Source organism: Uranotaenia lowii, chromosome 2, assembly GCF_029784155.1.
Source record: "Uranotaenia lowii strain MFRU-FL chromosome 2, ASM2978415v1, whole genome shotgun sequence".
Taxonomy (NCBI): Eukaryota; Metazoa; Arthropoda; class Insecta; order Diptera; family Culicidae; genus Uranotaenia; species Uranotaenia lowii.
The window spans coordinates 11769617-11913795 of record NC_073692.1 but is presented as its reverse complement, the minus strand read 5'-3'; the positions used below and the strand labels follow the sequence as shown (position 1 = coordinate 11913795).

Below are 144179 nucleotides of genomic sequence, written 5' to 3'. Positions count from 1 at the left end.
GGACCATCTCATCCATGCATCAGTTGAACAGAATTTGGCATATTTAAACATAACACACCCGAGAGTTACATCCAATGCCCCAATCCAATGAATCATTCATCACAACGGAGACAAAAATATATTTTCCGGATACTCAAAAATAAAGTGATAAAACAGTTGACTTTTTAATCTTTCATTTATTTCTACAATTTTGAATAGTTTTTCGGCACTTGTTTCTTTTTTTTTCAATTTTCAATCATTGGGCAGTATTGAGAGCAGGGTTGCCAACATTCACAAATTCAAGGAGCTTGAAAAGAAAAATCAAAGAAAATCAGGTTAACATAAAATGATCGAGCTGAGTGCCTTTTTTGGTCACCGTTGTAAAATAAAATGGAGTTGATACACATTACCGTTCATAGTTCTATTAAATAAGCTAAGTGCTCACTGTCACTTCAACCTTTAAACGCGATGTTATTTGATTTCATGCCATTAATTCATATTTCGTATCAAAGCGTTTTTTTAATGTGATTCAGCGTTTTTCAAATATGTGATTCAGCAGTTGTTTGAAAATCTACTTTTTTGGACTTGTTTTATTTAAATTTTGATATTTGAGATACTTATCAAAGCCTTTTGCAAAAATTCTTCATAGTAGTTCTCGCGAAGTTAAACTTAAAAGTGGCAGATTTCAAAAGTTCGTTACGAAAGATACGCAAACAGTTTTAAAAACTTGAATAAAAAATTCCGATTTGTATGAAAATGTTTATTCATGTTAATCCTTTAGTCAATTTATTTTGATAAAAAGTACATAAGTTGCTGACTTTGAAACATAAATCAATAATTTATTCAGTTTCCATACTTCTTATTTTGAAGATTATGCAATTGACTGATTGATGGGCGAAAGCGTGATATGTTTAACCGTGAAACGTCCAGCTTTTTATAAGCAGTTTCGTAATATCTGAGATAAATAGCAACCGTTGAGTAAGATTTTTAAAATTTAAGTTTCTACGAAGACTGCAAGTAATTTTGGCTTTGAAGTAAAAGAAATTTTTTCTTCCTTCTGTTGAGACGAAATTCTGATGAAATTTTATACCAAAATGAATTATAGATATTTTTCAAAGTATAACTTAAACCGCTTTACAGTCTTCAGCAAAGAAGTAAAAAATAATATATAGACAGTAATTGATTTATCATAGCACTGATTTTTAAAAGCCTTATCAGTAATACTGGATGCGATAGACAAAATCTGACCAAAAATTCGAGTTCAGGACGCGAAATTAATTAAAAACAAGTTATAAAACTTTGACAGAAGATTCGAATCAAACAGTGTGTGAAGTTTTTGAGTTCAAGGTTGGAATGACGACGAGCAAGCACTGAATTTCTATTGAGTTTTGTACCGATCTGTAAAAACTTTCTGTAAAAACTGTAGATAACTTGGTAAAGATGACGTGATTCTTATACATGTCTAAGCAAATGAAACTGAATTCTAAAATTGAAATTCACACAATTTAATCTGTGATCCTACTAATCAAGTGATCCTGCCTTTGGAGAATCGATTGAATTTTTCGGAACGAAACTTTAAAGAATTTTAAGGCAGCTCTGTTATAAAACAATATAGATGATTTTCCAACAGAGTTTGGATCAGTTTTAATTAACAACTTTGTGTTTATAAATAACTTGTAAAATGACAAAGTTATAAGCAAAACAAATTTGCTTGTATTTGCTTTGATGATTTATATCAATCACCCTGGTATGATAATTGAAAATTCAAATAAAATTTGGGCACCACTTCCTTTCGAATCCGTCTTAGAAGAAAACGAAACGAACACGAAGGCACCAACAACAACAACTTCAACATGTCCTTGCTCTTGTCGTACGGCATGCCGCTTCGCTGGCTGAACGGCAACTGAATGGATAGTCGACGGCACCTCGGCCTATCATTTTCTTACACCATGCCATGGATTCGGTTCGGTTTTAGGTTGGGTTGGGGTGGATCAAATCGAACCGCACAAGAACGGGTCTACGGTTCTGTCTGTAACTTGCAAGTTTGCAAACGTACATCGCATCATCGCGCTGCATGCAAGCAACTTGCAGACTGTAGCTATCTTCGGAAATGATTCTTTCTGTTCGGCTCAAGGGATTTTATCTTCGGGCTTGCAAGTTTGCAACTGTTCCTAACTTCGGAGAATCGTTTGTAATTTTCGGAACGTGCAGTCAAAGGATTTTACCGCGCGGTTGGCTTTTACTTGCAGACACGTTCGACGTTCTGCACATAAGGGAGAAAGAATCAGTCTGCAACTTTGCAAGACGATTCTTTCGTGGCTGACGTCGGTCTGTTAGAATCGGCTAAAAGTCGTGCGCTGCATGCTACATGTAGGGATCTCTTTGCACCTCTGATTGCTAGTAAATACTGTTTGAGCGATGGTAAAGGTTTTTAAAAAATATGACTACAATCTTTATTGAAATCCTAACATTTTGCTGTCTTTAGATTTTCGATGCAACAAAAATTGAATTTACTGGAATTTTTCAAAGTTGACTACTTTGCGCGATTTTTTCACTAATTGAAATTTTATCTGTTTTTGTGGTCCACCGTCAGGTTGTACCCGGATTTTCAGTGCTTTATCGCCGTTTGAAGCAATCAAAACTATATTCATTGAAAAGGGAATTTAATTTACATTCTAGTGAGATGGAACAATATACGCTGTGAGATTTCACAAAAATATGAAAATTATAAACGTAAAATCATTCCTGAATTTCTGGAACCACAAGCAGCGCATCCAGCAAAACGTGTTTGTTTGCTCTCCGAGTAGGTACGGTGGGTGGTGATTTGGTCAGAGAGCGAATCCGACAGACGAAATAATGATGCGTGTCGTGCGTTTCTTGGTTGGAAATTTTCTATTGACAGGAGTTCACGTTTGCTTGTCACGACACGCATCATTATTTCGTCTGTCGGCTTCGCTCTCTGACCAAATCACCACCCACTGTACCTACTCGGAGAGCAAACAAACACGTTTTTCTGGACGCGCTGCTTGTGGTTCCAGAAATTAAGGTATGATTTTACGTTTATAATTTTCATATTTTTGTGAAATCTCACAGCGTAAATTGTTGCACCTCACTAGAATGTAGATTGAATTCCCTTTTCAATGGATATAGTTTTGATTGCTTCAAACGGCGAGAAAGCACTGAAAATCCGGGTATATCCTGACGGTGGACAACAAAAACAGATAAAATTTCAATTAGTAAAAAAATCGCGCAAAGTAGTCAACTTTGAAAAATTCCAGTAAATTCATTTTTTGTTGCATCGAAAATCTAAAGACAGCAAAATGTTAGAATTTCAATAAAGATTGTAGTCATATTTTTTAAAAACCTTTACCATCGCTCAAACAGTATTTACTAGCAATCGAATGAAAAGTAGGTTTTTCAGACCACTTTTTTGAACTTTTTGTGACCATTTCATTAAAAAAAATTTAAAAAAATATTTCTTTGTTCCATGATGTAGACATTAACTTCAGCTTTCATATGTATAAGGCCCAAATTTTTGGACGTATAATATATGAACTACAGCAGTTTTCTTGAGGCATGTTTTTTCGGATTTTTTTTCTTTCATGCTGAATAACGAGAAAACTAGAAGCTTTAGCTATATATAATGTTCTAAACATATTTTACTGACATTACAATGTTTCTATCGATATAAGTTTTATATTAAGTTCATAATAATTCAAACGACTTAAATGGATTTTACTTTTGGAGTGTCAAAATGACACTCTAAGTCGGAAAAGGGAGTTTTTTTGTCCAGGCTTCCAGGGTTCGTCCATAAATAAAGTAAAGATGCAAAATTAAAGAACTTTTGAATTCATTTAGGGTCCCCGAAGAAATTTTTGTTTTTTGAAGCTTCTGAAAAAAGTTACAAGCATTCAAACTTGCAATAGTGTCTATCTAATGCGGATGAGGGTTAAAGTATGTCAATCAAAATATGTTATAATTCAGATTGAAGAAATTCAAATTAAAAAAACAACTTTCAATACCCATAATTATTTCTGGATAAAATATGAATATCTCATTGTTATATGTTTGAGTTATTATTTGACATGCTCTTCTGGCCGAGTAGTCAATTGCTTAGAAAAAGTAAATTTATCTTTGAATATTTTGCTGACAGTCTGTGGAGGGAAGTAGGCGATGGCTTGTTGGTATCCCACGTGTTTATTTTCCACTCCGTCGCGGTGAAAATTGAACTTTTGAAGTTTTAGTAGTTTGTCATTGTGAAATTGTGATTCTTTCTAGGGATTATTGGATGAAGCATGGTGACCAATAATTGAATGTTTCATTGTATGTGCCCGACCCGATTCTCCGTTGATTTTATCCGCCTCCAGCAGTTGACATCGATGCAAGAGGAAACACACTTCCTACTTCAACAATTGGTGATTTCGGTCCATGATCCTTCCTATTCAATTAATCTGAACTGATGATTCATTCCGGGAGTATCTATCTGAGAATGCTCAAAATTGGAAAATTCTTATATACTCACAGGGGAGTTTTTTTTTCTATTGCAACCTACTTTTTCCTCTAAAGTAGTACAATTTCGTAAACCTTTTTAGGGTTTAAATAATAATGATGTGTTGAAATTACTATTATAATTTCAAAACAAGTTTCTGGAAGCGAAGTGAGATTCGCATAAGAATTTGCACGAAATCGTCGTACAAATAAAAAGATTCTTCAAATTATGTTGCGTTTTGGAACCTGACAGTTTGTTTATATGCTCGTTTTTTAAATCATGTTCCAGGTTTAAAATTTGCAATATTCATCAAATTTTTCTTTGCAAAAGGTAAATCAGAGGTAAGTTTTCGAATTATATGGTTTTTTTTCTTCGTTAAGTTTCGTTGCTATGACGAGACATTTGAATTGGTCGGGTTACTGTGTCAGTCATGGATGTGTGTTTAAGGAGCTAGTTTTCGACAAATTTTTAAAAGAAGGCTTATCTTTCTATTTGATGGCTCAAGCTATCTATGTTCATATTTTTTTCTATTTTTGCTCTCCCACTTTAGTATACGTTGAATATAAAAATTCTTCAAAATAAGCTGTTAAATTGTAGTAAATCAATAATTTAAAAGTAACATTCTAAATCAGTTGTGAAATTCAATGCCATCGACCAAATAAGAATGATTTAGAATCACGAAAAAAACTTTCCTTTAATTCGATTAAAAGCAACATAAAAGAAATCAATAGATGGATAAGGTTCTAAATCAACGTTTTAGGTATTTTTTGTATATTTGGTAACATTTAATGGAATTTCAACTGTTTTTTGAGCTGTCGAAAACTAGCGCTGAAGATTCACCTAATAATCTATTTTTCGACACCCATCTTTTTCCATGGTTTAAAAACGCCGTGAAATAGACAAGCAATTTCAATTTGCAAATATTAATATTCGTGAGCTATCGAAGGAGGTGGAAATATGCTTGTCGAAAACTAAAACTTTTTGTGTCGAAAACTAACATTGAATATCGAAAACTATATCATCGAGAGGTTTTAGTAAAAGGATATTAAAATCGTTGTATTGAAACATATGATCAATGGAAAAGGTAGAGAATAAAGCAAAAAGTCTAATTCATATAACCAATCCTATTTGAAATTAAAAACTTTGGCCAATTAATTTATTTACCTGGTTTTTCTGACAAAACATGCAAAAACTGTCGAAATCTATGTATTTTACCCTATATCGATGCTCAAAACTTTCTCCCACAAAATCTTTTGAATGATTTCGAAAGATTTTTTGATGCCACTAACTTTTTTTTCTTACTTTTCCAATATTTATTTTCAAGAGCGAGTAAAGGGGGGATATAGCCAAGGTCAATGACGAGAGATGATGGTGCACAAAAATCCAAAACATGTGGTTTGATTAAACGATTAAAAGATATATGATACAATTTCAATTTATCTGTTAATTCAATTTACACCACAATGTTTTAGATTTCTGTGAAGAAAAACCTCGTTTCCATCCACTGACGGACAATCTCTCAAGAGCCACCATCATGGAGAACAGTAAATTTTTAGCCAATGTGCTTGAAAGTGAATATATAAAATATTCTATAACCACGGAAACGTACGGTACGTATGATATATCCACGTTTCTTCTTCTCTAGGTTCCAGTTGTCTGCGTCCAATACTGCTCAGTGGGCCCGGCCGAGTTTAGATGGGTAGTAAATGTACTTTTACTATTCACCGAGATGCTGACAAGATCTGCCTGTGTATGTATCATAAGCATGAGTGAGTATTTTGTAAACTGACAGTCTGCGCAATGCTATGTGAAGAGTGACATAACATATCATATGGTTTTCTAACGCCTTGGTTAAATTTCACAAGTCACTTAATATTCTGGCATTTTATGAATTAAAATTCAGAATTAATAAATCGATAATCAGGAACGGAACGATTAATGTCACTAGAAACGGAAGGTGATTCATTGCCTTCTGAAAAAATCCTTGAAGAGAAGCACAGGAATGATCGTAGTCTTGAAGCATATTCAAAAAATCAAATCAACATAATCGAATGCTCGAAAAATGGATTGTCGTTCATACGATCTAACGGGTTCGTCGCCTAATATTCAGGTAGATTTCCACTAATTTTCTCACTCGAAACAGTTCGTTTTCCGCATCTGACAAATCACGCCACTTTCAAGGTTAACAGCTTCCACTATGATAATTTTTTTTTCATCAAGAGCCATCTTCGTTCGCCGTCACGCGTTTTTAACGACGCTTTTGTTATTTGCTACCGCGCGCCTGCCTGCGACAACAACGACGACGCTCCCTAAACGATGCGCCTTCCCCACACCCTCAAAACACCCACACGTGAACGCCGTTTCGTGACCTTCACTTTACACTCACTTTGCGCTGCAAATTTACAATTATCTACTGCCTGTCGAAGGTTTAGGCAAAAATTCACACCCATCATCATCGAAAAGCGGGTCGGATCCGATTCAATCTTTACAACGAGGGATAGTTGAATTAAACTGCTGCACAACAGGTTAACAACTGATTACAGTTGTAGTTATGTAGTTTTCAAACGTTTTTTTTTTTTATTCTAATCACAGGCACAGGCTTGCAGAAAAAAATTGGGCGCAATAGTTTGTGGGTAGATTATCAAACTCTCCGATTGGGGCATATTCAATTAATTTTAGAGATGCAACTTTGTGTATAAATAGGGTCAAGATTACAACAAAACACGCATTAATTACCATGTAAACAAAACAGAATCATAACGCCGGTGACGGCTATCGAAATCGCAACACTTCTCATTGTTTCATAAACTTTTGAACAACACCGGAACAAACTCCAAATAACTAAATCTGCTTAACTGTAGAGGACTGTTCTCGCCAAATTCTGAATCGGAACTGATCGATTCTTCCCGCCTCAGAGCATGTAGATAGGTATATGGAATAAGTCGCTGCTCATCTGCCTATTCTCGATATTGCACAGAACAACACATCTCGCGATGTGGGGGCCCAGCATCTTCGTGTAGTGTGGTATGAATAGATGTAATCACGAGGCATGGGGGGAAGGTCAGCGCCGAATTTGAATCAAACGGTCAGATGGAGGGGAAAAAGACGGCCGGTGTCACCTGGTTGAAACTGTCTGCCAGAACAACCCGTTTCGAAATGTGTGGAAATATCTTTTGCTGCAGACTATTTTGATTGTCTACCTACATGGTTCAGTCATAACTTTTAGTTCAAATTGTTTAACTATCATTTGGTACCGTCAACTGGGGCATCATGCAACACTTTTCAACTTCAATGGCTTATAAAAACTTAATATCCACAGATAATCACACCACATCTAGGTTTTAAGGTTGACATCAAAAGTTTAAAGGTTTATGGGACATAAAATTGACGTTATCTGAAAAATTATTGGTCACCAATTCACCAGAACACAGAATTTTAAGGAATATTCACAGATTTCACAGATTTTTTTCAATTCTGTACGTGTTTTCAAATTTTCAATTAAGATGTCAATATAAATTTTAGATTTATATGTTTAGATTGGAATAATATGATACGATTAGTAAGGTTAATTGATTTTAATCCAGTAAAATGTAAAAAAGACGGCGTCACAGAAAACCATCACCGAATTTTTAGGTAAAATCACAGAAACTCAGATTTTTTTTTCGCCAAAACACAGAATTTTTTTTCGGCAACCTTGGATGTGGCATGGAATTCACCTTGGTAAGCGATGTCGCCACGGTAAACCACCTGAGCTCCTGGAAGTTTCCTAATGAAACTCTTATTATGTGTCAAGATGCAAAGCAAATTAGATGCAATGCAATGGTTCGCATAAACAATTTATAAATCAAAGTTTTGAAATTTTTTGAACTTTTTATATTTGCGTTTTTTATCATTTCAACTGGTTCTCCTCTAGTTATGTATATAGTTTTTTCGAATTATGAATATTCATTGTCAACTATAAATTAAGTTTATTGTTGTGCTTTATATATCAGGCCATTTTTTCACTGAATGCCATTTCAATGATAAATTCCAAGCATGGAATCATATTTCCCAGCTTTGAAAATGCCAGTAAACGATTGAGACAATAATAGCTGAAAAAATTAATGACAACTTAAAAATTTGAAATAATAGCGTTATTGTACAATTAAGCCTAAAAAATGAGCTTTATTCTTCGGAACGGACTCACCAAAGCAGAATTTTAAGATTTAAGTGCGGCACGCATTGCACCGCGTGTGTGAAAGTTAGATTTCCATGTCATAATTCATTCATTTAGCGGAAGTTGGAAGTCGAAAGCACTAAAGCAAAAGAATACTAGTACATTTCTTGAATGCGTTATGAACACGACCTAACACCTGTTGGAACCGAATAATATTCCTCCATATTCTTAGAGCAAGTTCACTGGTGTTGGGAAAAAGTGGTAGAAATTTTGACATTTTGAAAATTTTACCATGCAAAAATGTTTTCAAGATCTTTGGGCGTTGTTTTTTTACAGCACTGTTTCTATTTTAGCCGTTTGTGATAGAATTGCTATTTGTGCATCACAGCATGCGAAACTACAACACACGTGTTGTTAAAAAAATTGAAGGCCACAGATCTTGAAAGTGCTTTTGCATGGCAAAATTTTCAAAAGGTGCTAAAAAAAATGTGGCAAAATTTCTACCACTTTTTCCCAACATCAGTGAACTTGCTCTCATTATGTACAGATAAAATTATATAAAAAATCTTGAGAGAATTTCGTGAAACGTGTTTTTGAATACAATCGTTTCAATCGCAGCAATCGTTAAAATCCATCTAAAATTCAATTTCTGAGGGATTTTTCGAAAGCCTGTTGTTCACCTTTTGATCACATAAGGCTTTTGCACAGTGCATTAGTATTAGTAAGCCGTTGGGCAAACAAATGTGACAGCCCCATGTGAAATGAAAGAAAGATATTTTTTGAAGAATTTATGAAAACTATTGAAAAGTTTCTTATGTACGATACATTTTTCAATAGCTAGAACATTTTTTGACTTGTTAGTGCTGTTTTTTCTAATTTTGGGTGAGGTTCTTAAACGAAAATGAAGACTTTATACAGGATACGAACGTTTTTGGTGGAAGCAGGACAAATATTGCTCAAGTTTCTTAATCAGTTTCGTGACGAAAACTCTTAATTTCATCTTCCTGGTTCTAAATTTTATATGATAAACCCCAATACGTGAGCAAGGGATCTGGGGGAACCGTTTAATGTATGTATGTAGATAATCCACCATGGGTGCACGGATTCACCGCAGTTTCGCCAACGTATGCGCTAAATTGCATTCCTTAGATTATAAGTTCGGCCAATCTTCAATGCAAATTAGCACATACCCGACAGCATGGCTTCGTGTGAACTGTCATGTAATGAATGAATTTCGTGTATGTGTATGTCTTATTTGTAGAACGAGCAAACAGTTTCGCAACCGTATAAAATTCATAACATTCTCAGTGTTATGAATCTTCGACAGGTATTCCGCATGCGTGTAGATACCTGCCCAGCTGGCAACTGATTGAACGTTCTTATATCATATAATCAATAAATGAAATAGTGATACAACAGAATAACCTCACCTTTATACCCAACTTACCTCAAGACACACTAAGCTTACCTTTAGCTGTAACTGACCTTAATCAGTATCATAGCCATATTTATTTCCATCTGATCTAAAATAAACAATTTTTGAAGTATTAAAAAATTGCGAAGCAATATATTTGAAACAAAATATCGACAATGATAGATTCATTTTAAGTACAAAAACTAAGAACAGTAAACATGACCACGTCCTACTAATAATAATTCAAGGAAATTGTATTGTTAAAATAAATGAATAAAAAAGTTGTTATAATAAATGTTTACATTATGTTGGCGATGTACATGCTGTAGGAAATAAACAATTAAATTTAATGGAATTCAGACGTTAATTGCGATATAAATAAATAGTAAACAGTGAGATTCGAGGAAAGCGAATCTGCACAATTTTTAAGTACACTAATAACTGAAACTGTAAATTGCATGGATATCTGAAAATAAAAGAATCCGGTGCTGAGGTGAAAATTTCAGGCAATGTTCAAGTCGATAGCTGGAATCAACCGGTATAAAGATTTATCATAATAAAGTGTTATAATACCATATAAAAATTAAATCCTAATTTGAGAACATCTGGAAAAAGCTTTGTAATTTCCTGAACATAAGTCTAACATCAGTTAGATTAATTAAAAAAGGTGATATTGAACATGAGTAACCTGATGCTAAAAACATGAATATTTTAATTACGGGTATTAGAAAAAGTAGAGAATTGAAACCAAAAGGCCTGTAAAATATCAAAAAAAAATTTATAGACAGTTTGAAATACTTATTTATAAATTTATTTCATGACTCTTATTAAGAGAAAAGTGAAAAAGTATTTTCCTATGAGATCATACTGAATATATTCTGAAAAATAGTTTATCTGTTTTTTTCATTAAGTTCAAACATAGTAAAATACTGATTGGAATATCATGTCAATCAATGAAATGAAAAATGATCCAATAGCCCTCTTATCTGAAAAATCAATTTTGGTTTTTCTAAACGGAAAACTGATAAAAATAATGAAATCTTAACAGATATTTAAAACTGAAATTTGAAACTATTTAATGCGTTTATATGTTCATCGTGAGACGGAATACTATGGAAATAAAATAAAATAAATAAAATGAGTGCATGTATAAAGTTGAATATTATTAATACAGAACATATCGATACGATTTAAATAATTTCAGTGTAAAGCTGGATATCTGTGCCGGTGTCTTCTGTTTTTTTATCCAAGAATTGCTGAAAGAAGTTTACATAATAATGACTGTAAATATTGAAACACTTATTGCGCATGGCTGTTAATAGAGGAAAATTTGTTATAAATGATACAGTGATAAAAAGGGGAAAACACAAGCAAGATTATTATGTTTTTCTGCTCTATTTTTAATACATGTTTGGGTGTTTTCGATTTCAGGAGTCTTCTGCTAAATATCTGGCCTTCATACAAAATTAAAATGAGTAATAAAACATCAAAAATTTATACTTAGCTGATTATTCCATCTCCATACGCTAAGTTCGTCTAACGTATATGTCATTCATAAGAACATCACTCTGTCAAACAAAGTAGGCTATTCATCAACATTTATCGAGCACTTTCTGCGCAGCATTCTAGCAGCTGCTCGAATAATGGTCTACTTTTATGATTCATTCCTCACTCTCGACTTTCGAAGCAAGATTAAGGCGGAGCCCATTTCCAAAATAAATATCGTCATAAAAACATTCTATCATTTTCCTTCAACGAAAACCTGCACACAACCTATGCCAGCACTCAACCCGGTTTCTTCTCGACACGGTTCTCCCAAAGGTTGCAAACTCGGGCCGCAAACAAAAACAGTCGCACAACCCTTTTCTCAGCATCACACCAACAACGTAGACGCCATATTTTATTTGCATTCACTTTCCCCCTTTTCTTTTATAATTCAATGCTTTCCTTATATGTTCAACACTTTTATTTTCACTTAAGAAATACAGCTCAGTTTGTTCTAATTTCCAACTCCAAGCACAATTTCCTGCGGACACCGATCTTTCATCGGTTTTCGAAAATCCACGACCGAAACAGCAAAACGAACCAACTCCGACGAAAGCCCGACGCGAACTCCGGATCTGGGGGAACCGTTTAATGTGCTTTAAAATGATGGTTGGCTTGTTTTTCATTTTTGTTTTGCTTGGTCCCGCACTGATATCCAATACAATATCACAGAATCGTTTCCACTTGTTAACAAATGATCCGAAATATACTTTATAAATATTTTCAGATAAATTGAGCATTCATTTATGGGAAAACCAACATTTTGATGGAATTTTGCTTTTTTCGCATATAAAAACCTCTAATGTGTGCCCAACAGACCTCTTGTATGTGTGTGCAGCAAAAGCCCTGTAAGATAAAATCGAATACACTAATTTTTTTTTTATCCAAAATTCACTCACATGTATGAAGGTCACTAATCTGGGAAAAAAAATTCAAACCAATGGTACAGAATCCGAACTTTCTTAAAAAACTGTTTCATTTTTTTTATTATGTTAACAATTAATGAAGAGAAACTTTTTAACTTTCAAACCCCAACGATTCGCTTATGAATTCTTATCTTTGTTACATTTCTTTGAATACCAATTACATTATGTTACGTGAATCAAATATTAGTATGGATGAACTCACCGAATAACAAGACAATGCCTCAAGTCTCCGAATTGATAAAGGAATTTTCTGCCAGGCTCTTGTCTCTAGTTTTGTGGTAGCGCTAAGTTTCGAAATATTCCATCCAGTTTTAGGAACAGTGTCACTATTAACGACAACTTTTACAAGCTATTGGACCAATAGTAGACAAATTCCACAATTTTCAATCAAAATCACTGCTCAAATATTGAAAAATAAAATTTCAGCGACGGGACGAAAAAACGCTTTCGTTGCCTACTATTCATGGCCTACCAGTCCCGAATTGAACGTTTACGACAATTCAGGGATTTATTTTACGTACTAGAAAGAAAAATAACGAAACTTTTTTTTTGGGATTTTAAACCAATTGGTTTATTCATCCCCACAAAATAACGAAACTCAATTCCCATTACAGGATGCTCTCCTACATTAAATACTTGATTGCGCTCAGCAAATTTAAATCTTATAAATAAATTTTTATTATCTGGTTAACTATAGGGCTCTGAACAGTTCATTATTGAGCTGAACAACTAATTTAGTGTAATACCTAATGTAATATAAATGTAATGATGAATTGATACAAATAAAGACATATTAAAAAAAAAACGAAACTCTATTTTGATGATATTTTTGTTAAAAACTCAACCGGTTTAGAGAACACACCGTGCGGTAGAACGCTGAACTACCGGAAGCGTGGTCAGAAATAGAATAATGATAATACAGAATATAATGATTGTTACATCAAATGTTTAGCAGCATGTTCAACGATTTTTTGTAAACTAGAAGCGAACAAAATAAATATTATTAATATTTTGCGTCTAAATGGTATGCACCCAGAGAAAGAGTTAGGGGTTTCAAAAATTCATATCTTCCAAATAATACCAAACTTAACTCATCAGTAATTTTTTTTGTCAAAATTTTTAAAGATTTCAACTATTTTAAAGTAACTCTATGTTCATAATGGGATGAACCATGCTGCTCCCGAGAAGCTTCTTCACAAGCTCGTAAGACGCGCAAAAAAAATTGATCGTTACTTACATTGCGTCAAGATTGCTTCTTCATGATATGCCATCAAAACACTCCCTGTAGCTTTCTGTGAACGTGGCGTAGATGTTTATGTAGAACATGTTGCATTCGTTTGAGGACAAGATAAACTCCTGAAATCTACGTTCCATTTTCTTAGAACTCAGTTAGAAACAACCTGTTAAAGAATTTTAAACTCACTTCCTTATTGGTTTTTGTATCGAATACCGGTTACCAAAAATCAAGAGTATGAAATTTATCACAAACCGGTCAAAGATTATTAGTTGTTTCACGCTTGTATATCATAAATAACTTAGTCACATGCACACATTAGTCAGCGAAGACGACGTCACAGCACAGCTCGGAATCTTTCTCAGAACTTCTTCGGCGATTTACTCTTTCGAGTCAAAATGTCAAGGTTTGTGATTTAAGAGGCTTCTTCTTCAGCCGAAAGACTACGACGCCGACTACGGAAAGTCAACCTTTACGTTAAGAGCACGTTTTGGTGTAGTGATTATCGCATATTAGAAGCTGCCATAGACGAGTTGCTTTTCGTTGCTCTTTGTTGTGGGACCTAGGAAAGCAAATATCTATCACTTTTATTTTTTAAATTTTCGACTTCTAAATTTCATTTTAGAAAAAAGACATAGATATTTTTTTTTTCTTAGATGACACTACATGTCAATTATTTTGAAATCAATGTTTTTTGAATTTCATAATTTTCCAAAGAATGGCAAGTTGTCCAATTCTCGTTACCTTTACATTTAAGATAATTTATAAGTAAATTTGAGCACAGGAAGTACAACAAGAATAAACCTTTTTAAAACAAAGTTTTTCTCTAAAATATTTGAAAATGGAAATAATAAAACGAAATTTACTGCAGATGATTTAGATTTATTAGAAAGACAAGTGTAAAAAAGTAATACAACATTAACCTTACGAGAAACTAAATTATTTACCGATTCTCCAAATCACAAAGAGTAGGTCAATAAATACATTTGTTTAAGGAAACTAACTTACTCGGTAAAAATCTTTTACAAGGAACGAAGTTTTCGAAAAAGTAAGGGGAGTATCCAATAAATTAAGATTTTAAAGCTAAATTATAAAAATATAGATAAAAAGGTTTTTTTACCGAAACCTAAATGGGTTCATAGCAGATCCAAGAGAGGTTGATTGTGCCAATGTCCACGCCCTATCCTTTTTGTCTGTGGCATGGGGTTATCGTATACCGAATTTTGAAACGCTGCTAAAGCCCCGGCTAAGAGATTTTACTTTTGATTATTACCACAGAAATTATTGGAATTGCCGAATGTGTTTTGGGTGTGATGTTTGCTGCCTTTACTCATAGCAAAACAGAATCGCCGGTGTGACCCAGCGTTCCTCCTCCTGTTCCACCACCGCTTGCTCCATACGCCGACAGCATCTGCTCCAACATGAGCTGCTCGTGGCCAGGGGTCACAGCAGAAGCACCTTGATCTATCATAATGATCACATCGGACGGCAGAATCGATGAAGGTGGCGCAGGTTGCTGCTGCTGTTGGAACAACTGACGGTGCTGATCTTCCCGGATTATCGATGCTATGGAATGAATTTTGCGATGCGTATCCAGCGCTTCCTTCCGTAGGAACTGAGCATCGCAGTCGGTGCAACTGAACAGTTTATCAACGCGGTGGACGCGCTCGTGGCGCAAAAGTTTGTCTTTACGCGAGAACCGCTTTGAGCACTGCTTGCACTCGAACGGTTTGTGGTTCGAGTGTACGGCAATCAAATGTCGATCGAGTTCTCGCTTGCGGATGAACTTTTTGTCACAGGTGTGACACCGATAGTTCCGAGCGTCCGAATGAATCAGCTGATGGGTGTGGAGAGTATTTTTTGAGAGAAATTTCTTGGGACATTTTTGACAGGAATAGAGCTTTGTTTGCAGCGATGATGAACCACCAGCTGGAGTTGATTGTTGAAGCGTTACATTGGAAAAGTTAGACACGGCCGATATCGGTGCTGCGTTCGGAATACCTGGGTCTTCTTCCGCCGCAATCGGTTCAATCTCCTGGTAAGGGTTCAGGGAAATAACCATATTTTCTCCGTCGTACTCAGGCCAAGCTCCTTTTGAACCGATTAGAAGGCTATCAGTAGTGTGTGCGATATTTTGCGGATCCAACTGTCGCTGGAGCTGCTGCTTTAGTTGAGCTTTGGCAAAACATGTGCGCTGATGGCTGAGAAGTTTGTCCTTCCTAGCGTATGTGTTGTTACATTTGCTGCATGAGAACTGTTTACCTAAGGACATATGAATGTTTTGGTGCCGCAAAAGGTCAGCTTTGTTGGCGAATGATCTAAAACATAAAATAATAAAACCATAGCTTATACAGAGAATACAATAGAAGGAATACATTGCTACACTCACCTAGGGCAAGTACTGCATATGTGCGGTTTGAATCCGGAATGAATCCTCAAATGCTTGGTTAAGTTTGTGTTTCTGGAAAAGCTTTTGCCGCACTCTTCACACGCAAACGGTCGCACTCCACTATGTACAAATGTGTGCTTCTTGAGATCCGACCTCCGGTGGAAGCCTTTGTTGCATTGAATACAAATGTAGGGCCGATCGATGCCGTGAATGCTCCGGATGTGTGATATCAACGAGCCTCGATTTACCGTCTTGAACTCGCAAAACGGACACCCAAACGGGGCGAGTATGTCGTGATCTTGCGTTTCATGAACGTAACAAGCGCTCGACAGGGCAAAGGCCACGTCACAGTACTTGCACATGTGGACTATTTTCTTCATTGGCCTATTCTCTTCCTCTGGAACATCTTCCGAAGAATCGTTTGTGTTTTCCATTTTCATATCTTCCGTGGTAATTTCGTCCATCACGAGCCGATCTTCAGGATCATCTTCGTCAGAAAATGCTTCCGGTACACTTTGGTTGGAACTCTCGTAATCTTTCATCGGATCAATTACGATTGTTTCCGGCAACTCTTCTTCGTCCTCCGGTCCAATATCATCCTGAGGGTCATCTTCTTGTTCCTCCCCCTCAAGCGGAACATCTTCAGGATCCTGTGACTTTTCATCTACAGTGCTTTCTTCTGTTTTTCTGTAAGACATTTCCGAGGTGGCTTCCAAAGATAGTATTGACATTTCTTGCGAGTTCCCACTGAATATCAACTGTCTCAATCTTCTATCATTTTGAATGCAATTCTCGCGGAATTCTGTACAGCTTTCGGTCTGAAGAAGACATTGACCACAAATTTGGGTTGGCAGAAGGTCGTTTTCATTAATCTAAAAAGGCAAAACTTTGTCGTACATTCGAAAATATAACCACAAAACACATCTTACCGCAACCTCGAAGAACCGATGGATCCTGGCATTTAGTGGCTCCCTGCCCTCGACTGCTAGTTCCGCATTAAAGACGCTAATAAGCTGACCATCTCCCCGGATCAAGCAAAGTCGACAGAAATCCATATCGAGGAAGGTGGCCGTCGATTCGTCCAACGGTAGCAAGTGGCCATTCTGCTGCTGGACCTGGATCACTTCCATCAGTAATCCAGGTCCGCCACTCACCGTTTCAACGGCGAAAGCCATAACAAGCTGTAACGTACAGTCGGTTCTGAACTTTGAAGCTACGGACGGATATAAACAAAACAATCACTTGACAAAAATCTAATCGGTGGAACATCTCTGATACTTACCTTTTGTTGTTTTTATCAATCAAACATGAATATTACTGTGTCGTTAAGTAGTAAAACCATCCTAAGCCATGATTAAAAATTAAAATAACTTTAGAAAATCTGGATAAATTAAAAAATTGTAGAACGCTATATACTTTTGAAATCTTGGATCTTTTTTGTTGTTGATGTTTGTATTCGACTACACTGAAATAAGTTTGTCGTTTGGTTTTAAATGCAAAACATTGCGCACGCGTTTGAAACCCACTACAGAAAATTTTGGGGTGGCATGAAGAAGTAGGGTTAAAATCGAATAAGCCTCGCTGATAAAACTAAGCAAAATAGATAACAATGACAAAAATGACAAAAATGACAAAAATGACAAAAATGAAAAAAATGACAAAAATGACAAAAATGACAAAATTGAAAAAAATGACAAAAATGACAAAAATGACAAAAATGACAAAAATGACAAAAATGACAAAAATGACAAAAATGACAAAAATGACAAAAATGACAAAAATGACAAAAATGACAAAAATGACAAAAATGACAAAAATGACAAAAATGACAAAAATGACAAAAATGACAAAAATGACAAAAATGACAAAAATGACAAAAATGACAAAAATGACAAAAATGACAAAAATGACAAAAATGACAAAAATGACAAAAATGACAAAAATGACAAAAATGACAAAAATGACAAAAATGACAAAAATAACAAAAATGACAAAAATGACAAAAATGACAAAAATGACAAAAATGACAAAAATGACAAAAATGACAAAAATGACAAAAATGACAAAAATGACACAAATAACATAAATGACAAAAATGACAAAAATGACAAAAATGACAAAAATGACAAAAATGACAAAAATGACAAAAATGACAAAAATGACAAAAATGACAAAAATGACAAAAATGACAAAAATGACAAAAATGACAAAAATGACAAAAATGACAAAAATGTCAAAAATGACAAATAATGACACAAATAACAAAAATGACAAAAATGACAAAAATGACAAAAATGACAAAAATGATAAAAATGACAAAAATGACAAAAATGACAAAAATGACAAAAATGACAAAAATGACAAAAATGACAAAAATGACAAAAATGACAAAAATGACAAAAATGACAAAAATGACAAAAATGACAAAAATGACAAAAATGACAAAAATGACAAAAATGACAAAAATGACAAAAATGACAAAAATGACAAAAATGACAAAAATGACAAAAATGACAAAAATGACAAAAATGACAAAAATGACAAAAATGACAAAAATGACAAAAATGACAAAAATGACAAAAATGACAAAAATGACAAAAATGACAAAAATGACAAAAATGACAAAAATGACAAAAATGACAAAAATGACAAAAATGACAAAAATGACAAAAATGACAAAAATGACAAAAATGACAAAAATGACAAAAATGACAAAAATGACAAAAATGACAAAAATGACAAAAATGACAAAAATGACAAAAATGACAAAAATGACAAAAATGACAAAAAATGACAAAAATGACAAAAATGACAAAAATGACAAAAATGACAAAAATGACAAAAATGACAAAAATGACAAAAATGACAAAAATGACAAAAATGACAAAAATGACAAAAATGACAAAAATGACAAAAATGACAAAAATGACAAAAATGACAAAAATGACAAAAATGACAAAAATGAAAAAAATGACAAAAATGAAAAAAATGACAAAAATGACAAAAATGACAAAAATGACAAAAATGACAAAAATGACAAAAATGACAAAAATGACAAAAAAGAAAAAAATGACAAAAATGACAAAAATGACAAAAATGACAAAAATGACAAAAATGACAAAAATGACAAAAATGACAAAAATGACAAAAATGACAAAAATGACAAAAATGACAAAAATGACAAAAATGACAAAAATGACAAAAATGACAAAAATGACAAAAATGACAAAAATGACAAAAATGACAAAAATGACAAAAATGACAAAAATGACAAAAATGACAAAAATGACAAAAATGACAAAAATGACAAAAATGACAAAAATGACAAAAATGACAAAAATGACAAAAATGACAAAAATGACAAAAATGACGAAAATGACAAAACTGACAAAACTGACAAAACTGACAAAAATGACAAAAATGACAAAAATGACAAAAATGACAAAAATGACAAAAATGACAAAAATGACAAAAATGACAAAAATGACAAAAATGACAAAAATGACAAAAATGACAAAAATGACAAAAATGACAAAAATGACAAAAATGACAAAAATGACAAAAATGACAAAAATGACAAAAATGACAAAAATGACAAAAATGACAAAAATGACAAAAATGACAAAAATGACAAAAATGACAAAAATGACAAAAATGACAAAAATGACAAAAATGACAAAAATGACAAAAATGACAAAAATGACAAAAATGACAAAAATGACAAAAATAACAAAAATGACTAAAATGACAAAAATGACAAAAATGACAAAAATGACAAAAATGACAAAAATGACAAAAATGACAAAAATGACAAAAATGACAAAAATGACAAAAATGACAAAAATGACAAAAATGACAAAAATGACAAAAATGACAAAAATGACAAAAATGACAAAAATGACAAAAATGACAAAAATGACAAAAATGACAAAAATGACAGAAATGACAAAAATGACAAAAATGACAAAAACGACAAAAATGACAAAAATGACAAAAATGACAAAAATGACAAAAATGACAAAAATGACAAAAATGACAAAAATGACAAAAATGACAAAAATGACAAAAATGACAAAAATGACAAAAATGACAAAAATGACAAAAATGACAAAAATGACAAAAATGACAAAAATGACAAAAATGACAAAAATGACAAAAATGACAAAAATGACAAAAATGATAAAAATGACAAAAATGACAAAAATGACAAAAATGACAAAAACGACAAAAATGACAAAAACGACAAAAATGACAAAAATGACAAAAATGACAAAAATGACAAAAATGACAAAAATGACAAAAATGACAAAAATGACAAAAATGACAAAAATGACAAAAATGACAAAAATGACAAAAATGACAAAAATGACAAAAATGACAAAAATGACAAAAATGACAAAAATGACAAAAATGACAAAAATGACAAAAATGACAAAAATGACAAAAATGACAAAAATGACAAAAATGACAAAAATGACAAAAATGACAAAAATGACAAAAATGACAAAAATGACAAAAATGACAAAAATGACAAAAATGACAAAAATGACAAAAATGACAAAAATGACAAAAATGACAAAAATGACAAAAATGACAAAAATGACAAAAATGACAAAAATGACAAAAATGACAAAAATGACAAAAATGACAAAAATGACAAAAATGACAAAAATGACAAAAATGACAAAAATGACAAAAATGACAAAAATGACAAAAATGACAAAAATGACAAAAATGACAAAAATGACAAAAATGACAAAAATGACAAAAATGACAAAAATGACAAAAATGACAAAAATGACAAAAATGACAAAAATGACAAAAAAGACAAAAATGACAAAAATGACAAAAATGACAAAAACGACAAAAATGACAAAAATGACAAAAACGACAAAAATGACAAAAATGACAAAAATGACAAAAATGACAAAAATGACAAAAATGACAAAAATGACAAAAATGACAAAAATGACAAAAATGACAAAAATGACAAAAATGACAAAAATGACAAAAATGACAAAAATGACAAAAATGACAAAAATGACAAAAATGACAAAAATGACAAAAATGACAAAAATGACAAAAATGACAAAAATGACAAAAATGACAAAAATGACAAAAATGACAAAAATGACAAAAATGACAAAAATGACAAAAACGACAAAAATGACAAAAATGACAAAAATGACAAAAATGACAAAAATGACAAAAATGACAAAAATGACAAAAATGACAAAAATGACAAAAATGACAAAAATGACAAAAATGACAAAAATGACAAAAATGACAAAAATGACAAAAATGACAAAAATGACAAAAATGACAAAAATGACAAAAATGACAAAAATGACAAAAAATGACAAAAATGACAAAAATGACAAAAATGACAAAAATGACAAAAATGACAAAAATGACAAAAATGACAAAAATGACAAAAATGACAAAAATGACAAAAATGACAAAAATGACAAAAATGACAAAAATGACAAAAATGACAAAAATGACAAAAATGACAAAAATGACAAAAATGACAAAAATGACAAAAATGACAAAAATGACAAAAATGACAAAAATGACAAAAATGACAAAAATGACAAAAATGACAAAAATGACAAAAATGACAAAAATGACAAAAATGACAAAAAAGACAAAAATGACAAAAATGACAAAAATGACAAAAACGACAAAAATGACAAAAATGACAAAAACGACAAAAATGACAAAAATGACAAAAATGACAAAAATGACAAAAATGACAAAAATGACAAAAATGACAAAAATGACAAAAATGACAAAAATGACAAAAATGACAAAAATGACAAAAATGACAAAAATGACAATAATGACAAAAATTTAAATTTGTTGCAATATGAGTACTCATTTTACAGTGTGTAAATATCAGACAAAAAGAATTCTATAATTTTGTCTACTTCTCTAGAGTTATTGCATACTTTGAGGCGCAATTTTCGAGTTTTTAGAAAAGTTCTGTATTTTGAAACATTTTGAATGGTCAGGAACCTTTCTCTCAAAACTGTAATGTTGTTATTACAACATTAAGCTCATCCCATCGCAGCTTATTCTGTAACCAATCAGTGAGATTAATCTGGCGAACTGGCTTGTTAAAATTTTGAAATAAATATTCAGTGAGAATTTTATAATTTCTCAAGTAGGTATGGAGGTGAAAAGTTTTAATTCTTGTTGCATACTAAAACGGAAAAATTTGGTCCATTTATTTTATGTGATCGATAACAATTTTTGATTCATGGTGTAGTAATTCGGATATGTTTAAAGAACAGTTTTGATAAGTTTATTTTGTTACCATGTTGCCTTGATGCAATGGACAAATGCAATTTTGCTCACGTTCAATTCACTTTTTTTTTCGGCACACGCGGTTATCAGATTTGCTTCTAATTATAAGATTACCACCTTTTGTTTGGGCTTTTCTGAACATCGAGCGTCCGGTCACCTTTGGTCTCCCATTCATATCAAAGCAGCACGCAGCTGTTAGACTGATTGATTGGACTCACCTGGCCGTGAAATTGTTCGGTTAAAAAGCTTAGAAGTTTTGAAGATGGTTTTTTGTACTCATTGTCACTTTTTTGGCAAGTTTAATTCAATCAAGGAAATCTCACCATAACTTCAATTTGTTTGAATTTCGTTCACAGATCTGGCGTTCAAATATTACCTATACGCATGGCTTGCTGGGATTAGCATTTTAACTGCCCTTGCGCTGGCGATCCGGATAAGTCACCATGGTAGCAAATTGAATTACTATTTGAAGTATGCAGCTATTTTCTTCGGCTTGCAGGCGTTCACTTTTCTCTGGATTCCGTTCGCTTTGTTCCGGCCAGGAAATCCTGTCAATTCCAGGTAATTGTTGTGTCGATCGAAGAGGAGAATACTTAGATTATATTTAACCAACGTTCTCGCCTCAGGATTCAGGCTACGATTATGTCCTATGGCACTTTACTTCTTCCAATTTCCTGGGAATTTCGGAATGGTGATATCCTTAAAAACTCGAAGGGAGCAGTTTTCATGGTCAACCATCAATCGTTTCTGGATATATTGGGTGAGTTTGAATATTTTTTTTAGTCTTTAGTTTAACACGTCTCAACTTAACATTAGAAATGAAAAAAATCTGTTAAAATTATACAAATCTTCTGGAAATTTAGGTTTCCAGAAGTCAGGTTGTTTAAATTGCGTTAGATATGTCAACCATCCATTAAAAGTATGCCAAAAATTTCAAATTGAACAAGCAATCAGATCCTGAAGTTAGTTGCAATTCACCAGTTCAAAGCCAATGGAATTAAAAATTCCATTATTGCTTTTAGACATTTCTGATTGAGATATTTAACTCGCGTTCAGCATAATATTAACCGGTGTGGGTCGGGGTGATCAGGATTGAAACTCTTAGAGTTCTAAGTGAAGTAGCTTTCAGTATCGAACGACCGATAGTCGTAATAGTTTTAGTTTAGTGTCACTAGTTAAGTACGGTTGACGTTCCAGGCTCAACTGCCTGATCATAAGTTGAGAGAAGAAAAAAACAAGTTTAACGATGCTCCACTCGCTCTTGGCCCAATCGTTACGATATTATCTGTACGCATGGCTTGCTGGTATCTGCATTTTTTCATTGCTAACTTTGGCGACTCGGCGCAGTTGTCATGGTACCAAATTAAACTATTATCTGAAGTTCGTTACCGTTTTATTCGGTTTGCAATCTTTCTCCTTTCTGTGCATACCGTTTACGATGCTTAGGCCGGGAAACCCGCTGAATTTAAGGTATTTTTTTGAAATGATATTCGTTTTACAATGTTTCAAGTCAACAAACTCACCTTAGAATTCAGGCCACAGTTTTGTCCTACGGAACTATGGTTCTGCCGATAACCTGGGAGCTCAGAAATGGTGTTGTGTTGAAAGATGTGCGAGGTGCTGTAGTTATGTCTAATCATCAATCGATTTTGGATATATTGGGTGAGTACACGGAGAAAAAAGTATAGTATTTTTAACTATAATCCACTTACATTCAATCATATTTCTGATTAATTCTCGGCTAAATATAAATATGAAACTTTAAACCATATATAAAATAGATAATCGGATTTTTTTTGTGTGTTAAATAATACATATAATAGCTTCTACTATATCGATATGATTGATTTTGCGCACTCAACTATAAATATCATAGATTCTACTACATACATTTCTTCATCCTACCATAAATATGATAGATTCAAATATAATTGTATAATTGATTCAATTATATATATAATTAATTCAATTATACAAAAAAAGTTGATTTAATTATATTTATAATTGATCCAATTATTTTGTAGTATAGAATTAAAAGTTTATTCTATTTGATTTTATTCATATATACAATTAGGAAAAATGTATTTTCAGAAGTTTTATAGGTTTTTACTATTTCAGATGACTCAGAACCTTTAATTTAGGTTCCGAAATGAAAGCTAACAAAAGAATAGAAACATTGTGTTTTTATTTAAATTAATTTTCCTTTTTCATGTTTAACCAAACTTAAACCGTTATGGAGATAACACAACATGCGTTTCACCGAAAAGATCTCGCCGGTGGCCTTCTTGGACTTATGCAGCTGCCGCAGAAAATACCAGAACCGAGACTTGGCCATGATCTGGTTCGGGGTAAAAATATGCATCTTGAACAGAGGAGGATTCGGATCTTTCTCCGAGGGCAACTTGCGCCCGATCTCCTGATTTTTCTTGCACTCCTTAAGCTTCCATTTCTGCAGTGTTTCACAAAAGAAACACACATCATCACAACCAATTCCGATACTTTGGTTCATTTGGTTAGTTTTCCCAGCCGCTAATATTATTTTTCGAACAGGCAGCAAGCGTAGCCTTCCGCTATTGTTGTGGATACAATTTTGGGGACACAGGAGAAAATTCCCTGGAAGACACAAACACACGTACATTATTTTTTTTAAAATCCCACTGATTGAAAAAATCAACTGTATATAAAAATTTGTCAATCAACAGTTTGTAGTTGAATCTTTTATATTTATAGTTGGAAGCGATAAAATCAAATAGACTTTGATGATTGGTATAATTTAACTGAAATAATGGAATGATATTTATAGTTGAATACCTAAAATGAATCATACAATTGTAGTTAAATCTATCATATTTACAGTTGAATCAATTATACCACTACAGTTGAATCTATCATATTTACAGTTAAATCAATTACACCACTACAGTTGAATCTATTATATTTATAGTTGAATGCCTAAAATCAATCATAAAATTGTAGTTGAATCTATCATATCTACAGTTGAATCAATTATACCATTACAATTGAATCTATTATATTCATAGTCTTCTGCAAGGTCAATCAGCAGTTTGTAGTTGAATCTATTGTATTTTTAGTTGAATGCATAACATAAATCATACAGTTGAATGCATTATCTTGATAGTTGATTGCGTATGGACAATTAGAAGTTAATTAATAATTGCACGCTAGGTTTGAATAAAAAAATATATTTTATTCTTAATAACCCAACATACAATTATGAGAACCACTCCTAAGTCTGAACTAACTCTGACTGTACCTGAACTGATTCTAAAGTTACTACCAATTGCTAATCCCTTTTTATACAATTCTAATACAAAGAACATATGGTCTTTCTAGACATAAAGAACATATAATTCAATAGCCGAAACACTTGTGTTTAAAATAATTTAATTCTAATGAAGCTCGCCACGCCGCATTCCAATCAATCAGTCGAGGCCACATCTGTTTTTGTTTTACTATCGTTGACCGTCTGGATGGTGTTGACGTAACTCCTCCCTTCTTAAGTGACTTCTTCCAGAAGCTCAAATGTTTCGATAAGGTGTTGATACATTCAGGAATTTTTCAATCTCGTTTTGTTTTTCCTCCGACAACTGTTTTGTTGAAGACTCAGGCTCTGTTGATATTTCTGTCAATGCTGTTTCGTCTATCTTCTCAGGCTTGATGTTTATTTGAAGCGAATTCCTTCTAGAAAGAACTAAACGAATGGCAAAATAAATTATAGTTATCGTTACCAATGTTCCGGTGAATGATCCAAATAGGTTGAATTTCCATTCCAATGACTGGTTCTGTAGTTCGATGAAATCCATTTTTGCACGGTGGGATAATGTTAAATTCGTCAAGTACTCCGGGGTTGGTGAGTCAATTATTCCTATCTCGTTCACTAATAATCCTGTTGTTGGATGATAAGGATTATTTGGTAATGTCATCTCATAATTCGAATATAATTCTCCATTTATTCTTAAATTGCACTGTTCAAATTGGATTAAAAATGATCCATTAAGAATATGATTGTTATTGCTACAATTTGATGTTATTTCGATAACTGCATCATTAATCAAAATTGTTGCATCCGTTATTCTTTTTATTAATCCTTTTGAATAGACTCGTTCAAAGGTGCAATTTGTATGTTGTCCAAATATCAATTCCTTTATGCAATGTGGTGGAATATCAATGTCTTGATTCTCACATAAGAAATATTCTGCTTCATTTGAACAAGAATGTTTCAATTCATAAATATGAGATGAATTTCGTAAGTAATAATTTTGCTTTATGGAAATTCTTTTGTCATTCTTAATTATCGAATCAACATAGATGTGTTCATAAGTATTGATTGATAATTGCGGAATTTTTAAGATATAATGAATATGTGTTGTGTTCATCATAACTTGTGCTTTGGCTTTTGATAATAATTCTTCAAATGATGATATAAACATATCATATTTGGCTAGATAAGTAGCAATATTATTAAAATTGTGTATCGTTAATAACTTACTACAGGGAATTCCATGTTTTGCCATTAAAACCGCTTCTTCCAATGTCTCGACTTGATCTTGTAGTGAGTCAAGGTTTGATAACATTATGAGTTGATTAAATTCCAAAGATCGGTTCTTCGTTCTCTCTTTTTCAGCTTTCAGAACTTGGTTGGTGATTGCTGTTATATCCTGAATTCGTTTTCCAATTTCTTCGTTGATTAATATTTGTTGATTATTCTGGAGTACCAAGGAGTTGATGCTGGTGTTGATCATCTTCAAGTCATCCGCGTCTGGGGTACCTGCTATCCATTTCCAAGTTTTGCCGATGCTATCCCATCGTTTTGGTCTGCTTGAACTAAACGGCTTCAATTTCATGAATGTTTCGTATAATTTATAATTTTTTATCAGAATCAAATCATTTAAAGGATTTTTAATCATCTTGTTTTGAATTTCTCGATTTACATTGTTTATTGTGTTTTCTATTTGTATCAAATCAATTGGGTGCAATATTCTGAAATAACCTGTTTTAATCTTTGCCTGTCCTAAAGGGATTATTGCTAGTGGATTATTTGAAAGATCGTGTATTTGAAGGATAGAATATATTTGTAATATAATTGTGCTTAATACACCTAATATTCTGTAAATAAAAAGAAAAGAAGATATGAATCATTATTTTTTCCGTAAATTTACCTTATGAATTTTTCTATCTCTACTATCAATTATGTATGAATCATGATTTTCTTTTACAATAATTGGTTTGTATCTACTTTCTCTTTTTATTCTATCGAATGTTTTTTCAAATACTGTTGAATTTGGTTCAAAAGTTGGGTAACTTCTAAGTATGATTTTCTCATTTTTTCTATTGTATAAGTTTATAATTTTTTCGTTCAGTTTATCTCGAATTACTTGTCTTTCTTGAATATTAATATTATCTGTAGGACCTAAATAAATGTTTCTTGGTGTGTCTTTTATAAAAGAATGAAAAGTGTAATTATAATAATGAACTCCCATTAATACCAAATCTAATAAAGGTAAAGTATTATGTTTGTGTCTAATACATCTGATTATTTCTCTAAGTGTTGAATGAAATCTTTCTACCTGTCCGTTTGTTTCTGATCTATGAACTGGAGTTCTGAAAATTTCAATACCTAAATTTTTAATTCTTTGTTCTAATACATTTGAAACAAAAGTTGGTTCATTATCCATAACTATTAATCTTGGTAAATCCCAATCTATTAACAATTCAATAAGTTCATTCTCTATATCATTTAAAGATTTTCCTTTTACTGGTTTGACTTTGGCATACTTTGAAAATTTATCTAATGATGTTATAAAATAATTTTGCGTGCTGAACTCGAATATATCTATATGAACTATCTCTCCTGGATAAGTAGGATTAGGGGTTTTAATATCGATATACTTTTGGGGATTTCTTTCATATTTCTCTGTTTTACAAATTTGACAATTACGAATAAAGTTTCGTGTTTTAATTCCAATTTGGGGAAAGTAACATTTTTTTAACAATTGGAACACATTTTCCTTTGAATTTCTATGAGCAATTTCATGTATTTCTTTAATCTTTTCTAATTGTAAATTTTCATCCGAAATATCTCTTACTTTGATTTGTGAAAATCTTGCTTTAATTAATTTTGGATTAAAATGTTGTTTATATAATTCTTGAATTTTACCCATGATTGGTTCATTGGTAAATATTCCATTAATGACTCTTGGATTGAAATATCTTTTTAATTTATTCAATAAGAATTCGTTATCGAAAGTTTGCTCACAAAATATATGTCTTTTAAATTCTGGAAACGGTGTTTCTAATTGATAATTTGAATTTTGGTTAGGAATAAATATTAGTTGGTTTTTGAAAACGTTAATAGGTGCTTCAGTAGAGGGGATAAAAGTATTGTCATCATCATCTGACGAGTGTCGCGTAGGTGTTAAGGAATTAACTTGGATGCGAGATAAAGCATCTGCAACCACATTAGCTCTACCTGGTTTATATTCAATGTGATAATCATGTTCTTCAAGGTAAGCTTTCCATCTTTTTAATTTTGCATTGTTATTCCTTGGAGAAATCGTAAAAGATAATGGTTGATGATCTGTATAAATCAAAATCTTCATACCATAAATATAATTTCTTAAATTGTTTAATGACCATATTATTGCTAACATTTCTTTTTCAATTGTTGAATAGTTTTCTTCGGGTTGAGATAAAGTTCTTGAAATAAATGTAATTGGTCTTTCTCCATCATCAAATTTTTGAGAAAGTACTGCACCAATAGCTTTATCAGAGGCGTCAGTAGTTAAAATAAATGGACGAGTAAAATCTGGGAACGCTAATACGTCTTTAGAACTCAAAATATTTTTAAGACAATTAAATGATTTAATTGCGTCATCATCTAAATTAATTTTAAAATTTTTAGATTCATTTTTAAGAATTTGGCGATGGCCATCCTCACCTCTTAAGAGTTTTGTCAGGGGTTTTGCAATTTTTGCATAATTTTTGACGAAACGTCTATAATAACCTGAAAGTCCTAGAAATGCTCTTAATTCTTTCAAACATTTTGGTTGAGGGTAATTCTTAATACATTGAACCTTCTTGTCATTAGGTTTTAAACCATTTTGGGATACAATAAATCCTAAAAACTCTACTTCTTGTTTAAGAAATTCAGATTTATCTGGTTGAATTCGAAAATTAGCTTTCCTTAAAGTTTCAAATACAGTATGTAAATTTTTCAAATGTTCCTCTAAAGTTTTTCCAAAAATTATTATATCATCAATATAAACATAGCAAATTTTTCCAAGATGTTCTCTTAAAACATCATCCATAACTCTTTGAAATATTGCAGGTGCATTTTTAAGTCCAAATGGCATTCTTAAAAATTCATATTTACCATTGTTTACTGCAAAAGCTGTTTTTTCAATATCATATTCTGACATTGCAATCTGATGAAAACCAGATGCTAAATCCAAAGTTGTGAAATATTTATTATTTCCTAAATTTGATAATACTGCGGCTGTATCAGGTATCGGATATTTATCATTAATTGTTTTGACATTTAATTTCCTATAGTCAATTACAACTCTAAATTTCTTTTGTCCTGAGGCATCCATTTTTTTAGGAACAATCCATACAGGTGAATTGTAAGGTGAATGAGATTTTCTAATAATTCCGTCATTCAATAATTTTTGAATTTGTTTCTCAACTTCATCTTTAAAAGTTTGAGGATAAGGATATGATTTACTATATATCGGATCATTATCAGTTGTTCTAATAGTAGCTTTAATTTTAGTTGTAAATGGCAATTTTTCATCAGGGGGTTGAAATAAATCTTGATATTTGTCTAAAATTTTCATTAAACCATTTTTTTCATAAGTTCTTAAATGATCATCTCTAATTTGTATTTTATTAATTTGTTGAAATTCTTTCTGTAATAATGGAATTTCATAATTATTGGGCAAAATAATCTTTTCATTATTTACATCAATAATTGCTTTCAATTCTTTTAAGGTATCATGACCTAAAACTGCATCAAATGTTTTTAATTCTTCCATGTGATAAAATTTTACTATAAGATTAGAACATGGTTTAAAAAATCTTCCTTGCGAATATTTTTCAATTTTAAGATCTCCTCCAACAGAAGATACTTTAAAAGGTTTTTTAACTTTATGAAATCTTCTCGTAAACTTGGGATGAATGTAATTCTTATTAGACCCAGTGTCTACTAAAACTTTTAATGGTTCTCTCAATTTACCATAGAATAAAAAATACGGTAAAGTAGATTTTATTCTAAAAAATTAAAATCTGCACAATCTTCATATTCCTGCACAAATTCTTCAGTTTCTTCAGTTTTATTACATTGCTTTTCGTATGTCTGCATATACTTTTCAAATGTCAGAGAATCTAACTCTACATCTTCTGAAAAATCGTCTTCAGTTTGAATATTTTCTTCTTCTTCCAATATTGTGGAATATTGAGGATCAGGATCTAGAGTATTTACATTAAATACTCTTTGTCTTTTGAAGGGTGGTTGAGGTCTTGAAGTAGAAGGCCGATTTACATAATTTACCTGTCGAGATCTTATGGATTGATCTACATCCATAGGTTCTGGTTTATGTAATTTTGCTGGAACTGGTGGTCGTGGTTGAAACGTTTGATGTTGCGGTTTTGGCTGGAAAGATTGATTATTGGGATATCTATAATTTTGCATGGGTACCGGAACAAATATTGGTTGATTCCGTTGAGGTTGTTGTTGAGGTTGAATCCTGGGTTGTGGTCTCGGTGGGACATCTGGAACTCTGCGTATAATATTCTTTCTGAATTCTACATTTTGATACGTAATGCAATAGTTATAAGCTGTAGCTAAAGAATCCGGGTTAAAATTTCTTAAAAATTTTCCAATATCGCCATCCAATCCTCTCATAAAAGCATCAATTGCTTTTCTATTATAGCAATTTATGATAGCTTTTATTGCTTCTGGATGAGAATATTCGTTGCTAATTCTTACGTGATTAGAAATGTGAGACAACAGTTTAGATATTTCCGTGTAGAATATCGACAAAGGTCTTCCTCTTTGCTGCGTATTCATTAACTGATAATCCAATGTTGTTAAGTCTCGTTTCTCTCCATAGTAAGTCAATAAAACTTTTTTGATACTATAAAAGTTTATGTTAACGTTAGATGCAACTAAAGCATCATTAGCTTCGTCCTGTACTTTTCTTCTAATGGCTCTGCAAACCATGTGAAATTTATTAATTGAATCAATATTACAATTTTCTTTTGGAGTGTATAATTTTACAAGAGTTTCCGCATCTTGGATCCAATGACTAAGTTCAGTTGGATTTCCAGTAAAAACGGGTAAACCTTTTACTAAATCTGAAAAATTTTCTAAAATTGATAAATTAACTGGTGATCCATCAGGTTTTGTATAATGAATTGGTGGATCGCTATCATCAGTTTCCGTAGGAAATGCCAATCTCTCAAGGGCACTTATCCTATTTAGAAGAGCAGAAATTTGTTCAGAATTCATTTTAGGAATTCTTGGGAATTTAATTTGAAGGTTACTAAAAGTATTGACTAATTCGTCAATGTTTGATGGTATTTTGAAAAATGCTGAAAACAAAAAATATTATTATGCTGAAAATAAAAATTAATTAATGAGCTGAAAAGAATGTTTTTGATTAATGAGCTGAAAAGAATGTTATGATTATTTTATTTTTTTGTATTTTTTTATCTTGTTATATTTTATAAAGGAACAATTTGGGTTGATGCTTAAGAAATTCGTAAGCTGTTTCAATTTAAAAATTGTCCTTTTAGTTTTTTAAATGAACTTTATTTTCTTCTCAATAATTTTATAATTGTGATAACTTATTAATCTTAAATTTAATTTTCACTTGATTTTTCACTTTTTCTTTCAAATCAAATATAATTATGGTGAAAATTCAATTCACTTTTGCTTTAATTTATTATTTCACTTATTTTCTATTTTATCAACTTTTTCACTTTATTTTTCTTTTATTTCTTTTGATTTCTTTCAAATTACGGATTGCCGATGCACTTAGGGGTATGCACCCTGTTCACGCTTATTTGAGTAATTATTTTTCTTTGTACTTACATGTAAATCCTCATCATTCGTTGGGAACGCCAACAAACTCGTGGAGAAGTGGGGGCACACGATGAGTTGTTTATACTTCTCTAAAAAGTAACTCCTCCGTTCCGGGTCAACGGGAAATATAGGAGCGATGAACTAGCACAAGTTGAATCTCCTCTCAATGAAAACAGAAAAATCCTTTTTCGAGTACTCTCGGACTCAGGTTCCACTTTCACGGCTGCTTTTAACGCGATTAGAGACACTTTGAAAGGTTTTTTCGAATTTAAGAAAACCTCTAACAGTTCTTAATATTCGAAGTGCTGTTGTTTAACTGAATTAGGTAAAATCCTCTTACAGTTTACCGATTCTTCAGGATATTTCTTCACTTAAAACACTTTCACTTTGCACTAGTCCCTATTCGGGCGCCAATTAATAATTGCACGCTAGGTTTGAATAAAAAAATATATTTTATTCTTAATAACCCAACATACAATTATGAGAACCACTCCTAAGTCTGAACTAACTCTGACTGTACCTGAACTGATTCTAAAGTTACTACCAATTGCTAATCCCTTTTTATACAATTCTAATACAAAGAACATATGGTCTTTCTAGACATAAAGAACATATAATTCAATAGCCGAAACACTTGTGTTTAAAATAATTTAATTCTAATGAAGCTCGCCACGCCGCATTCCAATCAATCAGTCGAGGCCACATCTGTTTTTGTTTTACTATCGTTGACCGTCTGGATGGTGTTGACGTAACTAGTTTGTAGTTGAATCTATTATATAAGTAGCTCAATGCGAAAAAATCAACTGCATTTCGATTATTGGTATAACAAGCTGAAATGATTGGAACAACTGTCGTCTTTTTTCTCCGTGATACACGTGTGTTTCGAACTTACATACATTGCATACAAGTTAAGAATAATATTAATTAATGTTCAAAGATGTTGTGATTCTTTCATAGCATTGAACATCAAACTGAGAACCTTTATCTTACGGGTAAATTGAGAAAAAAAAAATGTGGAAGGGTTCTATAGTTCTGCTAATAATATTAAAGTTATTCACCCTACAGTTACCCTATAATCGCATTATTTTTCAACTGTACAGTAGTAATAAGGTTCACGCTCTTGGGGGTTAAGCCTTTTATCACTGTTGTTGGGGGGGTCCCTCAATTGTGTGCATTTTTAATCGCATTGACGTTCGCCCGTTGCATTTTGCAGGTTTTTTTTTTAGTTGGGCCATTCAGTTATCAGCAGGACTGCATCGATTCTTCAGATTACGATCCTCTCGTACTTGAAGCGAAAGTGTCGAATACTTTCTTCAGTTCGAAGTGACTTTGCCCCATGAGCGGATGAGTTTGGTCGACAAATTTCAAATTCAACGGAATCATGGACGCTGTCGAATTTTTCGGTGTTTGTGTGAAATATTATGTGGCCTCTTGGCTTGCTGGGATCACAGTTGTGTTTGCGTTGGCCTTTGCAGTTCGTTTCAGTAACCATGGCAGCAAGTTCAACTATTACGTGAAATACATTTTGATATTTTTCGGACTGCAAATGTTTACACTGCTTTGTATGCCGATTTCGATGCTCTGGGCCAGAAAACCGAGTAATCCAAGGTCATTAAAATCCAGTGGCATAGGGAGTGTGATTATTGTTACGGTTACCTACACACAAAATATTTCATAGATATTTTTATCTCAATTCGAGTATCAAAGTACCAAGTTTGAAATATCTCTGTCTAAGATTTCAGTTAACCCTTTACTGCATACGAGCTCATTTACATATGTCCCCGAAGTTGTTTTTTTCACAATTTTCAGCCTAATTCGGTACTGTAAAAGATTTCAAACAGTTTTAAAGCCTCAAAATTAAGGAGCAATTATGAAAACTAAAAAAATCTCATTTTTTTTTTAATTATAATTATTATTATTAAAACGATCGATCAATATAAATTCGTTTTTAGCCAAAATTGTTAAGTTATTTGCATTTACACATTTATTTTTCAACAGTGAAAGTCCATGCAGTAGAGGGTTAATTCATACCTACAGAAAAATAATTTCGATTTCTACTTCATATCAAAATTACAAAGTTTATATAAAAATTTATTTCAATATAAAAAAACTTATTTTCCAGTATCATTTCGAATTCTTCTTATGCCACTGTTGATTAAACAACAAACTTTTTTTTTTTGCTGAACCTCAATGCTAACTTTTAGAACACAGGCCACAATCCTTTCGTACGGAACTCTGTTGCTTCCGATAACCTGGGAGTTGAGAAATGGGGACATCCTCAGGGACGCTAAAGGGGCAATCGTTATGGTTAACCATCAATCGTTTCTCGATATACTGGGTAAGTGAGTGCATTTGCTGGCGGTTGAAAATTCCTGTGTGACTGAAAAGTTTTTTTTTTCAATGTATAGCTAAAATGTGGATGAAAATGTACTAATTCAAAATTCGTTCAAGGTCCCGAAGTGCATTTTGTTCAGCTCGAAAATGAAGTTTTTTTTTAGACCTACATATTTTTACAGCTCAAAACAATTTGGACCTCTTAAGAAAGCTTGGATGAGAATTGAATAGCAATTCTGTTTGAAAATTTTATTCAGCTAATATGAAACATTCAAAGGAACAATTTAATAAGCGCTTATCTGTCCCTGAAATTTTTACCCGTTACCGTCCTTAAAGTGTCAATTTGAAACTCCTAACTAAAACCAATAATATCTCTCTCGAAACTTCTAGTTTAGGAAACCCCGTACTGTAACTCAAGTATGTTTTTCAGACAATATTCAGCTACAGCCCTTCAGTTATCCGTTATTCAATGTTTAAGAAAAAAATCCGTAAAAACATGCTATGAAAAAAGACTGTAGATCAGCTGTGGAGGGCTCCAAAAAATTTTACTCAGTGTCCAAGAAAGCTGAAGTTAGAAGCTATACGTTGAACTTAAGGATATATATTTTGGAGTTTTTTTTTTAGTTTTATCATTATTCTTAACTAAATTTCAGACAAGATAAGAAATAAATCACGATTTAAAATTGTTCAGCAAAACTATAATAATTTTTGTTTATTAATCGTCTTTATTAACATTCCTTTTCTCCATTTTCAATTGAAGGCTTGATTGAAAAATTCCGCTGTAATATTTTAAATTTGAAAAAAAATATATAATCACCATTTGAATTGTGAAATCTTGATTAGGAAAAAAATCAATTTTGAACTTTAGAGAATTTATTCGAAGCACATACCTACTTGATGATTAAATTTAATTTGAATATCAATGTTATTTCAACAGTACCAGTGATCAAAACCAGAGATAACATCATTTTTTATGTCGTCCAGTTATTAACCTTAAAGACCTTAATCAATAAGAACATTATAAAAAATAAAAATAAAAATTTGAAGTTTTGTTGTAAAATTTGAAAGCACGAAGCAAATACTTATTTTATAAATGTTTTCCATGAAAATTTAGCATTAAAGTTGCTACTTCGAATAATTGATATTCTTTTCATAAATTAAAACATCATTAACAATTAAAATCAGATAAATCAAAGTAATAAAAATAAATAAAACCTTTATAAATTTTCAAGTGCAAGTTTTATAGTATTAGATTTCAAGCTCTAAATACTAGGTCCTATAAAGGAAAAAAAGTAGAAACTAATTTTTTCTTTAAAAAAAAAATAGATTATTAGGCTTATTGTGTTTTCAGAACACAAAAATTCAGAATTTGAAAAACAATGAGAAACTTATTTAAATTATTTTAATTATTTTTTATTTTTGACTATAAAAATCGGAAAATTCATGTTCCAATTTCGAAATAAAAAAAATTAAAATTCGGTAACTTTATTTGAATATAAAAACAAAATAAGACGCAAAAAAGATACGTATCTAGTATTGATGAGTTTATAAGTTTAAAAATGAATCAGTTTTAAATGAAATCAATCATTGATACTTACTTACTTACTTACTTAATGCTCTAACAAATCTTCGTGAACTTGTAGAAAAAACTGATTTCTTATTTGTGTATTATATTTAATTTATTTAGGAATAATGATAATGATGATGATGATGATGATGATGATGATGATGCATGATCTAAAAAAGTTAAATCCCACAGTTTTTGTAAACTTGGAATATATCATTACTAGCATATCCGACTCTAGTAAAGAAATTTCAAATAGAAAAGATAATATTTAATTAATCAATTTGTTGAAACATGCATTTGGTTTTCGCTTTAAAATATCTTAAACTAAATTTTTTTTCATATTTCAAAGATTTGTCAAAAAAGGCAAAAAAGAAACTTTTAAATGATTTTCACCTATTTTCAAAAGTGACTTCAAAAACAAAGCTGTTAGAAAAAAACCTAATTGCATATTTGGATTTAGAGCACCTAAATTATTCAAAATCATCTCTTCAATTCTTTGCTCCTAAGAAAAATGTGAAGTTTGAGGCCTTGAGTAATTTGTCTAAAAATTATGGAATTCAAAAGAATGAGAAACACAAATTACAATTGAAGCTGAAATTGGTTCCTTGAGGAATATTTCATATCATCATAAAATTTGGAAGAACATTTACCCTTTATACAATCAAAGTGGTTAGTTTTAAAGTCATCGATACTCTCTCTCAGGACTAGAGAATGATTTAAGACGAAATTCCGCCGGAAGCGAGCCGAATTTCTGATATGTTTGTCAACGCTTATTTTTAAACACCTTATGGGATCAAGTGATTTGCTGGAAAATTAATTTCTTGTACTGAAAATTTTACTTGGAAAAAATCTCAATGGGGGGGGGGGGGGTTAAACCCCTAACCCCCCCCCCCCCCCCGTTCGCACGGCCTTGATAAGCAATTTTTGAATTTGAGCTAATTGTATAAGTTTTAAAAAAGTGACAAAAAATCGACTTTTTTGGATGTTGCCAAAAACGAACGGTTTTGCTCGGATGTTGCCAAAATCGAACGGGGTCTGTATTTTTACCCCTAAATGTATGCAGCAACCTCATACTTTTTCTTTAAAAACATTTTTGAGAGAAAACATGTAAAATTTATTTCGAACAAAACCAAAATTTTCTGCAATTAGCCCTTTATGGATTATGACATCACAAATACATCAAAAACTGTAAATTATCAAACGTTTACATTTTATTTTTCATGACATACTGCAACTTACCGCTTTTTCTTAGTAGGGTGGAAATCGCATGTTTCGCATTACCAATAACTGCAATTTTGTTGGTTATATTCTACCAGAAACTTAATTATAGATTCCGGTAGAAAATTACTGACAAAATTACAGTTATTGGTAATTTTTATTTAAAACTGTAAAATGTTCGGTTTTGTTACCGTTGTCGAGTTCGGGTCTCGTCCGAAGGGGCTTTTTTTGCTGAAGCGCCACCTGAGATCGAAAGACCATCGTTATTTAGCTATCCAGGATTCTATAGGTTTTTGTTTAATAAAATAAACAACAATTTTTAATTTCCTTTGGAATATTCACGAGGCCCAGTTTCACCATAGATTTTCAAAATCTGAGGAGCGCACATTACGGTATGAATTGCATTCTGCGATCGAAGAAGTTTCGCTTCTGCCATGATGATTTTGGCCACCCACGTCCTGATACAATAAGTCGAGAGTCCATTCTTCACGGTGCGCCGGAAATTTTCTTAGCGATCTGCTTACCCTCCCGGTACAAAAATTTCTTGCTGCTACACGGGAGCCACACATTTTATCGACTTTGCTGTTCCTTTCGGTCTCTTTGGGAGCAATTTTAGCTGCAGGGACGGTTTTTCACAATCCGATGTTTAGACTTGCTGCATCTTTGCTGCTGATCACCGAAAAGAAAATTTTCCAAAAATGGTGAAGGTTGCTTGGATATTATGAACATGAGCTTGAGCACACGCAAACTCGAGACCATTTTATTAGAGCAAGTTCACTGGTGTTGGGAAAAAGTGGTAGAAATTTTGACATTTTGAAAATTTTCAAGATCTTGGGGCGATGTATTTTTTTACAACACTGTTTCTATTCCAGCCGTTTGTGATAGAAATGTTGCTATTTTTGCATCACAGCATGCGAAAATACAACACGTATTGTGAAAAAACTAGAAGGCCACAGATCTTGAAAATGTTTTTGCATGGCAAAATTTTCAAAATGTGCCGTAAGTGTCAAATTTTCTACCACTTTTTCCCAACACCAGTGAACTTGCTCTTGCGGTTGCAAGAGTGAGAGGGAATGGAAAATCTTCTACAAAAAGACAAACGAAACTTGAAGTTTGTCTTGACAGCGAAAATCAATTAAAGAGATTTGTTTTCATTTAAATAAGTTCGGTACTTATATTCAAAGAGAAGGTTTGAACAACCTCTTGGCTGGATGAAACTATGATGTCAAAATAGTCGATGAATTCCTTTGAAATCAGCCAAATTGTGACTGAATTCAAAGGAATTCATCGACTGCTTTGAAATCAGAGGCTCGGTAAAACAAGACGTCAGATGAATCAATTACAGAAAATTTCCGATTTATAGAACCCGAACTTTAGTATTTATATAGATTTATATATACCCAAACTCGGTGATTTTGATTTGCTGTGATTTAAACCATAAAATAACACAGTACCCCGGATTTTTGTAACACAAAACATAGTTTTATTAATAAGGAGAGACAAAGTGTTCATTGCGCTTAAGCGAATAAAGGTCACTTTCTATAATATCTATAATATAATATCACTGGTACTTTTCCGTAAATGTGTATCCAAACCCTATCAGGTGTTATTATTATGAATTTTAGTGTTTTGTTTTGGAATGATGTTTTTGAAATTTGATGATTAAATTTTTTCAATACATTTATTGCTATGCTGATGAATAGCTACTGTTCTTTTTAAGTGACCAACGAGTTCAGCGGCAGTAGTTTCCTTATCAATTTTATCCAAATATAGACCTGAATGCAGGACTGCAACAGAACCTAGATTCGCGTGCACCTCGGCTGATAACATTGAAGATTGATAAAGCTTAAGCCTCGAACCAAACGGAATGTGCATAATAATTAATCTACTGATTACGTTGGGTTAAAGCGCATTTTTATATCGCGATTGATTTTTTATTCCATTCTTAATCGCATGTAACCTGCGTTTGCTTTCGACAGATTGAATGATCAGTTTATATCTTCGGATGACCTTTTGAGCTGACACCAAAAACAATTTCTTGGTAAACTTTAACGATATGCAAAGAATTTATGAAGATCATTTAGATTTCAAGCCAATTTAACGTCACCATTAATTTGAAACATGAAAATGTACCTAGAAACAACTTATATTTTCGGGGACAAAACTCTATTTAATAAACATTTTATTTTCTTCCCCTCACACGCAGGCCTTTTCGTGATATGGAACACGCTGAAGGATCTGCTGACGATCGCCAAGCGTGAAATCCTCTATCTGGTTCCGTTTGGTCCGGCGGCTTGGCTGGCGGGAGTGGTCTTCATCAATCGTAAGAATCCGGCCTCGGCGATCGCCACCATGAACAGCTGCAAGAAGCGCATGATCGAGGAGGGCTTCAAGATGTACACTGCCGGCCAAAAGTTTGGGATCACCCACTAAAAAACATGCAAATTTTGATCGTTCATATCTCAGCCGTCTTAGGACATATTGAAAATCTTCTGATCTCACTTGAAAGATAATGAGCATTAGCTATCTCGGAGGTATTTTGCCCAAATATAATGTTTTAATTTTGAACTTAAGACTTAACCTAAAGTTATAACATTTTCAAAAAATCGCACTCAATATTCAAAGCCGATCATCTCGGGATAGGGTGGACCAAATCTCAAAATTTGAGTGGCATTAGAATTCCTGTTTTTTACTTCTCAAAACACAATCAAAAAAAATTGAGAAAAAAATCAAGAATGTATTTTTAATTAATAAAATAGACACTTGAGTTATCGTCCAAAAGTTTGGGATCACCTCTTTGTATGGTGAGTTTGGGATCATTCTTATAAAAACATGCAAATTTATTTTATTCATATCTTTCTCATCTAACATCGTATTGCAGATCTGAAGGGTTCATTTGGAAGCTAAGGAATTGTTGTTTTTTAATAAATTCATTCAAAAATTATATTTTGAAGTGATAACCATAAAAAAATCACCTAAAATTAATTGTTTTTTTGAAAGTTACCGGATTTTTTTTGTAGTTCTCACCTTAAAATATAATTTTTGAATGAATTTATTAAAAAACAACAATTCCTTAGCTTCCAAATGAACCCTTCAGATCTGCAATACGATGTTAGATGAGAAAGATATGAATAAAATAAATTTGCATGTTTTTATAAGAATGATCCCAAACTTACCATACAAAGAGGTGATCCCAAACTTTTGGACGATAACTCAAGTGTCTATTTCATAAATTAAAAATACATTCTTGATTTTTTTCTCAAATTTTTTTGATTGTGTTTTGAGAAGTAAAGAACTGGAATTCTAATGCCACTCAAATTTTGAGATTTGGTCCACCCTATCCCGAGATGATCGGCTTTGAATATTGAGTGCGATTTTTTGAAAATGTTATAACTTTAGGTTAAGTTTTAAGTTCAAAACTAAAACATTATATTTGGGCAAAATACCTCCGATATAGCTATTGCTCATTATCTTTCAAATGAGATTAGAAGATTTTCAATATGTCCTAAGACGGCTGAGATATGAACGATCAAAATTTGCATGTTTTTTAGTGGGTGATCCCAAACTTTTGGCCGGCAGTGTACATGTATCCGGAGGGCACCCGACATCCTGGTCGGGGAATGCTCCCGTTTAAGAAGGGTGGCTTCCACACGGCTATCGAAACGGGACTGCCCGTAATTCCGATCGTCTACTCGCCGATGTACTTCATCGACGATAAGAAGCGCATGTTCAAGCCGGGTCACGTGATCGCAACGGTGCTAGATCCGATACCGACCAAGGGACTGACGAAGGACGACGTGGACGATCTGGTGGAACGGACGAGAAACGCTATGCTGGCGGAGTATGAGAAGCTTTGCGCAGAGATCGATACCAATCTGAAAAATCCCGCATGGGTGAATCAGAAACGTCCCCGGTTGATGATAGTTGATAGTAAAAAGACGTATTAAGAGATTAAATTGGTTGGAGTTTTATTCTCAATGAATCGAAATCCTTCTAACACACAACCAGAAAGTTGGACACAGCATAGTCCATCAAACCAATCAGTAAAACCAAATTCAAGGAATGTTTAAAAGAAAATGGAATTTCAGAAAAAAAAACTTTGCTATCAACATTTTTTAAATTTTTTTCTTATCTTAACATCTATTTGCATGACTAAAAAATTCAAAGATTTGATTCAGATAAACTTTCCATGCTAAGAAGTTTTTATAATGGTGTATAGATTTAGAAGTAAAAACCATAAACATGATTTCGTTACTTTTAAAAGAAATTCAACAATACACATTTTATTTTAAAAGTCCTCAGTTGAAATACTGCGAATACAATCTTATCTTTTCACAAGTAGAGCCTCTCATATCTAAAAGAGTCGTTTCTAATGTTTTCCTTTGACTTGTACTTGGTCAGTTTATTTCATGGATATAGCCTTTGAGCCAACTTTTTTCCGTTTAAACTCGATCGATTCTTATCAAATTTGAATGAGAAGCCATTTTTCAAAATGCAGCCCCGTTGACGTATGAAAGTGTTTTTTTTTTCAAATCATGCAATCTGTGCAAATGTTATCGGCCAAATAAGCCGCGTATCGCCATAGCGAACTCAACAAATACCTCGAATACCACCGAGCATTTTGGAACAATTGAGGCAGTTATCAATTTCGGTGTGGCCCCCATATCAACTGATTAACGTTACCGAGATACCTATTTGTGAACGAGAAGCGTATTGAGCGAGCCAATGCCGAACCAAAGTATGCTTTGACTTCAAGATGCTTCATTTCGACGACTTCTGGGCGAATTTCAGTCTAATCAAACCGCATCGCTGGGGAGGTTGTTTTTATTTTTGTACCACGTTTTTGTTTTCATCACCGTAGTCTATTTTGAACTTTGAACTTTTTGGGAAAAATGACGAGTTGTACGCTCTGTCAAATTCTCGGTGAGTTGCCTGTTTGAATATGTTTTGGAATGCAAATGACTTGGTTCAATGGTGTTTTTTTACAGGATTAATTGTTAGATATTACCTATACGCGTGGGTCGCTTCATTGAGCATATGGCTGGGACTTTTGCTATTATCAAAAGTCGGCAAAGATGGAAGTAAATTCAAATATTACGCAAAATATGGAATGATTTACTTTGCTACTCAGGCTTTCACGACACTTTTTGCGCCCATTTCACTTTTTCGGCCAATGAATCCCGAGAATGTGCGGTAAGTATTCGTTGTCACTTGTCCATTGTTTGTATATTTCAATGAAAAAAGAATCATAATTTTAGCATCATAGGAGCGGTTATTGCTCGACTCTCATCACTGCTACCTATCACGTGGGAGCTAAGAAACGCCGATATTCTCAAAAATAACAAGGGAGCAGTTGTGATGTGTAATCACCAGTCTTCGATGGATATTCTAGGTAATGTAAACAACAACAAATTTCCTCATTCTATGGTTTTCCAAAAATACCCTAAATTTTGACTATTTACACATTTTTGAAAATTTTTCAACTTCTTCCATTTATATAATTGTAACACTACTGATCTATCAGACTTTGACATTTTTTTCATTTTTCAAAGATTTTTAAAAATGTGATGATTTTGTTTACATTTTTGAATTACACATATTAACATTTTATTAAATATTGCTCGAAAGTAATGTCCTTTTTAGTAAGAACAACTTACTTATCCATCCATCGATCCATCTTTTTCTCATTATTATCATTTTTGTCACATTTGTCATTTTTGTCATTTTTGTCATTTTTGTCATTTTTGTCATTTTTGTCATTTTTGTCATTTTTGTCATTTTTGTCATTTTTGTCATTTTTGTCATTTTTGTCATTTTTGTCATTTTTGTCATTTTTGTCATTTTTGTCATTTTTGTCATTTTTGTCATTTTTGTCATTTTTGTCATTTTTGTCATTTTTGTCATTTTTGTCATTTTTGTCATTTTTGTCATTTTTGTCATTTTTGTCATTTTTGTCATTTTTGTCATTTTTGTCATTTTTGTCATTTTTGTCATTTTTGTCATTTTTGTCATTTTTGTCATTTTTGTCATTTTTGTCATTTTTGTCATTTTTGTCATTTTTGTCATTTTTGTCATTTTTGCCATTTTTGCCATTTTTGTCATTTTTGTCATTTTTGTCATTTTTGTCATTTTTGTCATTTTTGTCATTTTTGTCATTTTTGTCATTTTTGTCATTTTTGTCATTTTTGTCATTTTTGTCATTTTTGTCATTTTTGTCATTTTTGTCATTTTTGTCATTTTTGTCATTTTTGTCATTTTTGTCATTTTTGTCATTTTTGTCATTTTTGTCATTTTTGTCATTTTTGTCATTTTTGTCATTTTTGTCATTTTTGTCATTTTTGTCATTTTTGTCATTTTTGTCATTTTTGTCATTTTTGTCATTTTTGTCATTTTTGTCATTTTTGTCATTTTTGTCATTTTTGTCATTTTTGTCATTTTTGTCATTTTTGTCAGTTTTGTCATTTTTGTAATTTTTGTAATTTTTGTAATTTTTGTAATTTTTGTCATTTTTGTCATTTTTGTCATTTTTGTCATTTTTGTCATTTTTGTCATTTTTGTCATTTTTGTCATTTTTGTCATTTTTGTCATTTTTGTCATTTTTGTCATTTTTGTCATTTTTGTCATTTTTGTCATTTTTGTCATTTTTGTCATTTTTGTCATTTTTGTCATTTTTGTCATTTTTGCCATTTTTGTCATTTTTGTCATTTTTGTCATTTTTGTCATTTTTGTCATTTTTGTCATTTTTGTCATTTTTGTCATTTTTGTCATTTTTGTCATTTTTGTCATTTTTGTCATTTTTGTCATTTTTGTCATTTTTGTCATTTTTGTCATTTTTGTCATTTTTGTCATTTTTGTCATTTTTGTCATTTTTGTAATTTTTGTCAGTTTTGTCAGTTTTGTCATTTTTGTAATTTTTGTAATTTTTGTATTTTTTGTAATTTTTGTAATTTTTGTCATTTTTGTCATTTTTGTCATTTTTGTCATTTTTGTCATTTTTGTCATTTTTGTCATTTTTGTCATTTTTGTCATTTTTGTCATTTTTGTCATTTTTGTCATTTTTGTCATTTTTGTCATTTTTGTCATTTTTGTCATTTTTGTCATTTTTGTCATTTTTGTCATTTTTGTCATTTTTGTCATTTTTGTCATTTTTGTCATTTTTGTCATTTTTGTCATTTTTGTCATTTTTGTCATTTTTGTCATTTTTGTCATTTTTGTCATTTTTGTCATTTTTGTCATTTTTGTCATTTTTGTCATTTTTGTCATTTTTGTCATTTTTGTCATTTTTGTCATTTTTGTCATTTTTGTCATTTTTGTCATTTTTGTCATTTTTGTCATTTTTGTCATTTTTGTCATTTTTGTCATTTTTGTCATTTTTGTCATTTTTGTCATTTTTGTCATTTTTGTCATTTTTGTCATTTTTGTCATTTTTGTCATTTTTGTCATTTTTGTCATTTTTGTCATTTTTGTCATTTTTGTCATTTTTGTCATTTTTGTCATTTTTGTCATTTTTGTCATTTTTGTCATTTTTGTCATTTTTGTCATTTTTGTCATTTTTGTCATTTTTGTCATTTTTGTCATTTTTGTCATTTTTGTCATTTTTGTCAATTTTTCATTTTTGTCATTTTTGTCATTTTTGTCATTTTTGTCATTTTTGTCATTTTTGTCATTTTTGTCATTTTTGTCATTTTTGTCATTTTTGTCATTTTTGTCATTTTTGTCATTTTTGTCATTTTTATCATTTTTATCATTTTTGTCATTTTTGTCATTTTTGTCATTTTTGTCATTTTTGTCAATTTTGTCATTTTTGTCATTTTTGTCATTTTTGTCATTTTTGTCATTTTTGTCATTTTTGTCATTTTTGTCATTTTTGTCATTTTTGTCATTTTTGTCATTTTTGTCATTTTTGTCATTTTTGTCATTTTTGTCATTTTTGTCATTTTTGTCATTTTTGTCAATTTTGAAAATGTTGACAAAATTTAGACAATTTTGACAATTTTGACAATTTAAACTACTTTGACAACGTTGACAATTTTGACATTTTTTAACATTTTTTTCAATTTTGAAAATTTTGAAAATTTTGAAAATTTTAAAAATTTTGACAATTTTGAAAATTTTGAAAATTTTGAAAATTTAGAAAATTTTGAAAATTTTGACAGTTTTGATAATTTTTAAAAATTTGACAATTTTGATAATTTTGACAATTTTGACAATTTTGACAATTTCGACAATTTTACAATTTTGACAATTTTGACAATTTTTGGCAACTTTTACAATTTTTACAAGTTTTACAATTTTGACAATTTTGACAATTTTGACAATTTTGACAATTTTGACAATTTTGACAATTTTGACAATTTTGACAATTTTGACAATTTTGACAATTTCGCAAATTTTGATAATTTTGACAATTTTGACAATTTTGACAATTTTAACAATTTTAACAATTTTGATAATTTTGACAATTTTGATAATTTTGACAATTTTGGCAATTTTGACAACTTTGACAGTTTTTACAACTTTTACGAATTGGACAATTTTGACAATTTTCACAATTTTTACTATTTTTACAATTTTTACAAATTTTACAATTTTTACTTTTTTTTCAATTTTAACAATTTTAACAATTTTTACAATTTTTTCAATTTTTATAATTTTGCGTTTTTTACAATTTTGCCATTTTGTACAATTGTCACAAGTTTGACAATTTCTACAATTTTTACAACTTTGACAATTTTTATAATTTTTACAATTTTACTATTTTTACAATTTTCACAATTTGAACAATTTTTGCAACTTTTACAATTTTTACAATTTTTACAATTTCTACAATTTTTACAACCATAATAATTTATAGGGGAGAGTGGGGAATTATGGGCCACTTTTTTTCTTTGTTTCATAACTTCTTTATTTTTAAAGATAAAAATAAGAAAATAAATAGAATGGTTTTCTACATTTATTAGGCATTTTTTATTATTTTTGAAAAACATTAATTTCTCGAGTTCTGACTGTTTTAAAAAAAGTATTTTTTTTTTGGATTTTGAAAAACTGTGAGGAAACGTGGGCCACCAAATCTAAATTGACAAGATAACGTGCAAAGTTTATGAGTTTACCCAAAACTGAAATTTCATAATTCATTTAGTTATTTTAAAGCAATTTCAGATGATGAAATAAAAAAGAGAGTTGTGTATGATCGAATAGTTCCTAATTCCTGGCTCGCGAACGTTTCGACAAAATTCCAAACATAGGATTTTTGTTCGTTTCTATCGCATTGGAATAAATGTACAAAATATTTTTCACAACTCTTAATTTGGCTTAAGAAAAATTTGCAGATAGGAAAATCGTATTTTAAGTTCATAATGTGTATACAAACGCCAAAATATAGGTGGACCAAAATACCCCATAAAATGTGGCCCACGATTCCCCACAAGCTTTGACTTGCAAATTGGTTGTGTTTATGTGACTTTTTGATGTTTCATCAAAAATTCCTTTTGCACGTGATAGAACATGACCAAACTAAGATCATAAGCATATTTGTGTTATGTACTGTAGGTCTCTCACGGATGCAATTTGCGGGTGCTTTTTTAATTGTGTAAGTACAATTGTCTAGACTAGTTAAATAAAAGAAGCATATGATACGTACATAAGTCAACAACATAAAGAAAAACATGCTTACGCCAAGCGACGATGACAGTTGGACTGAGATTTTTATTTCAACACACAGCTGAGATATTTAGAGAGGTCCACGTTACCTTACTCTTCCTTACCATTTTTGCGATTATAATTATTTTAACAATTTTAACCAATTTTACAATTCTGACAATTTTTACAAGTTTTACAATTTTGACAATTTGAAAAAAATTGTATTACACATAAATCAAATGACACACAAATACTTTCTATAAAATCTAACGAGTTTTAGGGATTCGTGACTGGAAAAAGGTCGAAATCCGAATTTTAAGGTTCTAAAGTTTCTTATCCGCTTTCCAGGAATGTTCATAATCTACAACAGCATGGGTAACGTCATTCCAATCGCAAAGCGTGAAATGCTGCTGCTGGTTCCTTTCGGGCCGGCGGCTTTGCTGGCCGGAGTAACGTTTATCAATCGCAAGAACCGGGCCTCGGCCGTCGAAACGATGAACGGATGCAAGCGAAAAATGGTCAACGAGGGCTTCAAGATGTATCTGTTTCCCGAGGGCACCAGGTATCCGGAACGAGGAATGCTCCCATTCAAGAAGGGTGGTTTCCACACGGCCATTGAAACGGGACTGCCCATCATTCCGATTGTCTACTCGCACATGTACTTCATCGATGGCAAAAAGTATCTGTTCAAGCCAGGGCATGTAGTGGCCAAAGTGCTGGATCCCATTCCGACGAAGGGACTCACGAAGGACAACCTGGACGACCTGATGGCACGGACCAGGGACATCATGCTGGTCGAATACGATAAGCTGTGTGCAGAAATGGACGCCAACCTGGCTAATCCTCGATGGGTGGCTCAGACGCGGCCTCGATTTGCGACCTTTGATAGTAGAAAATCTCGCTGATAGTGGGCGATAATTTTTTTTACACGGTATCTTATCAGTGAAAAATAAACTGAATCCTAATCTGTTTATGATTGTGTTTCGATGAATGATCCGAATTTGTTTTGCTTACGTGGCGAGGAATTCCCAGAATTTGTCGATAAATGTTACGAAAGAACACTTTTATCTAAAATTGGATAAGCGGAAAAATTCATTGTCACGCTCGCTTTAAGTTGTCACATAGAAGGGTCACAAAAAATCACGGGATGGCTGACTGGTCAGTAAATGTTTATCTTTATCTCAAAGTATCTATAATCTTTTGAACATTGATTGAATTAAAAAATAACATAGGTCAACACCAAATTTCCAAAAGAACCAACAATAAATGGTTGTACGAATCTGAATAGAGATATCTTGTTTAAATGATGAGTGTGATAAAGGGTGATACGGTCAAAATTTGGTCAAGGGAAAACGCGTGTAAATCGGTGCAATCGTTTATTTAAAAAATCAAATTAAATTTCTTTTTCAAGTTTAATTAGTATAAAATTCAGGAAAAATATTCAGTTAGGCTTCCGCTTTTCCAAATCCGAATTGCCGGGCCTTACGCTTAACCCCTGCCATCAGATTTTGTACAGCCACCTTGTCCACCTTCTTCGCCGCAGAAAGCCAGTTTGCCTTGAACTGCTGCTCGTCCTTAGCAGTTTTTTGGTGTTCTTTAGGTTCCGCTTGACAATAGCCCAGTATTTCTCAATTCAGCGGAGCTCTGGCGTGTTGGAAGGGTTCTTGTCCTTGGGAACCACCTGCACGTTGTTGGCGGCGTACCACTCCATGGCCTTTTTACCGTAATGGCAAGATGCCAAATCCGGCCAAAACAGTACGGAACAACCGTGTTTCTTCAGGAAAGGCATCAGACGTTTATTCAAACACTCTTTCACGTAAATTTCTTGGTTGACAGCTGACAGCAGCCCAGAAGCTATGAAAATGCTGCTTTTCGAGCCACAGGTACAGATGGCTTGCTAAACCAGTTTCATGTTCATGAAAATATCTGCTACCTCTCCCCTTCCTTTTGCCGTATAAAACTCCTGTCCGTCCATTACTTCGCAGTCAAACTTCGTCAGCATCGTCGTGTACAGCCTCCGGGTTCGCGCTTTGGTCGTCGTATTTTGTTTTTATCATCGCGATTTGGAGTCACTACCTTCTTGTAAGTCGATAGTCCAGCTCGTTTTTTGGCTCGATGCACGGTTGTAGATTATACACCCTGCTTATTTGCGGCATCTCGGAGAGAGAGGTTAGGGTTTCGCTTGAAACTACCGGCAACTTTTTTTTTGTCGTCTCAGCGGCTTCCGGTTTTCGATTTCCCCCCGATCCAGACTTTCGGGCTGTCGACAAACGTTCCCCAATCACTGTAATTACATTTGTAACGGTTGATTTGACAACTTTTAGCGATTTTGCCAGCTTTGCGTGCGAGTACCTCGGATTTTCGCGATGCGCGAGCATAATTTTGATACGCTGCTCTTCTTCCTTGGACGGCATTTTGACAACTGAAGAGTGAATTCCAAAATCAAAATAGGAGCAACATTCTATACAGACACACATCTTCAAAATGAGGGATGTTCCAAGGAATATTTAAAGAAAGTAGTGTCGAGGCAGCCCTGCTTTAGTATTAGTACACACTGCGACGTCACAATCACGAAAAATCTGTCAATTTACTAGGAAATTTGCCTTTTTCGTTGATAATGAAGAATTTGCTGGAAATGCTCCACTTTTAATACCTGTTATTCTAGAAGGATTCTTGCTAGATTGGTACGAAAAAATATTTGTAGGAAATAGACCATCGAAGTTCGAAAAAAATGGTGGATTTTCCCTACTCAAATTAGCAAAACTTTAAAATTAGTTCAATGGCTTCCATGAAAATGATCAAGTCAGTGCATTTTAAGATCCTTATTACAAAAAAGTTATCAAAAAACAAACTTTTATATAAAACCACAATTATTTATTCGCATTTCAGTAAATCGAGTTAACAATAATCAATTGATGTTAATTGTTCTACATAAGAATTGAATATGGTAAACCGATTGGATAAAAATCATGACAATCAGTTGAACACTCAATAACTACCAGCTAGACCTTTTTAAAGTAGATTTTATCTTCGTTTTTGAACGTTTTAGCTTCAAGATGAAATTGCGTTCATTGTTAAAGTGAGAAAAAAACATAATGCAATCTTTAAAGGACCAGAAAATTTCCTAACATGGTGAAATAGAGGTCTTACAACACAATCAAAATGAAATTGGAATTCATTTTCGTCCTAAAACATGCTTTTCTTTCAAATTTCTGCCATTCGCATATAAATTTTTGATACATTCGGTTTTGTGACGTCACAAAAAAAATCCAATATGGCTCTCGACCAGGGCCGGATTAAGCCATCGGGGGGCCCGGGGCAATTTTTCTCGGGGGGCCCCTAGAATTCGTTTTTTTTTCGTTTTTTTCAAATGCTACCCAGAAAATACAAAAGCTTTTAAACGTGTTAAAAAACTGGAGATGAGTTCAGTATACTATTTTCAAATAGCCATGTTGTCTGCGTAGAAAATTGTTTCTAGTATCTTCAAATAAAAATTGTTAACCAATCACGTGCAAACACTGCGGAAGCATTTGAAAAAATTTTAGAAATGAAAACTCTAATTCAAGCTGCTAAATACTAAATTTAGTTCTTTTTTTAACCCTTATCACCAACTAAAATTCTCTAATTAAAAAAATGACCGGATAGATATTTTGAATGTTTTTCATATAATCATTGATCGTTTGGTTTGTGTTAATTCGAGAAATATTTACCTAGTGACAATTAGGAAGTATTTTGAAGATTAAGAAACATAGAAAACAAAATTAAAAAAAAAATAAACAATATAACTTAATCCATATTCCATAGAATACAGATATAAGAGTTTAAGAATTCAAAACTTTAAATCACGTTATATTCAAAACCAAAATTCAGTGTCCCAAATCTAAAACATAATTTCAAATCAAGTATTAAGAAATAAAATATGAATCAATTAATAAAAAAGAGATACAAAGCTACAATCAGAGCAAAAGCAGAAATGGCACCAAATGTGAATTTCAGTTTTATGCCTTTGAAACACAAAAAAAAATCTTTTCATGAGATGTTTTTGAATATGATTCTCATCAGATAAAATGTTTTTTAACAAATTATTATTCTAAATGTGACGAAAGTTTCATTTGATGCCCTCAAAAAGGGGTATTAGTGCAAAAATGATCGGTTGAAAAAAATTGAGAATAAAAATTGAGTGTTTTAAACACAGAATCAGTTATCATCGTAAAAAATTATATACGGAATCCAAATGAGTTTAGTACTCTGAACTAAGGTTGCCAGATTGCTCGGTTTTATCCGGGTTTGCCCGGATATTTAACACAAATTTTGACAAAAGTCCCGCCCGGGCCGAATATCCGGATTTCATTGAAAAAACCCGGATTTTGCCCGGATTTTTTCACATTATTTGCCAAAACAAACAGAGAAAATCATATTGTGTTGTGTTGTTCCCAAACGGAATTTTCTGAGCAAGTTTTATAAAATTTATAATGAAAAGTGTTTTTTAATGCTTAAAATACGATTAAGAATTTGCTGATGAAATTTTTTTTCTCGATTTGTGTTGAGTATTTTCTGGGATTAGATCAATTTTGCCCTGATATTGCCCGGATTTTTGGTCAACATTTTAGTATTAAATGCTCGGATTTTGCCAGGTTTTTAGATAAAATAGCCTGGATTTGTTCGGCCCGGGTACGTGCTGAAAAAATTCTGGCAGCTTTACTCTAAACAAAAATCCTGAATTTTCAAAATTCTGAAATATGATGAAACTGAACTTCAGTAACTGAAAAAACAACACAAGACTTGAAAATCCCAATGAATTGAAACTGGGAAAAGATCACAGAAAAATTCATATTAAGAAAATCACTTAATCGTTTTCATGATAATTTGAGAATGATCATTTGGAAAATAATCTGCTGAATTCAGGATATTCACTTCAGTAGATGATAAAATTTTAGTTAAATCAGTTGAAAATGTTCCAGTACATATTTTAAGTCTAAGACAGAAATTGTTAACCAATGAAAATTTTAATAATAATGATTGAAAGATGAAAAGTTATTATAATACGCGGTATTAACCCGGATACTGCCCGGGTAAAATTCTGAAATGTTTATCATAAAGCGAAATTAGCTGCTTTTTAGGTGCAGAAAACCATAACTTCGAAACTTAACGTAACAACAAACATTATTTTTATGCAAGACGTTTGAATGTAATGAAAATGAGAAGATATTTTTTTTATTTTACCTGTTCTGTACAGAATATACAGATAAAAATTAAAATTTAAGTGTTTTGCCTCATATTCTTCTTAATTTGTTTTCGAATTCGGTTTTGTCCAGAAGATTGAGATATTCTCAGCTCGCAAAATGTGGGAGAGCTCCTTCACTGCTTACTCTAGGGGGCCCCTTAACTTTTTAATACAAAAACTAATCTAGATATTTTTTCACGTGGGCCCTTTAGTTTTTATATTTCAAGTTTTATAGTTCAAGCACGTTCAAGTTTTTATTCCGATTTTCTAGTTTTGATTTCTTTTCATGGATTTGTAGTAGTATGATTTAAGTAATGTTAAAACTTTTTTCCCTCGGGGGGGGGCAATTGCCCCTTTTGACCAAATTTTGACCGTTTCCCCTTTAATTCACAAAAGAAAGTTTTCCACGAACATAATCGCTGAGACCTCTTTTGAGAGACTAGCAACGCTTACAATTACGACAAAATCTCGTACAACATAAGTAGCTTTTGAAAATTTTTCATAAAAGCCAAATTATCATACCAACTCCATGGTTCACCCTAAAAGGCAGGTCAAGAACTATATGTATGTTTGGAAATAACTTAATACCGCTTTCACCATTTTGACGTGCTTTAGACGTGTGTCAAAAACAAATGAAGTGTTGTTAAAATGTCGGAAGACTACCTGAAGTTTATCTTTGCACATCTAAAATCGCTTTTTCATTAAAACAACCATTAACACTCAAAACATTCATTTTGAAATGAATTAACTAATTGTTCCAATAAAAAAGAACCTGCCTCTATCACATTGTGCCATTTGAGCAAATAATATATCCACAGCAAGGTTTTTCGTATCAATGTGACGTTCTTAAGCTCGGTCGCGACGTTCAGCAGACAGTAGTATACGCACAGAAACGGCTGAGCTGATAAGACAAGTCTGCGTGTGAGCTGGTCAGTTTCATGGATCCTAAATGTGTACGCTACTCGACTGGTACGCTGCACTGTGTGAACCTCCTATCTAATGGAGTTCAATTACACAGCATAACACTTTACAGTTTTACACTTGACTGTCCACCACAATCCAATCCGGCGCGTTAGATAGAGCATGCGGTGCCATAAAATTGAAGAGTCTGCATCGAAGCAACCGAGTGCTAGCCGTCGTCGTCGTCGTCGTCGTCCCCAAGTACCTCCTAGTAGTAAGAGTAAGGTAGTCGCTATCAAACCCTTCTAGTGAGTAGACTTTAATAAAAACGTGGTTTCGCTTCGGCGTCGCCGTTGCCACATTGATGTGATCGTTGTGTTTTGGTGCTAATTGGACGTGCGTTGGTACCTTACTCACTAAACTGTGCCGCTTTGGATTAGAACAGATCGATCGTTAGTCAGTTAGTTAGGAAGGCAGGTGTGTTCAGAATATTTACTGGGCCTTTTTCTCTGATATTTCTCCTGTCGAAGAGGGTCAGGGTGGACTAGTACCGGAATTGGCCGACGTCTGCGCACTTCGACGGCGCTCCTTCCGGAAAGAAAGATTTGTTTTGAAGGGTTGTGTGAGCGAGTGAGCGAGCATGCTGGAGAGCTGCTGCTAGCCAGTCGAATGATATACATTTATACGCCATCCGATATCGCGGTTGACAATTTTGCGTCCCATTTGGCGAGAAGAGCGGAAATGAATCAGTGTAGCTCCAGGCAGAGTGACAGCATAACATACAATTTTTCGTTAACATAAAAGCAATACAAAGTTAGAAAATTTTCGGTGTGATTAGTTGACACAAAGTGTTATCAGTGTGATTTGAAGTAATCGAATGTCGAGAGCAACGCTAGCATTAAGCATACATTTGTGAGTGCTCATGTTTACGGGCCGTCAAACGTCACCCGAATTGGGTCAATTTTGATTAGGGCAGCAATAACAATCGATACTCTGGAACTCGGCTGCAGTGGCTGTGACAAATTCTAGAGGCCTACCCCGAAAACAGACAACACAACCCTTTGCTTCCAGCAGTAGCAGCAGCATCGACCGAAATCTGCGTCAGACGCCGAACGAAACGAAACCACAAGACGCAAGACTCATTAATAATGGATGCACTTTTGGAAGGAGTTCAGGTAAATTAGTTTAATTGCTGCTTAGAGCGAGGCAAGCAAGCAAGCAATAAAAGTTGATTGCAATTATCTAACTGTATCGATACAGACCGGTCCAAATCGATCAATCCCCATGGTGCATACTAATGTATACTTAGGTACCGTATCTAGCGTATTTTTGCCTCCTGTGCATCTAACAACACCATACCACAGCCGACCGGAAGGTTATGAATCTGAGCAAAGCGGGGGAGTATGATGACAGACAGCCAATAAAACAAAACAACAGAGCCAAGCGCTTCAATCAATGAGTGATTTTGTTGTGGTTGTTGTTTGATGTTGGTGTTTTTCTTTTCGAAACCAGAATTCCAGCACGTGCTACATTGAATACACAAAGCACTACGAAGCAATGTCAATCATAGTTATTTAGCCAATCAGATCATAACTTTACGAATGATGAACGGTTGTAACAGTTCGTTTTTTTAAAAATAGTTCAAAACAAATATCTTATTCTGAACTCTTGTTTTGAACTTTGAATTTCCATTCAAATTTATTTGTTACTCCCATAACTTGGCACTTTACTTCCATAACTGCCGAAAAAAAATTATGTAAATTTTGGAAGCGATTTATTCAGTCCTGAATTACGGCAACGAGTTTTTTATTATGATTGGAAATTTGTATGGGAAAACTAAATTTTTCATTTAAAAATCACTAGAGGTGAACTGGAAGTAAAAAAAAAACTTTGGTTTTTAAATATTGCTTATTGTTAATGAAAACAAAATCATCTGGCACAGATGTTTTAATAATTATCCTAATACTAAGTTAATATAACTTTTTTACCATTGAATGGGTAAAAATCAACCGAATTTTGTACACTTTCGCATTGATGTGTATTGTTTAAATGCCGTCAAACTCGAAGTCGTGTTTTTCGATTCAACGAAAATAGAGGTGAACCAACGCAAGTCGAGAAAACAAATTCTTTCCAAACACCTGGAATTTTCTGACCTGTCGCACCGGCCGTTTGGAAAAATGTAGAATAATCACCATTCAACCGTCTCCAGAGTGTTGAAGCGGTTCCAGGAGCAGTTGACGTTGAACCACGGCAAAGGAGCTAGAAGAAAACCGGGACCGGAGAAAAAAAAGACGGAGGGAAAGGTGAAGTGGACGATTAAAGCAAATCCCAACGTCTCAAGCTACGTCCAGAATGCAAAGAAGAGGGCTGAACTCTATACATTCAAGGAACAGAACTTCCCGAACCGCGAAGAGCTTCAACAATCGACAGCTAATACTCGGGCACGGAAGCTCTACGAGAAGATGCTGACAAAATATGGCTGCTGTGTGATGGACGACGAAACGTATACAAAAGCCGATTATAGGAAAATTCCGGGGTTGGAGCTTTTCATCGGCAAGAACAAGTTCGATGTAGACGACAAATTTAAGAACAAGAAAATGTCGAAGTTCGCCTCAAATATGTTGTTATTAGCGAGATCTACAAATCTAAGTGCCTCGAGAAGCACCTTTTGCCGTTCTTACAGCAGTACGACGAAGCTCCGCTATTTTGGCCAGATTTGGAATCATCCCAAGCAACCAAAAGTCACATTTTTTATTGAATGAAGGCTTTGAAAGTTATATATTGGCTGACAAAGAGAATCAACTGCCCAATTCCCTTAAGTGAGCTTTATGTACTCATTAATGAACTTGAAAGCTGCAAAAGTGATTAATATGTACGTTGTATGTGACTTATTTTGCGCAATTCCCATGAGTGAACTTTATGTACTCATTAATGAACTTGAAAGTTGCAAAAGTGATTTATATGTACGTTGTATGGGACTTAAGTCACATAAAGGGCACAAAAGTGCTCAAAACGGGATTTACTAAGTCACATAAACGGCATAATAGTGCTCAAAATGGGATTTACTAAGTCACAAAAAGTGCATTGAGGTGCTTTCAAAATCAAATCTCCACATCGAGTTTTAGTTTCAGTTTGAACAACATAATTGTTCAGAAGTTTGATGCTTTGAATTTGCATCGTATGGATTTCTTGTTTGGTTGTTGTTTTGAGATGTACAAGCCTAATTTATTGCCAAAATTGGTGGATAATGTTTAGTGGCCGCTGCGACAGCTGGAGCCGGTGCCAGAGCTGATAGGAAATGACGAACAAGCTTGTAACTAGAGCATCGAGCGTCTACACATAACGACCGATGAATCGTACAAAAAGCTCAAGGGAAAGTACATTCCCGGGAACGTTGACTTTAGCGATGTACTCGGCAAGAAATTTCGCATGGGGTACAAAGTGAACAATGGCCAGGAATTGCCGGTTCAAACAAGTGCGCAATAAATAAACTGATGGAGGAGATCATCGTCCCAGGCGTCAACCCAAGAAGTTTCTGGTGAGATCAATCCATTTTTTGTTTTTATTTTTGATTTATACTGTAAGTTTTTAACATAATCATTTTATAAACTAACCCTAAATAATTATAAGAAGCGTTTGGCAGGGAACTCCACGCTTCATCTCCCCCTAGTTTCTGTATCTTTTGCGTTTTCATCACATGGTTGGCCTGGCCGTAGTAGTATCTGCAATGCATGTTCTATGTATCAGATATAATGTTGAAAAGAAAAATGAGGAACGCAAGTTTTTCTTTTTCCAGGATGCATACAAGTTTTGGCCATAATGGTGTTAGAAGAAGAAGAAGAAGAAGTTTGAACAACATCTAGCGTGGTCTAGTGGTAGCGTGTTCGATTCTCACCTCGAAGGTCGGGGTTGGATTCCTATGCTGGGAAAGTCTTTTTTCAATAAGTAATTTGGAAATTGAGTGACCATGCTGATGCGATATATGCAGGAAATGTAGGAAAGAAGCAATTGAGCAATTAGTCAAGTATGCGTTCGGTGCGTGGCATCATGGCGGCACCATGTACAGAACATAGTAAATAACCAAGATAAGGTGATATGAACCGATGCCAAGGGTGTAGTTGACATAGAGAGAGATTTTTTGCTCATTTTACGATTTTTTGGAAGCTGAATAAAAAGACTTGTTTTGGAACTTTAAAGTATCCATAAGAACTTATATTTTGAGCTGCATAGAACGGAATTCATATCAATAATGGGGTTGAATAAGCGTTTTTGTACCTGTTTTATGGGACTTTTGGTTACTTGGGATGCCACCATTCTAAAAGTGTGCTGGGGTGGTATGAGGCCAATTCTGTCCATTTTGTTTCAAAGGACATGAACCCGCCAAACTGTCCGGAGCTGCGCCCGGTAGAGCTGGGTACTGGGTAATAATGAAACGGAAACTTCGGAAGAGCAAGAAGACAGTCAAAATCGGACATGTTAAGAAAATGAAAAAAAAAAAAAAAACTGAGAAATTGGTACCGGATGACACTGTAAAGACTTTGATGGAGGGCATCAAGCGAAAATGCGTTCAATTTTACACTCAAGGCTCCATCACATAACAAGTTCCACAGGCCAATGGAGTAACCGTGGTTGATCGAGGCCATCAATTTTGTGCAAAGTTCAAATGAATGGTGCTAGGGATGCAATGCACAAAACTGATCCTCTCCCTTTTGGAAAAAGGTCAATAACGGCGCCGGCCACTTCCTTGTAGTATAATAGGGGGATCAAAAGAAGGAATGTTAGTAATATACTCTTCAAGTTGAACTAACAAACTTGGATCGTAATCTTTCAACTACAAGTGACAAAAGAAGGATTTCAAATTTGTTCCGATTTCATTATGGTTAGATTTTAATTTTAAATAATTTTTTTCAAAAGACATTAATTTTTCTTTGAAGCTCATTAAATTAGGATTCTATGATGTTTCATTTCAAGCTTATTTGAGTTTTCTGGATGGTTTATTACGCAAAAAGTTCTTTTTGTATACAAATTTGGCTGAAGCTTAGCGACCCGAAAGGCATCGAGAAACATTAAAAAATTGCACCATTTGCAAATACTTCAATGGTCTTGATTTGGACTGCTGAATGCATTCCTTTTGAATTTATTTTTCCTTGAACCTGATATGTTCGTATTAACATATCTCAATCGATGCGGTATGTAAATCTACCGAAATGCTAAACGTCGATTAACACCTCGCTAATAACAGTTCAATTGGTTTGTGGCAGGGTTTGGTTTGGTTGATTTATCATTCAGTTTAGTCTAGACTACAAACAAATTATTCAGTTCCAGCATTGAATAAAAAATTGAATGAATTTGAGCTAGCGGAAATTTCGTCTACGCTTCATTTTAATTTTAAATCTGGTGTTAAAAAAAAGTTATTTATTTGAAAAATAGCCAGATCAAGAGAAAGATAATTCTTTCTGTAAAATCGCAGAATTAATTAAAACAAAACCATACGCGTTTTTAGTTGGTTTGAGAGAAAAAATCAACAAGCTAAGCGAATCAGATTGCTCGTTGGGGAAACAAATTTTAACTCAAAGGTCAAATGGTGTGACTAGAGTTTCAGATAATGAATGCATGGTATCTACAATAAGGTTCAACATTTGTAATTCAAACAAAATATGGTGATGCTTTGTATTTGGGTTAGTTTTTTACGTCTAAATATCTGTCCTACTGGTTACGTTAAAACGCTTTTTCCAATAATTTGGGAAACAAGGGAATAATGGCAACCTCAAGGGAGACGCGTAGCAGACTCTAGACATATTTTGAAGTTCTAACATATATCTTCCTAGCTGGTTAACATTCGAACGAATAACCTAATAAATTGAAAATTGCATTTTTAATCCAATAATAAGTCTCTGAGTTGAGCAAAACAAGACCCCGTGGGGCAGGATGGACATCCTTATAAATATAAATACACAAGGTACATACACATACTACTCAGGCATAAATTCACAAAGCCAAACATTCCACACACACTCACGTTCACAGAGTAGACATTATTTCAATAAATAGGTCTTTCTCTAGTATTTAAGCTTCTCTCAACTATACCATTTCACACCTGTCATCATTACGGATTAATGAATTGACATCTTTTCAAACATTTTGTAAAGAAAAATTGTGAGAATATCCGTTTGAATCAGTTTTATGTCATTTTTAAGTAAACCCCTTGGAAAGCTGGGGTTGTATATTAGCAAAAGAAGCCTAAATCAAATTTTAATTCAATTATTTGAAAAATTTCTATATGCTGCTCAGTATATTTTGTCGAGGTTTTACTCTGTGTACAATAAATATTCAAATAATTATTGAAGCTATTCATGATACGTTGTACACGTCAAGTAGATGTCTTCCAAATATTTTTCGATTACTTTTTATCCATCGAGCAGCTTTTTCATCACTAGATAGAACGAATAGGTAGTTTGAACAGCCTGAAAATAAACCGAAACACCCGTCAATTCCAAATGATATTGCTCGATCGCAAAACTAATCTTGCCGTTCCAAATTTCTCGATGCCAACGAAGTAAAACTTCCAAGCCGTCAGTCCCACCATCTTATCGGCTCGCATCGATATCAGCAGGACTTTCTTCTGAACCGCCAACGGGGTTTGATACCAGCGAAAGTTGTAAATCTTCCGCGATAATGAGGCACTCTGAAGAGCGGGAAAATAACGTTTGAGATTTCTAATCACTTTTTGAGTATTTTTTTCACTCACCACTTCTGTCAGCTCCGTTCCCAGGTATGAAAAAGCAAGCATTTCAAAGGAAATTATTTGACAAATAATAATTGTGCTCATCGTACCCATATATCCGGCGTCCTAAAGTGAAAATAATAGATGCATTAAAAAAAAACTAAAACTTAAATAAGACGTTGATTACCATTGTAATAAAAACGATCAAAAGGCACCAGACGAAGACGCAGCCAAGGAACTGAACTAGCAGGATGGGACTGAGTATTTCTTCCAACAAGTCAACGCACCTGCTGGAAAAGTTAGTGTCAAATTCAACGATTAAAAATTCAACCTTATAAAATACTTCAGAGCGACATTATGATGATGAACGATCAAATCGAGTTCGTCCTGAAGACACCTCTTGTTCATACGAGTTTGTTGAAGATCTAACAGGTGAATACGGATCGTCACCAACTGAAAGAGAAGGCTAACATACTTCATCAAACCGTAGAAGAGCATCGATTTGATGGCTAGAAACAATGCACTTATCAGTAGAACAGGAACCAGGATTGTTTGCAACAGCAGGTAATGGAGCAAGTTGTTATGCTGCAGAAATGGAAACCTGTTGAAAGAAGATGTTTTGGTAAAGATAACATCGTGCTGTCGCTAATATAGGGTAATACTCATTTTGAAAGTGGAAGTAAAACGATCCGCTTCGATGGTCATGCCTACAGTATTTGTATAGAGTCAGGAAAATCGGCAGAATGATATACAGAGGGATGTTGAGGGCACAGTAGATGAGATAGAAACGACAAATGTTTCGAACGAACTTATTGTTCTTGATGATCGCTTCCCGATATTCCGGCGGCTGGGAATCCCGACAATCTAAACATATTAAAACCAAAATTAAAATCCACATTGTTAAATGTGACATACCTTACATTTAACAAAAAGTTTCTTCAACAAGGCAACCAACTGCATTGTTCTCGGTAGCTTCCAGACGTAGGTGATCAACACGGGATAGTACATGGCAACGAATACAGCGAGCCCCAGGCTGTGGAACACCGTCTGTACATTACCAAAGTCCGTATAATACACTAGGGGCAGCTGGCGGCAGAAGAAATGCAGTACAACGAAGAAGTACAACCATACCATACGGCGCCGATTGGTTTCCCAGGCACGAAGCGATCTCAGCAGGCGTATTACGAGTGGGAAAACTTCTTCCAAGCTGCCAAAGTTGATACATTTCTGTACCAAAGAAAGCATGCTTGCCTGCTTCATGGGTAACTATGATTTGAACAAAGTTTCCTCAGTGGTAAGCTTTCAAAATATATCTCGAAATGAATGATTAATGCAAAACCACGCTTTTGGAACAAATCGTTAGTTTAATGATAGGTTATTGTAATTTGTTCCTGTGAGCTGAAGCTAATCATTTGTGGATGTTGGATATTTTAAGAATTTTTATGGTAACAGCGCTGTTTAGATATATGAATATCTATAGAGTTTGACTGTTGATGTGATTTTTAAAAGGATTAAAAAGCATAAAAAGTAACAAAAAATCATAATATTTATCTTCAGGATAGTTTCTTAGAGGAATCATATCCGCAATCGCGTTGAGAATTATTATTACCAGTCGAATTTGATAGAACCTGAAGACCAGTAGGCAGCCTTATCTAATGAAGTAATGTTTATGAAACATGAATACGTTAGCTTTACAAAATTAAAAACTGTTTATGAAACATCAATACGTTAGTTTTACATAATTAAAAACTCTTAGGAAGAATGGCTTAGTTCTAGCTTAGAACAGTTAGCTAAATCCTTTTTAAACCCTTTATAAGACTGATAATTTGTAATCGTTATAATTTTATAATAATGCATACTAAGTATCAGATGATAAATATAACCAGAAAAAGAGTTTATGGTTTTGGTCCCAGGCTTATGTATTCTACCTTGGGCAGATTTTTATTGGGTAGATAGGCATTAAATGAAACTTTAGTCATGTTTGCTGTATTTTTCAAGAATATCCTAATGAAGTTTAGGAAAAATGCATATCGGTATATGTGTAATACTACGAATTGAAAATTGAGCTGTATTTCACCTGTGTAATTACGTAACGCCAAATTAAGTCAGATTATAACGAAATTGGTAGTTGTTCCTGTCGCCCTTTTTTATTTAATTCAACTTTTTTTCACTACTTTTTTTATCTTCTTTCAAACGCAATCTTACTTTCCAAGAATCGTTAATAGACTAAAGTACGATGTGCAGCTGATATCATAACAATCGGTGATTTATACGTTTGTTATAAAAATCGAGGTAATCCACTCTCAACACTACAAACGTCCAAGGAATATTCAAAGAAGGTAGTGCCAAGGCAGCCCTGCTCTAGTATACATAACCTTGCCAGATGGCCCGGTTTTATCCGGGTTTGCCCGGATATTTGATGCAAAATTTCGAGAAAGTCCTGTCCGGCCAGGTGGCCCGGATATCGAGAAAAAAAGTCCAGATATTGCCTGGATTTTTTCATAATTTTCACAAAGAAACCAAAACATAAATCAAAGTTTTTGAGTAAGTTTCATCAAAATCGATTTTACGTTATGGAAATTTTCAACGGTTGTTTCAAATAATTTCGCTTTTTTACTTTTATAAACCTTTAAATATTTAAGTGTTCCAAAATGTTTTTGGAAGTCTGCAATTACATTAATAAAATATTAATTTATTTTTTTTTGCATTTTCATCGCTATATATAATAACACCTAAATTTTGCCCGGTTTTTGGATTTGAAAAATTGAAATCCATGCCCGGATTTTGTCAGGTTTTTTTGAAAAAATGCCCGGAATTGCTAGGCCCGGATGGGGGTGGAAAAAATTCTGGCAACCTTCAGTATATAGGTAAAGACTGTGAATTGGCTAGGAAACTTGCCTTTTTCGATGATCATTCGAAGAATCTAATGGAAATTTTCTGCTTGGAAGACATGTAATTCGAGGAGTATTCGTGTACTTCAAGATCGGTACTAAAAAGCTGGATTTTCAAGAATTTTTTTTCTGTAAAATAGACTATCGAAGATCGAAAAAAATTATACTTTTTCCCAACTTAAATTTGCAAAACTTTAGAATGAGTTCAAAACGTACCGTAGAAATGTTGAAATCAGTTCAGTTTAAGCTTCTTATTACAATAAGTATTCAGAACACATTTTGTTAACAAAACCACAATCTTTTACTGGCATTTAAGTAAACCGAGCTAACAATCAGTTATTGTTTTAAAGCTTAAAAATTTCCTTGACAATCGTCTTAGAATTTTGAATAAGATTGCCAGATTGTCCGGTTTTATCCGGGTTTGCCAGGATATTTAATTTAAAATTTGGGAAAAGCCCAGTTGCCCGGATTTCATTCTTAGATGAAACTTTAAAAAAAAAAAACAAATTGTGTTGTAATTTTTTTTTACGTTCGAAACGAAATTTTTTGAGCAAGTAGGGGAGATAAGTTCATAATGGCCACCTTAAGGAAAACGCTTATTTAACCATAGAGAACAGCTATAATATGTGAATTTCATCATTGTTTCGTGTTCAGGCACTCAAATAGTCTATTGCCTGATTGGACGAAACTTGAAAAAGTACGTTCGAAAATGCATTTTAAAATTTGCCGATTGCTGAAAACCAGTCACTGTAGGGGCATAATGAGAACCCCCCTGGGGCAGTATAAGCACCATTTTTCGGGGCAAAATGAGCGTTTTCTGCTGGGGAATCTAGCAGCGAATTCGACTCGATGAAGTCAACTGAATAATAGAGCTACAGCTTCACTTGTTTCATCTGACGATTTGGCCTATTGGTAAGGTGTCAGAGAGGCAATCAGTAGACTCGAGTTCGATTCCTGGTTAAGGTGATTTTTTTTCATTTATCATTCATGATCGATGCATTTTGCACTAAACGGTTAGGCGTAGATTTCTCAAACAAAGCAGTAACAAAATAATCTAGGTCTGTTTGTAAAATTCAAAGAATTAACACATGCTCATACATTATGTTTCTGGTGTTTTGTTTGACGGATGATGCTACTAGCCGTATAATGTAACAATCAAAAAAAGATTGAATCCCATTTACCCGAAAACCATTGCCCAGAATGAATTTTTCCCAGAATGACAAATACCCCAAATCAAACCCCAGAATGAACCATTTCCCAGAAAAAAATTACCCACAATGCACCATTTACCAGAAATTTTTTTCCCAGAATGGACCATTTCCCAGAATTTTTTCCCCAGAATGGAACATTTACCAGAAAGGCACAAATCCCAGATTTTTTCCCCTAGTATTTTTATTTGGTTTTTTTTTTTAATGAATTCTTAAATATTTCATATGATTCGAAATTAATTTTTTTCAAAATGATTTTTTAAATTAAACTACGACTTTGAAATTTTCCAACTAAATTTATTTTAGAACCAACATTGTGCTTTGTTTATGGTTTGGGTACTTTAATTGATTCAATGCTTACCATGGTCCTTTAAAATCCGTTTTGGTATACGACTCCTCACGCTGCGCGTTCGAACTTGAAAGACGTTTTGTCCTTCACGCTGTCGCGTGGCGAACAAGTCAAGCTGTAGCTCTATTATTTAGTTGACTTCATCGAGTTGAATTCGCTTCTAGATTATACGGCAGAAAACGCTAATATTGCCCTGATTAAAAGTGCTCTGTTCGCCCCAGGTCAACAAATTTAAGTAAAAACGCGTTTTAAAATTGATTAAAGTGAAAAATAAAAAAAAATTATGATGGTGGAAATTGAGTGACAATGTGTAAATCATGTTGCAGTGCGTACATTTCAGATCAAGATGATTGAAAGGTCAAAAAAGCTTATTTGGTGGTGCTCAAAAATTATGATATTTTCGTCACTTGAGAACCTAGGTGGTTACTATTTAATATTTCTGTAAAGATGAAAAGGAAATTTCTTTTTTGGTGAAATATTTATACTATAGGTAGTACGAAACAAATCCTCATGAAAATTTGCTAAAGAAAATACGTACTTTTGGCTTAGCTTGATTGACTACCCACATCCACCTCAAATCATTGAACTCGAAATGCACAATGAAATATTCTATGATCAAAATTAATCATTCTTATCAACTCATCAGCTGATAACTTCGTAAGGTTTTTTGATTTACTTTTTTTATGATCAGAATCGTTACTATAAAAATACATTTCGAATTCCATGATCGCAGGCGTGGCTCAGTAGAACGAATTCCACATCGCCAATGGTTGCTACTCCGTGATTGACCGAGGCCATCAATTTTGTCCAGAGGTCAAAAGAACGGTGTCTGGGATTGACACACATTCACAATGAACAAAACTGATGCTCTCTCTTTAAACATCAATAACGGCGCCGGCCACGTCCTAGTAGTCAATGGATAGAGGAAAATAAGAGAAAGGGATGATAGAAAATAAATTCATGCTTTAGGACCGAGGTCACCTCTGCATCCTAGCAAAACAATTTTTTTGAGGATGGGGGGAAAAGGATATGATCAGGAAACACTTTTGACCAGTGTTGGTGATGAGTTTGATTGAAAATATTTACTAAACAAAAGAGCTCTAACTATGCTACACAACTGGTACATGTAATGTTTTAACTAGATCCTTTTGTTTCATTTTTCTAGATAGAACTATAGATGTACAAGTTGATAAAATACTGAATACTTAGCTTGAGGGCTTCTCACTACTGCTCCCAGAACATATTTGAATCAGGCTTGAAAGGACCCTCGGAACACAGTTTTTACATGGTGTGCAGAAATGGCCAATGCTGTACCGCAAGACTTCAACCGGCAGAAGGTAACCATTTTCAGCCGCTTGACCAGCTCGCTCGAAATTCTGACCGTTTGTTTGTTTGGCCGAAGGGTTCTCACGTGGCTTATGACCGTTGGCCTGTTTAGTAAGATCCATCCACACACATCGTTTGCTCCATTTGAAGCGAAAATTGGAGCGAATGCGTCTTGTGACCATTGTTTCTTCACTGTATTTGCTGAACACAAAATAAAGATAGGACTAGAGCTATCGAAATTTTTAACGACTCAGATCTTCAGTTATTACAATTATGTACTCCTTAAAAATTTAAAAGAAAAATGCAACATGATGTATTCCACAAGATATCAATTGAACACATCTTTGAATTTGAATCAATTTATACGGTAGTCGAATTGCGTAATGCAATTCTTACGCTTGGCTACATTTTCAACACAGAATGGTGTACATATTTTCTGAGAAGTGTATTCTAATTTTCACAGATTTTTTTCCCTTTCAAATTTATAAACTGTGCACTGTCTTAAAAGTATGAAATAATTAAAAATAAGTAAGGTACTTAGCTTTAACCATTTTGCAGAGACCCGAGTTTGAATGTTGATTTTCAGGCTATCCGGAAGTTTTGTTTCACCCAGCGTAGCGGTCCACAGCATTCAATGATAATGATCCTGGTTTAGAGCTTCAGAAACAACTCGGCCATACCAATTCCAAATCCGACTGCATTCCCTGTTGCAGCTACCAACTTCACCAAAACTTCGAAAAATTTCCATTTTTCCGAACAACTTTAAAAAATTTCATCGAGAGCAAAATTTAATTCGTCTTGACAAACCAGTCGATTGCTTCGATCAAATCGGTCGAAGGAAACAAAAGTTATTCATTTGCTAAAGAAAATACGTACTTTTGTAGAAAAAAGAAGTGCTTATTATGCCCTGGGTGCTCGTTATGCCCTTATCTCGCCTATCACCGTCGTTCGAGAGCACTTCGGCAATACTCACTGTACCGAAACAGTTTTACTAAAACGGTTTAACATTGCAGCTTGCCGAAAATATCGTGGTTGCAACCGATTTTTATATAACGCTTACATACAACAAACCGAAGATAAACTCAAACGAAAGCCTAAAGGTTTCTGGAACTTTGTAAGATCAAAACGTAACGAGACCGGCTTACCTCGTTCCATGTATTTAGAGGGATGTCCAGCTACTAGCTCAGCGGCTGATATTTGCAACATGTTCGTCCGTCATTTCTCCAGCGCTTTCACGAATGCCACAGTAACTTCTGAGGAAATAGATCTTGCAATTATGAACTGTCCGCAGGACATTATGCGTTTGCACTGTCCTACCTTTTCTGAAGAAGACATTAAAAATGCCACCAAAAAACTGAAATGCTCTTCCTCACCTGGACCAGATGGAATACCAACAATTGTTTTAAAAAGATGTGCAGACTCCTTATGTCTTCCTCTTGCGCTGATTTTCAACAAATCAACATCTCTGTCAACTTTCCCTGCAAAATGGAAACAATTCTTTCATGTTCCCCGTTTTCAAAAAAGGCGATAATCGAGAAATATCAAACTACCGAGGAATCACTTCTCTTTGTGCTGGCTCGAAACTTCTTGAGATTTTGATCAGCGATTTTATGTTCCGGAGTGTTAAGCAATATTTATCTAAGGATCAACATGGTTTTATTCAGGCCGTTCAACGAGCACAAATTTAATTGAATTCACTTCCTACTGCATTCGAAACATGGAAAAGGGAATCCAGATCGACACTGTTTACACTGATCTTAAGGCGGCTTTTGATCGAGTGAACCATCGCATCTTATTAGCCAAGCTGAGTAGAATAGGGGCTACGCCTGCGTTTGTACAATGGATGGAGTCGTATTTGATGAATCGAAGGCTCAAAGTCAAAATTGGAAATAATGAATCTCAATCGTTCTGCAACGTTTCCGGTGTTCATCAAGGAAGCAACATGGGCCCACTTTTATTTGAAGTGTACTTAAACGACGTGTGCTTCGTTCTACCCCCAATATGCCGATTATTGTATGCAGATGATTTAAAAATTTTCTTGGAAATCAAATCCGTTGAAGATTGCCCGGAACTGCAACTTATGATCAACATGTTTGAAACGTGGTGTCGACGGAACTTGTTGACAATAAGTACCTCAAAGTGCTCGGTTATATCGTTCACGCGTAGCAAGACGCCATTGAACTGGAGCTACACTATTGAAAACTACGGCTTAGAACCCAAGTAACCATAAGCACTGAAACATAGCCCTTAGTCAACACTATATTCCCATATAGAACTCTGTATTAATGCTTGTTTTGCACTATATGCGTATATAATGCAGATTTAATGCTAAAAAGGCGAAATAGCGGGCTGATTAAATGCTATCACAACATAGCCTTTAAAAAGCATTACAAATGCTAAATTAGAGCACCATCAAAACGTCATTTTTCGCAAGCCGTATAAAAGCATTAAAAATGCATACTTAGAACACCTTTTGTTTATTTAATTATTATTTTTTGAATAATAAAAATGAACAAAAAATAAATAAATAATTATTACCTGCTGAATGAAGGAGGATTATGCCTCCTTAATGAATTCTTCTGAGTCTCGAACCGAGGATCCCGCAGCAGCCTTTATCTCTCCTTGCACCTTTACCATTTCGACCACTCTTGATGCTGATAAGGTGGGTGAAAAAATCCGTACTTCAAGTACTGTTCGGGTCACACCACTCCTAATGCTTATTAACTTTAGAGCTACTCTATATGTGCATATAGTGCTATCATTAGTGCTAATTTTCTTTATTGCTTCTATGCATTAATAATGCTTATATAAAACAAAAAAGCATTATGAATGTTGATTTAATGCCAACTTGCATTAGAAATGGTGATTTCATGCTAACTTGCATTAGAAATGTTGATTTAATGCTGATTCAGGGTTTTGGCTTAATGCTTATGGTTACTTGGGAACGTGTCACGTCGATCAAAGATCTTGGTGTCCTGCTGGACACTAAAATGACTTTCGTAAACCACTATCACAGCACTATTGTTAAAGCAAACAGGAACTTAGGTTTCATCATGAGGATTGGTAAGGAGTTTAAAGACCCTCATTGCTTGAAGGTGCTGTTCTGTTCACTTGTGCGTTCGCAGCTGGAAAACTGTGTCACTGTTTGGAGCCCATCTGCTGCAATCTGGATAAACCGTCTGGAAGCCATTCAGAGAAAATTTACCCGTTTTGCTCTTCGTCTTTTGCCATGGAGAGATCCGTTGCAGCTCCCACCATATGGATCTCGCTGCGACTTATTAGGGTTGAAAACTTTGAACCAGAGACGGAACTTACTAAAAACTATGTTCATCACGAAAGTTTTGCTGGGCGAAATTGACTCCCCCGCAATACTTGAAAAAATCAACGTTAATGTTATCCCGAGAACTCTTCGATCCAGAGAACCGCTGCGGTTAAACTTTCATCGGACGGAGTGCGGACAATACGAACCCATCCGGGCAATGTGCGCAACGTTTAATGAATACTATGAATGCTTCGATTACAATCTATCCTCTTCCGCTATACGTACCCAACTTCTACAAAAAATTTAAAGACTACTTTGCTTTTTTAAAAATTGCTTGAATTGTATGATTTTAGTTACATAGTTTTTAAGTTTTCATGTAGACCCTGTTGTCAGATGAATAAATAATAAATAATAATAATAATAATAATAATAATAAAAATAATCATGATAGGTTTTTGAAAGCCTAAAATATAATTCAAAATCTGTTGATAAAATCAGATGAAAAAAAATTTTTTTCGAGTTTTTTTTTCTTAATTTTGGTTCCTGGGTTTTGACCAAATTTGCCCGGATTTTGGTCAAAAATTTTGCCAGGTTTTAAGATAAAATAGCCCGGATTTGTCCGGTCCGGATATGTGTTGAAAAAGTTCTGGCAACCTTAACATAGAAGCTTTTATATAAGCTGATGACGGCGACGGAGGTTGCATCAGCGGATGAAACGGGAAGAAAACGGTTCGAAGTAGCTGATCGTAAGGCGAAATCCCACCTCGTGAGTTTTTTTTGAGAATGTTTGGAGTCGTCAGGGAGAAAAACACTGCGTAGGCCATGTGGGAAGTGCTTCAAATCACGGTTTCCAAGAAGTCCATTGGTACCCATAATCTAGCTCAATCCGATGAAGCTGAAAGAAGGCGATCTCGCGTTAGAGGACCTCACCCGGCAGATGAAGACGGCGGGGGCCAAACTCGAGGAAGCGAAAATAGTTATTTCCTTGTTTCAGACGCTTCCTGAGTCGTTCGATCCTCTGGTTCCGATAAACAATTGAATTTATTGTTTATCAATGCGAAAATAAGACCCCTGTTAAACAGCTAATAACATTTATGTTTAATAAGATACGAAGTTACGGTCTTCGACAAAGTTGTTCAGCGGAAAATTTCCTTTCAATAATTTATAAATTGGCACAAAAAGCATCAGCTGGCTCGGCTATATAAAAAAAAACAAAAATGATGTTGATTTTTCAGAACAAAATATTCAATTTTCCCATACAAACCTAAATTTCAAATTTACTCATGTAAACGTTACTTAAAAATTCTGCAAAAAATTATGGATGAGTTTTGGATCAAAACGAAACTTTTTAGACCCCAGGGTTTAAGAAATTCAAAATTGACCTCAAATCGACTCAGTTTACTGTATTAGTTCGAAATTGCTTAGGGCTGCAAGATTGTAATCCTGTAAAAATTTTGATGGAGAAAGGCCAAAGGGTTTTTCCCCGAGTAGCACCGATTGTTCTGTGAGACGTATGGGAGCCATTTTCGAACAGTAGAAATTTTCGAAGATACTTATACAACTTAAGGTGATTTTTGTATAAAATCCTATTGAAGAAGCTTAAAAATTCATGTTCGTTGCTTGAAAAGTTTATTCGATTTTATTTCGAACTATGATACAATCCGTTTTATGAGGTTATTCCATGGCGTTCCATATTCTGTACATTCTAATCTTGGACCAACTTCTTCATGACCAGAAAAAATGACATGGTCGTCTGGATAGCCTAAAATCAAACGGGACCAAAAATGTCATCGGTGATTTCATTGTTTTCCATCTGTCCCATTCTCACCTTTCCGAATGCCTCCACATTGACGTAATAAAATTTGAATGCCGTGACTCCGCACATTTTCTGCGCCTGTTGAACGATAAGAACGATTTTCTTCCGACACGAAGGATGGGTTCTGTACCAAGGAATGTTGTAGATTTCCGTCGAAATCGATGCACTCTAAGGGGGTAAAGATGTCAAATTTGTTTTTCATTGGTAAATAGTAATGTTTTACCGCATCCGACAGCTCGGAACCAAAATATGAGAAGGCTAACATTTCCAACGTTATAATTTCGTAAATGATCGCCGTATTGAAAACTCCAAGGCTACCAATATTCTGATTTAAAAGGTTAAAAAGTCATTGAAAGTTATGCTTAAAAATTATTGGTTTTACCATAATCAAGTATAAAACTAAGAGACACCACACGATTACGCAACCCAGAAACTGTACCAACAATATTGGGCTTATGATTTCCTCCAGAAGTCTAACACATCTGTTAATTGAATGCAAAAAAAGTCGTTAATGAATAAAACCTTTTTTGCTCGAAAAATATCTTACTTGAGTGCAAAACAGTGTTCCCGGATTATCCAATCGATTTCACGCTCCAATCGTAGATCGGTCATGGCCTGCTGCCTTCGATTCAGTAGACGTATTCGCATGGTTACCAGTTTAAACAGAAGAGCCACATATTTTAGCAACCCGTAGTAGAGCATCGATTTGGCGGCCAGAAATAGGGCACTGAATAGATACACAGGAGCTATGATGGACTCCAGCAGCGCATAATGTCCAAGTTTGTAGTGATCCAGATAAGGGAACCTGTTTTTGTTAGGAAGATACTAATTACGAATGTTTTTCGATTGACAATAAATAATAATAAAAATTACTCGTTTGGAAAGTTGAAGTAGAACGGCTTACTGCGATCTTCACGAGTGCCGTACTTGTAGAGCGTCGAGATAATCGGTGCCACGATATAGAACGGAATGTTTGTAGCACCGTAGATAATATAAAACCGGCAGATATTGCGTACTATCTTGTTTGTTTTCTTGATTTCAAGGCGAAACTCCTTCGGCTGTAACTCTCGACAATCTGCAATGTTTATATTTATATTTTTTTTTTCAAAGAATTCATTGAATCATCACTTTACACTTGGCAAATGTTTTCTGCAATGCTGTGATCAACTTTATCAGCTTGGGAAGCTTCCAAACGTACGTTACCAGCACCGGATAGAACATGGTTCCGAAAACTCCATGACCCAGGGTGCGAGTAACGGTTACCATATTGCTAGTGTCCATGTAGTAGAAAAGAGGAAGAATTCGTCCAAAAAAGTGCAAGAACACAAATCCATACAGGCCCACCATTCGGCGACGGTCCGTCTGCCAAACACCCAGTGATCGAAGTAGGCGTATGACCAACGGGAAAACTTGTTCCAAACTTCCGAAATCGAAAATTTTTCCTAACGCACCCTTTTTCATGTTTCCTGGTCGATGGACTACTTTGAATTGTTCTCGAAGTTTTTGAAATTATACGTTATGGTTTCGAGTTGACGATTTATGGTTGATTTATGATACGCGTTTACTAAAGCGTACCTTAACCAGAAGCATTATCCGAGACATATCATTATGAATTTTGGTACGGGAAAATTGTCAGGTGCATAATGCATCTAACCTGTGAAACACAATAACCCATATGAAAATCACTCAACAGCCAGTTTATTGTGTGTTTTTTCGCTGAACAGTTTTTCCATATACAGTGATCGAAACTAGAAACACTATGTGTTTCGCTTGTTATAATTTGAATGATTAAAAATCGTCAAAATTTTGTTCTACAATTTGTTTACTTTATTTGGATGAAGCAATTGGCGTTGAGGATCAATAATATGAAAAAAGAGAGCAAATAAAAATAGTACCAAATAGTATAGTAGTAAAAAGTGGTTATTTTGACAACTTTTCCAAAATAATTTATTAAAATACATGGATTAATTTGTTTAGAAAATAATTCAATACGTTTTTAAGCCAAAAAACACTACTGCTCTATTTTGTAGAAAAAAAATTGTTTATATCCAATGTGTTTGTTTTAAAAAAAAAAGAACAAACACAGTCGCAAATGAGTAAATTCTCGTCACAAAAAAGGGATCTTTTTAAATTTACGAGAAAAATTTGATATTTACTGACATAAAAATGTGAGGTTTTCTTTGAAAATGTTGAGACGATTCTAAAACACTAAACTTTATAGAAATCGGTTGGAATTTAGCTGAGTTACAACAGCACGAATGAGTGAATTCACGTCACAAAATTTGATTTTTTGTAAAATATTATAAAGGGAATATGCTCTGAAAGCTGTTTTGATCCTCCAGATGGTCGGATTTGTTTTGTATTTGTTTAACGTATTTTTTTTGTTTAGATTACATTTCAGCTTTACTTCTTTATCAAACTACTGAATGAAATGATGAAACATAGAATCTAGGCTGAATTTGAACCCAAAAAACGGGTTTCTAACTCAATAGGGTAGATACTCTAGATTTCGACAGGAACTAGTTTTCGAAAAAAAATTAATTAATTTTTGTTAGGTGGCTCAAGCTATCTATCTTCATATAAAGGATTTTAAATCATGAAAAAACTCCCCTTTTAATCGATTAAAAGCAATATAAATGGAATCAATGGATGGATAAGGATCTAAATTCAATCTTTTTGGTAAAAATTCCATGGTGTAAAAAACGCCGAGAAGTAGACAAGCAATCCCAATATGCAAATATTTAAACTCCTGTGCTAACAAAGGAAGTGGAAATCCTCTTGTCGAAAACTAAAACCTTTTGTGTCGAAAACTATAACTAAATGTCGGAAACTAGATCAGCGAGAGGTTTTAGTAAAAGGATAATAAAAACTTTGTTCTGAAACTTTTGATCAATAAAAAAGGTAGAGAATGAAGAAAAAAGTGTGATTTATAGAACCAATCATATTTGAGATGAAAAACTTTAGTGAATTGATTTATTTACATGGTTTTTATGGCAAAACAAGCGAAAACTGTCGAAAACTAGGTATTTCACCCTAATGTTAATTTTTTCAATCAGTCAAACACTATTTATTCATTTTAAAGTCATAGATGGCAGCACTATCTTACAGTTAATCGGAATTTCAACAATTTGGTAGGTATATTAAAAGATATAAGTAAATCTATGCCTACAATAATCACCGAATATGACATTATATAGAAAAGAGCTTATACTCACTAAAAGAAGAGGCGATATTCGTACATATTTTCGCGACTTCGACAATATCATATAATGATGTTTGATTTACTTCGGTACTTTATGTCGCATTGGCGGCAAGGTGTTCGTTACATTAAATGAATTAGTTCATACACATTTACGATGCACTATGGGGTACGAGGCGGCAAAAGCCAAAAACTGCCCAATCCCCAGTTTTTATCTTTATTTTGGAAACTAAACGCACCACAGACATCAGAGTTTAAAAAATTGAAATTTTTTTAAAATACAGAAAAAAAAGTAAATTACATATATTTCTAAAGAAATGTTTTCTTAAATTTAAAGTACAGCAAATAAAAGTTTATATTAAAATCTTCCATTTTAACCGTTCTAAATTATTACAAAACTGATCTATGATGAAAATAAATAAATAAACATTTTTTTCAAAAGTCAGAAACTTTAAAACCTTGTCAAAAAAGCCCCATTTTGCCCCATATTCTGATCAGTTTTAAGATCTATTTTTAGGTCCTAAAAATACAATGAAAGAGTTTCAAGGCATCCTACAGCACCGTTTTTTGAGTTGAAGTCAAATATAGCTAAAAATATCATGCAAATGAATAATTTGTTCTCATAAATTAGTATAAATTCAATAAAGTTGTTGCTGGCTTGTCAAAAAAAATGCTTTCTCATGATTCATCAATCATAATACATATTTTCTCTTCAGTTTCATGGAATGTTTAGATAATATTTATCATTTGATTATCAATTAGTTCAACAAACGGCTTTCAAAAGAAATAAAAAGTAGGGTCAAAAATAACACCAATCATCCTACTTTTTTGTTGTTTTTAAACAAGTTTGAATAAGCATTTTCATACAAAATTTACAAAAGAGTCCATGTCCAAAATAATTCCAATTTTTCAATAATATGGAACAAATTGAACAAACTTGAATGCCAAAAACTTGCATACAAATGACATTTCACAAAATTTGATCAACAAATTGAATAACTTGAGATGGAAAAGTAAAAAAAATTGAATTGAAAAGGTGATACAATTTCCATTTTCCAGAGTTTGTATTTTCAAAGAATTTATACAAATGTTCAGTAAAATAACTCAAGCTTTATTAATTCGGATTTTCGTAAAAATTGAACAGGAAGGGCGAAAGAAGAATTTAATATTTTTTTCAACCTAATACGTAAAGTAGTAATTCGCTTCAACCTTTGAAACCATCTTAAATTTACTGAACTGAAACCATAGGATCTGCAGATTGCTCATACAAGCCTAATTTTCTGCATCATGGTTGGGAACTTGCTAGAAATTAGTCAAGGAATATTCGCATGCGCTAGGTTCGGGCAGATCCTACATTATTATTTCCCAATCACACACTTTCGCTACACTAGATAGTAGATTTTGTCTCTTCTAATGAAGGATGGTTTTCCTACCTTAACTGTAAAAACGCTAATAAAATTGCCTTAGTATGAAGGTGTGATGCCACATTTAAATCGGTATTTTCAGTTCAAAAAAATATGTTTCGTTATGGAAATCCTCAAAACCGGTATTTTGAGGTCGATTTAAAAAAAAGCTTACGCTGTTAACTTCTTACCATATGTTTTCCAAACAAATGTTTGCAATGAAAAGTCTTTTTTTTTTTAAATTAAAATATAGCTGACTTGGCGTACTCTAGCAATCATGAATGCATTTTTTTACACTATCTTGGCCTTAGGTAACTCAAATTTACATAAAATGATGGTTTTATTTTTTTGTAAGGTTTTATATATAACTTCATCTTGGTGCCTGCTGAAGATGCCTTTTTTAATCTAGCAATGCTAACGTGGAGAAAAATAACAATTGAAAAATCTGCAAATAACCAGCCAATCAATATTTTCCTTCAGTGCTCATAATTGAATGAAAGTTTAGTTGTTATTTTATATATTCATATATGGTGTTCGTGAAGTACAGTGTGCTCTGAAATTATATGACGAAGTGGTCAGGCATTTCTTTAAAAAAAAGGGATCTCAAGAAACAAAACTATTATTATCATCATTTGAGATTGGCTTTTAAAAAATTCAACTGGCTGTTGAGAAGACAACATTTGAGCCATGAACAGGATCCATTGGCTTCGAGTTCAAATTATAAGAGCTGAAACTGTTGGCTTCTAGCTTGAATAATCGGTTAGGGCTTGAATCATTGGCTTTGATCCTGTTGAATGAATGTATATATTTTGGCATTAAAGGTAGTATAATTTAACGTTGGCAAAAGTTTCATACACTTTTTATACTTGTTGGTCAAAACTAAGCAAAGGAGTCTTTGAAGGAATATATTATTCATAAGTGCTTTGAGATGCGATAGCTTCCTTAAAACAATGAAATGTTTTTTTTTTGTTAAGATGAGTTACATTATCCATATCGCGATACAGTAGACTGATGAAATTAACTTTCAGCAGATTTAAAAGCAATTAATCTTGAAAATTTGTAATTTGAATTCTTCAGATAGGATACAAACTTTTTAGAATATTGAGAAGCAGTTCTTCTGTGATATACAACTACGGTTAACACAATTCGGGTCGGCTGCTTCAAGGGAAACAGAGATTGAAATAGGACGTCCTAGGACCATTAAACGGACTCGTGATTAGATTGCTCACAAAATTCAACGGTTTATGAACACGAACTAAGCAGCGTCGAATCACATCTTAACTAACTTAATTTGATTGAATTTTTAGCTCACACGTTGTTGTGCCTCTAATACAGGGGTCGGGGAACTTTTTGTATCATTACCCCAAAATATTTATATTTATATTTATATATTTATATATTGATATTTCCCTTATGACGAAGAGCAAAAAAACACGTATCCGTAAACACTGATTGAGCTCTCAAAGCGTGTTATTTGAATGCATCAGGGGGAAATATTCACTTCTACATATGCCGCTAAATTTTTTACTTTCGAGATAAAACGAACAAATTCATAAAATTGCAAAATATACACTTTTCACTCTCAAAATATTCACTGTTACCCCCAGAAATGTCACTTTTACCCCATTTGGGGTAATTTACCCCGGTTCCCCGACCGCTGCTCTAATAGAACACGTTTTAAGCCAATTTTTATTTTTAGGTAAAATCGGTATGAAATAGGTATGATTGTCCAAAAATCTGAAATTGGTATATACAGATTCGTGGTCAAAATTTTGCCCAAAAATCGGTATAATATTGGAAAATCGGTATGTGGGGCATCGCTGATTGGAAGAATGTGTGTTCTTGGATTCAAAAGGGTCTTTTTTGGCTTCATATCATTTCAGGGCATCCTATAATAAGTGGAACGAATGAAAATAGATCGAAATTATGCCAAAATCCGCTCTACAATTTGTTTGGCGCTTTATACTGGTCAAAGAATGCAAATCCAGCTGTATAGCGCTTCAGAAGCAATTTTTACAGCAGTTAATTGGTTTTAGTTAAAAACCAACTCCATTATCTTATCATTTTATGTATAGGTTGAACTTTACGAGGCTACAGAGGAGCTAAGCAAGCCTTGGTCGATTGGCGTCGTGTTTTTTCCGCTTGTGTTTTTTTTGCGTTTAAGTTTCCGGGGAAATTAAAATGATAAAATTCGTTTATTGTTGAAGTAAACTCCGGTGTTTTCGAAAGTTTTCTGTTTTGTTGCAGAGAAATTAGTAGGAAACGGTTTCTTTTTTTCGAATTAATTTGAAACGCGATGATAATGGGCTCGTGCTGGGTTTGCAGAAATTTGGTTATCATTCGAGTTTTCGCTTTTGTTCGGTTTTTGGCTTTCTTACAGAAAGGCATAGGGAACGGTCAGTTGGGGATATCATTAATTAAGGGTCCAAGACCCCACTTTATAGGTACCAATCGACTCAGCTCGACGAGTTACGATGATGTCCGGGAATTTGTATGTTCCATAAAAACGTTCTTAACACATTAACTCCTATTCTAGGTTTCACGATTTTGATGAATTTAGTATCAAAAAATTGCATTTTTTTTCCTGTAGGACTTATTTCAAAACCAAAAAAAAAACAAAATTGTTTAAAATTTTTCTATTCCATAGAATATATCATGCTTACGTGGGCTCCAAAAAAGGTAGCCATTTGCTCAGCAGCAGTAGCCAGCAATCGCTAAATTAATTACAAAGGCGATCAAAAATTTGACAAAAATTTCATAAAACAGCAGAGAATCGATCCCACGCCATCTAGCATGAGAGTTTAGGAGGTTAACCCCTTGACCACTAGTGAGCGTCGAGATATGTGGCTCTCAAACTTTAACAGTTTGAATTATTTGGATTATAAATGAACTCGTTGAATATAAGTTCGTTTATCCTCCAAAAAACGTACTGGGCACCTTTTTTTTATATTGAGTTTAGTAATTTTTGCTATCGATTTTCTTTAATCATAATCTTTTTTATAGATTAATAATATATAATTCAGAAATAAGGAATCCATTATTGTGTCATTTATTTCCAAAGATAATTGACACTCTGTAAGAAAGCCTCCAATCCACTGATAAGTGTATTAAATCGGGTTTTTTATATTGAGTTTAGTAATTTTTGCTATCGATTTTCTTTAATCATAATCTTTTTTATAGATTAATAATAAATAATTCAGAAATAAGGAATCCATTATTGTGTCATTTATTTCCAAAGATAATTGACACTCTGTAAGAAAGCCTCCAATCCACTGATAAGTGTATTAAATCGGGTTTTTTTTTCTTTATTTTTGGTGTGAATGTTTAAAAATAATTTCCCGAAGTGAACAGTTATGTGAAAATATAAGTGAGGCGGCCGTTTTGAAGAAAAGTTTGAAGTGGATATCGCAAAATAGCTAATTTGAAAGGAATTTGGAGATCGCGAGAGACCGACCGAAGCGGTCCGTTTGGTTCCCTGAGCTTGTGTATCGATTGAAAAATATGGTAATCATTATCAAACTATTCGCGAAGTGTTCGGAAAAATCTTGTTGTTCCATTGATCATAAAATTTTTGCTCAAAAATATGAATCAGTTTAGGGAATTCTGAAATTTTTTTTCGGCCGGATCGTTAATTTTCAATCCATTTTGTGCCATCGTCGTGTTCGTGATATTTTGCTTGCTAACCGGATTGCTTTGATGGGATGCAGTTTGCCGATTTTTACCTTGAGCGCACCCAAAGCTAAGTATTTTGTTAAAATTATTTTATGTCACATATGGAAATTTCAAGTGTCATTAATAAAGTAAGACGTAAAACATGATTAAAAGTGTTAATCAAAATGCGTTAATCAAAATATGGGCATCAAACGAGTGGAAAACTGATATACCTACAATGGGGACAAATTGGAAATCTTGAGTAAATGGAGCCAAAACCGTTTTTATGCGAATTGTGTATTTGCTCCAAAAGGTTACAAAAGTCCTTTTTTATGCAGTTAAAATTATATTCATGAATTTTTTTATCATTAATCTATTGAAATAAAATCAAAATACAAAAAAAAAACTTGGAAAATGATTTGAGTCAAAACTTTGTATGGAGTTGTTCCGTAGTTTCCTGATCGAAGTATAGAGATTCAACCTAGAAATTGGTCCTAATTACTAATAAAACACTAGTTGGGCCCCAAAACTTTTTCTGTTGATTCTCAGAAATGCATAGTAACGTCTAATCACAAAACTCACAGTTGCAGCATGACTACAAATAAAATTACCTGTTTTGACTATCATTGTTATTTTAGACTACGAAGAGTTTACATTTGTTTATACTCCGGAGAGTCCTTTATTATCTAAAGAGTAACCTACTATTTTTTTATGTGTTGTGTGTTTCATTGATAAGTGTGTTTTGAGTATATTTTTCGTCCGTAGGACTTGTCACAAATATTTAAATTCGATCGTTGTGTGTGACGCTAGGCGGTTAGGTTGTCTATATGATATCTATCACCCTTATGTGATCAATTCCCTTCATTTAGCTATTATCTTCTTCACCACAAGATAAAACGAGTAAGTCGATTGAATGGTCTGAAAAAAAAAACTTTAAGTCAACATATACCTTATGGTAGTTCGTAGTCGCTTACCTTGCCAAATTTTTCAACACTGGAAAAGTAAAACTTGAACGCCGTTATGCCGACAGTTTTCTGAGCCCGAACAGAGATGAGCAGAACTTTTTTCTGGAACGTCAGGGGCGTGTCATACCAATCGATATTGTAAATTTCCCTCGCTATGGATGCGCTCTGGAATGATTTTTTTTTAAATATTTTAGTTTAGAACAGCGTAATTTGCCTTTTTACCGTGTCCGAAAGTTCAGAACCTAGAAAGGAAAATACCATCATTTCCAGCGCCATTATTTGACAGATAACAATCATGTTTAGACCTCCAATATCGCTGGAGTCCTGAAAAAGATTAAAAATAAAAGAAATTTACAATTTACATATGCTATTCATTGCTCAGTAGGTTATTACCATTGTAATGTAGAGAATGAGGAGACACCACGTTATGACACACCCGACAAAGTGAATCAGTATCACCGGACTAATGATTTCCTCCAAAATGTCGGCGCATCTGAAATAAATGTAGGGAATTTTTTTTAACACATTTTGAAGGTTTTTTTTCTAATGTCCATCAAGGATGATTATTGTTCTTTTGAAAAAAAAGAAGTTATTTTTCTAGGTTTTGTTCGATGATTATTTGTGAAAATTAAGCAAAACCTACTCCAAAGCCATGTAATGTGATCGCACAATGACGTCCAGCTCCCGTTCCAGAAGTGCGGCACTCATGTGGGCCTTTCGGTGGTTCAATAGCCGAATTCGTACGGCCACCAGTTTGAACATGAGGGCCACATACTTCAACACCCCGTAGTAAAGCATCGATTTTAGGGACAAAAATATGGCACTCAACAGTATGATTGGTCCCACAATGGCCTGGCAGAGCAGATAGTGTCCCAATTTGTGCTGATCCAAAAATGGTAACCTGGCGTCGCCGGAAGGAGAATTTAGTCAATTGTATGCACTTCAATGAATGAATAATTAATCGAAATAAACGTACTGATTGGGAAAGTTAAATTGAAACGGTTCGTTGTCGTCTGCCCGAGAGTTGTACTGACAAAGTGTGAATAGAATAGGAAATACGATGTATATCGGTATGTTCAGGGCGCTGTAAGCCAAATAGAAGTAGCAAATTCTACGAACGGTTTTGTTCGTTTCAATGATTGTAGCTTTAAACTCGGGCTGCTCACTGCCATTACAATCTGCAAAATGCATAAAAAAGATGAAAATTTGAAAAAAGGTTCAACAAAAATTATCATACACTTCAAAAACTTGTTCTTGATCAGGTCAACAAGATTCATCAGCCGGGGTAACTTCCAAATGTACATGGCAATGACCGGATAGAACATAGCTCCAAATATGCCCTGACCTATGACGCGTAGCACGGCCCTCGTATTTCCGGTATCAACATAAGCTAAGAGCGGAAGAAGCCGAGTGAAGAAATGCAACACAGGATAACAGTAGAGGCCCCACATCCGCCTTCGGTCCGTTTCCCAGGCGTTGAAGATACGCAAAAGCCGAAGAACCAGTGGAAAAACACATTCCAAACTGCCGAAGGTGAAAAGTTTTTTAATCATCTTCACCGAACGAGTGATAGCCATTGACTATTGATGTACAAGTTTGTACTTTAGGGGTGTCAATATTACGATTGGAAGGCGTGAAAAATCATTCACCTGATTAGACTCTCACAGATCCCTTCTTTCAACCGTGAAACTTACTGATTATTTATTCATTGATAAACGGTAGCACGAGATCCTAATTTCTTGTTCTGGTCCTGTGAAAACAGATGAGGATTAGTTTTGTCGCACGGAAATTATTCTTAATTTTTGTTTAGCAGTTGGATCGAAAGCTTAAACAATATTTTTTATAAAGGTGTCTTCTGGTATATTTCATTTTTTGGGTTGTGTTGAGCAAAAATTCAAGTCTAAAATTTTGTGTCGAAAATTAGTTAACCAGTTTAAAAAACGAGCTTTGAAGATGGAAGCTGCATTGTATAGTTAGTATTAAGCTAACCAGATCCTAGGACAAGCACTAGTGCCAGAACTAAGACAAGGACTAGGACAAGGACTAGGACAAGGACTAGGATAAGGACTAGGACAAGGACTAGGACAAGGACTAGGACAAGGACTAGGACAAGGACTAGGACAAGGACTAGGACAAGGACTAGGACAAGGACTAGGACAAGGAATAGGACAAGGACTAGGACAAGGACTAGGACAAGGACTAGGACAAGGACTAGGACAAGGACTAGGACAAGGACTAGGACAAGGACTAGGACAAGGACTAGGACAAGGACTAGGACAAGGACTAGGACAAGGACTAGGACAAGGACTAGGACAAGGACTAGGACAAGGACTAGGACAAGGACTAGGACAAGGACTAGGACAAGGACTAGGACAAGGACTAGGATAAGGACTAGGACAAGGACTAGGACAAGGACTAGGACAAGGACTAGGACAAGGACTAGGACAAGGACTAGGACAAGGACTAGGACAAGGACTAGGACAAGGACTAGGACAAGGACTAAGACAAGGACTAGGACAAGGACTAGGACAAGGACTAGGACAAGGACTAGGACAAGGACTAGGACAAGGACTAGGACAAGGACTAGGACAAGGACTAGGACAAGGACTAGAACAAGGACTAGGACAAGGACTAGGACAAGGACTAGGACAAGGACTAGGACAAGGACTAGGACAAGGACTAGGACAAGGACTAGGACAAGGACTAGGACAAGGACTAGGACAAGGACTAGGACAAGGACTAGGACAAGGACTAGGACAAGGACTAGGACAAGGAATAGGACAAGGACTAGGACAAGGACTAGGACAAGGACTAGGACAAGGACTAGGACAAGGACTAGGACAAGGACTAGGACAAGGACTAGGACAAGGACTAGGACAAGGACTAGGACAAGGACTAGGACAAGGACTAGGACAAGGACTAGGACAAGGACTAGGACAAGGACTAGGACAAGGACTAGGACAAGGACTAGGACAAGGACTAGGACAAGGACTAGGACAAGGACTAGGACAAGGACTAGGACAAGGACTAGGACAAGGACTAGGACAAGGACTAGGACAAGGACTAGGACAAGGACTAGGACAAGGACTAGGACAAGGACTAGGACAAAGACTAGGACAAGGACTAGGACAAGGACTAAAGTCTGCTTCATTTAATATTGGAACAAATTCTTTTGCTCATTGTGGCGCTCCTAGTGGACGGATTTGGAAACTTTTTTCACCCACGTGTCGGGAAATTCATTACCTTTCACCATGTATTTATTTCATAACACCAAACGATAGCATTTTGTAAACAACCGCATGGAAGCCGAACGGAGAGATCAAATTGTGCACAGTTTTCTTACGAGTACGAGTACGAGAATTTCTTCGAAACAGCAATGAAGAATTTTTTTAATTTATTTTATGAAAGAGTAAAGAAAATGCTACAGTTGTATGAAAAACAAATTATGAATTCGTTAATAAATGACTGAACTACACGCAATTGTTTGTGTTCCAATATTAAATGAAGCAGACTTTAGGACAAGGACTAGGACAAGGACTAGGACAAGGACTAGAACAAGGACTAGGACAAGGACTAGGACAAGGACTAGGACAAGGACTAGGACAAGGACTAGAACAAGGACTAGGACAAAGACTAGGACAAGGACTAGGACAAGGACTAGGACAAGGACTAGGACAAGGACTAGGACAAGGACTAGGACAAGGACAAGGACAAGGACTAGGACAAGGACTAGGACAAGGACTAGGACAAGGACTAGGACAAGGACTAGGACAAGGACTAGGATAAGGACTAGGACAAGGACTAGGACAAGGACAAGGACAAGGACTAGGACAAGGACTAGGACAAGGACTAGGACAAGGACTAGGACAAGGACTAGGACAAGGACTAGGACAAGGACTAGGACAAGGACTAGGACAAGGACTATGACTTATATCAAAAACTATTTTTGACCGTTTGATCATTTGAATCTTCTTAAAAAGTTTCTCCTTTTCATCTCTTCCCAACAGGCCCTGTTCCTGGAAAACATCTTCGTGCAGGTGTTCACCGGGGTCATTCTACTAAGTTGGATATGGCCCACGTTTCGGTACTACACAAAACTGGGGTCAGTGCTGTTCGTGGCCTTCCTGGTGCTGGTCGTACCCATCCCTTACTTTGTCCTTCGACCCAGGAGGCCCCTCAATGCTTTGTAAGTTATCCCAATTGTTTGAAATTAATTTTTTAAAGTTCGGTTTAATTTTGATAACTTTTTCACCTCTTATAGGGTTCCAGGAATTGTCGCCTACAAGTTCATCGAACTGATGGGGGTGGAGTACGAAATTCGGGGGAAGGAGAACATCAACATTAAGAATGGCGGCGTTGCGATCATCAACCATCAGAGCGCAATCGATGTGATTCGTAAGATTTATTTTATCAAAACAGAAACTCTCCGCATACAAAATTTATTTTAAAAAAACCTTTTATTTTAGTACTGGCCCGGCTGCTGAGAGTGTTCCGGAATATTGTGCCGGTCGTGAAGAAGGAGCTGATCTATGCCTTTCCATTTGGAATTGGATCCTACCTGGTGGGAGTGGTTTTCATAAATCGGAAGAACACGGCCTCAGCGAAGAATGTGATGGCACGGGAGGCAGTTGCAATTAACAGGGATAATGTGAGTAATTCTTGTTATCTTTCAAGAATTAGGTTTAAATTTAGGATAAAATGTTGAAAATAGACAATTGGCATGTTCAACAGAGAACACAGCTTCGCACGAACCACATTCTTCTAATTGAACTATTCTAGGGATTCACTAAGATTTTTGAGCTTTATACAAGAGCGTTTTAGTTTTTCGAGCGCAATGTAGGTATCGTAAATCGGGGTAACTTTGATCATGGGGGTAAATTTGACCAAAAATAAACTTTTCCACATTATCATCAATTACTAAGTCTATAGTTTGAATTTTGGAAAACTGTTTACGGGTTGTTAAATATGAAATATAAATTTTTTTCTTTGTATATGAACAGTTAAAGTGCTCTTTCTATAGTCATTTAATGGTAAATTTTTGATATTAAAAAAAGGACATTTTCCATAAGTGAGCCCGTATTGGAAAAATAGATAGAAACGCTATCAAATCGTTATCTTTAAAAAAAAAATGTAAATAGTGGGAGGGCCTAAGGGAATGTGTAAGGGTGAAATAAAGCTCAAACTATTTAGCAATTATCATAATTTTTGCTCCTTAATGTAGGCAGGATCATAGTTCTTTTTTCGATTATAAATATTTTAAATTAAAACGTTGAAAATCAAGTTAAAATTGATAAACTTGCATGAGTAAATATTATGAAGATGTTTTGTATCCTTTATAATCAAGAAAACTCGTTAAAACCGTCAGAAAAGAAACTGATCAATGTGACCTCAAAGCATCAAATTCTGAACAGAGACAAAAACGATGTTTAAATCAAATTTGAAGTAGTATAGAAAATTTCTGCATCCATGTTTTACGTTCATAGGAGTCCAGTACAGTTTAAAAAAATATAAAACATGCCACATTCCCCTTAACAGAAAAAATTATCGGCATATACTGAAAAAAGTTATCAATCTTACCCCGGATTTCGGTATCTTAAATTTTTTTATACCGCGTTTGAATTAAAGGGAATCTTTCGATTGCTTAGTAAATCCGGGCTATTTTATCTAATAACCTTGCAAAATCCGGGCATCCGATTTCAGAGTTTACATTGTTATCTTATTTTGATCGTCGCTGGGATATATTCTTATTTAAGATTATGGCATATCGGCAAATTCCAATTCTTATTAGAGAGCAATGAAAATTGATAGGTGGAAAGGTCAAAGCTATAGCGCTTTAGGTAGAAGAAATGAAAAGATGGTGAAAATGTGAGCGAAAATGTTATCGACACCATTAAGCTACTTCGTTCGATTTTTACATAATTAATTTGAAGCTTTAAAATGGACTCAACCACGCCCAAAGTTTTATATTGTTCGTCTGATTTATTAAATATATCTTTTCAAAAAGTTAATTTATTTTTAATATCTATTTCATCAAAGTGAGATTTTTTGTAATGAATGTAACCACTGTAGCATTTCATCAATCTTCAAGAAACATTCATTTTCTATTGAAATTTTCCCAACAATTTTCCAGCTGGAGAACTGTTTTGATCAAATTAAGTTTCACAAGTTACTGTTTATTTTTCAGAAGAATCAGGGCCGAATAAAGCTCCACTCAAATGTCACCGGTCTAACTCGACGGCGAATTGGACTCTCTGAGAACGTGTTAAATTTTGAATGGAAATTTGAAATGAAGAAGAAATTTTGGCTTTTGAAATCATCCATGACATTCAAATAAGCTTGACATGAAGTTTGTTTTTGATTAGATATTGTTTTTATCTATTCTCAAGCTTAATTTTTGGCCATCATGAGAAGAAGCAAAGTAAAGTATTTCACGGAAAAAGTTATGACCGCTTATGCTTATGATACGTACACAGTCAGATCTTGTCAGCATCTCGGTGAATAGTAAAAGTACATTTACTACTCATCTTTTCTAGGCCGGGCCTACTGTGCAGTATTGGACGCAGAGACAACTGGTACACAGGGAGGAAGAAACGTGGACAACAGTACTATACGTTTCTGTGATATTAAATATTTTATCGTTGGGAGCACAAATGCTTAATTTGTGTGCTCCTTGAAGTCGTCCTTCTGTGGATGGAAATGAGGTTTTTATGCACAGAAATTCAAAACTTTGAGATACAAGTGAACAAGTTTAGGTTAGTTCATGAAATTTTGTCAAAAAATTATATGCAAAACATCCGCATTATATTTGCAGTCAACGGCTAAATAAAAAGTTAAGAATTTCGGTGCACCATCATATCTGGTCTATGACCTTGGTTATAGTGCCTTTACTCGCTCCTGAAAAGGAACGTTATAGGAACAGAAAAAAAAATAATTAGTACAGCTATGAAACTTTTTGAAAACTACTCTTTCAAAAGATTTCATGGTACAAGAAACAAGTCTTCTCCAAAATACAAACAACAGATTGTCATTAAACTCAGTAGCCCAAAATTGACACATGTCGTCATAATTACGGACTTATAAACAATTGAATATGAAACCCAAAGTAAAATAAAGAGAATGCTTTTTCAACTGTAAATTCCTTGAAAAAAAAACATACAAAAATCGCATGTTTTCGCACTTATTTTTGGATATTTGGCATAACCTTTACAACAATGATAAAGAAAAAGAAGAAAGACAATTAAAAGCTAAAGATTGGAAGTTACTCACCAGTTCCTGTTCTGATATATCTGCAACGATCCGGGATGCATATCATCATGAAAACTGCATGAATCAAGGATTTTTCATACGAAAAAAATAAATTTTCCCCATTATTACCAAAACCCTTCAAATGAATCATTTCTCATTTAAAAAATTAAACTATTTCTTCTGACAACGCACATCAAATAGCTGCACGCTAAAACCGAATTGGCGAATACCTAATGCTCCGGAATATTTTTTAATAATCTTTTCAAATTTCCAACAACGTATTCGATTGATTCTCTTCCACAGAATATTATTTAGCGTCCATTTCTAGAACGTCTTATTTCTTATCCACTCGGCAATTCACTTCACGATGACTGCATGCTCTTGCCCATTTGAAAACTAGATTTATAAACCATTTCACACATGATTTGATAGAACTTGTGTTATTTGGATATTCTTCTCTTATCACCCAACCCAACAGCACTTTGGGAGCCAAACGGTTAGGGACCAGTTCGGAAGGCGAAGTACTAGCCCCTTCGATAAGTTCACCTTCAACAACATCACACGCGAATACGACTTGCGTTTATTGCACTCCACTTAAAGAATCGACTGATATCAAAGAATGTACCGCACTGTCAAAACTCGAGCAAAGCCTACTTTTATCCTCCTTCACGAAAAAAGTTATGACCATTTCGAAACAGGCTTTGCTTGCTGGAGCTTTCAATAACTTCATGCTATTTTTTCGCAAAGGTTTTATAAATCAACAAACTCATTGGCTATGCAAAGCAGTTAATTGCGATTTTTAATTACATCCTACACTCAAACAACTTTCTATCAAGCAATCAAAAACACTAAAACTGAATTTTTTTCTTGATTTTTTTGTATGACATAGAATATTATTTCTGGGGTACAGCTTTGGTTTTTGTTGACATAGAAGGTCTCCCAAGGTCCTCCCAAGGTCCTCCCAAGCAAAAGACAAATGTTTGCCTAACTCAAGGAACGATTAAGCATACGAGGAATATTCCTATGAATTTTTAAACTTTCTCTGTTTTTTTCAGTGAGGAGATAGGAAGAGGAAGAGGAAGCTCCCTTTCAATTTTTCACATAACTCAAGAACTTATCAAGCAAATGGAAGGAACAAATTCGGCGTATAAGTATAGTATAAGGGTACAAGAAATGATTCAATAAATATTTGGTCCACCTCCTCCCTTTTAGTGGGGTGATAGGAAGAGAGGAGGCCTCTCTCATATTTTTTTGCAGAACTGAAACATTAATCGAACAAAACTAAACTAAATTAAACACAGGATGATATTTGGGTACGAGAAATGTTTTTATTAAGATTCCTTCCTCCTTCCATTGGGGAAACGAGAAGGAGGAAGGGCATCGTCTATAGACTCCGTCTTAAGAGCTAGAGATCTGAAATTTGACATGAATTCTCATTTGGACCAGGAATGATGAAAAATGTTTTCAGATTTTCGGATGACCCCTTCTGATGGGGGTCGTCCATACAAAACAAGTTTCGCGATATTGACGTTACTTTCAGTCGGATTGTGTTGAAAATTTGCACATGAGTGTTTTGAAAGACGAGCAATTGATTTCAGGTATCAAAGATTGTGTAAAGGGCCAGATAAAGGGGTCGTCCATATTTATTAACTGTTCGCAGTTTTTTCGATATTGCCGATTCAGATGAAAATTGGTACACGAGAATTTTGAGGGACGAGCAATCGATTTCAGGTATCAAATTCAGTGTAAGGGTCCGGCATAGGGGGTCATCCATATTAACCTTTCAAAATTTTATCAATACTGTCGCTATTATACATCGGATTGGGATGAAAATTTGCACACGGTAGTTTTCAGGGACGGACAATCGATTTCAGATGTCAAATGGGTCGTCCATATTAAAAAATTATTCACTGTTTTTGGCCATATTGACGCAATTTATGCAATGGATTGCTTTGATAACTTGCACACGGGAGTTTCCATTTCAGATATCAAAGATTGTATAAGAAGCCACCGAAACTTTTTGGCAACAATTGCGTTGTTATTGTCTTGATTTCGAATTCAGTAGCAGACGACAGAAAAAGTGATGCTCCAATATTTTTGCAATTATTACTTAACAATGAATTCGGAAGTGCATCTGGAAAATGCTTGGCAATTGATCATACAAACTGTTCATGACATATTCCAAGTTGAAAGCGAAACGGAGTTCGTATGGGATCAGCTAGTTTTTTATAGAATTCGAAAACTATTCAAGCAAATGGAAACAACTGTGGCATGAGAGGGTATTTGAATCCGAGTAATATTTATAAGATTATTTGACACCCCTTTCTTCTTCCATTGGAAAGATAGGAAGTGAAGAGTGAAGCTCTCATACGATTTTAAAATTTATAACTCGAGAACTGTTCGAGTAAATTGAATCAAATTCGACATGAAAGTGTTTTGAGAACGAAATAAGTATCTATTGATATTTGGCACCACTTCCTCTTTTCTGATAAGAAATAGGAAAAGGGTGGGGCTCTCTTATAATGTTGCTGCACGGACAGCACTTCGGCCCCTACTTTTGATGGATCGAGCGTACCCAGAACATATGTAACTTCCTGCTCAGTGAAAAGCGGTTGCAGAAACCTAATGCCATACTTAAGCAGAGTTCCAAAGAAGAACTCAGAGCAATCTGGAGTTATCGAGCTATATACATTGTTGAAAAAATCGGCAAATAAATTAGTTGATTCTATAAAACAACTCCTTGGAATGATACAGACAACTGAATAGTAGTTTAAATGCAGAGTCTCGTAAAGCAGAAGTAGCAAAAATTACATGTAGATACCATGGCCGTAGGAACGGGGGGGGGGGGGGGGGGGGGTTTGGGAGTTAAACCCCCTCCATGAAGGTCCAAAATAGCAAACGAGGTGTTCTTCTTTACACTCAAAATTTAAAATTCATAATCTCAATATGATAACAGAGTTAAGTTATTCAAGAGTAACAATCTTGACTATAAAAACCAATACCAAAACCTCCAAAATCCATCCAAAGTTCAAAATTCTGCTACAGTTTTTCAAAATTTTCTCACTTGTTCATAGAAATTCTAATCTGAATAATAAATTTTAAATTAAGCTTATTTCTCAGGTCCTGGTTCCATTTTCTCATTACAAAAAATGTGTTTCTATTTTCGTATTTCTGATTCTGTAACCAGTTGAAGATTCTCGATTTTCGGTTCGAATAATCATAAGAAATTAGAAATGGAAAGCTACTTTGAGATTCTGGTTCAGGTTCAAATTTCAATCATGTTTTTCGCAAATCATATGCATTTTCAATATTTTGATAAAAGTTTTGCGAATTTCAACAAAAAAAGATTTTTCATTACATTCAAATTCGAAGTTCTTCAACTTTATTCTTACAAGAAATTTATACAATCAAATGAAGGCTCTCAAACTTGGCTTGTAAAATGAAAATTCGGAAATCGTATTTTATGTACATTTCAGAAATCGTATAGAAATTCGGAAACAGATTTAAAGATCAATTGTTGAAATCAGGTTCAGAAATCAGATTCAGAATGCAGATTCAAAATTCAGATAAAGATTTAGCTTGTAAATGAGTTTTTCAATCAACATAAAATCGCTGAGGAATTCAAGAGAACACTAACTTTAAAACTTGCTTGTCAATTCTATTTCCAGATTTAAAATTTTTAATCAAAATAAGTTTGTACACACAATTCAGCTGAAAATCACAAATATAAAGTAGAATTGGAGTTAATTTTCGAGGTTTTGTTCATGCAAAAAATCCAAAGTTAAAAAAAAAATTATTCACAGGATTATCATTATGGAATTGATTCATTTATGAAAAATATTTGCTGTTAAATAAGGGACATGTACCTGATTTTCACCTAAAAAATCTGCACATAATTCTATATTCATTTTATTTATTTTCGTCAAAGGTTATAATCTTGGAATTCGCAAAAGTGTTTGGAAGATTGGGCTTGTTTGTTTTGAGTATAGAATAAGTTTTGAAGGCTACTCTAAAAAGAAATTATTTTATGCTCAAATAAAAAAAGTTTGATCTACCAGACTCTTAAACAAATTCAAAGATTTTTATCATCGATGAAAGCAAATTCCATATTTTGTTTCTTAAGGTTAAATTATAAAAATTTGGACTACCCTTTAGGTTAAGAACTACTTTTTTAAAGTAAGGATTTAATACGAAAACTATTAATGAGCACTTAAAAGGAATAATCATATGTTTACAAACATAATTTGTTTCAATTGTTTTTTATTCGTGCATTGTTGGGAAAAAATCATTTGTAAAAGTCAGTCTCCATAATCCCCCCCCCCATGAGTCGGTTCTTCTTACGGCCCTGGTAGATACATATGTAGATTTTTGGCTACATACATATGCTACCTTAGACTCGGGCATTCTGTAAAACGTCATCTGGCCGAAATATCTTGAGTCCAAAACTGCTAGATCATACGGTACGTCCCAACGGGTTATAAGGCCAAATGTACGCTAAGCTGAAAAGCGTAAAGAAGGATGCTTGGGTTGACATAAGTTTTGAGAAAAGCGGGATGCTTTAGATTAAAAAATAAACCCAATGATTTAAGTTCAAGTTGATGAGAATGTTTTTAACAAACACACAAATTACAATATTCATTACAACACAATAGATTCTAATATTCAGAGTGTTGAAATAATCTCTAACCATTTAAAATGAGTACCTAATACTGGTTGATCCGTAAAGAAGATCTACTCACACAACACAACACATAAAATTACAAGCGTTGAAAAAAGAGAGATTTAAAAATAATTTGAGTTAAAAACCAGTAGGGGAGAATGAACTTTTTGTTTGGCTACATTATCCAACAAATTAACCAATTTCGTGTTTTTCTATTTCTGCCTCATATTTGAAGCTTCAAACTGATGGAAGATGTGTTATCAATTTAATTTGTTTAAGTATATTCTGATAAGTGATTCAAATTCAAAAATATTATTATGCCTAACGATCCCTGTGTGGATTGCAATAATTGAAAGACTCCAATCTATTTAAAATTGGTGTTTTCAAAAAATAACGAGGAATGGTGACATTCCGGCGACTTTAGATTTATAATGAATGATAGGTAAATTATTCTGGTAAATGGCACGCGAAATTTTAATTCGCTCAACAACTGTAAAATTGAACCATTAGAGGAATCGTTACGCATGGATGATGTTCGAGGGGAAACAGCCCGTTAAAAGTGCTGTTATTTTACTCAGGGTTGCCGAAGTCGAAAATTTTCAACCAAATGTGTTGATTTGAAGACGATGCAGTCAATCTTTTCAAATAAGCTTCAATGTTTTGTTTTAACCGAAATTTATTGTTTTATGATTTACTTGTAGTTTTCAAAAATTAAAATCATCCCAAATTTCTATAATATTTTCTCACCATTTCAGCTGAAGCTGGCCATTTTCCCGGAGGGAACCCGTCACGATCGCGACACGCTGCTGCCATTCAAGAAGGGTGCATTCCACGTGGCCGTTGCGACTCAGTCGGTCATTCAGCCGATAGTGATCTCCAAGTACCACTTCCTGGACCACAAGAAGCGCCGTTTCGGTACGGGGCGAATAATCGTGAAGGTTTTCCCGGAGATTTCCACCAAAGGGCTAACCAAGGACGACATCAACGATCTGGTGGACCAATGTCACCGGAAGATGGAAGCCGAATTCATTGCACTTAGCGAGGAGGTGAAACCTTACTGCCATCTGTAGGGAAGAAGCTTAGTGTAAGCAGGCTGGGATTGATTTAAGCAATAGGTGGAAAGTAGTGACGAGTTATTGTAGTGACTTTTGGCGATAGCGAAAAGTAGGACCTTGAACGAAGCGCAAAATATGTTTCGACCTTTCGGAAACGATAATTGTACATAAGTAAATTAACGGAAGATTCCATGTTAGGTCGCCTAGAAGACACTGAGATATAGTTAGGGTTAAAATGATAGTGATAGACTCCTCTGGTTGAGATAAACAATTGTATAAAGTATTTAAAACTACTAGAGTTATGTGGTGAAGAATAAATTGAAGCTTTTAATGTAATGAATCATTTCGAAGATCTAGTCACAAAAAGTTCAGAAAAAGATGTATTTGTTGAGATTGAGACAAATTCTGAAATTCTTGAAAAAACTGCTTAACAATGTTTTGCCTTATCGCCAACATTTCGCAACTATGATGGTTCGAGTAAAGCGCTATCAATTATGTAGAATACATACCATAAAGTTCAATAGAGTAAATGATGATGTAAGCACAAACCTTTCGAAAGTCTGTCGGAAAGTGGTCAATAAGGCCAATGGCTGGACAAATACTACTGCTTCCTTGATAAATTGAATTGAATTCATAATAATTCTTAGTTTTATTTTGTATTGCCGAAATCTTTGTGTCAACTTGCAAATGTGTTATACGTGGAGGTTAGTTTTTGGTTTAAATCGGAAATGCCGGTAATCTTAGATTATTTTTTGTAAAAATGTTGACACTCAATGGATAATTTTGTTGATTTATTTCATTCATAAGCCATACGGTATAAAACTTTTTTATGTCTGCTGCCTGGACGATTTCGTTTAGGGAAGTCAAAATAAAACATGCTATGCGTAGTCTTTTATGCGAAACGCATCAAACGCGCAAACAAAGTCGTACGATATTGTCATTCGTAACAATTTGACACGAAATGTTTGCATACATTTGGTGGCCGTACACCTTATTGTTTTGCTCATCAAATGTTTACCAGCTGCCCACAGGTGGATGCAAAATGCGAAATGATCATAAAGAAAATTTTTTTTTGCTTTTTGCTAGTTTCAAAATAAGACTCGCTATTAAAAAAAACTTGCTCATTCATGCTTTAGAAGATGTTTGTTCAACAAAAGCAAATTTAACTTTACTTGCGGATTCAGCTCAGAATTCACTTATTCACTTAAAAGTTATCACCACACCCAGAAGATTTATTTGATAAATTTAAACATAATTGCACTATAAAAGCTAAATTTTTAAAATTATCGACGAAATCGAAAATGTTCGCTGCACAATTTTTGCTGCATAGCTCGAGAACTATTCCAGCAAAAAAGACCAAATATGGCATGGAGCGATATTTGGGTACGAGAAATGCTGCCATGAATATTTGCTATCTCTTAATCCTTCAATGGGGTGGATGAAAATTAGAAGGGGGTGGCTCCCTTACAACTTTTAGCATAACTGCAGATGATCGAGCAAATGGAACCAGATTCTGCATGTGAGGGAATTTGAATACATGAAATGTTTCTATTGAAGCTCCTCCTTTCTTTCAGCGGGGAGACATAAAGGGGGAAGGAGGGCTTCTATACAAAGTTTTCTTATAATTTGAGAATCAATCAAGCAAATGAAACCAGATTTTTATGATTATTAAGCACTCACCTCTCCATTCAATGGGGAGATGGGGAGGGGGGGATGAAACTCTCCTTTCAAGTTTTTTCATAACTCGGAAACTAACCAAGCAAATGGAACCAAATTTGGCATGGGATGGTATTTTAATACGAAAAACGTTTCTATTTGAAACAATCCCTTTCTTGCAGTAGGAGAATAGGCTCGTGAATATTAAAAGGGAGGAGAAAGGCTATCATACATTTTTATTACATAATAGAAGAATTTACAAAATTCGAAATGGGAAATTATTTTTGTACGGTTCTCTGATTTTTTGATGAAATTCTATCCTCCTTCCAATGAGCAAGTACAAAGAAATGGGGAGTGGGGATACCCAATAATTATGTTAGCATAAGTTCTCAATTAATCCCAACAAAACAATCAAATGGAAGCAAGTTTAGCATGGAAAGGTATTTGGGTACGAGATTTGTTTCTACGATTTTCATAGACTCCTACTCCTTCTAGTCTTTTTTTATTATTTGATTACTCAGGTGGTAAATCCCGGTTTACGAGTTAAACTCCGAGGCACGGCGAGTCACCGTGTCTCCCTAGATTGCTACTCTGGGTCCATGGGTACAATGGGAAGAAACATTATATACTCCGAGTATACCTCCTAATCCCTAAACTCCATCTGGAGCCACAAACCCAGTTCCCACTTCGAACTGTTTGAATAACTATGCTTCAATGGTTAGTGCGCTCCAAGGCAATACTCATTAAGGAGACCACTTTCAGCTAAACCTTTCATCCTTACGACTCGACGTCTGAACTCTCCTCTTACGACTTGAGAACCGACATCTCCTCGCAATGACTCGAGATTCCCACATAAACCTCTTCTCCTCGCGATTCGAGGCCTGATTATCTAACGGCTCGAAATTTGACCCCTCCTCGCATCGACTCGAGGTTGACCTCTTCTTTGCTCTCGATCGGCACACGATCGGCAAACCTTTCCTCTAACGACTTGAAGCCCGTCCTCTCATATCAAGGATTCGAGATTTACCACCTTTATGCCACCTTTGACTCGCGCCTGTCACAACACACGCGCGGGACTTAACGCAACTACTCGGATAATTCCCGACGAAGACATCATCCTACTTCGACTCGAATAGCTCACCCGCCATCGAGAGCCACTCTACCCTAGGAATTCCCCGATCGTGGAATAACCGTTTTCCAAAGATTTCTACTGCGAAGAAGGTCAAGTCTTATCCCCGTTGCTTCGGTCGTTGGGAACCGCGGTTCTCGGTTACTCCCCGAAGGTGGAGCATCCTACCCACGGCATCCGCTACGCAGAAGATATTGCCTTGTCTGTAGCTTTAAACCGTGGGGTTAGATGCACTCTACTCAACAGCCTCCCGTCGATGGGGTCAGTCTACTCCGACCGTTGCCCGGTCTTCTTTTATCCCTTTGGCTGGCAACCCTAGGACTTTCGGCCCGCGGCTTTTTCTGCCCGACATGTGCCAGATGGAGAGCAGCTTGTCCTGGATTCGCGCCTGTCACGGCACACATTCGGGACTTTGAATGCTACTACTCGAATGTTTTCCGACAGTGACGACATCCTACACCAAGTCGAAAGGCTCGCCCGGCGAGAACCTCTTTATCCATAGGCATCCCCCGAATCCCTCTTCCTGCGAGGTCCACTACGAGTCTTATCCCCGCAGTTTCCCCCTTAGAAAGCGGCACTACTCGGATACTCCCCGGCGGTGGGGTATTCTACACACGTTCGCGCCGCACTCATGACCTCCACTACGCAGAAGATGATGATGCCAACCACATGTCCAAGCCGGTAGTGGTACTTCATGACCATGAAGTCATTAATTGCATCGTATGGAAGTCCACTTCACCGTGTCTTCTTCCAATTCAGCTCCCGATATGTGTGTTTTTTTGTCGTAGCAAAAAAACAAATCCTCCTCTAGCAAAACCGAGATGGGCATATCACCCGCCACTACGCAGGCGGCTTCGGACGAAATGGTCCGGTATCCACTGATAACCCTCAAGTTCATCAGCCACTGAAGGCTGCTAAGTCAGGTTACATTGTCTTCCCAGGGCCTGCCTCCAGGCTGCTGCTCCGTACCACAAAATCGACGAAGTCACGCTTGACAGTATCTTCCTCTTGCTACTGGGGTTGCCGAGGAGTTCGACATCATCCGTGTGAGTGTCGACATGACACGATTGACCACCGATTGGAAGCCAAGAAGTGAAGGAAGTAGTAGTATTCCGTACAACACCAAAACCATCTCAATTCGGGATGTGGCTAAGAAGCTGCACCTAAGCCGAAGTTTTGTCCAGAAGGCTAAAACTAAGGCTGGGCTTCGAACGTTCAAGGTAAAAAGGCTCCTAATCGCGACGAGAAGTAGAACAAGTTCGCCAAAAACCGTGCCAGGAAGTTGTACCTCAATATGCTGACGACAGTTGAATGCTGCATCATGGACGACGAACCATATGTGAAGACCGACTTCAAACAGATCCCCGGCAATCTGTTTTTCACGGCCAAGGATAAGGTCAGCGTTCCGGAGCATATCCTCACTCTGAAGATGTCCAAAATTTGCGAATAAATTCCTGGTTTGGCAAGCTATCTGCACGTGCGGAAAGCGGAGTGCACCTTTCATGACCCGATGACACGATGAACGAACAGGTGTACACGAAAGAGTGCCTCCAGAAGCGGCTGCTTCCTCTCCTGAAGGCCCACAACGTCCCAACAATCTTTTGGCCATATTTGGCCTCATGCTACTACTCCAAGGACGAGCTGAAGCAGTAGACTGAGTCGATTTGGGGTCATTTTTGAATTTCCCAAACCCTGGGGTCTTAAAAGCTTCGTCTTGGTCCAAAACTCATACATGATTTTTTGCAGAATTTTTAAGTAACGTTTACATGAGTAAATTTGAACTTTTAGGTTTGTATGGGAAAATTGAATATTTTGTACTGAAAAATCAACATCGTTTTTGTTTCTTCTGTGGAACTGAGCCAGCTGATGTTTGTTGTGCCAATTTATAAAATTCCTTGAGGAAATTTTCCGCTGAACAACTTTGTCGAAGACCGTAACTTCGTATCTTATTAGGCAAAAAAGTTATTAGCAGTTTAATAGGGGTATGTCTTTTCGCATTGATAAACAGTAAATTAAATTGACATCACTGCAGGGTGCCTATCGAGGTATTGCATGACTACTTTTCATGCAATACTTCGCGAGGGTCCAGCAGTGATGTCTATTGAATTTACTGTTTATCAATGCGAAAAGACATACCCCTATTAAAATGCTAATAACTTTTTTGCCAAATAAAATACGAAGTTACGGCCTTCGACAAAGTTGTTCAGCGGAAAATTTCCTCAAGGAATTTTATAAATTGGCACAAAAACCGTCAGCTGGCTCGGTTCCACAGAAGAAACAAAAACGATGTTGATTTTTCAGTACAAAATATTCAATTTTCTCATACAAACCTAAAAGTTCAAACTTACTCATGTAAACGTTACTTAAAAATTCTGCAAAAAATCATGTATGAGTTTTGGACCAAGACGAAGCTTTTAAGACCCCAGGGTTTAGGAAATTCAAAAATGACCCCAAATCGACTCAGTCTACTGAAGCAGTATTCGGACAATAAGGTAAATTTCGTGCCGACAATGTTCAACCCTCCCAACACTCCGGAGCTCCGCCCCATCGAGAAGTACCGGGCGATTATGAAGCAGCACCGGTTGATTCACAGGATTTGCAGAATCTTATGGTCGGGGTTAAGGCCAAGGTGCGGTATTTGCGTATGGACTGTAAATAAAATGGTAAAATGAAATTTAATAGTTATTTTTCAATCCCTGAAAATTTGATGGCAATCGGATTAAAACTCGAACTTTGCGAAACAATTTTGTGTGTGGCAATTTCATCGTGGACACCCTTTAAGAGATTAAGTTGTAACCATGTGAAAGCTACTGTTCAAGATTACTAAGATTCTTCGCGGTAACGTTAAATGACGAAGTGCTAGTGATTCAGTGGAGAGTGAAACGGACCAGACTTTAGATCTCGAATATTCCGGACGCAGCCCAGCTGCATAAAAGTGACAGGCAGGGGCTAGCATGCAATAGAGGGCAGCAGAAGCGTGCTATAATGGAGCAGATTCGCATCAAGGATGAAGGGATCACAGAGCAAGAAGCAAAAGAAAGGGTCAGCAACGCAGGAGGGGCTGTCATCGGTCGGGTATGATGGGCATTGAACTGGTGCAACGCTGAGAACGAAAGTCGTTTTATCGTAGAAAGCAATACCATCACTTACGCTGTTCTAAAAAAGCAAAGTTAAGGCGTAGTAAGCCGAACAGCAGTTCGCACCGTGAAAACCTAAATCAAGTGTGCGTGAAAAACCGGCCAGGTAAACTCATAACCCCGTTGATACCTATATACCCAACCTTTTTTTTATTAGTTGATCACCCAGGTGGTAAATCCTTTTTACGGATTGCATTCCAAGGCACGGCGAGCCACCGCGTCTCCCCAGTTTGCTACTCTGAGTCCATGGGTGCAATTGGACGACTCATGATACTATGTACCCCTACGCCATAAAATCCACCTGGGGCCTCTGGCCATAATTCCCATCCGGACCTGCAACGAAGGCTATACCTGACATGGGAGACCATACTCGCGCAATGCGCTCCACGGCAAATACTCGTTTTTATTCGTACTACACCAGCAATCATCATCCACTCTTTGTCACGATTCACGACTTACGGGTTGGCAGTCCGTTCGCCGCTACTCGTCACTCGAGTCCCACATGCGGCCTCTTGTCGCAATTCGTGACGTCATGACCCACCTCTTTTCGCGACTCGAGACCCTCTCACACTCATCCTCTTGACACAATTCGAGGCGACTCTACCCACCTCTCCTCGTGTCTCGAGAGCCCTCGTTCATTACGTCTCTTGACCCAATTCGAGACGAGAACAACTCGCCTCTCCTCGGGTCTGGAGATAACCACACATCCTTTTTCTCCATCTCGACTCTTCGAGACTCAACCTGAGGCCCATCCACTTGGCTCCACATATTACTGCACAAGGCCCCTCTGTCTGTCGTGAGTCAATCGTATCCGCGAATCGGGGCCAGGAACCTCGCCAAAAGGCAGATCGATCGAAACTCGCCAAACATTTGGTCGTCCCGCATATCGGGGTCGCGACTACCCGATACACGTTACGACCCCTCCCTCCTGCGACTAAGCACTGGTACCAAGGTGCCCAGTCGCACCACGTTTTTGACATACTCGGCACACAGCCCGTAGGTAGCTGACTGTACCAAGTGTGACGTGTAGTTCTCTTGGCCGTACATCTACAGGTGACAAGTCTGTAGACACGTTTCCACTCTGCACCACGGGGAGGTGGAACTACGTCGCAGAGCCCGACCTGACGCCATTTTGCTGAACTCTACTGTTCACCAGGACCCCGAGGTTTTAGTTCCTGATCTCTACCGCTCGTGTTCCTCCAAACTCCTTCAAAGGTCTACCAGAAGTGACTCTGAGGAACCGCCGTAGCCACTTGGTAAGCTCAACCCCGCCGTACTGGAGTCCGGCACTACGAACCCACCAAAGCCGCGAGTGTGCCTCCTTCAACAACTACGGTGTAAGAAGGGGTAAACCAAAGACGAAATGCCTGAAGCAGAACAGTAAGGTTGGAGAGTTTTTACACAGTCACTGGGGGATAGTTAGAAAATTGTCGACAAGTTGGAATAAAGGTTTGGCGAGGGAAGCTCGAAATTGATTTGCCTAGTATTTCCTTGCAGTTTTTTTATTGACGAAAGGCCGACCCTGAGGCGTCTGAAGGGGAGTCTTAGCAGGGCTGGGCTGTAGCCAACCCACGGTTACAAAATTTCAGAAAATAAGTTTAATTCATCTCTGTATTCCAATTCGAAACTCTTGCTGCAGCTCTCATTTGATAGTGATTGTAGTAATTTGATTTAAACTAATGATTTAATTTGAAATTTAATAAGGCTCATAGAGCAATGAAAATTTGATTTTTTTTTCTGTGGCCTGATGGTTTCAACATTTGGAAGATGCTAGCCATCACAACAAGCGATGCCACCCATATCGATTTTCCGGTGCTTAAACCGATTTTTTGACGAAATCTTTGACCAAGAATCTGTTTATATCGATAACCGATTTTTGGCAAAACATACCGATTTCAAAATGATTAAAAAAATGATTCAAACAGAAAAATATTTTCAAAATATAACTAACACTATCGATTTTTCATTTCTTTCTCTAAATTCCGAACCAATGTAATCCAAAAGGGTTCTCGCGAGAAATTACTAAATTACTTATGGAAAAAAAACTTGCCCGGCTTGGGGATCGAACCCCGACCGTCGTGGTGAGAATCAAACATGCTACCTCCAGACCACGCCTAGACGTTGTTCTAACTGAAACTAAAACTCGAAGAGGTGATTTGATTTTGAAAGCACATCAATGCACTTTTTGTGACTTATCAAATCCTGTTTGAGCACTTTTGTGCCCTTTATGTGACTTACCAAATCCCGTATTGAGCACTTTTGTGCCCTTTATGTGACTTAAGTCCCGTATAACGTACGTATAGATCACTTTTGCAGCTTTCAAGTTCTTTAATGAGCACATATAGTTCACTAATGGGAATTGGGCAAAACAAGTCACATACAACGTACATATTATTCACTTTTGCAACTTTAAAGTTCATTAATGAGTACATAAAGTTCACTAAAGGGAATTGGGCAGTTGATTCTCTTTGTCAGCCAATATGTAACTTTCAATGCCTTTATTCAAGTAAATATGTGATTTTTGGTTGCTTGGGCGGATCAAAAAGTGGTCAACTTAAATTCGCCGTATTTTATTTTAATCATTTATATGAAAAACCTTAACACCCCTCATTTTGTAAGTGTAGGTGTATGTGTGTGTGTGTAGAATGATGCTTCTTTTTGGCTTTTGACATCAAGTCTTTAGTTTTCAAAATGGCGTCCAAGCAAGAGGAGCTACGAATCAGAATTTTGTACATGCGTCGTGAAAATCCAAACTACACGCGCGCAAAAATAGCAAAATCGTTGATGGTGGCGAGATCAACCGTCACAAAAGTAATAAAAGTGTTCGGGGAACGTATTTCGACAACTAAGAAGCCGGTATCTGGAGAAAATCGAAATGCGGGACGACGAAACCCACTTCAAGGCCGACTTCATACAGCTTCCTGGAGAAGAGTTTTATACAGCAACCGAAAGAGGAAAGGTGGCAGACATTTTCAAGCTAATAAACTATCAAAATTTGCCAACAAATATCTTGTTTGGGAAGCAATCTGTACCTGAGGCTTGTAAAGCGACATTTTCGTTGCAGCCAGAACCGTCAACCAGGAAATTTACGTAAAAGAGTGTCTTTAAAAGCGTTTGCTGCCTTTCCTGAAGAAGCATGCCTTGTCTGTGCTATTTTGGCCGGATTTGGCCTCCTGATATTATGAAAAAAGGGCCATGGAATAGTATGCCGCTAACAACATGCACATTGTGCCGAAGGATAAGAACAATCCTCCCAACACATCAAAACTTCTCCCAATCGAAAAATATTGGATGATAGTTAAGCAAAACCGTAAGGGGACCCAAAAAACTGTAAGCAGCGAGAAGCAGTTCTAAGCAAACTGGCGTTCTGCGCGGAAAAAGTGGTTAAGCGTCCAGAATCTTAACTGAGTATTTTTAACATCTTTTATACATATTGTACTTCAAAAACAAAGATACTTCGATTTTTTATATAAAAAAAATCGATTTACACGCAATTTAGTTTTACAACTTTTTGATTCGAACACCCTTGAATGCCCTATTAGCCAGTAAGTCTCAGCATAGTCGATAGCAAGCGTAGTCTTCTATGCGAACTGCTTTGAGATCGAATCTTGATCATCGAATTACTTGGTAAATTAGAAATTAAAATAGCTTAAGACGTTGAAAGATCATATATTGAAATGGTATGTATAAAACTTAGGGAACCAAAAAAAGTGCATGCGCGTGATAAATAGCACAAGTGAACAAAATCAAAAAAATCCGAAGAGCTACGAGGGGATCCCACTTTATTGGCCACATCCCAAACTGAGGCAGTCTTCTTACTGGCATTAGAAAGCTTATCTTTCCGGTCTAAAGTTTTGTCCACCGAAATCGGTTTCCGTCTAGATTTTTTTTGGACAGTGAAGCTGATTTTGATTTGAAGCTGATTTTCTCTCGCATTCCGAATCGCATTTTGACCGCTCCAATGCTTAATTTTTTCCATTTTCTTAAACTCAATCAGCGAAATGTTGGGGATAGTACACCATTTGTGCACGATATTTTTGCACTTTTTTCTGGGAAATGCTTCTTATTTTCACGTAATTTATGAAAACTGGAGCTCACAACACACAGAGCTTTAAGTAGAACTATTAACAACAACACTGTAAGACTGGCTGTTAGCCAATCGGCAGATTTACGATGAACCCCTAATCATCCCTAGGGTCGGCAAGCTTACAAAAACTAAGTTGCAGGGAAATTCGGGAGAGCTAAAGGAAACTCCTCGGGTTAAGTTAGGTACCGTAAAACGGGGTAACTTTGATCACCGGGGTAACTTTGACCATCAATAAATTTTTCCACATTACCATCAATAACTTAGTTTATAGTTTGAATTTTTGAAAACTGTTTTCTACGTTTGAAAGCCTAATAATTGAGTATCAAATAGTCAAAATTTGGTTTGTATTTGAGGCCCTTGGAGCCAAAGGGGTATAAGTGACAAAATGGAAAAAAATCGAGATAACCATCTAGAACGAATCCTTGACTGTCAATCATCATATGCTATTTTAATCATAATTTTATTTCACTGTTTTGTTATGTTTAGATCTCGTTGAAAAAATCGTGCTTACTGAAATTTCCTTTTTGTTTGGAGCCAAAGAGGTATAAGTGCTGCACTTATACCCCTTTGCCTCCAAAGTCCATTAAACTGATGTACTTATACCCCTTTGCCACCAACCCTAACTTGATTTCATGAAAGTAATGTTTTTTCATCGGGACCAAAAAATTTTAAAATTAATGTAATTCACTTTTCTTTTGAATAGCTGATGATGTTTAAAAATTTACCATCTGATTGCATTTAGTGATAATTCTAGTAGAAAAAAAAATTAATATATTTAATTATTTTTTCTATTTCAATAACAAATTAGCGGATCACAAATTCCTGATTTCTGGATATATGAAGTGTGACACGGATTAAAGGCTTATAAAGTACAAAAAATGTATTTGTACGAGATAATTGGGTTAATATTGAAGCGCCTATCGTTAATTTACTGTAAAAAACCAACTCAGAGTGACCGCAAGTCCCATTCCAATACCCAATTGATTAGGCAAAGACGTACAAAACACGTGGTGATTGGAATTTAGTGGAAAATAACTTTCACGAATTATTATAAATTAATCTTGATGAAAAAACGTTGCTTTGGAGAGATTTAGTAGAAGTTGCCAAGACCAGGTCGATCTTCAGCCATAAAATCTCTTAACCTACTGTACCAGAGCATATTTCTCATCAAAACAACAAAAAATATATTTATACGAAAACTAATTGACTCTTGTAGCAATGCCCAAGCAATACCCATATCAATAAGATCAAAAAACCTGGATGTGAAAATTTGTTGGTGGCAAAGGGGTATAAGTGAATTTATTTGGTGGCAAAGGGGTATAAGTGCATGTGTTTGGAGCCAAAGGGGTATAAGTACCAAATTTAAAAAATATGTATCGCCTCAATAAACGTCAAATAAACGTTGTTTTTTGGGAAAATGTTGTAAAATGCTTTGTTTTTATTTAGAAAAATCATTCACATGAAAAAAAATCATAAAAAAATATCTATGGAATTTACTGGAACACAACGAAGTTCAAGTGCTTTTTTCTCGAAATCAGGTTTTATGCACTTATACCCCTTTGGCTCTAAGAGCCTCATTTAAATTGCTTTCTGCTAGTAAAAATGTAATTTCTAAATCTTAAAATATCTATTTTTTCCAAGGCTCGCAAAGAAACAGCTCTCCTGATGATTTCAAAAAGCATTCAGAAGCAAACGGGCTGTTGGATGTGAAAAAAAAACAACTTTTTTTCTTTGTTTATGTATAGTTATATTGCTATTATTATAGTCATTTAATGATTATTTTTTTATATTTAAAAAGTAAGGACACCTTCCAAGAGTAAGCCCTTATTGGACAAATGGATAGGAATCCTATAAAATGATTAACTTTGAAGAAAAAATGAAAATGGAAATAGTGGGAGGGCCTAGGGGAATTTGTGAAGGTAAAATTTCATTTTTATTTTGAAACTAAAACTATTTAGCAATTATTATAATTTTTGCGCCTAGATGTATGCAGCATCATTATTTTATTTTTCGATTATAAATGTTTTTTTAAAGAAAACGTTTAAAAGCAAGGTAAAATTGATAAATTAGAGTTTGTAAACTATGGTGAAGGTGTTTTGTATCCTTTATGATCAAGAAAACTCGTTTAAACCGTCAAAATAAAGACTGATCATTGTAACCCCAAAGCATCAATTCCTGAACAGCGACGAAATCGATTTTTAAATCAAATTTAAAGTTGCCAAATAAATTTCTGCAACCATGTTTTACGTTCATAGGAGTCCAGTACTGGTTTCAAAAATATGAAACATGCCACATTCCCCTTAATAGGAAAAATATTCGAAAAATATTGAAAAAAGTGATCAATATTACCCCGGATTACGGTACCGTTTAATGATGTAGTTTTGTTCACCCACCACTTTCTTAAACTAGCTAGCTAACCTTATTGTGTATACTGGTTCCTTCCTTGACGTCGAGCTCGGGTTCGATGAGATCGGCTTGGAAGCTGGCTGGCTCTAACGGGTCGTGTTGTTGTACCCGGCCCCACCTTGGGTGCTGAACCGGGCACTGCTGGTCCTTTGACGGCAAACAAGCGGCGTGGATGTTGAGTACCTGACCCCACCTTGGGTGCTGAGTCAGGTACTGGGGTAAGTAACACCGACGGCGGTCGGTCGATGTTCTCGGGCGGCGCGCTAAGTCGTCGATGGTGAACGAAGCGCGTGGCGACGTCGTACCTGGCCCCACCTTGGGTGCTGAACCAGGTACCGAAATGAATAACACCGACGAGTGTGGTTGTCGGTTGAAGTCGTAGAGCGCTGTGGCGCTCTCAGGGCTCGGTTGATTCAAAATCAATCCGAAACAGCGGGGTCCTGGTAAAATTCAGGAGCGTATTAGGGACACAATTTGGGCAGGGGCAAAATGGCGTGGGGTTACCTGGAGTTCCAATCTATTCCAGCTTAAGACTGGATTTTCCTTTCTGTGGAATCCTTCAATGGCGATGATTCCTGTTCCGTTTTTATATGGATGGAACAAAGCACCAAACTTTGGCAAACGATCGTTAATTTTGGGATCGCTGTGATGCGTTCGCGAACTAATGGCAGAGTAAAATGGTCATTTTTTTTACAATCTGCTCTGACTCCATTGCCGTTCATTGCCCCCGTCCCGCGCTCGTTTTCGCCTCGCCTTATCGCACGCTTCGCCTCTTCGCTTGAAGACAACGGCTCACATCTCTGCACTGCGCTCTGGTGGTGGGTTGTTGAACGACCATCTTTCGCCCGGTCGTTCGCCTGGTTAGCGTGGCTTGGTGAACTGCTTCACCAAGGAGAACCCCTTAACCCCCACAAACAACACTGCAACCTTTATTTAATTTTACTACAACAAGATCACCGCGGCCTCCTTCGACTGACTAGCAACGCTTACAACACGCAGCAGAAATCAGCTGTTTAAACGTCTTCCGGAATGAGCAGGGTTGTATAAAAATTGTGCTTAGACATAATGAGACACCCTATTAAGCTTGGAATCGAAAAAGTGCTTAATTTTGTTTTGTTGATAATTTTTGAATCCTTGGATGAAAATGGATGAAATTTTTAGTGATTCTATTTATTAATGAAATGTTTACATAAGCAAAATTTTGTGGCAATTTGTCTTATGGTTTTTGAGATAGCCTCTATGAATACGTTCAATGCCCATCATTTGACCAGCATAAAAATCTGTGTTAAAAACACAGGAAAAATCTTATTTCAACATATTTACACTGTTTGGTCGTGTGAACGAATTTTGTAGACTCCCTTCGGGTCCGAGGAAAACCACCCAATGTTCCAGTGAGGGATGTGTTAGCTGTGCTAGATTTCTACTACAGGTTCGAAATTTATCTTTTTCTAAAAGCTATCGATCTCCGTCTATAATTCCTTTTAATTTCCTATTTCCCTCTCTAACTTTTTCTCCTATTGAAACAAAAAGTGCTAGGCCTAAGTAATCAATTGTAATAAAAATAAACGAGTTTGGCTCCTTAAAACTCAAAGGTATGAGCCGTTTCAAATAAAGAAAATTTATAAAAAAAAATAAACATATTTACAAATTTTCAGGAAAATTTTAAGGCTAGAGGTAGTTTCGGCTATTACCAGGTTAAAAGGTCAGACAATAACGTTCACTTTATTATATCATACAGAGTAGTAGTGGTATTGTTCTAGTTTTCGTTGGCTTATATAGTGTCTGCGTTTATTTTAATAATAACATGTTTACTTTAACTAAGAAAATTTGGGAACAAATTCAAACATCGATTACAAACAAATATTTATTCAATCAACGGAAGCAACACTACTGGCAGCTCTTCCATTATTGCCGGACGCATATGGACACTCTCAGCCAGCTAAGAGAAGAAAAAAAAAATACAAAGAAGAAAGGTAATGACAGTGGTGTAGCGTAGAACATTTGCCAGCCAAGCCACTAACTAGCACAAAACGCTAGCACTTGCAACAATTCCATCCCATTTGCTGGCAAAGCATGCCGCGACAAAGAAGGTAGTTAGAGTTACGCCTCGGACGCGCGCGAGCTTAGGTACTAGGAAAAGCTTAGTGAGTTAGTTAGCCTGCTGCTGTTGCTTCAGCTGGCTGTGTTAAATAAATCTCTCTAGGCAACGAGACAATCAGTTCACAATCGATTGGCTTCCTCTTGACTTGATAGTTAACTCATTCGGTCGGGTTGATTCAACTTCTCGGCGCAATCTAAAGGTGAATCAGTGGAATCGGGATAAGGTGCCCTGGTGATGCTCGAGTGTGATGCGCTAATTGAGTGAGACAAACGACATTATGAAAAATTAAGATTCCAGTGATTCAGTGATAGAAAATCTGTTCCGACGAACTCTTCTTTGTTCTGTAGTTAGAAGTAGTCAAGTTTCCTGTGACCTATGTGTGTATGTGGGTGTGGGTGGAAAACTCCGGCCGGTGAATCCGGTAAACACGTGGATTTTCTCCCACGAACTTTGACTTTCGCCACGCTCCGTTAATAATTCGAAGCGAGAGGAGTCCAAGACTTGGCTGGCATTCCCCGAAAACGTAAACAGAAACACGAGCTGATAGCGTGCTACTTACTGCTAGGCTGATTCCATTCAGCTAATTTATTGCACACTAAAGGAAAGGGCGTGCAATTTCCATGTTCACGATGTGCCGGCGTTGATCTCAATCGTCATCATCATCTTCATCGGTTATTGTGCAATCAAATCAAAGCAGCCGGTGTATAAAGTGTTCGGTACATTAGTACACAAATTGTCTCGTCTTGCAGAAAGTAAGTCGTACGACACATTCCTATGAGTGATAAAAATAGCCTTCTTTGATCGGTGCTCCAAGTTTGGCGTCCAAAGTGTTCTTTGATTCAAATGTGCAGGGATCGACTATTTTGAATAGTGAAGACGACGACGCGCAGCTGTTGATAAGTTGAAGCTCGGAAATTGTCTACGTCAGAAAGAGCAGTCTTGATAAGAAAGGTAATTACCTGTACATACATATGTGCCTATGCTGGAGGTTAAGTGGACATAGAAATGTGAACGAAAAGGACATCTAGCGAGTGCATGAAAGTGACTTCTTAAAGGTTAGGAACGATATGTAGGTTCGGTAAGCTTCAAAGCTTCATTCATATTGAAGAAGATGGTACACAGTCCTCTTTCGAACAAAAGGGGAAACCGAATAATTCAATGAGCATTAAATATATAAACAATGTTCGATCCAGTTGTTCTTTCCACATATAGCTACGATTGGAAATCAATGCAGTGGTTTTTTAACTGGTTGATGAGCAATTGGAATGTAAAAAAATGGACTAAAGACTTAATTCAACCGTCAACTATCGTTCAAAATTGAGAGATTGGTATTTAATGTTAATGTATCAATATTGTGTGAAACATTATTACAGTTTGAGTTTTTAAGTTTTTTTTCCGAGAAAAGCAATAAAGTGTACAACCAAAAACGAGATATCTAGCGTATAATTTCATAAGGGCAAAACTAGCAGTTAGCTCGAAACGAGAAAAACGCGTTTGAAATTTAGGAACATCTAATCAAATCCTATTTGAAAAATCGACCATTTTCTTTTCAGAATTTAAATCTTGCTTTAAAAAACAAAAATTTCAAAATCACAATAAATAATGAAATTGCCTTCTAAAACCAGTTTCCTTCTTATGGCAAACTCTCACAAACTTGAATAAATAATCAATTTTACTAAAATTTTAAATAAAATTTCAGAATTGAAGTTTAAAATCAATGCTTTTTCGGTCATAAATCATTAATAAATCATAAATCATTAATAAAGTTTTTAATAATTTTTTGATATTAAAATTCCTTATTGTGAACTAGAAATTGGCTTGTAAATTAATTATAGGCATTCTATTTTTTATATTTGCTTTTTGATTCTATCGAAATTTTTGGCTAGTACATTTTAACATGTTTGAAGTCTTTGTTTCCGAATAAAAGACAGTAAATATGAATTGAAATTTTGAATAAAACCAGACTTTAAAGCTTTGGATAAAAGAATCATTGCAATGTAATTGAAAACATTGAACATAACATCAGATTTGAAATAAAAATCTGAATTCCAAAGTTATTTTGTTTTGTTTCGATTATAGTCGGATGAAACTTGGAGGATGGTCGATGATCGAAGAAAGGCGAAAGTCGGAATTGAGCAGGCATGTACCGGGTCAGCCAAAGCAGCCGCCCGCTTACGATATGCGGAGCTGGAAAAGGCAGTTAAACGAGCTTGTAGACGTGACAAGAGAGCCTGGACAAACCCCCTAGCCGAAGAGGGAGAAAGAGCCGCGGCCAATGGAGATATCCGATTACTTTATGACATTTATGACATTTCGCCGCCTCAGTGGTGCAAGGACTAATGCAAGAATGCCACTGAAAGACCGAGCAGGTCAGTTATTGACCGATCGAACAGATCAGCTCAAACGATGGACTGTGCACTTCGAACAACTCTTCCGAGTCACGAATAGCGATGGCCAACAGAATCCGCAGCTCGAAGCGCCAATAGTAAGTCGCATAAATCGCGTCAACTCGGAAGCGCCTTCGCTGGCTGAAATAGAAGCGGCAATCAAGAACATGAAATCCAACAAAGCACCTGGGATCGATTGCATCCCTGCTGAAATGCTGAAAGCCGACCCTGCCCTATCAGCACAAATGTTGCACCGTCTCTTCGCCGACATCTGGGATACTGCAACATTCCCGGCCGACTGGATGCAGGGTACCCTCGTAAAGGTCCCGAAGAAAGGAGACCTGACAGAGTGCGGTAACTGGCGAGGCATAACGTTGATCTGTACAACCCTCAAAGTACTCTGCAAACTGATCCGGAACAGGATCCAGGAGAAAATTGATGCTACACTCCGACGGCAACAAGCTGGATTCCGATCCGGACGATCATGTGTGGACAACATCACAACGCTACGAATCATACTGGAACAAATCAACGAATTCCAGGACTCTCTTCTGCTGGTTTTTGTTGATTTCGAAAAAGCATTTGACCGACTTAACCATGAAAACATCTGGGCTGCTCTAAGACGACGGGGGGTCCCAGAGAAACTATATAAGAAATAACACACAATTTGGAACCTGGTAGATGTAACGGGTGGCTCTGATGTCGAAGCTAGCGGTTATTAATCGCTAGATCTTCGTTGGCGGTTCGACTATATATAAAAAGCCGGCGAACGGCTGTTCGACAAGACATTAGCACAGAAATTTAACGCACAGAACAATCAATGTTTTTGTGTTACCTTTTTTGTAACGATGTAATCTGCACACATACACTAATAACCGCACCACAATATCTAGCAATCTTATACTAACTAGGGATAAAGGAAACATATTAACATTTAATACCAAGCATTAAAAGTGACTTCACGTGTTCTCTAACGTTTAATAATTACTACCGATGCGGACAAAAAGGCAAACACTCGCTATTGCTTTGCTCACGGTTGGGTTCAAAGTGAAGTTGTAACTTCCTGAAATCCTCAGGCAGGCACGAGGGATTCCCAAAAACCGAGTGGAAGTTTATTGACCTATATCATAGGTCAGTGGCTTTTCGATCGTCGGATCGCATCAACTACCCCCGGATATGCGTCCCTTTCATTCTTACGACATTCGCCTAAACCTGTCTCGCCCCGGTCCTTTTTCGGTTCCCTGCTAGTTCGGGTCAACTCGGGAGGTCTCCACGAGAGAGTGACTAGTCGTAAGCGTATCAGAGTGACAGCATTTCTCCATTGAAGTCTATTTTTGGATATTGCATGCAAGTCTACCATAATGCGTCTATGTACACGGAGTTTATTTACGTGACAATTGAATAAGGCGAAATACAAATAAATAAATTTAATTTTAATATTAACAAAAGTTAGATTTAACATAAAGAAAAAATAGTACGATATTGAATTGAAAATAAATAATCTATAATAATAAATAACAAAACAAATAAATAAACAAAAAGATAAACTACTAATTAATTATATTATTCAGGACAATGTGACATGTAAAATTCTGTTTCTCAGCATAGTTAGCTGGTGTAGAGCAAATGCGTTAAAATTCATGGGAGCTTTTCATCAACATGCCCTCTAGCAAAGATATCTTAATATCAAGATAGTCGGGCTTGTTGTTGTTTTATCGAACAGTTCGATGGCGACGTTAACTCAATGTCTACGGTGCTGGACGTTTAAAAAAATGTTTAAACTAGAGGTTGAACTCCTACCCGATAACCCTTAGTTGACGCTAGTGTGAAACTCCAACACCTATCAAGCTTTCTTCTATTGGCGAACTAATGCCTGTCTATCCACCTTTCATTCATACTCCATAAAAAATAAAAATTTCTCTAGAATTTCATCCCGCTGAACATGCCATCTAAAATTTCGAATCATGAAAATATATGGCGATAAAAATCTTATAGCAATCTGTACATTCAAGGATGAGCCACGAGCTCACGTGACTCTACGGCGAACCCAGTATCCAGAAGGTGGTGAAGGCTGGCCGAATACGCTGGGCAGGACATGTTGCGAGAATGCCGAACGACTGTCCTGCAAAACAGGTGTTCGCTACGAATCCAGTAGGAACAAGACGAGCAGGGGTACAACGAAAGAGTTGTTAGACCAAGTGCAGAGTGATCTCAGATCAATTCTGTAAATGACTGAAAATCAAATAAACCACCAACAATATGGGTATCAGGTGAAAGGGCTCAGCGAGTAGAAGTCGAATTTCGTCATCCGACGCCATCTTGAAATCCAAGATGGCGGCTTCTGCTTAACTTAATAAATTAATGAAAATCAATTGAACCACCCACAATATGGGTATCAGATGAAAGGGCACAGCGAGTAGAAGTCGAATTTCGTCATCCGACGCTATCTTGAAATCCAAGATGGCGGCTTTCGCTTAACTTAATAAATTACTGAAAATCAATTGAACCACCCACAATATGGGTATCAGATGAAAGGGGCACAGCGAGTAGAAGTCGAATTTCAAAATCGAAGATCAAAAGAACATTTATTAATAAAAAAAAAGTTGTTAAATTATATTTAAGGTGTGTTAGGTACACTTTGGGAAGGACCTGATTTGAAAAGTGGAATCGCTCGATCTAATGCTGGATTGATGAGTTCAGCATTCAGTTTTACTTGTAAAACATTCTCCAGTTTTGTTTGTCCAATTAAGTGTCTGTGGGGCGTGAATATCATTCCAAAATGCGACTTATCACGCTCCACAGACACTTGTGTAGCCGCTGCTGAATATGCTACCTGTGCAAGGATGGATTTCAAAATGGCGTTGCATGGCGAAATTAGATTTCTACTCGTTGAGCCCTTTCACCCAATACTCATATTGTGTGGGTTTCATAAATTTTTCAGTCATTTACAGCAGTTTGGAGTTAAAAGACAGCCACCATCTTGGTTTTCAAGATGGCGTCGGATGACGAAATTCGACACCTACTCGCTCAACCGTTCCACCTGATACCCATAATGTGGTTGTTTCATACATTTTTCAGTCATTTACAGCATTTCGAAGTTAAACGAAAGCCGCCATCTTGGATTTCAAGATGGTGTTGAATGATGGAATTCGACTTCTACTCGTTGAGCCCTTTCACCCAATACCCATATTGTAGTACCCATTTTTCTGTCATTTACAGCATTTTGAAGTTAAACGGAAGCCGCCATCTTGTATTTCAAGATGGCGTCGCATGAAGAATCCGACTTCTACTCGTTTAACCCTTTCACCCAATACTCATATTATGGGTGTTTCATACATTTTTCAGTCATTTACAGCATTTTGAAGTCAAACGGAAGTCGCCATCTTGGATTTCAAGATGGCGTCGGATGACGATATTCGACTTCTATGCGTTAAGCCCTTTTCCCCAATACCCATATTGTGTGGGTTTCATACATTTTTAAGTCATTTACAGCATTTTGAAGTTAAACGGAAGCCGCCATCTTGGATTTCAAGATGGCGTCGGATGACGATATTCGACTTCTACGCGTTAAGCCCTTTTCCCCAATACCCATATTGTGTGGGTTTCATACATTTTTAAGTCATTTACAGCATTTTGAAGTTAAACGGAAGCCGCCATCTTGGATTTCAAGATGGCGTCGGATGACGATATTCGACTTCTACGCGTTAAGCCCTTTTCCCCAATACTCATATTTTGTGGGTTTCAAACATTTTTCAGTCATTTACTGCAATTTTTAGTTAAGCAGAAACTGCCATCCCTAGCCATCTCCATTTGAGAAGGAATAAAATTGAAATGACCATCATTCAATTTTGTAACATAAACGAATGACGCCGATTCGAAGAAAAGTTCGATCCTGACGAAAACCAAACAGAATGCCTTGGAGCTTCTCCTATGTCTGAATATTCCACTGCGCGCTGGTTTGAAAGTAGGCAACACAGATAACACAGAAGCATGTTGTTCACAGAGCAGATCGAAGCACGTTCATTTCTGTAGGGCTTCACTAAGGGGGTGAACGTGAATTTTGATTCATTTTTCAAACCCTGGTGATCTGGCAAATGTGGGATGTCCGAGAAATTGGAGAACGGTTGCCATGCACCGAGTTAATTTCAGAAGTCAGGTTATGTCGTGAAACGGAAAATGATGAATATTAAAATAAAAAGAACCGAAAATTCAAATACGAGAATTACACATGATGAGGAATCGATTCCTGATTTAATGCATGGGATCTGAACGAAAATTCATTCACGGGTGGTACAAAATGAATAATTGCTTCCTGGATTCAAATTTTGAATCAGATGACAGAAAAAAGGGTCGTTCATATTATCTTTTTGATGTTTTGGCAATAATGTTTTTATGAATTGGATTGCGATGAAAATCCATACACGGGTGTTTTGCAGGACGATTTCTGATTTCTTATTATGTATCCGAAAGTATCGTTTATGTTGACTTTAATATGTTTTAGAAATAAATAATTTCGTTATTATCTATGCATCTGAACTAGACGAAAATTCGCACACAAGTGTTTTTTTCGGCGGTCAATAAATTTCTAACTTTGAATTTCAGTTTGTAGACAACCAAATTGGTTGCTGTCTAGTGGATCATAGAAAAGTTAATTATTTTTACGCAGAACGAAACGCGTCTAATTCATTCCATAAACTAAAATTTTGAGTATAGTTTCTGAGTGTTAATCTCATTATATGTTCAATGTTAGTCTTAAATATAAAAAAAAGAAATATAATCTGGAACTCTTACATGAGCTTAATCTAAATTATATCCTTCGACAAAGTAAAATCTCACCATACAGCTAAGCAATACCAGCAAAAGTTCGAGAGACTAAGTTAAGTTTGTCTGGCACCACTTCTGCCGAAAATGTTGCCCCCGATGATCAATATTTATTGATTGCCCTTTATAATAATTCACTTGACACATATCGATTCCCCGAAGAATCGATTGGCACTTACAGACAAAAACGCTGAATGGGGTGAATGAATGATTCCGTTACTCAATGCATCGCCATAAGCTGTCGTCTAATATAACGATGTGGCCAGACGGAATCATAAGCAAGTTCAAGGGTGGCTTACGTTATTAAATTATTGGATCAGCAATCGGAAATGTCAACGAACGCGTATTGACTCGATTATAACGCTTGTTCATTTTATATTCGGGAAGACAAAGGTAGCAAACTTAGTGAGTACTACTTAAGTTGAATCGATAATCTATTTCAAGTATCATGGCTTAACTATCCGATCCCTCTTTGGCATTTCGATTAAGTGATATCCTCAACGCGATATTCCCTGATAAGAAACTAAGTTTCCGCAAGGCACGTGTAGCGTATCATTTAAGCGCGCATCCTAACACCTGTTCATTCGAAGATTTTTGTTATCATTGCTACCTGGCTAAAAATCGCTCATCAATTTTCTCACCGATAAGAGCGAGCGACTTTCTATTGATGATATCTGAGCCCGCGGTGAAGATCCAATGCAGGAAATTTATCAGTTGACATCCAAGCTATCATTATTGGCACATGGCAGGATTAAGATTTCTCCAGGCGAGAACGTCAATCTCACGATTGGAAATTCCCAACACTCTTCGTTAGCTTAACTTTCCGGATCACCTACCTTATCATTTATCACATGGATGTGTCGTGCCGTTTTGGTTGATGCGAGGCGTAAGCCTGCATAATAACCAAATGACACAAATGGTCCAGTCACCTTTTGCAACCTTGTCACTTACTGAGTGGTTATTCGAGTGTTTTATAATCTCGGCGTGGTTGAACGGAACAAAAATGCACCAGCTAATTGACTAGTCAGGCTATTATACCGTCAGCAAAAAAATAAAATGGACTAAACATGAGAAAGAAAAAAACAAGGAAATGGATACTAGCACAGTTTTTTTCAAATTCATTTCAACACCATAAGGTTTGAGCTGTGTTGAATATAAAAACAAATCAAAATGTTTGGCTACGTCAATTCAGAAAATTATCATCGCATTGAATCATTTCTTTAATCTTAAAATCACTGATTTTTGAGAATTCTGCCTGGAACAGTCGTGAACTTAACGCTTAAGTCAGATTACAGACTGTGTTCTGAAGCTTCCATACTAAGACAAAAGGTATTTTAATATGATATGAACGATAGGAAATCATTGTTTTTAACGGGAGGATTTCAAAAGAAAAATGCATTAAACGTCGAAATCTAACGTTATCTTGAAAAAATAGTTTGTCAACAATTGACTTTAAAATTTCAAAAATGAGGTTCACAGTAAGCTGTGCTCGAGAAAGATCGCATTTTTCTGTCGTCCCGTTCGTTCTTTCGTTTTTCTTAAGCGGTGTTTAAATTTTATCGCCAGCCGGTTGCTCTCAAAATATTCAATGGGATTCTAGATTTCTTTTATTAATTGAAGCAATTGAAAACAAATTATATGCTGAAAGAGTTGGGCTCTAAATGTGTACGTTTTCATGTTTTGCGATTGAGGCATAGAAATCAGTGAAATAAATTTTGCTAGCATGTGAGAAAGAATCGATATGCATTTTTGTCTATTGCGAAAAGTAGGATACAATCACTGGCTTAAAGTTTAAAAATTGTTGTGAAGTTACTAAAAAATTAAAATGTTTTCTAGTACATTTCGTTGGAACAAGAACACTCAAAGAAATCTTGGTGTTTGAACCAAAAAAAAAATCTATTCAAATAAACTCTTTTTTATTTGATACAATGAGTTTGATTCTAAAGAAAAGTTTTGGGAACAAAGGATTTATTCTCTTAAATTAAAAAATACTTTGAATAAAAGAATTTGTTTTAATTTCAAAGGTGAAAAATTCTTTGAAATAAAGGCAAACAGACAGGATTTTTTATCTCTCCCAGAATCAAGTAATTTTACTTTGTTTGGCGACTAAACAAAGAAAAATTCCTTTGTGCTAAACTAATTTTTTCGCTGCGTGAAGAAAAACTAATCATCAACCGTCATTTTTCACGACCGTGGTGATTACGAAATTTTTGATAATACGGATTGCTATGATAAGATTCAAATTATATCTATCAGATTGCTAGGAGTTTTATTTCGCGTTACAAAAAAAAAATAAATATTTTTTTTTGATGTATTAAAATTTTTTCACTGCACTGCACTATTGATCGCTGGAAGTGACAATGGAGGTTCAAGGGAAAAGAAAATATAAGACTACAAGTTTGGCTTGAACAATTCTGTACCAACACATGAAAAGGATCTATCTCCATAAATGGCGTATCGAAAAAAAACGCGTTTGAAAAAAAAAATACAACCTATTTTAAATTGCTAACAAAAAATCACTTGAAATTTTTGCTTTTTATCAAAGACAAACGATTTTAAGAAGCATCCCCTATATGTTAGAATAGAGGAATATCAATTTTCATGAAAAAACAACGCGTTATCGTAGATAGGACCTAGCTCACGTAATATTATGTGTTCGCGCCAGCTCGAAAATTTGGCAACAGCGCAACGCAATTTGCGTCACCACGAAAGGATGTTTCTTTTGCCGGTTCTTTTATGTATGAACTTCGTTCATTCAAGGCCACACATGTACATAACGATAGCCGACAAATGCCGGCCGGCATTTTTACAACAACAATTGCATTGGATGTTTCGAGAAAGGGAAGCATTTTGCGTTGCGTACACAAGCTGTGTGTGAATGAACGAGTCGCCAGTTTTGAATTCATTTTGAATCAAGTCGTCCTTGCGTAAAGTCGTTGCGCCCTTAAGTGAAGAAGAAAATTTCCCACCAAGATTTAATGAAATTGAAGAACAATAAATCACCTGTACATAGTTGTATTATAGAGAAAATATAGTTTAAGTTAAGTTTACGATAAGTTAATTATTTTTACCTCCAAACTTCCCCGGTTGATTGCGTTTTCGGACTTTCGGTTCATTCCCCCATTTCAAGAGCAAAATACAGTCCACGGCTCCCACATTATGTCTAACCTGTTTATACACCCTTTGATATTTTCTTATTATTAGTTTTCGTTATGAGCTCGCATTCATTTGCAACTATATTTTTATGTTGAATAAAGAATCAAATTAATTATTTTGAGTTTGTTTGCGGAGTAGTAGCGAAAAATTGTTCCGGAGTAAAGGGTGTATATCAATGTGATGGCAGTTCTGGTTTTTGAATGTTTATAGAACCTTTACTCAAAGTGAGTTTTTAATGTAACAGAATATTATTTTCTCAAAAGGGTTTTACCGTTGAGTAGTACAAATGTTGGCCTATGATGAGGTACTGAACATGGTTTTTGGCCCTTATTCTGCGCCGCGCATGAGGTGACGATTGTCACCTCACCTCGAGTCACCGTGAGATTTGTCACCTTATTCCCGGAGTCGTTGTGGGTAAAGTGACAGAGGTTCACTCTAGGTGAGTGACCGAATGAACACATCTGTCAAAATGGTAGAATTTTGCTGGTGTTGTTTGGATTTTGCTCTCGCTTCGGATTTTCCGAAGTAAGTTTTTAGAATTTCGGGTTAGAATTTCGGTTCGAAAATGGCCATCATCGGATGGTACGGTTACAGCAAGCTGCTTGAGGAAGAAAAACGGACGATTTGTGCGATGTAAGTGGAAATTTCGTTCATCAAAGCTAAGTTCGGATCTGGGTCATATTGCCGGGGAAAAAAAATCAGATGCCGACGGCTGCTGCTCCAAAAACCCAGCGCACAAAAAGGCGGTGTTTGTTAAACATTTCAAAAGGTTTATCAGGTATGTAAAATAATTTGTGTTTTGTACCTGAAACTGTTCGAATATCCAAGAGAAGTTAAGTTTTTTTTTTGGTTTCAGTAATGGCGAATGCTGCCGGTTTATATATTTTCCTCAACTGAAGTTACCCCCGTGGCATGCCGGAAGTTGTTATCGCCTGCCAGATAGGAGATCATGGAATGCCATTTACCGAAACCAACGAAATAGCAGCAGCAGCATCAGATTCAAACGACAAATTTCGGTTACATAAACCTAAATCCGGTTTCTTTGCATAGCATATTATTAAAAAGTGAAAATAAAATTAAAAGTACTATAATATTTGAATTCCAAAGTTTTCGTCATTTCATCGTTTTAACGGTTCGAAAAACAAACTTCAATTAAATCTGAATTTTGTATTTCATTAGAAGATCATACTTTCCATTCAGTATTCCAATCCAAATTACATATTTGAGATAGCAATGAAAAAGTTTCAATATATTTAAAAATCATATTTGCTAATAAATTTGCTTAATTTTATTTCCAAAACTATCATTCATTAGTATAATTAACCATTTAGAGCCTTACATTGTGATTTACATAAATTCTCGATTAAATTTCTATCTCGTCACCACCTGAAAAGGTACCGACAATTGTCACCTAAAATCGTCACCCGAATGCGACGATTCTCACCCACGGTGACTACGAGAATAGGGTAAGAACTCACAAAGTTCATCCGAAGTGACGTTCCTCACCTAAACCGACTGCTGGAATAGAGTGACTTGGGTGACTCTACTATCGTCACGTCACTCGAGGCGCAGAATAAGGGCCTTTGTTTACTTTTGGAGATAGATCCTTTTCACGTGTTGGCACAGAATTATGTGATTCGAGCGTGTTTTGCATTCGCTGGGGAAGCCGAAAAGGAAATTTTGTTCATCCTGGATTTAAGAATAGTAATTGTAAATGTAGTTTTATGTGGTTTTATCACTGATAAGCTGAGCTGATATAACTTCCCCTGCGTAGGAGATAAATATTCATCGCCCAGAGTTCCTGGCGCCAACTAGCTCATCATTCCCTAAGCTTCGTTTCCCGATCATGTAATGATACCAATAGCTAAATTTCGATTTTTTCGTACATCATTCAATTTTCATTTGACAATTCGAAAATATTTTTTATGAAGTGTTATGTAACTCAGTTAGTTTAAATTTTAGTTTCACCATCACTGTATCGGATCAATTCTATTCTTATTGAAGAAGAGTGTATGATCTTTTGAAAACTTCATCCAAAGGGGAAATTTGAAGAAATTTCAGATAATCTTAAAAGTATATTCTCTAATAAAATGCCTAGACTACATCGTTCGCCAGAATACCCTTTTTAAAGAACTGCGATTTTTTCCCCAATAAGATAAAGAACATTTTCGCTTCGAAAGTCTTTAATTTTATAACTTTTATTCATTTGCTAATATTAATTCTTAAAAACTGTTAAACTTTAATTCAATTATATTATGAAATTATTTTTTAAATTTCAATATCTATTAATTGGAATAGTTTTTTTTTTCAAATATATAGAATTGATTTTCATATGTAGGCACGTTTTAAATTTTTTTCCTCAAATTTCAAAGCTCAATGAATCTAATACATTTCAACCATCGGGACTTTTTTTCACTGGGAGGAAAACATAACAAAAATTTAACACCATAGCAACCAAGGTCTTTAGATACACTAGGTTAAACGACTTTCACAGTGAGTAGGCGAGGCGTGAGCGGGGCTCTCAATGAGTTTGTTTATTTTTTGCTCAGCTTTTCTGTGGTTTGTTGGTAAACAAACTTCATGAGTTCTGCATAGTTGCAAAGCCTACATAGCCAAAATGGCTGAATCTGGAATTCGATATTCGGTAACACCTCCTGTATATATACACACCTTGATAGCAACTTATACTTTTGCACGCATAAAAATTGAAGCAGGCTAAAAATTCTTGGCAGATAATGAAATTTCTATATATTTTTCTACGTGTCATTCGTACGTGTTGAGTAATTTTTGAATGCTAGGGTAACGGATTTATTTGGGAACGCTTTGGGAAGCGGCTATTCAATTTTCTGGAATAAAAAAGCATATCTTACAATTTTCGACTGCTTTATCCGTTCATTACGAAAATCAAGGCTTTTTCTATCCAAAAATATCGTCGTTTGTTGCAATGTAACAAGATTAAAGCCTAAAAACACGTTTCTTCAATCATTACTCTGGTCAGTATTTTGGACCACCAGGTTCCTATTTTGGACCACCCTTTGGACCTATTTTGGACCACCCTTAAACTAATGGCGTATTTTTTTTTTTTTTGATTCCGAATTTGGCTCTGGAACTGTCCGAATAAAAAAACGACTTTCGGGTTTCGAGTTATTCTATACGTAGGTGTGCGTGAGAACGAGTGCAATGTTTACATGTAGCTGTCATTTTGTTCTCCCTTCTGGATTTCTTCACTCGGTTCTTCACATCCGGATTGCCTTTTTTCGTGTTTGGATTGCACTATGGACAGCAGATTGTACAATTTTGCTTGGCTGAGAGGTTCAAAATCGCGTCAATAATCATTTTCCCGTTCATTATTTCAACTGTTTGGCTTTCAGCCACAAACAGCTGTTTAATGTTTTGATAACAATGTTACGAGTATTGGTGAACTTCTCGCAAAACTGACTTTCTTCTCAGGGCGACTCCGTCCGTTTTTCGAGCGAACCTAGGTTGCCTCTAGAGCAATAAATGAGCACGATGACAGCAGTTAGAGCGAACCTAGGTTGCCTCTGGTTTGCCTCCAGGTGAAAAAAAATACGGTATAAATAAGTTTTTTTTCTACATTTTGCTATATTTCGACAGCGATTAATGCGCAATTTTGAGAATTATTCACATGATTTTGTCTTTTCTTATTGTTATAGACTAGTCAAGTTTTGTATGTTCGATAAGAATAGAGTAAAAACAGTAAAATTCCTGTTATATAGTGTGTTCCAAATGTTATGAAAATTCTGACAGCACACTGAAATCTCGACGAAATTTGTTCTGCAGTGTTCAATACTGGCCAGTTGGCTTATCTTTAGGCTCAATTTTTAGAACGTGAATCTCCGTCAGGCGACCCAATGATAAGTTGAGAAAGTCTGACTTTGACATCATGAACTTCGCGACATCAATTGATGCATTTTGACTTCCAAAACCTTAGTGGATTTGGTTTGGCTTCAGTTCTGTAGATAGATTTAAAAAGATTAAAATGTGCGAGATTTATGCTATCTAAAACTAAAACTAAATGAAACTAAATGAATATTTAGAATCAGCTCCTTAAAATTAATATGAACTAGCTCTATTCTTTGCACCTCAATTATGTTTAAATAAATTGCACATATTTATCCCGAGCACGTATTAATCTTGGTTCCTAAGTTTTATACATACAACTTCAAGATATGATTTTTAACGTCTTAAACTGCTATTATCTATAATCTACCATGTTGTTCGATGATCCAGATTCGTTCTCAAGACAATTAGGATAGAGGACAAAGATGTTATCGACTACACAGAGATTAGCTGGCTTATAAGCCACTAGAATTACATTGAAATATTGAAAAAAAAAAAATGATAGTTTGGAAATGATTTTTCTGTCTGAACAAATTTTAAAAAAATCGGTATGTTTTGCCAATAATCGGTGTTCGGTATTTTCCGAATCTTGGTCCAAAATTTCGCCGAAAATCGATATAAATACCGGAAAATCGGTATGTGTGGCATCGCTGCTTGAATTTGATGTAAACTCGGATAACGAGTGGAGCACGATTAACGAAAGAGGATAACACTCGGAAGCCGAGCTGAAAATAGTGTTGTTTTCTCCTGGCTCTTTGTTGTATGGGAGGAGCCGAACAACCATGCATGCAGCGCTTGTCGGCATGAAAATCTCCAAGATGGATCAATAATCTGCAAATTGCGCAGCTTTCAAACTTGCCACATACCTACTCATTACAAACAAGGAATGTTTTCTACAGTTTTATTGATTGGACGATAATTGATTTTCCTTCTTAGAGAGCATAACCCTAATTTTGTAGCTTATTGCTTGAGTCAATGGTATTGTACGTTATAAGGATAGAATACTATACCTAAAGGGCGAACACGTAATTATTGCGACACATTCAACAGGACATAACTTTTTTACCATTAGGTAAAAATCAACCAAATTTTGCACACTTTCTTTTTGATGTGTATTGTTTACATGCTGTCAAACTCGAAGTCGTGTTTTTGGATTCAACGAAATTGGAGGTGAACCAACGCGAGTCGAGAGAACAAATTCATTCCAAACACCTGGAATTTCCTGACCAGTTGCACCGCACCGGCAGTTGGGAAAAATGTTGAAAATTCACCATTCAACCGTCTCCAGAGTGTTCAAGCGGTTTCAGAAGCGGTTGATGTTGGACCACTGCAAAGAAGCTGGCAGAAAACCGGGACCGGAGAACAAGAAGACGGAGGGGAAGGTGAAGCGGATGATTTAATCAAATCCCAACGTTGCAAGCCGTGATTTGGCTAAAAACATCGGCCATTTCGCAGTGCTACGTCCAGAATTCAAAGAAGAGAGCTTGACTACATACATACATAATACAGAACTTCCCAAACCGCGATGAGCGACAACAATCGACGGCTAAAACTTGGACACGGAAGCTCTAAAGCTTTACGAGAAGATGCTGACAAAATCCTAGCTGCTGAGTGATGGACGACAAAACGTCTATAAAATCCGAATTTGAGCAAATTCCGGGGTTGGAGTTTTTCACCGACAATAGCATGTTCGATGTGGACGACAAATTTAAGAACAAGAAAATGTCGGAGTTCGCCTCCAAATATCTCGTTTGGCGGGCCATCTGCTCTTGCGGACTGGGTAGTGAGTCTTTCGTGACAAAGGGCACAGTAAATGGCTAGATCTACAAATCTGAGTGCCTCGAGAAGCGCCTTTTGCCGTTCTTGCAGCAGCACGACGAAGATCCGCTATTTTGGCCTGATTTCGCATCATACCACTGTTCTAAAAGTGTCCTAGAGTGGTATGAGGCCAATTCTGTCCATTTTGTTCCAAAGGACATGAACCCGCCAAACTGTCCGTGGCTGCGCCCTGTGGAGCAGTACTGGGCAATAATGAAGCGAGAACTTCGGAAGAGCAAGAAGACAGTCTAAAACGAGAAGGACATGTTAAGAAAACTCGGAAACTGGTACCGGATGACACTGTAAAGACATTTATGGAGGGCATCAAGCGAAAATTCGTTCAATTTCACACTCAAGGCTCCATCGATGACTTTTTCTCTTGATTTTAAAATAATTATATGTATTAAAATACCCTAATATATTGGTTTGATTTTAAACATTATAAGAAAATTGGCATGACATTTTCGGTGTCGCAAACATTTCGTGTTCGGCCTAGTTAACAATATTCTCAACTATCAATGGATAAAAAAAACTTCGTCAAAAAACTTGATTTTGCCACTTGTTGCATAAATAATTTTTTCTACGCAGTTCGAATATGATTTGATAATTGAATGGTCAGATGAAATTTTCTTCAAAAATGTTGAGCGTTTTTGTAACGATTTTGAACGTATTTTACTTTTATTCCATTTTTCATCACTCTGTAGATGACGACCAGCACCGGTGAGCTATGGGGTCTGGCCTTTATGACATTCTTCATCATCACCCTCTCGTCGACCGCTCGGTATTACTTCAAATTCTTCTGCTTCGTGGTGCTGTCACTGATCAGCGCCGTGGGCCCGGTACCGTTCATGTTGCTCCGACCCCGGGACTACCGGAACGCACTGTGAGTATTGGGTTGAGGTTAGGTTTCTTAGATAAAGTTTCTACTGGTTTTATCGAAGAAGCACTTGCTTGATTCCGTGAAGACTAACGTTAAATAATAAACAAACAGTAAACAAGTAGCTTCCAAAGAGGGAGTGAACCGGCCCTGGTAATTGGTAATGACAGTTTTATTTCCTTTTCCCCGGTGACGTTGCGTGACGATGATAATGATGATGATGATGACGATGGTGTTTTGCTGATGAAATTTTGATGGCCGATCCGCTATATTTGGTGTCTCTTGTCGGTGCAAGCTTTCCGGCGATGCTTTGCCGAGGCTATGGTCGAATTTTGGGCGCTTCCTTTGAGGTGCGGGGACAGGAAAACGTCAACCGAACGCACGGAGGTGTGGTGCTGGTTAACCACCAGAGTGCGCTGGATCTCATTGGTGAGATGTGGGGTGAAATGGTTCGGTGAAAAATGTGACAACAAACCTTTTTTTTTTCGATTCCAGTGTTGTCGTACATTTGGCCACTTGTAGGTCGAGCCACCGTAGTCGCCAAGAGGGAAGTACTGTACCTGTTTCCGTTCGGTTCCGCAAGCTGGCTTTGGGGAACGCTCTTCATCGATCGGCAGAACCAACGGTCTGCCAAAACTGCCATAAACAAGGAAGCAACTGCCATAAACGAGAAACAGGTAAAACGTTGAGACATTTTCTGACAATTTTGACAGTTTTGAAAATTTTGAGAGTTATGACAATCTTGACAATTTTGACAATTTTGACAGTTTTGACAATTTTGACAATTTTGACAATTTTGACAATTTTGACAATTTTGACAATTTTGACAATTTTGACAATTTTGACATTTTTGACATTTTTGACAATTTTGACAATTTTGACAATTTTTACAATTTTGACAATTTTGACAATTTTGACAATTTTGACAATTTTGACAATTTTGACAATTTTGACAATTTTGACAATTTTGACAATTTTGACAATTTTGACAATTTTGACAATTTTGACAATTTTGACAATTTTGACAATTTTGACAATTTTGACAATTTTGACAATTTTGACAATTTTGACAATTTTGACAATTTTGACAATTTTGACAATTTTGACAATTTTGACAATTTTGACAATTTTGACAATTTTGACAATTTTGACAATTTTGACAATTTTGACAATTTTGACAATTTTGACAATTTTGACAATTTTGACAATTTTGACAATTTTGACAATTTTGACAATTTTGACAATTTTGACAATTTTGACAATTTTGACAATTTTGACAATTTTGACAATTTTGACAATTTTGACAATTTTGACAATTTTGACAATTTTGACAATTTTGACAATTTTGACAATTTTGACAATTTTGACAATTTTGACAATTTTGACAATTTTGACAATTTTGACAATTTTGACAATTTTAACAATTTTGACAATTTTGACAATTTTGACAATTTTGACAATTTTGATAATTTTGACAATTTTGACAACTTTGACAATTTTGACAATTTTGACAATTTTGACAATTTTGACGATTTTGACAATTTTGACAATTTTGACAATTTTGACAATTTTGACAATTTTGACAATTTTGACAATTTTGACAATTTTGACAATTTTGACAATTTTGACAATTTTGACAATTTTGAAAATTTTGACAGTTTTGACAAATTCGTTGTATTTTTCAACTTTTAAATTTTTGTTTCTTGTTTTATTATTTTTACTTTTCCACAGGCGAAAATTTTATTCTTCCCGGAGGGAACACGAGGAGATGGACATAATTTGTTGCCATTCAAAAAGGGCTCATTCCACGTGGCCATTGAGTCCCAGAGCGTCATCCAGCCGGTGGTTGTGAGCAAGTACCATTTTCTAAACTGGAGGGCAAAGGTCTTTGGCCGCGGTAAGTAGTTCTTCAAGAGTCAATGTGTCAAAGAATCGATCAGTTGACAGGCAAGACGTCAAATATTCGAAGAATCAAAGATTTGAAGAGTCAAGTTTAAAACAACAAACGAGTCAAGGATTTAAAGAAGCAAAAATGAAAGAGTCAAAATTTTGAATAATCTAATCTTCAAAAAGTAAAATAGTGAAAAGGTCGAAAAGTCAATGAGTCAAAAGAATCAGAGTCAAAGAATCAGGAAGAGATGTGAGAGTCGAAATTTAAAATTCGGAAACAACAATTTGATTCTTGAATCAAATCATTTATTGAAAGTTAAAAACTATTGAGGGACACAGATTTCATAATTCAAAAAAAGGATGTCCAATTTGAAACCCCACGTTTGATTTTTTTTTTCAGGCCACAATATCATAAAAATCTTGCCCGAAATTTCCTGTGCCGGACTGACCAAGGACGATATGCCCCAGCTGATGGAACGGGTACATAAGCTTATGCAGGCCGAGTATGAGGCGCTGAGTGATGAATCTTTGGCGATTAATAATCTCAGCAAGAGTTCCTGAGCTTCGAAAACGGCGGCCTTTCCATGAATGAAAAGGCAGCTAGACAATAACAGGATGGTTTCTTTCAGCCCCGGGGATACACTTCAATTTCCGGCACTGTCTTCTTGTTCCGTGTTTAAGAAACGGCAAATATAAAATTTCAAGTGGAGGAGTGCTGTAAAACAGAACAAAAATAACTTACCATCAAAAGCGTGCTCTTTTCATTTAGGCTCGTGCTAGAGTTATTGCGATAAATGAAGGCAGCACTCAAAGTCAACGGTAAATTTTTCGCACAAAATAGAAGAAATTAAGAGTTGAAAACAAACGCTCAAAAGGGAAAAATTAATTTTTCATCCACAATCCTGTAAATTGTTCCAAAGAAAGTCCTTCCATTCTAAAAGCGGAAATGACGCAACGTACCACCAATCAATGGAAAACGAAAGCCTCACCGACAAGTTGCTTTCATAATTTTAGCTTTATTCCTGTAGATAAGTTTAAAGAACGCGAAAACGAAAGTCAAGGATTGAAATAATTTGAATGTTTCCAGATAAGAAAACTACTGGAGTAATCAAAGGGAGTGGAATGTGTCTTACAAATATTAAAAAAAATCTACAAATACAAAATTCAAAACGGGTAGAATAGCATGTTAGATCCTCAAAGCAATCAATGACACGTGAATCAAATGTTCCTGAATTAAATGATCGTATGAATGATAATCTTTTAACAAAATTAGAGAAAATATTCGTTTTTATTAGATTCTTAAAAAGTGAGAATATTGCATGTACCTATAGATTATTGTAATATACAAAATGTGTACATCTAAAGCTCTTGATAGTTATAAAAAAATTTTAACTTTAGAAAACTGGTACATCTACTGACTTTGATGACATTATTCCCTCGGAAAAATGATACACTTGGTCTAGTTACAATTTTCTAACATCCATATTCAAGTTATAAACATTCACGTTCATCCTAATCTTAACCTTTTGAAGATGGCAGCACCATTGTAATCATGAAGCAAATCAACTTCACGCTAACTTTTGGCTACCCCTTAAAGGCGTAAAATTGACCCGTTATTGAGAACCTCCACTATCTGTCAAATGAAGGGTCATTTTAACGGATCAATATTACCCCTTATTTCGAAAAGCTCGAGTCCGCTTCAAAGGGGTAGTTTTAGATGTAACATTGAAAGCGTTATTATTTATCCGGTGAATTGTGATTGATGCGAAAGATTGTAAGTATTTTATGATGTATTTATTTTGTTCCTTTTGTTCGATTTTAATTATTCATGTTATTTTTTCAGAACTGCACAGTTCCGGATGAGGGCGGAGAAAAATTTTAAGCCGATGAACAAAACCGGAACCGCAGTGGATTAACATAATGGTAAAAAAAATGATGAATAAATTTTGCTATTGTCATATTTCAATAAACCAAATCAAAAATGATATTTTGCTGTCGTTAATTTCCCAGCAAACATATTTCCCAGCAAACATATTTCCCATAAGCAGCTCCTGAAGTTTCCACCATATGAAAGCGTCTCAAATAAGGGGTAATTTTCATCCGGTATGAGCGTTTGGAATAAGGGGTAATTTTGACCCGCTACAAGCGTTATGAAGCTGAGTACCCCTTAAGGGGTACAGCGACTATATCCTTAAAAAGGAGTTCTCCCAGTCTTATTGAATAACGGGTCAAAAGTATTCGTTAAGGGGTAGCCAAAAGTTAGCGTGTTGCTATTATAGAACCCAACTGTCACTTCAAATATAACAGTAGGCCAACGGTTTGTGGAGAAATGTTGTGAAGAGCCAGAAGCCACGTGTTCGTTTATTTTCTCTCCGATTCATGTAAGTCAAACCGCACTATCAAAACGCGATGGCCTCGTCCGGACAAATTTGTCGCATTTGCCTGTCAGATGACGAGCTGCAGGTCGCCATCTACGGAACGTACGGTAGAAAGAGGAAAATTCCGATAAAAATTCGCGTGTGCCTTCCCATTTCGGTGGATCCCAACGATCATCTTCCGAAGACGATCTGCTACAGCTGTGTGGCTCGATTGGACCAGTATTACGACTACTTTTGCCACTCCTTAACCACCCAGCGTGTTCTAGAGGGAGAGGAAGTGAATTTCCGCAACAACTGCAAGAAGAAGGTCGACGAAAACTTGACGGTTGCCTTCCAGAGACGTGTGCTCCAGGAACGGTCAAACGCGCAACTTATTCCGTCAGTTCCGGTCAATCCACAGCCACACAAGACCCAAACATCCGCCAAACAACAGCTTACGCCACCGTCCGAGAAAGTTGCCCCACCGAAAGCGCCCCGGAAGCAGAGAATCGACAGCGAGGAGGATCTGCTTTCCCAATCGCCTCAGATGAAACATGGAACCTATATCGTGAGGCCGTTCAAGAGTCCTGGCCCGATTCCACCGACGAGCAGTTTTCTGGATTTGATGAAAAACCACAACCGAAAAAAGGCCAAATCTAGGAACAGTCAAGGAAAGGGAACCTCCAAGAAGTTCCATTCAACGTACGATGCTCGGATGGGTCGGACCTCACCGACTCTATTCGATGATCCCTACTAGTGCATACAATGACTTATTGTAGAATTTGTAAATAAAGAAGTATTTTAATACAAAAGTATTGTTAAGACACTTAAAAAGAAAATTTGAGAAAAAAGTTTACAAAAATCCTTTTGAGCAGGCAAAACATGAAACCGTAAATGAAATATGGAATACGTACTGAGCTTCTAGCACTAGCTTGATTGGATAAAACAGGACTCCCGATTACCTTTTTGAAAACGCATTCTCAAAGCTAAATTCTGAAATTTTAACTCAGAACTATGAAATTTCAAATCGATAATTTTGAATTTTGATTTTCGGATCATATTCAAGGTCATCGTATTGAATAAAATTTGTATTTATTATTTTCAGGATTTCAGTTTGTGAAAACATTTAAAAAAATATTTTATTTTGATTCATAACTTCTTTGAACATAAAGTAATACATTTCTTTATTTCTATCGTGATGCAGTTGAGGAAATCTAAAAAAAATTAATAATATTTTCATAAAGGTAATTGATAAACACTCTTTAATTAAACAACAGTTTCAAGATTAACAGTTCACCAAAATTATATTTAGGTACCCAACTCAACTTGCTGGCTTCTTAAGAGAGCCTTCGTAGGCGCGGATATTTTTTATTCGAGTCCTGATATATTTTTAAGCCGACGAGTACAATATATTCTAGGCATCTTTAAAACGATAGTACTTAAGTTGTTATGCGAATCAGCGGTGATGTGATTGCGACAATAAAATCGACATTTAGAACGAGAACCAGGAAAAGCAATTTTACTCTTTTCGGGTCTGGCTGGATCCCCCTTACCCCGAAATATCACAAAAACCTTGCAAAAATAGCATGCAAAGCGTGGTGAGTAAATCATCAAGGTTAATAAAAGTCATTTTTACTATTGGTTATTTGTTTTTATGATTTTTATCGAATAAATCATAAAGGGGATTTTTTTATATCAGACCCGTAAAGTATGCAATTCAGAAAGCTGATTGTTACTGAGTTAGAAAACATTGAAAAATAAAATTTTTATCTTAAAGCGATTTGAAACTACTAGCTTTTCAACGAACTCACTGAAATTTTAAAAGAATTTGAGAAACTGAAAATATCGTCATTATAAGTTTAGCACGTTGGGTGGATTTTTATTTGTGTCGGTCACTGCATTTTAATAAATAAAATAGGCCGTTATGCAAGCTTCGTATTGGAAGAACTTGTGCTGAATTGTTAAGCAAAAAAATGAACATGAAAAAATCTGCATACATTCGATTCAAGATCAATGCTACACGTGATCCAAAACAGTTGAAAGAGGAATCAAAACTCACAATCCTTGGTGTTTTCATAACTTCAATGTGGTCCAGAAACTATTTGTAAGAATTACGAGAAACTTGCAAAAGACAACTCTTTTCGGATTGCTGTACACTCAAAAAGACACCTTACTTTGCTGAACATTGATTTGCTTAATACTTTATACTATCGAAGCTCTGGTATACATGCAGTTTGTTTCCACCGGATTATTAAAAAAATATAGTCGACATGAAGTTGGACGATTTATCTGGACACGTTATACTTGGATTTAGATAAAGTAGGATTGAAATTAGTTGATGTGGAATCGAAAGCCAAAGGATTATTTATTAAAGGTGCGATGTATGGAAGTGGAAATTGTGATGCTCAAGATATAATACTGATCAATATCCCCATGAAAATATGTCTAAGTCGAAACACCTACGAATGGCTTGAAAAAGTTCTATACCTAAAACCAAACTTTTTCATGACAACATAAACATAAAGAGGCGTCATCTAATCCCTTAGAGCATCTGTATCCGTAATAAATTCTTGGGTAATATTGTTTCAATAATTCATAAACAAACAAATTTGACACATCTTTTGCTCGATTGGAATGACACTGATAGATAAACGAAAATTCCAATCGGCACACGACGCCTAGGCTCTTTACCGGTTTTTGTTGATGAACTGAAAACAATGCCGAAAATAGAACTGAGTTTCCCATAAATCGATCGGATTTATATTTGAACCAATATAAGCTACAGTTTTATCCTTAGTGATGCCAATGCACAGCTGTTTCTACTGTACAATGATCTAGTAGTAGAATGTAGGGTAGCAAGATTAACCGATGCACCTTGTGATTGTTGCCAATAATTTAAATCGAATGCACATATGATGTACAAAGTCCATCGAAGTCAGGGATTGGTTAAAATATGATCTACAGCAGTGGTTTACAAAGTGGTCCCTACTGCCCCCTTGGGGGCGTTGAGAGTTTCCAGGGGGGCGGTGAGCACAATGTAGAAATTTAAGGGGCGTTGGAAGAGCTGAGGGGGGCGGTGAGGTTGTAATTCACATTTTAAAAAATCACAAAACAACCTACGTTGCAACGTAGGTTTGGAATAAAAACGAGTAAGTTCGATGCAAATTATTAAATTACTTTACAAAATTAGATTTCAGGCTGAAGACTAATATATCTATGATTTCACAGAGCTGCAGGCAAACTTTTGTTCCAGTATCTCAATATTTATGTTTAAATGTAACTAAGAGATTTTTTTATATTGTCACTGATTTTGTATACGCTCTACATGTTGACCTTGTTTGGTAACATTATTTTGGAATATACTTAAACAAGAATAATTTTAGATGGCAATGCTTGAAAATCTTTAAAATGTATTTTCTCAAAAAAATTGCTTAACAGAAAATACCTTCGAAAAAACTCATCTGTTATTTAGAGATAGATTTTTTTGAAAGAAAAAATGTAAGAACTATTTTAGATTAGAGAACTTTTATTTTAAGTTCTTATTTGCTCATCTTTATTTCAATCGATTCAAAAAAATCGATTGTGCCATTTTCCATGGATAAGCTTTTAATCTTTTCGGTTATCACTATCATTGTCTGGTTAAAGTTATTAGAATCCAATTTAAACTTTAAGACCCATGAATGCTGTATAACTTTGAACAGGACTCAAATTCAGATATCAGGAAGTTATACCAGTAATACTATTCTTTGGTTATTTTACCGGCTTGACAGTATTTATTCAACACTAATGCAATTGAATGGTTGAAAATTTTGTTTACTAAAATTCAAGATAAATGATTTGACATCAACCTAATTAATCAGTTTAAGTTATCCAGGAAACTTCACATAGAATTAAGTGTTTACTGGAGGTTTGAATTTCCTTGGTGCCAAACAGGTATAAGGCTACTAGATTGCCCGGTTTTATCGGGGTTTGCCCGGATATTTGATGAAAAATTCGACAAAAGTCCGGTCCGGGCCGGTTGCCCGGATTTAATTAAAAGAAGCCTGGATTTTGCCTGGCATTATTCACTTTATTTGCCAAAACGAACAAAATAAAAACAAATTGTGTAGTTCAAATTTTCATTCATGCGTCCGAAAAGAAATTTTTAGAGCACATTTTATGGAAATAACCATGAAAAGTTAGTTGAATGCTTAAAATACGTTAAAAACTGCTGATAAAGTATGACGGATTTTTTTTTTGCTTCAAGTTTTTTTTTCTTGAATGTTTTTTAAGAAACTCCTGGGTTTTGATAGAATTTTCCAGGATATTACTTGGGGTTTTGGTCGACAATTTTGAAATCAAATGCCCGGAATTTGCCAGGTTTTGAGATTAAATATTCAGGATTTGTACGGCTCGGATACGTGCTGGAAAAATACTGGTAACCTTAAAAACACGCTTTTTATTTGTTATGTTTGGTCATTTTCATATATTTTTCAAAAAATTGCATTATTTCATACATTATTAAATCAAAATTGACCAATTTTACACTTATATAAATTTGAATGAGTTTTGAATTAAGCCTTACAATAACATCAAGCTAAAAGCTAAAGGTTTTTCAACGATCCAGATTTTCATTTTTTAAATATATTCTCTGAAAATTTGCCTAGGGGGGCGTTGTGCTTAAAAATTTTGCAAAAGGGGGCGATGATTGAAAGAAGTTTGAAAACCACTGATCTACAGCATCTCGGTGAGTAGAAAAACTATTGTTGCCAACAACGAGAATTGATCACAGCAGGTAGTGGCAAATTGGAATGAGATTTTCACTTTAGTAGGTCAGACCGAAAAAATTCACACGTGTTTTTGCTTGTTCAAATAAATCAAGAAGTTTTTTTTTGTAAAAAACTGCTTTTCCAATCACGGTCCGAAAGTTAAACATACCCCAGCGGAAACCACCGGAAGCGACAGTGGCAGGTAAAACCCGTCGGATTGCTCGGCCAGTAGAATCCGAGGTTTAATAAGTAAATTTATTACTGATCATAACTCAGCCGGGCACACTGTGCAGTATTCGACGCAGAGACAACTGGAACATAAGGAGGAATAAACGTGGACAACAGTACCATGCGTTTCCATGATTATAAAATGTTCGAAATATTAACTTTTTTTTTTAAATTTATTTCTTAGTAGGTGTCGTAAAATCACATTTCATGGTCAATATTCTAGCTCCAAATGAAAATTTAAACTTTGAGTATTAATTATTCCACTACGATCATCAATGAAAGCGATGTACTTGCAAAAATAATTCAATATTTTAGTTCTGTTTTGAAGATGATTATTTGGCAACACTGGTTGTAGTAGCTCCTGGAATGTCCATTGTTTACTATGGTTGATGACTTCATTCAGTTTAAGAAGTAGCATATTGAAGGCTTGATTCAGTCTGCTGCATTCAGTATACTTGTGGCGTGACATATGGTTTCCGTCTGCGCCCCACAGTGTGTGCAGCTCTCATCATCCGCTCTTCGTAGAATAAACAGCAGTTTGTGGCATTCAGCTTTTTCGTTGGTCAGCTGTTTTGCTCTCTGTGTATGAGAGTGTCCGACACGCAATGTTTCTACAGTGGGGTTGTTTCGCTCTACTTTTGGTGGATCTGTTTGAGACATTAGGTAATCGTAAACAAGTCTTTCCGAAAGGTTTTGTTGGATGTTACTTGGTAGGTTCTGGATAGCTTTCGACACTACATGTGCATCGGGGAGGTTAGACGGAATTGGTCGAATACGTTCCACTAACATAGACTTGAAGAAAGGCATACTGTCGAGTTCTATGATGTGCCAGTTGATTAAAAGCTACTTGGTTTTCATAGCTGGTTAGTGAAAATTTAACCCACCATTTCCGATTGAATGTGCCAGTTGATGGATGGAGACGCGAGTACAGTATCCATGTCATAAGTAACTTCCACTAGTAGCTGTAACTTTTGCTACATAATAAGCATTTGGAGGAACGATTGAAGAAAGAAACCAAATCTCTGAATTGATGTATGTGTTGAGTAGATGAATTTTTTGATGCAGAGTTAACAACCTCGCAGAGTGAAGCCACAAATGTTGAGCCATCTTCGTTACCACTGTGTCCCAGTTCTTTATTTATTTATTTATTTATTTATTTATTAATGATCCTAGGCTAAGCCTTTTGATCTGAGTCTGAACTTAAAATACATCGACCACACTTTAATTTGTAGTAAAAAAATTCTTAATACTAGCTTCAATTTGGTTTCTGGACATATTCAAGTTAATTTCTTCTACATATGTGTTGTAAAGCGCCATCATCCTGTACATTGGCTCGTTTCTTGCGTAATTTTGGATCCTGTTTGATAGTTGGAACGGCCTTATGCTGCGCAAACTATTGCGTCCTTCGTTGGGAGATGTCTGTGAGAACAAGTACGGCGAATAATACCTTCCACTTGTCAAATCCTTCAAAAACAACGCGTCAATTAACTTCCTGCGATTCTCAAGCGAATCCAGTCCGACCAGCATGCACAGGGCTCGATAAACCGGCATTTCCTCTTGCCATCCAAGGTTTCTTAGCGCGTATTTGAGAAACTTCTTTTGGACTCTCTCCAGTCTATTGATGTGAACGTTGTAGTACGGTTGCCAAACTTGCGAATCATTGTCCGTATCGAGTTAGCGAAATAGACACCCAAAATTTTCAGGACATCGTTGGAAGCATTTGCTGAAATTGTGCTTCTCGATGTTTGCCCTTGTGAGTTCGTCCTTCTATGAGAGGAAATTATTTTTTTCTGCACAGAAATTTGAAACAATGCAGTATAAATTGCATCAATTTATACATGGTTATTATTTTTATTACTTTACTGGTTGGGGCTTGTGATATAGCTCAGTTGGCAAGTCTGTTGTCTCCTGAGCCGATGTCCGCGAGTTCGAGCCCAAGAGCAAACATCGAACGCAGTTGTACCGGATAAGTTTTTCAATAACGATCCGCCAACTGCATCGTTGATAAAGTCGCGAATGCCATAAAGATGGTAAAACGACTATAATCGAAACAAAAAAAAAATAACTTTACTGGACGTTTAATCAAACTACAAGTTTCGGATTTATGTGCACCATTATCTCTGGTCCTGGAAATTGGAAATAGCGCCTTTAGTCGCTTTTGAAAATAAATATCGAAAGCTCAGAGAAAAAAATTAGTATTTACCACCACAAAATCTTTTTAATTTAGCATTTCCAAAAGATTTTACGGAATAATTGTGAAAGTACACATCCATGACTGACACAGTATCAGAACAATTCCAATGTGTCTCCATAGAGATTAATCATAATGAATAAATGTGTATCTTTCAATAGCTTACCGCCAATTGCACTTTAGCATAAAAAACTTTGGCAAATATCGAAAATTTCAAACCTGTAACATGATTTATAAAACTAGCTCATGAATAAACTGTCGGGTTCCAAGGCACAACAAAATTGGAAAAATTCCCTTATTTGTACTACGACGATTTATGATGTAATTCTTATGCGCATCACACTTTTCTTCCAGCCACTTGTTTTCAAATCATAATAGTAATTCCAAAAGAATTGACTGTGGTAGATTCAATCACCCTTGAGGAAATACACAAATCAATTTGCTCCCTGGATAGCTCCAGAGGGCCCGGGCTTGATGGAATTCCTGCATTACTTTTAAAAAATCTTGTAAATGAACTAAGTATGCCCTTGTTTCTTCTGTTCAACTCATCGTTGAAATCCAGTGTTTTTCCTCAAGTATGGAAAGAATCTTTTCTTGTACCTATTTTCAAGTCTGGGAAAAAGTCTGATATTAAAAATTACCGGGGTATAGCGATCTTATCGTGCATACCGAAAGTTTTTGAAGCAATAGTGAATGAAAAAATATATAATCAAATAAAAACACTCATAACTGAAAAGCAACATGGATTTGTTAAAGGACGATCTACAGCGACTAATTTACTTGAATTCGTTTCTTATAATATCCACTCCATCGATCAAGGAAATTCCGTTCAGGCTCTATACACGGACTTCAGTAAAGCTTTTGATAGAATCGACATCCCTTTGTTAAGTTTTAAACTACATTAAAACGGATTCAGTGCACAACTGCTGAAATGGATTGAGTCGTATTTGACAAACCCGTACACAAATTGTTAGATTCAATGGTTCACTTTCGAAAAGCATCTCCGTTACATCTGGTGTGTCTCAAGGCTCCCATCTCGGTCCCTTATTATTTATCTTATACGTCAATGACATTACTTATTTACTGAACCAGCTAAACGTGCTTATATATGCAGACGATATGAAGCTTTATATGATAGTCAATAACGAAGAAGATTTCAGGGTGTTTCAAAATGAAATAAATAATAAATACAATTCTCTATGTCTCGGATCAGGCAGCACCTTATGAACACGATAAGGCCCTCTGTACTTCGGAATAAATTTCTTATTTGTGCCAATAGTAGTGTCAACATTACGTATCACAACATAATCACCTTCAGAAAAGACTTGCGGACCTTTATGGTTCTTGCCATATGAGGCAGAATTCCTAGACTGAGAATCTTCAATACGACTAGAAGCAGCTTCACGTAATGCAGGCAAATCCCGAACAACTTTCAAGTCAGACCTATCTTCCAAATATTCAGATAAACTATCAACATCGCGTCCTCTTTGACCAACACCAAATAACAGAACAGAGGGAGTTTCATTCGTACTCGGATGAACGGAATTATTCATAGCGTACTCCACTTTACACAACATTCTCACCCAATCTGCATGTTGAACGGGTTCTGAAAGTTTCCCTAACATGGACTTAAGAACACGATTCACCCGTTCAACCTGACCATTAGCCTGAGCAGACGCTGTAGCTATTTTTACATGCTCAATATTATTATCCAACAGATAGGATTCAAAATCCAACGAAGTAAAACACGATCCTCGATCACTAATGATCCTTCGTGGTCTACTATAACACTCAAAATATTTGTCCAAACAAGCTCACACTTCCTTCGTACTCGTAGAATTCACAGCGTACAATTTAACGAACTTCGTAAAAGCATCGACAACAACCAAAATATGTTTTCTATTAGACAGAATTGACGGAAGGGGCCCAAAATGGTCAACATGAATTGTATCGAACGGAACAGGTTTCTTCGGAATGCTATGCAGAATACGACCTCTATCGGAATTCGAATCGGAATACATAATACAACGGACACAATTTTTGACATAATTCTCAACCTTTTCCTTCATTTTCGGAAACCAATAATGCATCTTCAACTGATCCAATGTTTTCGTAATACCCTAATGACATAACTTCTCATGGACATTGCGTATAACATGATTTTCCATTTCGGCAGGAACGTAAAACAAAAATTTTCCTTCAACAGACGAACGATAAACCAATCCATCATCCAAAGCGAAATTCTTAACAGTCCCCTTCTCGAGTTCCCCTCTCAATACCAGAATTGTAGGATCACGTCCTTGAGCCAATTGCAATTGAAAATCAATGTCATCAGGACTGATAGCAGAAACAATTTGATCGGGATTACTAGAAATGCGGCTCAAGGCATCAACATGATTCATAAGTGTCCCACTACGATGCTGAATGGTATAGTGGAAGTTCTCCAACTCTAATGCCCATCGTGCTATTCTGGCGTTTACACTTTTCTTATTTAACGTCATTGCAAGAGAATTACAATCCGTAATAATCCGGAACGGAATGCCTTCCAAGTAGATTCGGAACTTACGCAATGAATAAATTATAGCCAGTGTTTCCAATTCAAAACTATGATAACGAGACTCAGCGGAGGTTGTTCGTTTAGAGAAATAAGCAACCGGATGAAGCTTCCCATCATCTTGTTTTTGCAATAGAATTCCACCAAACCCCTCAGAACTGGCATCACAATGTAACTCAGTTTCCCGTGATGGATTGTACAGTGCCAACACGGGAGCGGAAATCAACTTATCACGTAGGGACTCAAATGCCCGTTTGCAACTTTCATCAAACTCAAACTTGTTCCCTGGCTTTACCAAGTTCCGTAATGGTAATGCTATGGAAGAAAAAGACGGTACAAAACGCCGGAAATAAGAGAATAACCCAAGACACTTGGTGACTTGTTTGACGTCTGTCGGATAGCTTATTTTCTGGATGGCTTCTAAATGTGAATTGTTTGGCCTAATACCTTTATCACTAACTGTGAAGCCCAATAACTCTATTTCAGTGAAACAAAACTGACACTTCTTTAATTTTATCTCCAAGCGGAACTCAGCCAATCTCCGCAGGACACGGCCCAACAAATCATAATGCTCGGAAATCGTATTAGTGGCCAACGTATCCAACACCATGTTGATAAACCGCTGAAACACGGCAGAAGCATTCCGCAATCCAAAGGGCATCTTAACATACTCATATTGTCCACCGGGTGTCACAAAAGCCGTAAACGAAATAGAATCTGGTGCCATGTTTACTTGATGGAATCCATTCTTCAAATCCAAAACAGAGAAATATTTTTTCCCTTCAACTCGCTCCAAGCAATCATCAATAAGCGGAATCGGATAACTATCACGTACGGTAATTTTGTTCAACGACCTATAATCAATGCACATACGACGTTCACCGGATTTCTTCGTCCTCAAAACAATAGGAAACGAATAGGGGGAATGACTGGGCCGGATTATACCAGCAGACAATAACCCATCCACAATTTTATCCACCTCAACTTTATCAGCATAAGAAAGTCGCCGCGGACCATAACTGTTGAAAACGCAGGTTTCAGTGGTGGAATAGAGTTATCTTTATTCATGTTTCGTCTATGAGGTCATTAGATTACAACTATATTAATTAGCGATAGCTAATTGTCACTTCCACATTTTATATTCCCTAACCGGGAAAGTACTCATTTCTCAATGAGTACTTTGATATTCTTACCCAGAATATCTGGCAACACTGTTGTGTTACCACGAACCCAATTTGTGTTGTCGCGCTTAACCGTGTGATGATGTAAACATTTATACCGTGTTTACCATCATCAGCTGTCATCATCAATCATCACCGCTATTGTTTCAATTGCGAATTGACTCAAAGCATGCGGAACCAAAACAAACTGTTTTGGTTTCGCCGACGGAGCGGCACCGAAAACCGTAAGTATCAACACCTCCCCTCAATTCGCAGATTGAGAATGCTGAACAGCTTCGCGTGCCTCGCCCTTGGTAACGCCTTCGTGAACGCATCAGCTGGCTGATCCTCAGTAGAGATGTGTCGCAAAGATAGCTGACCGCTTCTTACGATCTCCCTGATGAATGCATACTTCACATCCAGATGCTTCATCCGCTGATGGGTCCGCGCCTCTTCCAGGTACTGGGTGCATGGGATGTTGAACTCCATCGAAGTGAAATTAATGCTAACAACAGCAAATTCACTTAGGAAGTTTGTTAACCACAAACCTTCCTTCACCGCATAGCACAAGGCTCCAGCCCATGACGTTTCGTTGACCACGAAATATGATTCTCGAAATGGATCCGAGTTTCCGTATCTGCGGTTTACCAACGCCATATCGGTCATACGTCGAAGGTATCGTAGAACACTTCAGGCCTAGCCAGTGCCTATCCGCCGGGCTGGCCTGGTATTTGCTAAGTGCGCTAACTGCGCACTGCATATTCTGGTGACTGCAAACAAAGGCTTCTATCTCAGCTTGGGTCGACGACAGACTGACCGTCTGCTGGCGTTTCGTTGACCACGAAACTAGATTCCCGAAGATCATGTATACGTAACCTGATACAGATCTTCGATCATCGGAGTCGTTGGCAAAATCTGCATCAGCATATCCGATGAGTGGTTCCAATTTCGCGTTTCTGCGGAATACCAACGCCGTAACGGTCGTACCCCACCGCCAGTGTCTATCCGCCGGGCTGGCCTGATATTTACTTAGTGCGCTAACCACTGCACAAATATTTGAACTCGATGATATCGCCAGATACTGCAAACAACCGATCAATTCTTTGAACGGCTGTTCGGTGATAACCTCACCATCGTTTAGCTGCGTCCATCGACAATTCGTACCAGAAACAGAATGGGTTTCCTGTAACCTGGGATAAGCTAACCGCTTCCCAAATCTCGCTCTCATCCGGGGCTGCGTATAGTTGCTTAGTGCGCTAACCGCAGCACTGATGTTCGGCCTCGAAAACAGCAAACAACCGGTCAAATCGTTGAACGGCTGCTCAATGATAACCTCACTTCGTTCATTCCGAATCTCGTTCCTTTCATGGCTGCGATGGTCTTCCGGAAAAAGCAGTCCTTTTGGCCCTCGAGCTTGCTGACGATTCGAAGTTGCTCTTCCTCATCATCAGCGGCTACGTTAGCCACGTAGCGTTGATAAGCTTCTCCTGTTCGATGACTGCGTCTCTGGGCCGGTTCGAGATTGACGGAATCTTGATCATCATCGTCATCTTCATCATCGCTACTTTCGTCGTCGGTCTCGTTTCGCAACGTATGCTGACTGGCACCTGAATCGATGACGAATCTTCGTTGATTCTGGTGGCTGATAACTTCAGCATGCGAACGCACAGCATATATTGCATGTTGTTTTCTGGTAACCCCAGATAATCAATCTCTTGTTGCTAACAGAGCCCTTTCTTGGTGGCTTCGTGAATAAGCCAGACTTCGATTGGCAGCACTCGTCCTAAATGCCGCAAAAACCAAGAAGTGGTTGAAATCGCAGGCAACTAACCGTCGCCTGAACCACCTCCTCCGCAGCACCCGGAACAGCTTCCAAACGTCGAAGACAAGCTCGCGCATGCTAACCACAGCGCAGCTCCTAAGTACGAGAATAATTTTCTCGACTTGCAGCTTCATAGACTTTTGTCCAGGTGGGTCAACTCTTTGACCTTTCCAGGAAGACGGAGGACAACCTTCAGCAGCATGAGTCCAATCTGGCTCTGGTACGTTGCTGAGGTTGCTGGCAACTAACCGTCGCCCAAAATACCTTCTCCAAAGCCGCAGAAAAATCGTACTGCAGGCTTGGATAAGCTTACGCGTGCTGACTACAGCGCAGCTCCACATCATGAGAGTAACCCTCTCGAACCTCTTTATGGACATTCGTCCCGTTACGTCAACGCTTTGACCACTTCGGAAATCTGGGAGGCAACGTTTAGCAGCATGCAACCCATCTGGATCTAATGCATTGCTGAAGTTGCTGGCAACTAACTGTCGCCCAAACCATCTCCTACAACGCGCTGGAAATTCTTTCCAACAGACGATGATAAATACACGCATGCTAACCGCAGCGCAGTTCCAAATCACGAGAGTAACCCTCTCGAACAGCTTCTTCCAATCTCCAATCTTGGCTAATACTCCATCTGGAGCATTAAGATCTGACAAATCCTGGTTACAGATCCCGAGAGTCCTCCTCCCGGCCGTCGGAAATAAACTCACGCTGCTTACCGCAGCGCGGCTTGTGTCGGCATCGAGAGTAACCCTTTCGGAACCCGACTTCCCAGCCTCGAACTCCAGTGACACCTTCTGGCTGACCTGGAGCATCTCGTGGCCTCTGCACAGACGATCCTCTGCACTTGTGGTCCTCTGCGCATGGGTCAGCTCATAACTGCTGACCACAGTGCACAACCACAGCACGAGAGTAACCCTCTCGGCTATCAGCACTACCCAATTAATCCGGGCTGGACCTCCTGACCATCGCGCTGCCCGGTTGCGGATCCAGGGAATCTGCTAACCGCAGCGTGGCTCGTGACGGCATCGAGAGTAACCCTCTCGATCCGCGAACCTTCCCGGACTCGACCTTTGGCGGAACCTCCTGGCTGGCCTGGGACATCTCGCTGGCTGGTCTCGGCACTGGTGGTCCTTTGGCTGCTGGCTGGCTCTCTCTGGTGGTCCTCTGGCTCGTCTCTGGGTAAGTTTGTCCCTCTGCGCTGGCTGCTACAGAACTTGCTAACCGCAAGTCAAATATACTTGAGAGTACCCCTCTCACTAACTCATTTTCCAATTTTCCAGACGTATCTGGGCCCATAACCTGTTGAAAACGCAGGTTTCAGTGGTGGAATAGAGTTATCTTTATTCATGTTTCGTCTATGAGGTCATTAGATTACAACTATATTAATTAGCGATAGCTAATTGTCACTTCCACATTTTATATTCCCTAACCGGGAAAGTACTCATTTCTCAATGAGTACTTTGATATTCTTACCCAGAATATCTGGCAACACTGTTGTGTTACCACGAACCCAATTTGTGTTGTCGCGCTTAACCGTGTGATGATGTAAACATTTATACCGTGTTTACCATCATCAGCTGTCATCATCAATCATCACCGCTATTGTTTCAATTGCGAATTGACTCAAAGCATGCGGAACCAAAACAAACTGTTTTGGTTTCGCCGACGGAGCGGCACCGAAAACCGTAAGTATCAACAATAACTAATGGGAATATCGGAAGTCAATTTTAACCTCATTTCATAAGAGTGATGTCTTTCCGGAATATTTCCGAGATTCAAATAATAATCTTTGATCACCTTCATAAGCTCATGTTGAGTATCTAATTTCAATTTCGGATTAATAGTGATTTGCTCATCGGCCTCAATTGCGAAAATGTCGGGAACATCAACGACCAAGTTGTTCACATTATTTAACCGTAAATATGCCGAACAAACGGAACAATTTCTCAACGTACCCGTATCTTCACTTCGGAACAGATCGTACACACAATGTAACAAGCTATCGGATATTTTAATATCACTTTAGTTTTTCACGTCTATCTTGTATTGATTCGATCGTGTATTGTACAAAATTATACCAAAAGCCTTCAAAAATTCTCGGCCTAGCAAAAGAGGATGCACCATAAAATGATCAGGGACAACGTAAAACTTAATTTTTTCGGAATGAGCGGAAAAAGTAACACGAGCCGGAACAATAGCGTAAGCACACAATGGAAAACCACCTACACTTCGGAATCCTGAAAACTTCTTATCTCCCAAAACTAACTCACTAGGAACGGCTAACCTTTTAATCAAATTGATTGGACTACCCGTATCAAAAAGCGAAAGGAAACTTCTAACTGAATGCACTCTTTTGCCAGAAAGGAAAGCAACACTTACCAGATTCACTTCGGAGAGAGCTGCGATGGGTTGGTTGCTGACGTCTGGCGGCCTCCTGCGACTGAAGTCATCCACAAGCGCCACTCGATCCTTGTTGGTTGGCGCTTTTGTTTGGCAATCCTTGATGACGTGCTTATCGGAACCACAGCGGAAACGGAATCTCAGTCCTCGAGGAGGTTTCGAGCACCGAGCGGAAATGTGACCCTTCTCGGAACAGTTGTAGCAG

The 144179-nt window shown here is 35.8% G+C and overlaps 8 protein-coding genes across 9 annotated transcripts in view; 5 read left to right on the top strand and 3 right to left on the bottom strand.

The window, feature by feature from the left end:
- LOC129749423 (protein obstructor-E) overlaps positions 1 to 7346 on the bottom strand; it is a 16100-nt gene extending 8754 nt beyond the window's left edge. The window contains exon 1 of the mRNA XM_055744400.1: positions 7205 to 7346. Coding sequence (XP_055600375.1) covers positions 7205 to 7265 — 61 coding nt within the window. The 5' untranslated portion in view covers positions 7266 to 7346. The remainder of the gene's footprint in view (positions 1 to 7204) is intronic.
- A 7265-nt stretch (positions 7347 to 14611) lies between these two features.
- On the bottom strand, positions 14612 to 17569 carry LOC129745554 (zinc finger protein 271-like). The gene is made up of 4 exons (XM_055738685.1): positions 17415 to 17569; positions 17062 to 17345; positions 16133 to 17004; positions 14612 to 16061 (listed from the first exon to the last, which is right to left on the bottom strand). Exons 2-4 carry the CDS (start codon positions 17305 to 17307, stop codon positions 15074 to 15076), a joined length of 2106 nt encoding a protein of 701 aa, XP_055594660.1. The 5' UTR covers positions 17308 to 17345; positions 17415 to 17569; the 3' UTR covers positions 14612 to 15073.
- A 16356-nt stretch (positions 17570 to 33925) lies between these two features.
- Positions 33926 to 41621, top strand: LOC129748698 (1-acyl-sn-glycerol-3-phosphate acyltransferase beta-like). Its single transcript, XM_055743380.1, has 4 exons — positions 33926 to 34154; positions 34751 to 34884; positions 39872 to 40072; positions 41245 to 41621. The coding sequence occupies exons 1-4, from the start codon at positions 33928 to 33930 to the stop codon at positions 41610 to 41612; spliced, it is 930 nt and encodes a 309-aa protein (XP_055599355.1). The 5' UTR covers positions 33926 to 33927; the 3' UTR covers positions 41613 to 41621.
- Positions 41622 to 42465: 844 nt separating this feature from the next.
- On the top strand, positions 42466 to 48227 carry LOC129749688 (1-acyl-sn-glycerol-3-phosphate acyltransferase alpha-like). The gene is made up of 4 exons (XM_055744738.1): positions 42466 to 42588; positions 42654 to 42858; positions 42924 to 43057; positions 47653 to 48227. Exons 1-4 carry the CDS (start codon positions 42558 to 42560, stop codon positions 48207 to 48209), a joined length of 927 nt encoding a protein of 308 aa, XP_055600713.1. The 5' UTR covers positions 42466 to 42557; the 3' UTR covers positions 48210 to 48227.
- A 5481-nt stretch (positions 48228 to 53708) lies between these two features.
- On the top strand, positions 53709 to 93814 carry LOC129748816 (1-acyl-sn-glycerol-3-phosphate acyltransferase alpha-like). The gene is made up of 5 exons (XM_055743571.1): positions 53709 to 54603; positions 84230 to 84408; positions 84484 to 84617; positions 84689 to 84870; positions 92883 to 93814. Exons 1-5 carry the CDS (start codon positions 54577 to 54579, stop codon positions 93195 to 93197), a joined length of 837 nt encoding a protein of 278 aa, XP_055599546.1. The 5' UTR covers positions 53709 to 54576; the 3' UTR covers positions 93198 to 93814.
- On the bottom strand, positions 79768 to 81362 carry LOC129748817 (uncharacterized). The gene is made up of 5 exons (XM_055743572.1): positions 80866 to 81362; positions 80616 to 80715; positions 80445 to 80546; positions 80232 to 80387; positions 79768 to 80175 (listed from the first exon to the last, which is right to left on the bottom strand). The coding sequence occupies exons 1-5, from the start codon at positions 81018 to 81020 to the stop codon at positions 80119 to 80121; spliced, it is 570 nt and encodes a 189-aa protein (XP_055599547.1). The 5' UTR covers positions 81021 to 81362; the 3' UTR covers positions 79768 to 80118.
- Positions 93815 to 107699: 13885 nt separating the features above from the next.
- On the top strand, positions 107700 to 127910 carry LOC129747869 (1-acyl-sn-glycerol-3-phosphate acyltransferase alpha). Of its 2 annotated transcripts, XM_055742247.1 has the most exons (7): positions 107701 to 107897; positions 108448 to 108649; positions 124446 to 124624; positions 124914 to 125047; positions 125114 to 125295; positions 126350 to 126515; positions 126909 to 127910. In XM_055742247.1, the coding sequence occupies exons 3-7, from the start codon at positions 124446 to 124448 to the stop codon at positions 127067 to 127069; spliced, it is 822 nt and encodes a 273-aa protein (XP_055598222.1). In that variant the 5' UTR covers positions 107701 to 107897; positions 108448 to 108649; the 3' UTR covers positions 127070 to 127910. The 2 variants fall into 2 exon arrangements, with proteins under 2 accessions (XP_055598223.1, XP_055598222.1); XM_055742248.1 differs by lacking the exon at positions 108448 to 108649 and having other exon boundaries at positions 107700 to 107897.
- A 934-nt stretch (positions 127911 to 128844) lies between these two features.
- On the top strand, positions 128845 to 129622 carry LOC129749964 (uncharacterized). Its single transcript, XM_055745119.1, has one exon. It carries the CDS (start codon positions 128918 to 128920, stop codon positions 129620 to 129622), a length of 705 nt encoding a protein of 234 aa, XP_055601094.1. The 5' UTR covers positions 128845 to 128917.
- Positions 129623 to 144179: the final 14557 nt, after the last annotated feature.

Coding starts and splice junctions, on each gene's coding strand:
- LOC129745554 (XM_055738685.1), bottom strand. CDS start 17,307: ATGGCTTTCGCCGTTGAAACGGTGAGTGGCGGACCTGGATTACTGATG. Junction 17,005..17,061: donor ATCGGTTCTTCGAGGTTGCG/GTAAGATGTGTT, acceptor TTGCCTTTTTAG/ATTAATGAAAACGACCTTCT. Junction 16,062..16,132: donor ATATGCAGTACTTGCCCTAG/GTGAGTGTAGCA, acceptor TTTATGTTTTAG/ATCATTCGCCAACAAAGCTG.
- LOC129748698 (XM_055743380.1), top strand. CDS start 33,928: ATGGACGCTGTCGAATTTTTCGGTGTTTGTGTGAAATATTATGTGGCC. Junction 34,155..34,750: donor AGAAAACCGAGTAATCCAAG/GTCATTAAAATC, acceptor GCTAACTTTTAG/AACACAGGCCACAATCCTTT. Junction 34,885..39,871: donor ATCGTTTCTCGATATACTGG/GTAAGTGAGTGC, acceptor CCTCACACGCAG/GCCTTTTCGTGATATGGAAC.
- LOC129749688 (XM_055744738.1), top strand. CDS start 42,558: ATGACGAGTTGTACGCTCTGTCAAATTCTCG. Junction 42,589..42,653: donor TACGCTCTGTCAAATTCTCG/GTGAGTTGCCTG, acceptor GTTTTTTTACAG/GATTAATTGTTAGATATTAC. Junction 43,058..47,652: donor GTCTTCGATGGATATTCTAG/GTAATGTAAACA, acceptor TCCGCTTTCCAG/GAATGTTCATAATCTACAAC.
- LOC129748816 (XM_055743571.1), top strand. CDS start 54,577: ATGGATGCACTTTTGGAAGGAGTTCAG. Junction 84,618..84,688: donor GAGCGCAATCGATGTGATTC/GTAAGATTTATT, acceptor CTTTTATTTTAG/TACTGGCCCGGCTGCTGAGA. Junction 84,871..92,882: donor TTGCAATTAACAGGGATAAT/GTGAGTAATTCT, acceptor TCACCATTTCAG/CTGAAGCTGGCCATTTTCCC.
- LOC129748817 (XM_055743572.1), bottom strand. CDS start 81,020: ATGCTTTACTACGGGGTGTTGAAGTATGTGGCCCTCATGTTCAAACTG. Junction 80,716..80,865: donor TCACATTACATGGCTTTGGA/GTAGGTTTTGCT, acceptor CATTTATTTCAG/ATGCGCCGACATTTTGGAGG. Junction 80,388..80,444: donor GTTCTGAACTTTCGGACACG/GTAAAAAGGCAA, acceptor AAATCATTCCAG/AGCGCATCCATAGCGAGGGA.
- LOC129747869 (XM_055742248.1), top strand. CDS start 124,446: ATGACGACCAGCACCGGTGAGCTATGGGGTCTGGCCTTTATGACATTC. Junction 125,048..125,113: donor GAGTGCGCTGGATCTCATTG/GTGAGATGTGGG, acceptor TTTCGATTCCAG/TGTTGTCGTACATTTGGCCA. Junction 125,296..126,349: donor CTGCCATAAACGAGAAACAG/GTAAAACGTTGA, acceptor ACTTTTCCACAG/GCGAAAATTTTATTCTTCCC.
- LOC129749964 (XM_055745119.1), top strand. CDS start 128,918: ATGGCCTCGTCCGGACAAATTTGTCGCATTTGCCTGTCAGATGACGAG.